Genomic DNA, 106,610 nt, shown 5'->3' on the forward strand with positions numbered 1-106,610 from the left:
AGTGAATGGAAAGCGAGGCAGGAACATCATCCTTATTATCAATGTTTATTGCAGTTCTAGGGGTCACCCAATGAAATAACTAGGCAGAAGGCTTAAAACAAACCAAAGGAAGTTTTTCTTCACGCAGCGCAGTCAACCTGTGGAACTCCTTGCCAGAGGATGTGGTATAGGTTAGGACCTTAACAGGGCTCAAAAAAGAGCTAGAGAGATTCACGGAGGTTAGGTCTAGCAATGGCTATGAGCCAGTGTGGGAGTAGGTCACAATACCTTGGCCAGAGTCTGAACTGTACGCAGTACGTTCTGCGTCAGAAGCGAGTCCCTTAAGCAAGCTGAGCAAGTAACCACATTGCCATTAAGCAAAAAAGAGCACTACTTGCAATAGGTTAAAAGCACGATACCATTTAAGGGTACTTCCTCTTTTTCCCTGTAAATTTCCACTGTGCCCTTGTCAAAAGGTATAAATATATCAGACTGTTGAATGTAAAGGGTTGAATCCCTGCCGTCTGCGACAACCCTCCCACCCTGAGCTGGGTTATGAAAGTGGTTTTGTCTGACTTGAACCCTAAAGCTAGCGTGTGTTTATTCCACGACACCAGAATGGGTAGGAATAGTGTCCCTAGTCTCTGTTTGTCTGGAGATAGGTGACAGGAGAGGGATCACGAGAGGGTGTCCCTGCTATATTGCCCCAGGATACACACTAAAGTCTTTGACGCCTGTAGGATCTGATGCAGTATAAGGCTTCCTATTCCCCGCACTTAAGTGGTGCAACCCCCCTTCCCCCCCCAAAACAACCCAGAACAATTTGCACAAATGGAAGTTGACCACGGGAAAAACATTTCCCTCTTGATGTTATTTTGCTGTATGTCCAAGTTTTTTCCGAACGTATCTTGGGCTTATCGCGAAGACGGCCTGTAGCATCAAACTCCGGTCCATCCTCAGCGGGACCAGCACCCCCCATTTCAAGCCTTCAAACAATCCCCCAGCCTCTCCAAGCTCATCATGAGAACTGAGCTCCTTACAGACCAGAATGCAGCAACTCAAAGCAGCTGCAGACCCTGCCAGAGCAACACAGGCAAAACCTGCAGGCATCTTTCTCCTGCTACCATGATCAACCCCCCACACACACACCTTTCAGCTTCCTGCACGTGCATCTCGTGACAAGTGGTATGTCTCATCCAAGGCACCACATACCCCAGGAACAGTGGCGTGGGTGATACCAGACAATCACTGCATTCCTCGGCACTGAGCCGATCGCCCACACACAAAAATTAGCAAGTGCTCACCTACTATTTACACTAAACAATCTGTTGCACCTTGTGTGGAGTGGAGAGGGCGAATAAAGAAAAGTTATTTATTATTTCCCATAATAGAAGAACTAGAGGACAACACGTGAAGTTAATGGGTAGCAGGTTTTAAAATAATAAAAGAAAGTTCTTCTTCACACAGCGTGTAGTCAATCTGTGGAACTCCTTGCCAGAGGAGGCTGTGAAGGCTAGGACTATAACAGGGTATGTCTACACTACCCCGCTAGTTCGAACTAGCGGGGTAATGTAGGCATACCGCACTTGCAAATGAAGCCCGGGATTTGAATTTCCCGGGCTTCATTTGCATAAGCGGGGAGCCACCATTTTTAAAACCCCGCTGGTTCGAACCCCGTGCAGCGCGGCTACACAGGGCTCGAACTAGGTAGTTCGGACTAGGTTCCTATTCCGAACTACCGGTACACCTCGGGACAAAAGTTTTGCTGGTGTGAACAGCCCATTGTCGACAGGCGCACGGACACCGCTCATTGGGGGGCCGGAGTATTTCGTCGGCAAAAGAGCCGACAAACAGCGGCGACGCTGCCCAGCCTGCGTCGAGCAGACAGCGCCCCAGTCGAGAGCCAGCTCTTTCCTGTCATCTCCGGGGGCCTCCTTGTTTTTGGGGCAAGCCTGAAAAACCTGCCTGCCGCCCTCTCTTTGTTGCGGTCATTTTCTGAGAGAGCTCACAGACTGGGGTTGCCAGGTGTCCGGTTTTGAACCGGACAGTCTGGTCAATGAGGATTCTGTCCTGGAAACAAATTGAGAAAATACTGGACATATAAAACGTCTGGTATTTTCTAATTAGGTTACGTTTTATTGTTATCATGAGTATCAGGACGTAGTTGCGAACTCCCTGGCTGGTAGATACGCTCACACAGTGATTCTGAGAGGAGGGGCTGGCGCCGGGGCGGGAGGGAATCCCCCGGGGCCAGACTAGCTCATGCTTCGCCGGGACCGTGCGCGGGATGGGTAGCGCCCCAGGAGCTGTGTGTGCCCAGTGTCAGTCCCACTGCCCGCCGGCCAATTCTCTCCCCTCGTTTCCTTCCCCCAGTCAGCTCTGCTCCCCCTGACCCCCCCGGCCAGCCCTACTTCCCGCCAGTCGCCCCCCCACCCCCGATCTCCCCCGGCCAGCCCCGCTCCCCCCGACCCCCCCGGCCAGCCCTGCTTCCTGCCAGTCGCCCCCCGATCTCCCCCAGCCAGCCCCGCTCCCCCAACCCCCCCGGCCAGCCCTGCTTCCCGCCAGTCACCCCCCCAATCTCCCCTGGCCAGCCCCGCTCCCCCCGACCCCCCCCGGCCAGCCCTGCTTCCTGCCAGTCGCCCCCCTGATCTCCCCCAGCCAGCCTAGCTCCCCCCAATCCCTCCGGCCAGCCCCACTCCCCCCGACTCCCCCGGCCAGCCCTGCTTCCTGCCAGTCGCCCCCCCGATCTCCCCCAGCCAGCCCCACTCCCCTCGACCCCCTGGCCAGCCCTGCTTCCTGCCAGTCACCCCCCCGATCTCCCCCGGCCAAACCCGCTCCCTCCCACCCCCCCCCCCCCGGCCAGCCCTGCTTCCCGCCAGTCGCCACCCTGATCTCCCCCGGCCAGCCCCACTCCCCCCAACCCATCCGGCCAGCCCTGCTGCTCCTGCCCCCCGCACCCCAGGCAACCCTGCTTCCCATTGGCCAGTTCTCTCATCCTCCTCCTCCTGATCTCCCCTGGTCAGCTCTGCCCCCCCCTTTGCTGCCCCTGGCCCCCGGCCAGCCCTGCTTCCCATCAGCCGGTTCTCCCCTCCTCCCATCCCAGCCAGCCCCACTCCCCTCCCGGCTAGTGTCCCCCCCACATCTGAGATCAAGTGTGTCCGATATTTTTTTTGAAGCCATCTGGTAACCCTATCTCAGACATCGCTTCGGTTTCAAACCCAGGTGAGGCCACGGAACGGTGCCCATAACACGGCACTGCCAGTAGGTGGCACTATGGACACGGTTCTGTGGTTTGCTCCTTGGCACAGCGAACCCAGAAATTCCTCAACAGACTCTCTTTCCTATTTGATCTCCTGGGGACAGCTAAGGAAGTTGCCCTGGAAAGAAGAGACAAGCCCACTTTGACTGAGGTGATGCACCGTCTGCTTCCAGGGTGGCCATTGCTCAGAACCGAGAAGCCACGTGGCCCTTACAGGACACTGCCGTTATCCATGGAAGATGATGGTTCACAATAGGCGCTACCAGCAATAAGTCTTAGAAGCTTACAGAGGTGAACAGGATGAAGTTTAATAAGGACAAATAAAGGGCTCCACTGAGGAAGGAACAATCCATATCATGCATACAGAATGGGAAGTGACTGTCTAGGAAGGGGTCCTGCAGAAAGAGATCTAGGGGTCTCATAGACTCATAGACTCATAGACTTTAAGGTCAGAAGGGACCATTATGATCATCTAGTCTGACCCCCTGCACGGTGCAGGCCACAGAATCTCGCCCACCCCTCCTAGAATAATCCCCTCACCTATATCTCAGATATTGAAGCCTTCAAATACTTTGAAGGCCCCAACATGCAGAGAGTCCTTCAGCTGTGATCTGTGCCCAATGCTACAGAGGAAGGCGAAAAACCTCCAGGGTCTCTGCCAATCTACCCTGGAGGAAAATTCCTTCCTGACCCCAAATATGGCGATCAGCTAGACCCTGAGCATGTGGGCAAGACTCACCAGCCAGACACCCAGAAAGTTCCCTATAGCAACTCCTATCATCCCTCCATTGACCTATTTCCAACTGATAATGAATGGTCAATTAGTTACCATGATCATGTTATTTCATCCAACCATCCCCTTATCATAGAATCATAGAACTGGAAGAGACCTCAGAAGGTCGTCAAGTCCAGCCCCCCGCTCTAGGCAGGACCAATCCCATCTAAATCAACCCGGCCAGGGCTTTGTCAAGCCGAGACTTAAACACCTCTAGGGATGCAGACTCCACTACTTCCCTAGGTAACCCATTCCAATGCTTCACTACCCTCCTAGTGAAATAGTTTTTCCTAATATCCAATCTGGACCTCTCCCACCACAACTTGAGACCATTGCTCCTTGTTCTGCCATCTGTCACTACTGAGAACAGCCTCTCTCCATCCTCTTTGGAACCTCCCTTCAGGAAGTCAGAGTGGACCACAAACTAAATACGAGTCAATAGCGTGATGCTATTGCAAAAAAAGCAAACATGATTCTAGGATGCATTAACAGGAGTGTTCTGAGCAAGACATTAGGGCTGCAGGTAGACTGGCATGATTTTCTGCAAATGCTTTTAACAGAAAAGTTTTTCCATTAAAAGCATTTGCGGGAAAGAGCGTCTAGATTGGCACGGGTGCTTTTGAGCAAAAGCACGTTTTGCGGAAAAGCATCCATGCCAATCTAGACGCGGTTTTGCTCAAGAAAGCCCCGATTGCCATTTTCGCCATCAGGGCTTTTTTGCGCAAAACAGTTTTTAGCTGTCTACACTGACCCTCTTGCGCAAAAGCATTTGCGCAAGAGGGCTTATCCCTGAGCGGGAGCATCATAGTATTTGCACAAGAACCACTGACAATCTTACACGAGATCGTCAGTGTTCTTGCGCAAATTCCAGCGGCCAGTGTAGACAGCTGGCAAGTTTTTCCGCAAAAGCAACTGCTTTTGCGGAAAAACTTGCCAGTCTAGACACAGCCTAGAAGTTATTCTTCTGTTCTGCTCTGTGCTGATTAGGCCTCGTTGGATTACTCTGTCCAGTTCTGGACACCACATTTCAGGAAAGATGTGGAGAACTTGGCGAAGGTCCAGAGAAGAGCAATAGAAATGATTAAAGATTGAGAGAACATGACCTATAAGGGAAGACTGAAAGAATTAGAAGAAAGTCGGCAAACTGCCAAAATCTGACCAGACAAAGCTCTCGGGGTTTCTGCCTAGGGCAAATGGTATTCGTACAAAATTACAGTGGAGGGATGACGAGGGGGGAAAGGACATCAGAGACTGGGACCAGTCACATATTTATCCCCCCTGCATTGAACACAAGTGGTTAGGCCAGGAGTGGGCAATAATTTTTGCGAGGGGGGGGGGGGGACTTCACGAATTTTGGCAGTGGTTACAAGCCTCCCCCTGAAGGGGCGGAGTCTTGGGTGGAAGGGGCGGGCCTTTGGGCTGTTCCCTCTAGGCGTGGCTGGCCCCCAGAGGGGGGAGGAGACTTTGCACCTTCTCCCTGCCCCAGCCAATCAGAGCCTAGGGTGGGGGAGCACGCAAATCTCTTGCCCCCTCCCCGGCTCCATCCTGCTAGGGGTGTGTGGTGCCTAGAAAGAGCTGCCAGCTGTTTGGAACAGCTGGCGGTTCCCTCTGGGTGCCATGTGTCCCTGGTGGGGGGAGGAGACTTTGCAGGTGTTTGTGCTCTGAATTCCAAGAAATAAAGTTACATTTTTAGTTAAAATGGGGCATTTCCTGGCTGAGAAAACACCTGATCTAGGACTTCGCCCCCTTTACTTATTAATTGCTAAGAAATGTTCTCCTCCCTGTTGATCATGGCTACTTTGCGACTCTGCAATGCAATTATCTCCTTTGGGCTGTGAGAAACCAGGGACCTTTTGCCCTAATGCTTCCTTGTGTTTTCCTTTCCTGCTTCAGGTGATGCGTGATCCTCATCGCCCAAAAATGTTCCCGAGATGGTGAGAATGTAGGTGAAGAATCCAGTTCCCTTTCCTGCTCTCCGTCTGCAAGGTGGATGAATCCAGCTCCATGGCGGAGACCCAGGGGATGTCTGACTCCGCTGACCGGAGCTGTGGTGAGCTGAGAAAAGAGACTTTGACACCTGCTCAGGGAATGGACCCCGCCCTGCAAAATTCGACAATGCTGCTTTTCCCAAAGCATCTCAGATCCCTTAGCAGCCAGCTTCTCTGTGGGCCGGGGGCAACGCTCCAGTTCTCAGCTAATTTAGGGCAAGGCAAAGAGCCACGATATCTGTGGATCCAGTGCAAAGAGCCAGGGCAAAAATGGCAAGCAAAAAAAAAAAAAGGGGGGGGTCTGGCCTTTTAAGAAAATGTGTTTAGAGGCTTTTGGGCCACATCTGGCTCCCGCCAGCTGACACCATTTTTATACGCCATCTTTAATGGCTGCACCGGATGGCTCCCCTGCCTTGGTGAGCACAGGGAGCCGGGAAGAGAGAGCCATTTTCGAGGGCACAGGGGGGGCTTTGAGAGCCGCACCCTGAGGGAAGGAGGGAAGAGCCACATGAGGCTTGCCAGCTGGGGGTTGGCCACAGCTGATTTAGGGCATTGCCTCCTTTCTTCTGGGGGCTGAGGACCAGAGCTCAGCCTCTCATTGCAGCCTCTTTTAGGTTTGCCAGGTGTCCGGGATTCAACAGGACAGTCCGGTTTTGGGGCCCTCTGTCCTGTAAAAAAATTCAGAAAATACCAGACATGTGCAATGTCCAGCATTTCCTGGTTTTCTAGCTGGGCACCTGACGGAAGCCTGGTGGGGGCGGGGGAGTGGCTGGGAGGGGGCGCGATCGGCGCCGGGAGCCTCTGGTTGCGTCTGACGTAGGAGTGACGCCTTGGGGAGGAGGAGAAGCCCCGTCCCTGCTCCTGAGCGCTGGGCAAGTGTGTTGTGGAGCCGTAGCCGGACTCACTCGCGCTTCGCCGAGACCGTGCGCGGGACGGGCAGCGCCCTGGGATCTGCACGTGCCTGAGTCAGTCCTGCCCCCTCAGGCCGATTCTCCCCCCCCACCCCTGCTCCCCCTCCGGCCAGCCCCGCTCCCCCTGACCCCCTCCCGACCAGCCCTGCTTCCTGCCGGCCGGTTCTCCTCCTCCCGATCTCCCCTGTCCAGCCCTGCTCCCCCTGACCCCCTCAATCTTCCCCAGCCAACCAAGCTGCCTCTGAACCCTCTCCCCCCTCCGACCAGCCCTGATTCCTGCCGGCTGGTTCTCCTCCTCCCGATCTCCCCTGTCCAGCCCTGCTCCTCCTGACCCCCCCGATCTTCCCCAGCCAACCAAGCTGCCTCTGAACCCTCTCCCCCCTCCGACCAGCCCTGCTTCCTGCTTCCTGCTGGCCGCCCCTCCCCCCGATCTCCCCTGGCCAGCCCCACTGCCCCCGATCCCCCTCCCCTGCCAGCCCTGCTTCCTGTCCCCCCCCCCTCCCTCCTGGCCAGCCCCAGAAAATGTCAGGAAAATGTCTCTTGATTCCAATGCAAAATCTGGTGCACGTGCTTTCAAAACCTCCCTGATCTGTCGAAAATTTGTCCATCCACTTGGAACTGATGTCTCACAGGCCACCTGCGCTCAGCAGGGCTTCAGAGCTGGGGGCGGGATGATGTTAATTAAGAGGCAGGACTGGTTCTGCTGCCGTCTTTCCAAACGTCCTCCTTGGAAGTTGAGCCAAGTTCATTCCCTCGGCGTGCCTCCCACTGCCCATGTGTATCTCACTAGCAAAGCTCAGCTCTGAAGGGCTGGACGGCGGTATGTGATCCTCTGATGCAAGCGGCTTTAGGGAATGAAGTAGTGTGACGGACCGGGCCATGTCTGGGTACAGCTGAGGGCGTCCGCTCAGGGCGAACTGCTCGAATCCGGGGCTACTTACAGCCCCCGACTGGTGACCTCTCCAAACAGGCCACAAACCAGTCCCACAGAGCGCTTCAGCTGCCTGCCTGAAGCCTCATGAGCAAAACCCCTCCGACACCCCAGCAATATCCGTGCCCCAGATGGCCCCGGGCCTCATACACAGGTGGGGGGTCCTAGCACCCAATCCCACCTACCCCGAACAAGTTCTGTCCGGTTCCAAGAAACCAGCCACAGATCCCTGGTCAATTTACCCTCTGGACCTTACCCACAAATCACGCTGGGCCAATCCTTTAGAATCTATATCTAAAGGTTTATTATTACAGGAAAGAAAAGCATGAGAGTAAGGTTGTTAAAGAGTAGTACGTTACATGCACCGAATCTCCCAGTCCTCGATGCAGGCTCTAGCAGAGGTGTTACAGCTGCTGGTTTAAAAGTTCTTATTGCACATCCTACGATCAGGATGGGTTCACAGGTCTTCCGGGCTCTTCAATCCCTGCAGTGCTGCCTCTGGGATGAAGTGCTGAGCTGAGAACCAAATGGCATCGACCACATGGCCTCTTTATACCCCCTTCCTGGCCTCTTCTGGTCTCAGCCGGTCACCTGGTCCTCAGCCTCTCTCTGCTGGCAGCTCTTGGGTCTCCGCCCTCCTGCTTTAGGTGTGTCTTTGGGCCATCAAGGGCCATTGTTCCACAGGGATTCACTACTCAGCCTGTCCATAGCCATGCTTAACCACATTCAGAGAAATATTCAGCTTCCACACAGATTACAGATTCCTACCTGCACACACAGACATTATACACTCACATAAATAGCGTACATAAGATTAACAAACAATAATCTCCCATTCAATACCCCACATGGCTCCCCCCACACCAATTTCTGGGGCCAACACCCCCACCTAGGGGTGCAGCAGCGATCTGGCTGCTTCCCTCCAATTCAGCAACGTGACAAGTAGTTACAAGGTTTCCCGACCTATGGGTTGCGACCCAAATATGGGTCACCATTACATTTCAAAAGGGCTGCCAAGTGTCTCCCCAGGTGGCTCTGCCCCTCTCCCCTCCCCCCCCATTTTTGAATTGCTTTGGGTCACCAAGTCTTCCTGAATTGTCCAAATGGGTCCTCATCCGGAAAAGCTTGGGAACCGCTGAGTTATTAGGAGTAAGAAGAAGTGCCTCTTCTTAAAGGGAAGGCAGCCAGATGTTGCACGTGCTTTTCGGTTGCCCTGTGTTTTTGGGGGCCATGGAATTTGCCATTGAATCCGCTCCCAGTCATAGACACTGGAGCGCAGGGATAGAGTCCAGAGTGACCGAGACAAATTGGAGGGTTGGGCCAAAAGAAATCTGATGAGGTTCAACAAGGACAAGGGCAGAGTCCTGCACTTGGGACAGAGGAATCCCAGGCATTGGTACAGGCTGGGGACTGACTGGCTAAGCAGCAGTTTGGCAGAAAAGGACCTGGGGGTTACAGTGGATGAGAAGCTGGATACGAGTCAACAGGGCGCCCTTGTAGCCAAGAAGGCGAATGGCGTATTAGGTGCATGAAGAGGAGCAATTCGGGCAGATCTAGAGAAGTGATTATTCCACTTTATTCTGCACTGGTGAGGCCACGTCTGGAGTATTGCGTCCAGTTCTGGGCCCCCCACGGCAGGAAGGATGTGGATACATTGGAGAGGGTCCAGTGGAGGGCAACAAAAATTATTCAGGGGTTGGAGACCTACGAGGAGAGGCTGAGGGATTTGGGCTTGTTTAGTCTGCAGAAGAGAAGAGCGAGGGGGGATTTGAGAGCAGCCTTCAGCTACCTGAAGGGGGGTTCCAAAGAGAGGCTGGTGACAGGTGGCAGAACAAGGAGCAATGGTCTCAAGTTGCAGTGGGGAAGATCTAGGCTGGAGACGAGAAAGAACTATTTCACTAGGAGGGTGGTGAAGCGCTGGGATGGATTCCCTAGGGAGGGGGTGGAATCTCCATCCCTTGAGGTGTTTAAGTCCCGGCTTGACAGAGCCCTGGCTGGGATGATGGAGTTGGGGTTGGTCCTGCTTCGGGCAGGGGGCTGGACTCGATGACTCCCGAGGTCTCTTCCCGCCCTAGGACTCTAGGATCCTACGACAGACTCATGCTCCTCACCATAGTCTTTCATTAAAAAGGTGCAATTTTCGAACGCGCCCAGATGTGGTGCCTTGGGCTCTTGAGTGAGTGTGGCCCATCGGAGATGGAGGTGGTTCTCCTAACCCACGTCCCTGCTTTTTGATGCGCCTTGTGCTGCCGCACATCCAGGCCCTATTATCTGAGCTCTCCCTGCGCTGCCGATAACCTGGGGAACCTGAGCGGCATATGACTCATTGCATGACCTTCCTGAGCCTGCAGGCAGCCTGCAACAGTCAGAGGCACCAGCTGCCCCACTCCTCGCTGGTGGGGGTGAACCCTGCGGCTTCATGAGGCCAGTTTCAAAGGGAACATTGTTAACTGCTTCATTGCTGGGCCTTTTACAAGCAACAGCCAAGGGATGTGCTGATCCCCCCAGTCCCTCCCCTTGGCCCAGGTCTCTTCTGGAGCCAAAAATCCTCGTTCCATTAATGCAGCCGCCAAACCCTGCCTCTTCCCCTCATCCCTGCAGCATCTACAATGGCTGTGCTGTGTATAGCCAGTGACAGAGTGCGAGGCCCAGGGCCGAGAGATAGCCCTGGGCCCGGCCAAGTAAACTCAAAGAGGGGGACTTCAGTTGCACAAACCGTTTTGGTATCAGATTCAGGAGAAGACAAACATGCCCCAGGCTGCAGAAACTTCCCAGCGACCACCCCCGGGTGGAGAGAAACAAGAGACCTTTGCCACAGAATTGCCGTACGGTATATGGGCCCTTGTTATTAGGGTACAACTTCTAGGCATGCAAATACCTAAAAGGGTGTTACAAGGAGGAGGGAGAAAAAATGTTTTCCTGGCCTCTGAGGACAGGACAAGAAGCAATGGGCTTAAACTGCAGCAAGAGAGGTTTAGGTTGGACATTGGGAAAAACTTCCTACCTGTCAGGGTGGTGAAACACTGGAATAAATTGCCTGGGGGGTTGTGGAGTCTCCATCACCTGTCAGGGATGATCTAGACGGTGCTTGGTCCTGCCGTGAGGGCAGAGGACTGGACTGAATGCCCTTTCGAGGTCCCTTCCAGTTCTAATATTCAATGATTCTAAGGGCCAAAGGCACCATGGTACTAGTTTAGCACAGACAGTGCAGACAGGCCTGGCCTGCAGAGATTACAGTCCATGGCGGGCCTGGGCAAAATATGGCCTACGGGCTGGATTCAACCCACCAAGCCACCCAGATCCAGCCCACAGAGGCAGCAGGGAGCCCCAGGCAGACTCCCCTGCTTGCCCCATAACCCCGCACACCGGGCAGAACCGCGGCTGCCAGGTCCCATATCGTTTTCAAAACTGGACGGGAGGGGGAAATGCTTCAGGAGCTGCCCCCACCCCTAGCACAATCCCATTGGCTCGTTTCTGGCTAGAAACGGGCCAATGGGAGCTGCCTGTTTGAATAACAGGCAGCCATGAAGAACCATGCCCCCTCTCCTCAGCTCAGTTATTCACACAAGCACATGGCTGGGCAGGCAGGCAGCCTGGGAAACGTTTTAAGCACTTCAAGCAGGCAGGCTGGTTTGGCTGCTGGCTGGAAAGTCTCCTGGGCAGAGTCTGCCTCTGACACCACAGCCCCCTTTTCCCCAACCCTCTGCCCTCCCTAGTCAACACACCCAAACCCTCTGCCCCCTTTTGCACCCACACCATACCCCTCCCAGATCTGGCACCCCAATCTCTCTGCCAGTAAATTTTTTAGACAGCTGGCCAGCAGCCCAGCTCAGTCCTGGCTCAGGCTGGGTCTGGGACGTTCCCCTCCTGCAGCTCTGCGTTTAGGAGCCAGGCCTCTCAGCTCAGTTCCAGCTCGCGCTGGGTCTGGAAGCTCAGCACCCCCCCAGACAGGGGCTGCTGCCACCTTGCGCTGCTGCTTCTGTATCAGAGGCAGCAGCGGAGTGACAGGCTGCTGGTCTGCATGGGGAGCTGGATCCCTCGCGGACCAGCTCCCCCCTGGTACCCCGCGCTACTGTCTCTGATACAGAGGCAGCGACACAGAGTGGCGGGGGCTCCTCGGGAGCGGGGCTGGATAGCACTGGCTGCCAGCCCCGCCCCCAGGGACTATAGAATAGTCGAGTAACCGAACAGAATTCAAGAGGTTAATCGACTATTCAATTCACCGATATTTAACATCCCCACTCCCAAGGCCTTTAGGGAGCTGTTCCTGAGACTGAATCTAAATCGGCCCTGCTCCAGTTTGGACTCACTGCCTCAGGTCCTGCCCTCGGTGGCGAGAGAACAATTTTCCTCCCTCTTTTTATGGCAGCCTTTCCGGTATCTGAGGACTCCTCTTCCAGTGGTGCCCAGACTTGGAGGGCTCTTCCCCCTCCTTACCCCATCGGTGCCTCTGCTCTCCTCCTCCCCCCACCCAAGAGCAGGGAGCAGGGCACAGCTGGGGGTGGATGCGGATAGGGATGAGGGTGCCGAGGCTGGGGTGGCAGGGATGGGGGTAGGGCTGGGAGTGAGGCTGAGGACAGAGCCATGGCCAGGGGTCAGAGCCAATGGGGGGGGGGGGGGGGTAGGAGCGGAGTCACAGCCAGGCCAGGATAGGGGCTGACAGCTGGATCCCGGGCCAGGTACGGCTCCACTCCCAGTCCCGCCATTGCCGCAGAGGAGCAGAGCGGCAGCCGGGCCCCCGGCTGGGAGCCAGGTCTATGCTGGGGCAGAGCTCAGGGCTGGGAGGGGCTGGGTGGCTCTCCGTTCCCCGGGGGGGCTGGCCCAGACTCATCATGCCCCCCTGAAGGTTCCACCCTGCCCCCTAATGGGATGCACCCCAGGCTTTGGGGACCTCTCCTCTATCATGTCCCCCCTTACTCGCCTCTCTTCCTAAAGAAATGCACCCGGTTCCTTCAGCCGTGGCTCATCGGGCGGTTTTCCTCCCCTCTGATCATCCTTGTCTCTCCCTCTAGACCTTTTCCAGATTCACTGCACCCTTCCTGTCCCCTGGTGACTACAATTTTACACCGGAGTCAGGGCCGGTTGAGGCCTGAGCAGTAACTTACCCAAGGGTTCGGCCAGTCCTCCTTTTTTTTCCCCAGTAATCATAGTGACGAGGGTTATTTTAGCATCCCTGTGAGAGAGGGCCCTGTTGGGACAACTAACTCTGTCAATTGTCTCGTTCCGGCCTCCACACCGGACGCCTGGAGATAAGTCAGCATGACACAGCTCATGCCTCTTGCTGCTTAATTATTGCCTCTGTGTACAGTGTCCCGAGCAGCACCTGTTGAGAAAGCCATGCGTTCCAGGCCTGAGTCACGCTCTTTAAGAAATGAGCGATGTTTGCAAGCTGAGGAAGCGTCTGACCAGAGAGTTACAACACGGTAATACGACATGGAATTTCTGGTGAGCACTGATTGTTCTCCAGGGACAATCAACCAAAATCATGTGACATCTGCGACACAATAGGCCTGAAACAGACCGGACGGCAGGCAGCAAGTGAGACAACGATTTGTGAAAGGCGACAGACTAAAGGAACCGTTTTGAGCTGCACGTTCTGGGGTGCCCCGTCTCACCCGCAGAAACACAAGTGCTGCAGACAAATGCATAACAGGAGCCTATGGCTGGAAGTGGAAGCTAGATAATTTAGACTAGAAATAAGGTGAATGCTTTTAACAGGGAAGGGAATTAGCCACTGGAACAATTTACCCAGGGCTGGCAGGCAGGCAGGCGGGGGGGGGGGGGGGGATTTCTGGCACTGGCCATGTTTAAATCAAGTATGGCTGTGTTTTGGAAAGATAAATTCTAGTCAAAGCAGAAATTAATTCGGGGCGTCCCAGATATTCCCAGTGACTCCGTCTGACCTCTGGACTCTCCTGGCAATGGAAGTAAAACTCTGGAAACATAATGGCCCAGTGCTCAAGGCAACGATCTGGAAATGACTTTGTTTTTCCTGTAAGCCTAAATTGTGATTGGCCCCAGAAAGGCATGTGACCATGTCCCCTGGTGCTGGAATCCATCCGGAAGTGGTATTTTTATTGTGGGGATGGGAAGATAAAACAAAGGATTCCCACCCTGGAGAAATTCTAATTAAGGGATGGGTGTCACCTTCCGCTGGCCTTTGAAACTGCCTTCCCATTGGAAGATGATACAGAAGTGGCTATTAGAGCTAGTCCACAGATCAATCAACTCTGGTTTGTGAAGAAATGCATCTGAGAAAGACGAGGGTGAGAATTATGATCTGTAACGATCTCTCTTACAGTACATCTACCCTACCGACTTATTTTGAAATAAGCTATTCTAGAAGAAATACTCCCAAAAAAGCTTATTTTGAAATAGTGCGTCTACATTACAGGGAAGCCTCAAAATTAGCCCAAGGCAGGCTTCCCTAATGTGGACGTGCTACCTTGATTTAGAGCCCCAGGAAGCACTGGGGAGTAATTACTGTGAATGACCCTGGGGAGGAGCTATTTCAAATTAGCAGCAGTGGAGCATCCATACTACTGGTACTCTGAAATAGCTATTTTGGAATAGGCGTTATTCCTCCTGGAATGAGGTTTGCAGAAGTCGGAATAAGCCGTCCGGTATTGCGAATTTATTTCAAAATAACGGAATTGCTGTGTAGACGCTCGCACTATTTCAGAATCACGGCCGTTATTCCAAACTCACACTGCTGTGTAGACGCACCCTTGGGCTGTGTCTAGTCTGGCCAGTTTTTCCGGAAAATCAGCCGCTTTTCCGGAAAAACTTGCCAGCTGTCTACATTGGCCGCTTGAATTTCTGCAAAAGCACTGACTTCCTACTGTTAGCAATCAGTGGTTTTTGCGGAAATACTATGCTGCTCCCATCTGGGCAAAAATCCCTTTTGCGCAAAACTTTTGCGCAAAAGGACCAGTGTAGACAGCTCAGATTTGTTTTCCGCAAAAAAGCCCTGATCACGAAAATGGCAATTGGGGCTTTTTTGCGGAAAAGTGCATCTAGATTGGCCACGGACGCTTTTCCGCAAAAAGTACTTTTGCAGAAAAGCGTCCGTGCCAATCTAGACGCGCTTTTCCAAAAATGCTTTTAACGGAAAACTTTTCCGTTAAAAGCATTTCCGGAAAATCATGCCAGTCTAGACGTAGCCTTATTGTGTTAGGCTTAGCTGGTGGGTTTTGTTTACTTTGGCTTAGGACCTTACTTTGATCTGTCTGTCTTCACTTGCAACCGCTTCAATGCTACTTTTTATACTTCATAAAAGCACTGCTGGTATTATTAAACCCAGTGTAAAGGGTTGTTCCCTGGGGACCCCCAGTTGTGTGCCTCTCTCACTAATAAAGGGAGCGAATTTAAGAGCTTTCTCTGTGTAAATCATTTTAGACAGAGTAAGACGGATTGATCTGGGAATTTGGTCCGCACTGAGACTGTGTATCTGGGCGCTAACAAGACCCCAGAGCTGTGCTGGTTGGGTGTCTGTCTTGCTCTGATGGGGGGTGGTTACCTCAACTCTGTGCCGTGGTTGTGGGGGAGACCATACCTCTGGTCCAGAAGGACAGGGTAGTGAGATGCCCTAGAGGGCAGGTAGGAAGGCTCAGTGGTGTGACCGGGTGATGGAACCCATGTGATCCAACCTACAAAATAACAAAAAGGGCAGAGAAGATACATTTGGGGCTCCCTTTTATCCAAGTGGAAGGAGACAGTCGCTGGCAATGAATAGGGACGCCGTTCCGTGGCTCGCATCCGGCTAGAGGATCATGTTGGCTCCTGCTGGAATCTATGAACCCGTGAAACCTGCCACGAGGTATTTCCTGTTCCGTGGCATGTGTGAATCCTCCAGGGAACTCCCTGCCACGGGCGCCTCCTGCAGCCACGAGCTTAGCAAGAGCTGACCGGGATTAGAGTTACATGACTAATGACAGCGCTGTGCACAGCAGCATGACACCATTACAAGGCGTCGTGCTTGTCAGAGCCCCGGCCGGGTTGACTGAGTCGGGATTGGTCCTGCCTGGAGCAGGGGCTGGACTCGATGACCTTCCGAGGTCTTTTCCAGCTCTGTGGCTCTATGGCTCTATGCTGCGGGGCAGAAACAAGCCACTCGCTGCTAGGAGTCACATAGGCGCCTGCCCTACTGTGAGGTGAGGCCACTAGATGCCCATCCACGTGTGTATTGCACCTTGCACTGACGTGAGTCGGCAGGGCCGTCCCGAAGAGCTCCAGCGATGCGGCGGGACGGCCGTGAGGGACAGAGGCGAGCAACGCGGGCGCAGAAGGGGCTCGAGGGCCTGGTGGACGGGGTGGGATTCAGAGAGCGACGTGGCGCGGGGAAGAGCTTGTCAGACGGGACCAGTGAGTTTCCATTTTGGGACGCTTCCCAGGGGGCCTGGAGCAGTGCTCCCCCTAAGGTGCGCGCACCACGAATTTGAGGCCGTGCCCATCTCCTCAGCAGAGCCGCACAATGGCCGCCCTGCCCCAGGAGCAGCACGGCGGCCATCACGCGGCCCTGGCCCGTGCTTCAGCCTTTCCCCAGGGCTGCGGACTCTGGTGACGCCGGCTGGGGGCCAGAGCCGGGGCCACGTGGTGGGGGGCTGGGTTTGCTCTAGCAGTCAGGGACAGGGGGAGGGGGGTGCGGTAGAGTCTCTTGGGGAGACGTGGCCTCATGGTTGGTGCACAAGACACAACTCACTCCGCTCACGGGGGAAAAATCTCAGCGGGAACCCTGGCCTTGCCTTTCAGACAAGGGGGACGCCTGCCCGCTGTGAAGTCACGCCCCATCGCGGTGCCTCCCCCAGGAGCCGGGAGGAAAGCACAGGAAAGCAGTGGGAAGGAAAGATGGCGGCTGAGTTCACAGGGGCATCCTTAGCCGGCGTCAATTAGCGTAGCTCTGACTTCAGCGGAGTAGGCCAGTGGACGCCGGCGAAGGAGATGTCCCCAGGGCTGTAGGGAAGGGTTGGCTAAACACCCCACGTCACCTCCCTTCTGCCAATAAAAATGACTAAGACCCTAGGGGAGGGGGGAGAGCAAAGCATGAGCCCACCCCAGCCCCACCTCCTTGGGGGCAGGAGGAAAGCTTAAGCCTGAGCCCTCAGGGAAGGGGGGCTGTAATTGGCTCTCCATCGCCCAAGGCGGAGGGGGCTCGGCCTTCTGAAAGTCTCACGCCAGCCTTGGCGAGTCCATGGAAACGGGGCCCCCATGCACGTCGGGCCCTGCTCCACGGTCCGAGAGCCGCTGGGCGGCAGGAGGCCCCATAGCTCAGCCTTCCACGACGGGGGGGGAGACAAGTCTAGACCAGGTGAGCATCCATCCGCCCCTGAGATTCCCTACGTGGGGGTGCTCCTGCGGAAGGCCCCGCTCTGTTCTCAGAGGCCTTCCTCCCCTGCAGTCCAACCCCAGCAGGAGGAAAGCCAGCGAGACACGGAAATTCCCCATGGAAGCCAGCATAGGTCACCTAGACTCCAAGCAGGAAAACTCCCACATGTGCACATGACACACCCCGGCCTGATGTGTTATCTGCCCGATGAGCCACCCCAAACCTGTAAAACTGCTGCCTGTGGTAGGTATATAACCTGACTGTGCAGCTGCTGGGCATCCTCTGCGGGCGGAGAGGCGGCACGGAAGATGAAGGCTTTTCTCGTCGCCCTGCTGGCTGCCACCCTGTGCGTGGAGCGAGGTGAGACACCAGCGATTCCCCGCGGTTAGACAGCGGGGACACGAAGGCCGGGAAGTCCCTGGGGAATGGCAGATGCCAGGGAGTTATTGCAGCCATCGTGGTACCGATGCCGTGCGGCCGTGGTAAATTTCTGCCAGAGCTGGAGTACAGGAACGGTCAACAAAACGGATTAGGAGTAGAGAGCAGCGTCCATATGAGGAGAGATTAACGACCGGGACATTTCTGCTTGGAAAAGAGGACTGCGAGGGGATAGAAATATAGAGAGAAGTCTATAAAATCATGGTGGCTGTGGAGAACATAAATATAGAAGGGTTCTGTACTCCTCTTCACACAGAACCAGGGTCACCAAATGAAATGAATGGGCAGCAGGTTTAAAACAAACAAAAGGAAGTATTTCCTCTCACAACGCACAGTCAGCCTGTGGAACTCCTTGCCACAGGATGTTGTGAAGGCCAAGATTATAACGGATTAAAAGAATCATGAGATACATTCATGGACGACAGGTCCGTCAGTAGCTATTAGCATAGGCCGTGGTGACCATGCGCCAGGAGGAGGTTAGCCATTGGCCCCGCCTTCTTTGCCCAAGGCCCCGCCCCTTTCACACAGGCGGTGCAGCTGGGCCGTGGGCAGGCAGTGCCGTCCAGCAGTGAGAGAACAGGCAGCACTGTGGCCCCGTGCTTGCTTACCCCCGTCTTTGGGCCACAAGGGACCAGAAGGCCAGAGGGGCTGGGGCCATGTCTGGCTGTTTGGTGAGACAGCAAGGGCGATTAGCCACCTGGGCAGGGATGGTGTCCTTCGCCTGTTTGCCAGAAGCTGGGCATGGGGCACAGGGAAGGGTTCACTTGATTCCCTGTTTGGTTCACTTCCTGTGGGGCACCCGGCAGTGGCCACTGGGGGCAGACAGGACCCTGGGCTAGCTGGACCTTTGGCCTGACCCAGTCTGGCCGTTCTTCTGGTACCGTGACCAGACATGGGAAGGAGCTAAGCCTGGCGAGTCTGGTGGCTTGCAACACCACTCGGACCGATGGCTAAGGGGAATCATAGAATACTAGGACTGGAAGGGACCTCGAGAGGTCATCGAGTCCAGTCCCCTGCCCTCACGGCAGCTGATCAGATGTTTGTTGGCTCAGCGCGATAGTCTGGATGCTCCCCTGCCGACATCAAAGGTATTTGTCAACCACCCAGGTATGCCTCATCCCAGGAGGCTGATCAGCTGTTTGTCGGCTCAGCGCGGCAGCCATGTAAATTTAAATGAAGCGGCGATTATTTAAATCGCCGCTTCATTTTACTATGTCTGGTACTCATTTTACTCTGTCGCCAGAGGCATGTAGTCTAGACGTACCCTTAGTTTCAAACCTGCCGGCAATTACCTAGCTGACTGTAAATTCTTATCATCTGCGACAAGGGAGTCCCAGGCTGTGAGAAACCTTTCCCCTCGGTCGGAGACATACTTGAGGGAACAATCCCACCCATGATAGCACTGTCCTGTCCAAGGACAGCACAGGAGCTCCAGCAGTACTACCCTCTCCAAGGAGAGCACAGGCGTCCAGCAACACTACCCTCTCCAAGGATAGCACAGGCGTCCAGCAACACTACTCTCTCCAAGGATAGCACAGGCGTCCAGCAACACTACCCTCTCCAAGGATAGCACAGGCGTCCAGCAACACTACCCTCTCCAAAGATAGCACAGGCGTCCAGCAACACTACCCTCTCCAAAGATAGCACAGGCGTCCAGCAACACTACCCTCTCCAAGGATAGCACAGGCGTCCAGCAACACTACCCTCTCCAAGGATAGCACAGGCGTCCAGCAACACTACCCTCTCCAAGGAGAGCACAGGCATCCAGCAACACTACCCTCTCCAAGGATAGCACAGGCGTCCAGCAACACTACCCTCTCCAAGGATAGCACAGGCGTCCAGCAACACTACCCTCTCCAAGGAGAGCACAGGCGTCCAGCAACACTACCCTCTCCAAGGATAGCACAGGCGTCCAGCAACACTACCCTCTCCAAGGAGAGCACAGGCGTCCAGCAACACTACCCTCTCCAAGGAGAGCACAGGCGTCCAGCAACACTACCCTCTCCAAGGAGAGCACAGGCGTCCAGCAACACTACCCTCTCCAAGGAGAGCACAGGCGTCCAGCAACACTACCCTCTCCAAGGATAGTGCGGGAGTCCACACAAACTGTCAGCTTGACTCACACTCCTGATGTGCCGGGGGAAACCGCCCTTGCTTTCAGCAGCTGTTCAGTGACACTGACAACACCGGTGCGGCTGCCGTCCCCCTCCGGACTTCACTCACTCAAAACCATGCGCTTGGACTCGCTTGGTTCGAGGACCCCCAGGTCACCAGGGCCTGGGAGAGGAGGAGATGGAGGGAGTGTAACAGTGAGATAAGAGAAAACTGCCCTCTCCCTGTGCTTTCAGCGTATTTACTTTGGGCAACCGACTGCACTTTGCATGCGGCCGCGTTCCCCCTGCCTCGTGCACCATCTGTGCATTCTTGCTTTTTCTCTGTGGTTTGTGTGTGTGTGGGGAGGGGGAGTGTTCACAAGAGAATAGCAGAGACAGCAGCATAACAGGAAATGGTGCCTGACAACAACCCACAGCTTTGCATAGTGGTTGGAGCCCGACTAGGTTTTCAGCACATTCAAGTCGATGGCGTCCCTTTAACGAGGCCACCAAAGAGCTCACATGTACCGTCCGAGGTACAGTAGGTTGGGAGACACCTTGCGGGGCTCACGCGCTTGTTGCTACCTGCCGGCTCTGAGGTAACCTGTCGAACTGAGTCGCGCTCTCGGCCTTTGCCAGACGCCAGCTCGATATGTACCCTAGAGATTGGTGCATCTCCCTGCGGGTCCCTTTGCCCAAAGACTCCCGCTGTGCGGTAAGAGCCAGGGCCACCAAGTTTGGCAGGAGGCCTCCTTGGCTCCTAACTGAACGCAAGGGCAGGGTTGGGCTGTGCCGGGAAAACCGGACGTTCTGGGAAAGGGACCGTTTTCCGTCGCAGCGGCCACTGGGGTCAGTGTGCACACTTTGAAGTAGGAATAAGAGATCCTCCGGAAAAGGGCTTTTTTCCAGAGGATCGGGGCCAGTGTAGACGCTCTTTTCCGGCTTTTCTAAAAGCCGGAGAAAAGCGGCGGACATTTTTATTTAAATGCCGCGGGGGATATTTAAATCCCCCGCGGATTTCCCTATTACGACCTGTGAAATTAGCATGCCCCTTTCGGAAAAGGGGCCAGTGTAGACGTAGCCACCATGTGTGTGTGTGGGGGGGGTGGCTCTGTGGGGCTTGGGAAGAAGGGGTGGGGCACCCCTCAGCCCTCTGCCGCCCGGAGAGTGGTGCCCCTCCCCCATCCCTCAGAGCTGCGTGGAGCGTACGGCGTGCCCCACCACCGGCACGGGGAGCCCCAGTCCCCTTTGAATCGCCAGGCTCTGGGGTACCTGCGCCCCTTTTGCTCCCCCCCATCAGCAGGCCTGGGCCTGCAGCTTTTCCTCCAAAGTGCCATCGCTTCCCTCAGACGGCGCAGGATGGAGCTGTGAAGGCTGCTGGCTCTGCGCTTGCCCCTGCCGCGCCCGGAAAGGCGTTCGCCCGCACTCTCCGGGTTGAGGGGTGGGGGAGGGGGTAATGGGGCCCCTCTCTCCTTGCTATCTCTGCTACGACCGGCCTCCGGGGCGTCTCTCTGAAAGGCCCTGGACGGTCCCGCCCACCCCCGACAAGCACCCTAAACATGAAGGCCTCACTATGCAGCAGCTGGGCTGGCCACTATCCATGGGAGCTCCAGGTCAATGAGGGCAAGTGAATCAATATTCCCCTGCCATGCGCCACTTTTAGCTCTCTGGCTCCCCTAACATGCCCCCCTCTCTTGGCAAGACACCTGGGTCTCTCTCCCTCCTGACTGGTGTTGTTCCAGGCTGCCAGGTTCCCTGCCTACACTGTGACCTCCCCAGAGGGGCAGACTCCCCAAACAGGCCAGCTGATGCCAGTTCCAACCCTGGGGAAACTGGGGGTGGCTGAGCCCAGGATGGGTGGCTTGCACTGGGACTGCCTCACGGCCTGGCTCCAGCTCAGGCACATGGCCCCAGAGGCTAGAAATAGCATCATCGGAGGTCAGCGGACGATACCACAGGGCCTCTCTAAGCAAGCACACCTATGCTCCTCTATTAGGGTTACTCTTGAAAGGCGGGAGATAATTCTATTAGTGCGCTGCTTGCACGGGGGCAGAATCGGCAGTGCTATGGGCAAAGTGGGGGACCGGCAGCCTGCCAGTGGGCCCGATACTGCCCACCCCGATCTAGATGCCTCCAGTTTCCATGAGCCAGGGTGTGACTTCCAACAGATTTGGCAATTTCCCGCAGTTTCGTGGACAAACCTTACTGAATTAAGTTTAAGTATTTTCGGAGTTCATTGTCTTAAAAATGCTGGAGCAATAGCTTGTTACTTGTGCTCCACAGACCTGTGGGGGTCTGGGCAAGGACGGGGAACCTTTTTTGAGTGGGGTCCACTGACCCACAGAGTGCAGGAGTGGGCTGGGAGTCTGGGCAGGAATGGGGGACAAGAGCAGCTTCCTCCCCCACCTGTGGGTTGGATCCAGACCTGGCTTTCCCGATTCTGGCCCCTGAAGCTCGGGGTCCCTCCCGCCCCACAGCAGGGAACCAGCACTGGTGTTCGAACCCCACGAGGGGACTGCAGGGGGCGGGCTGCAGGGCTGGAGCACAACACCTGCTCCTTGATGCAGGGGGAGCTCTGAGCTTCGGCGGCCGGATCCAGGCAAACCAGGAGCCGCATCCGGCCCCCCCCCGGGCCTTACGTTCCCCACCTCTTTAAGGGGTCTCTGAAAGGTAGAACAGCGGTTTTCCACTGGTGGTGCACAGATCCCTGGGGGTGGGGGGTCCACAGACCGGGTCTCTGATTCCCAAAGTGGCCTGCACCTTCCTTAAAAATGGGTTTGGGAGTCTGCTGGTGAAACAAAGGTTGAAAACCACCGAGCCAGATAATCCGAGCACGACGCATCCGCTTCTACCGAATTCTCAACCGGGGGGTGTGTTTTCCTGTTGCAGGCCACTCGCTGCTGTGCTACGCATGCCACAATGAGTCATCCAACCAGGAATGTATGAAGATAGCGATGTGTGCAAAAGAAGACAAATATTGTGTGACCATCCGGGATATGGTGGGAGCTGGTAAGTTTTGGGATCGGCCAGTGGCGGTGTCTAAGGACCGCAGCCAGCGATTGGGGCTTTCTTATGCCGGTTGCTGTATAGACAAGCCATGAAAGGTCTGATCCAAAGATCTCCTGGTCTAGATTAAACAGGCAGGTGAGACAGACGGGGGGGGGGGAGGAGCAAAGTAACTGGAAAGGACGGAGTTTTCAGAAGCTATGAAGTGACTTAGGAGCTCACGTCTTGCTGACTTTCTCGGTGAGTGGATTAGCCCCTCCACGGAGATCTCCGCTCATCACCTGTCTAGCTTCAGACCTACCAGACCAGCTCCTGAGCAGGAGTGACCTGGCCTGCCTCTAGGGAAGTCAAGGGAGCGCTGCAGATTTATACCAGCCGCGGCTCTGACCCACCCCAGTAAAGGTGTTTCCAAGCTTCTAGTCAACAGGGGTCCAAGTGACATGGGCATCGATGCATGTCGCATGACGCGCAGCGGTGCCGGATCTCCCTCCCCCGGGCCACGCCCCCAAGCCTCGTTACTCCTCCCTCTGGGATTTTCAGCTTAGAAAAGAGGAGACTGAGCGGGGGATAGGATAGAGGTCTATAAAATCATGGCTGGTGTGGAAAAAGTGAATAAGGAAAAGTTCTGTACTTGTTCCCAGAACATAAGCACTAGGGGCCACCAAATGAAATGAATAGGTAGCAGGTTTAAAAAAAAAAAGGAAGTTTTCCTTCACACAGCGCACAGTCTACCTGTGGAACTCCTTGCCAGAGGATGTTGTGAAGACCAGGACTTTAATAGGGTTCACTTGATGATCCCCTGTTCTGTTCACTCCCTCTGGGGCACCTGGCATTGGCCACTGTCGGCAGACAGAATCCTGGGCTGGAGGGACCTTTGGTCTGACCCAGTTGGCTGTTTTTATATCCTTATGTTCATTTCCTGGCCTATGAAGACTGGTCATTAGTGGTAAAGAAATTCAGCTCTGCCGGTCACTATGGCTCCGCCACTGAGACACTGTTATCTCCTTGAGACTCAACATCGTCAGGACGCACGGGAACTTTTAAACACCGATTCCACCCTTGGTTTTCTTTTGCAGGCAAAGGTCAAAACCCTGAGGTCCGCATCTCCAAGATGTGCTCTCCAGAGTGTCCCCAAGGGGGCCTGGAGGAAGGCAAAACGACCACGAAAGTGTTCTGCTGCGATAAACCGTTGTGCAACGTGAATGGAGCCAGCAGCACGAAGACCAGCTACTCAATGATTTCCCTGGGGATCCTGGCTAACTTCATCTACCTCTTCCGATCGGGACTGTGAGGGGTCAGGAAAAGAGGACTTGATGTCCTGGAAAACCTGCACAGGCCCTAAGGAGACACCCATCTCTACTCCGTACAAAACTTTCCTTCACACCCCCTAAGTGTCCCTTCACACCCCCTTAGCAAATAGCACCTAGCTCGCTTTCCCCCCATGGGTCTGGTCTCTGTCACTGGGTCCAGAGACGCAGCTCCCGAGCCCGTGTTTCTTATCCGTGGTTTTGAAGACCTGGACATATCAACTAAACAGAGCTGGGCTCCCTATGGGCCCTCCCTCCAGCTGATGTACAGGATACTAATCTAGATCCTGATCTGGGAAAGCCCCTAAAGCATGTGCTTACATTTTAAAGCACATGCCTCGGTGCTTTCCTGAATTGGGGCCTATGTTATAATTATATAACACACAGCGTGTAGTCAACCTGTGGAACTCCTTGCCAGAGGAGGCTGTGAAGGCTAAGACTATAACAGAGTTTAAAGAGAAGGTAGATCATTTCATGGAGGTTAGGTCCATAAAAGGCTATTAGCCAGGGGATAAAATGGTGTCCTTGGCCTCTGTTTGTCAGAGGCTGGAGAGGGATGGCAGGAGACAAATCACTTGATCATTGTCTTCCGTCCACCCTCTCTGGTGCACCTGGTGCTGGCCACTGTCAGCGGACAGGCTACTGGGCTAGATGGACCTTTGGTCTGACCCAGTACGGCCATTCTCATGTTCTTATCTACTTATTTGCTCTGGCCAAGTTGTTCTCAGCTTTGCTGGTGCCATGGACCAGTATCGAAAAGGAAAATAAATTGATGGGCTACTAACCATTTGCTGACACAGCTTAGACCATCCCTGACATGTGCTTGTCGATCGTATTCTTGAAACCCTCCAGCAAGGGGAGGGGTCCCTGAGGAACCTGCCCCAGTGCTTACTAATCCAGATCGTTAGAATTCTCACTCTGTCCACACCTCCTCATGGTTCCATGAACAATTCCATCCGGCCTGGTCCTGGGGACATGCTTGGATTTGACTATGAACACACAGAACATTGTTGCACCCAGGGTGTGTGTGGGGCCCAAATGTTGCACACGGGTTGGCCAAGGGAGGTGTCTATGGAAAGCCGACGCTTTGCTGATTCTGTTTGTGCCGTACCTATGCCTGTGTGAAGTTTGTAGGTAAAGTTCAGAGTATTGGCGCTGTGCTGATATTTCAAGTATTTGCTTCTGGGAGATGCCAGCAGGCGTTGCCCACCTATGGTGAGGGGTGGCTGCTGAGTGAATGGCAGCGCGCCTCTGCCAATGCAGAACCTTACCAGTGCACATCCGAGGAGTTCTGCTGCAACCCTGCAGTCGAACAGGCATCTCATGGCTGTTTGCACATGGACCGGTGACGTGCTCATGGGACAAACTCCAGTTTGGGAGTGACCTTCACAAGGGGATTCCCTCCCCATGGGCGAGTTTATAACAAGGGCCCCACAGGCTCCTCCGTTTGTCTTCACCCAGCGCATCACCTCAGAAGCAGCGTTGCTACGAATCGGGCCCGGAAGGACTGATGACCCCACAGAGGACGAACTCCAGAGACTTTTAAGCTCGCAGTTGGTTCCATCTGTGCTAAGGACCTGTCCTGGGAATGTTGCGATTGGTGTACCTCATGTGATTTCTTTGACAATCCTACTCTCAGCCTTTTCTTTCTTTGAATAAACCTTTAGATTGTAGAGTCTAAAGGATTGGTCCAGAGGGCTCTTTCGGGTAAGAGCTGAGGTATAAATTGACCTGGAAATGCGACTGGTCCTTTGGGCCTGGGAGAACCTGTTGGGACTTGGGGAGATTGGGTTTTACAGCCTCTCACTCGTCCAAGGTGCGGGTCTGGTGGCGGCACAGGAAAAGCTGGAGTGTCGGAGGGAATTGCTTGGGTCATTTCTGGTTAGCCAAAGTAGTGTTCTTGGTGACTGGTTTGGTGCCTACTATAGTAGTCCTGTCTCTCAGCAATTCACCCTGCTTTGACCTTCTCCGCTCTGCCCCCCCAAACCTGAATTATCACAGGCCTCATGAGGGGTTTCGATTTTCAAATGCTGCTTCACGTGATTGCTTTGGTGCAAGAGTAACGGGCAGGATACACGCGACCATCTCTTGCAGGACCGATGCAGAGCAACGGACCACACGTGGCTCCTCCATTCGGGTCGGCTGGGTATGCCTCACCCCAAAGTATCAGAGGCAGCAGCACAGGGTACCAGGTGGGAGCTTGTCCACAAGGGGAACCAGTTTAAAAACCAGCTCCCGGTGCAGACCAGCTGCCTGCTGCCCGCGCTGCTGCCTCTGATACAGAGGCAGCAGCATGGACGGCAGCAGCTCCTATCCACAGGGGATCCGAGCTCCCCATGAACAGAGGCTGCTGTGGAGGGGTGAGGGAAGGGGAAGGAGGCAGCTGCCACAAAACAGCCTCCGTGCACGGTGAGCTCAGACCCCCGTGGACAGGGGCTGCTGACGGCGACCAGCCTCTGTACACCCCCTCCAAGCTGCTGCCTCTATATAGAGGCAGCAAGTGGAGTAGGGGGGGAGGATGCATATAGTCAACAAGATTAACAGAGAAACCCAGGCTCATCGGCTCCTCGTATACTCGACTACACGGTGACATCCCTAGGAGGGACAAGTGGCAGCGGAGAAGCAGCCAGCAGGGCCAGAGTGACAGACGGCAGCAGGGGCCAACGAGGGCAATAAATGGCAGCAACCGTGGGTCAGGTGCAGAGGCAGTAGGGGAGTGTTGCTCAATGCTTCCCTGCCCCCCCAGTTCTGGGGGAAAAGGGGGAACCACACACAGAGGCCCCTCTGAGCTCTGACTCTTTGCTAACCAAGGACAGACACTGGGAGCAGGGTAAAATGGAGGGAGAGGGGAGCGTTGTGCCTCCGGGGTGCTGACCCACGGGATTTTCCTACTGCAAAGTGGGAAACTGAGGCACAGGGCATTGCCCTGGGTACTGCTGGCTTATGACTGCATACAACAGTGGTCCCCAAACTTTTGGGGCTGCCGGGCGCCCGAGGGTGGGGCCGCTCACACGCCAGGCACCCGGGGGTGGGGCCACACATGCGCCCGGGGGCAGGGCTGCGCACGTGCCTGGGGGCGGGGCCACCCATACGCTGCATGCCTGGAGCTGGCGCCACAACGGTGCTGCACGCCCAGGGATGGGGCTGTCCATACGCCACGTGCCTGGGGGTGGCGCTGGCCCCGATCACTTGGTGGCCACACAGAAATGGCCCGGCGGGCACCATGACTCCCATGGGCACCACGTTAAGGACCACTGGCATACAGCTTTGAATGTGGCAGGGGGCTGGACTCGATGACCTCTCGAGGTCCCTTCCAGTCCTCGTATCTATGATTCGATGACTGTGGTGCTTTGCCACACGGATGCTTTTCCTAGCTCTGCGGACAGTTCTCTTTCCTTACACACGCAGCTCTTGTGTGCGGGGAAGTATTGCTTCTCAGAGGTGCCCGGGGGGCGTGTGGCTTTCCTGGGTGGGGGCGAGAGCCGGCTCTGGGATGTAGTGTTATGAGTCACTCCTAAATATTGAACCCGGCCCGGTTGCTTCCTTCACCTGGCCCAGGGTCGCATACGCTGCAGTCCACAGGGACCCACCTGTCACTCTGGTGTCTCAGGGTCAAAGCCCAAGGTGCCGCCGCCCCCAAATTACCCTGAGGCGGACCACAGAAGCCAGAGGCTCACCAACAGCCCCCAGCCGTGCTGTTTTGCCTGTGGTGTTTGGGGTTTCCTAGGAAGTGGCTGACCCCACGTCGTGTGCCGTCATTCCGGGGTCCACACACGCTTGGAAGGACGTGCCCAAAATAGCAGCCTCCTCCAGAGCAGCCTGCTTATTCCTCCCCGGCCTTTAGCGTGAGAGAACAACTACATCTCTCTCCATTCCCTTCCTTCCAGCTCCTCCCTGTCCCCAGTCAGTCCCTGCCCCACACTCTCTTGCCCCCTCTACACCCAGTATCCCCTTCTCCCTGAGTGTTCCCTCCTTTTCCCAGCAGCCTCTTCCCCTTCCATCGTATCAGCCTCTAGCCAACTGCCCGTTCTTCACACCCCTATCTACCTCTCCCTGCATGCTGCAGTCCCCTGCCCGCTCCGAGTTCCTAGCCGTGGCGTCCATCTTCCATGAGGGCAGCCTGGCTTTATCGACATTGGCCGGGCTCGACAAGCTATAGAATCTACTCGTGGCGAGTCGATTTCAGCCGCGTGCCCCGTTCACCGGCGGGGCGCACACACTCAGTGTGGGTCTTGCGCAGTACGGGGCTGGCGAGTGGTTTTCGCCGCCGTTTGTCACGCCCTGGACATTGGAAACCAGGGGCGATGGCGGCCATCTTCACTAGGTGCCGCCGCATTGACACTTGAAGAGGCTGCAGTGAAATCAAACCCCTGTTGAGGATGGTCTAGCCGGGGCTTGGTCCTGCCGTGAGGGCAGAGGCAAAAATCCATGGGAAAGATGCAGCAGACCAAGAAACGCTTCAAAACCAGATGTTGCGGGAGCTGGCAGTTCTGGGTAGCCCTGAATCAGGACGTGCCTTTGTGAAGCCCGCCCCTGCGCCGAGGGCTCCCCACGCCTGCAACCGCTGCTGGTAACATCCATAGAATCCTAGCACACTAGAACATTCTCATACTGGCTCTTTGTTGACCACATAGTTTGGCTCTTGGGTGTGAAAAGGTGGCCGACCCCTGATCTAGAGAGTGAAAAGAAATTCGATCATAGAGCCCAGTCTAGCAGACAAAGGAACAAGATCCAAGGCCTGGACAAATTCAGACCCACAATACGGCCCACATTTGTAGCCAGTTGTTTCTATCACTCAAACCCTTGAAATCACGACTGGATTCTTTGTCTAGATCTGCTTTATTTCAAATAGGAAGGAATTCAAGGCAGTGCAATGGCCGGTGTGAGGCAGGAGGTCAGACCGGATGCTCGTGGTGTTTTTTTTCCTGGTCTTACTCTGTGAATATGGGGCAGAAGGGCCATGTGGCGTGTGAAAGCACAATGGACTTGTGTTGGCAGTGCTAGTCTCTGGCCAGGCCTGCCAATGGGCGGGAAGAGTCAGCGGCAATTCAGCAGTGGCAGTAGCCGGACCCTTGGGTCCTTTAAATCTCCGCTGGAGCAGCACACATCAAGCTCCAGGTGGCTCTGAGGGCTGCCTGAAAGGGGGGGTCGGTGTGGTACACTCCGGGCCTCTCCCCTGCTGGGAGCACGAGGCCGGTCCCCTCACCTTGTCACCAGTCAGGGTTTTCGGGATTGTCCCGGTTCGTTGCTGACAGGTCCTCTACTCCGTCGGCGATGATATACTTTCGGCTGCGTGCGTGCATGTGCTCCCTTTATCTATAATGTAGAAATATAATATAACATCTAGGCTACGTCTAGACTGGCATGATTTTCTGGAAATGTTTTTAACGGAAAAGTTTTCCATTAAAAGCATTTTCGGAAAAGAGCGTCTAGATTGGCAGAACGCTTTTCCGCAAAAGCACTTTTTGCGGAAAAGCGTCCATGACCAATCTAAACACGGTTTTGCGCAAAAAAGCCCCGATTGGCATTTTCGCGATCGGCACTTTTTTGCGCAAAACAAATCTCAGCTGTCTACACTGGCCCTTTTGCGCAAAAGGGACTTTTGCCCGAACGGGAGCAGCATAGTATTTCCGTAAAAAGCACTGATTTCTTACAGTAGGAAGTCAGTGCTTTTGCAGAAATTCAAGTGGCCAGTGTAGACAGCTGGCAAGTTTTTCCGGAAAAGCGGCTGGTTTTCCGGAAAAACTGGCCAGTCTAGACACAGCCATGGAGATATACCATCTCATAGAACTGGAAGGGACCTTGAGAGGTCATCGAGTCCCGTCCTCTGCCCTCACAGCGGGACCAAGTACCACCCCATATCTAAAGCGTTAGACCCCGTGCACTTGGGTCAACGCAGTGGATCTCTGAGAGTCCCCGGAGTCAGGCAAAGACGAAACCAATCGAGCAGGTTTATTGCCAAATGCGCTGCAGTAACAGTTGTTGGCAGAAAGTCTCAACGCCGAGCCACTGTGAATTCTGCAAGTGTTGACAACGTACCAACACATCACAGGCCTATTGCCAAACGACAGATATTAACAGTGGTCAGCCAATGGTAAGGCACTGTGTGGTCTGTACGTCTCCACAATGACACCTGCTGTGCCCTTTTATAGACATGTACAAACAACTTACATCACTTCTTTACGTATCAGGGTGCCACCCTCTGTTGCCTAGTTACCACCCCTCACATTACAGAAGGAGGACTCACTATCCTTCATGATGTCAACGTCAACCTGGTCCTGAACCTAGGTCGGTATGTACATTAGTTTTTGGGGAGTCTTTTGTACCAAGACATGTGTTATTAGGATGTTCCGCTACTCCCCTGAGGGTCACAATCTGCACCCGGTGCCGCCCTATGTCCTTCCACGCTTGACCTAACTTACACAATCACACAGGTATCAATAGGGCCGCTTTCTTGGCTCCTGTGTTACTGAACCAAAGTCTTGCTCACTAGATTCCAGGTCTGTTGTTGTTTCCATGTTACAGGCCTTTATTCAGGCCTGCTGACTCCATGTTACTGACCCTCAACTTACTACACCCAGGGGCCTGAAAAGTTTGCCAGTCTCACCACCCCACCCCCACGCTCAGCAAGGCTGGCTCGAGGTATTCTGGCACCCCGGGCACGGGCGCATGGCACCGCCCCGGCGCATGGCGCATGTGCGGGCCCGCCCGTAGGGAGCAGGCCCAACCCCCTAGGGTGCACAGACCCACCCCCGGGGCGCACGGTGCATGCGCGGCCTGGCTACGGCCTCTGGCGCGCAGCCCGGAGCCCGTCCCTAGGGTGCACGGCGCAAGCACAGCCCAGTCTGGCGTGGCCGTAGCTGCCGGTGCACACGCCGGGCTGTGTAGAGCCCCACGGCCGTGGGGGAAAGGGTGTTGCTGGCCAGAGCGGCGGGGATGCGGGCGGGCCAGTGCCGTGGGAGCCGGGCGTGCGGCGCCTGATGGCAGCTGTAAGGGATCAGGTGCTGTCCATCAGTTGGCACCCTGGGCAGCTGCCCGGCTTGTCCATGCCTCCGTCCGGCTCTGTCCCCGGTCTCTGGCACATCCCTGAGTTCTGCACAGAAACCGGAGGCCTCACATGGTTAGGGACAAAGTCCTTGCATATTCTGCTCTCTTTCCCTTCATGACACAGAGCAGCATCAGGAAGGGGACCTTGCCTTCTTTGTAGCCCTTCCCCATTTATTCCTGCACCTGGGCTCAGTCACTTGGGCTGTGTCTACACTGGGCCACTTATTCCGGAAAATCAGCCACTTTTCTGGAATAAGCTGCGAGCTGTCTACACTGGCCCTTGAATTTCCAGAAAAGCAATGATGCTCTGCTGTATAAAATCAGCCGCTATTCCGGAAAAACTATTCTGCTCCCGCTCGGGCATAAGTCCTTATTCCGGAACACTGTTCCAGAAAAGGGCCAGTGTAGACAGCCCAGTAGTCTTTTCCGGAAAAAAGCCCCGATTGCGAAAATGACGATCGGGGCTCTTTTCCGGAAAAGCGCGTCTACATTGGCCACAGACGCTTTTCCGGAAAAAGGGCTTTTCCGGAAAAGCAGCCTGCTAATGTAGACGCTCCTTTTCCGGAAAAACTGAAAACGGAATAGTATTCCGTTTTAAGCATTTCCGGAAATTCATGCCAGTGTAGACACAGCCTTAGGGTATGTCTACTTGACGTGGCTCCGTTGACGGAGCCATGAAGATTTGTTTATTGGGCAAAGGGAAATGAAGCGGTGATTTAAATAATCGCCGCTTCATTTAAATTTAAATGGCTGCCACGCTGAGCCGACAAAGAGCTGATCAGCTGTTTGTCGGCTCAGCGCGCTAGTCTGGACGCTCCCCCTGTCGACATCAAGGCCCTTTGTCGACCGCCCCGGTAAACCTCATCCCACGAGGAATAACAGGGTGGTCGACAAAGGGCTTTGATGTCGACCGTGGAGCATCCAGACTAGCGCGCTGAGCCGACAAACAGCTGATCAGCTGTTTGTCGGCTCAGCGCGGCAGCCATGTAAATTTAAATGAAGCCGTGATTATTTAAATCGCCGCTTCATTTCCCGTTGCCTACAACCCTCATCTACATGGCTCACGCCCTGCTGAAAGAGAGAGACAGCCAATGCAGAGATCGCTGTTCTGAAAAGTCACGCCCTGGCTTTTTTCCATGAAGCTTTGCCACTGCAACAAAACCCAGCCACAGAGAGAAAAAAGGTCAAAGATGGAGGAAGTGAAAGCTGTATTTTTAAAACACTCCACAGCGGAGGGAAAGGTTGGGGGGAACCAGATGTGGTAGCAGCTGTGGCTTGTTGTCAGCATCGCAGGCTGCTGGCCGGCGCTGTGCAAATGCTCAGAGAAGTTTCTGTATTATTTATTGGCAATTGTGCCCACAAAATGGGGGGCATTTTCAAACCATTCAAGGACGGCTGGTGTCCAGGCAAAAGAGTGCTTAAAGAACTTCAGAGCAACCCTACGGGGTCATGCCAAGGTGCATCTAGGGTGTGGTTTTATGAGCGTGGCTGGAGCTAGATGCTTCAGAGGGAATGAACGGAACGGGGTAGTCACTGAGTGATTCAACCTCTATCATCCAGGCCCAGCTTCTGGCATTCAGAGGTTTAGGGACACGCGGAGTGTAGGGTTGCATCTCTGACCATCTTGGTCCATACCCATCGGTGGATCTCTTCTGCATGAACCTATCTGGTTCTTTTTTGAATCCAGCTAAATGTTGGGCCTCCACGACATCCACTGGCAAGGAGTTCCACAGGTTGACTGTGTGTTGCGTGAAGGAGGACAAACAGACAGATTGAAATTGGGGACAGAGAACAATAAGAGGCAATTTATCTACCAGCCAGTTGGCTTCCCAGTAGGCAACATGGCTGAGGCATATCTCTGAAGGGGTAGGGGCCTCACAGAAGAACTAAAGGAGGGTGTACCCCTCACAGGGGCTATGCCAGCATTTCCAAAGTGTGGTTTGCGGCCCAGTACCGGTCCTTAGAAAAAAAATACTGATCCTTAGAAAAATTATTGAGCACGATCCTATTAATTTGCGTGATGGGGTAGCAGCACCCCACACTGCCAAGCACGGCAGCGCAGCCCTCTTGGGAGAGAGCCCGCCACTGCAGCGTCTCTGCCGGGCATGCTCCTGGGTGGCGGGGTTAGATCCGGTGGGCGCTAAGACCCAGAGAGATACAGAACTCCCGGCACCTGACGCAGCTGGGGGAGCTGGCGCTGGCCAATAAAGCAGCCAGGACTGGAGCCAGAAGGGGGACAGAACAACCCGCCGGACAGGTAGGGCCAGTGACACAATGTAGTTTCATAGTCATCATTTGCTTAATGAATATGCAAATATGCAAATGAATGGTATGGGTCCTCCAAAAGCTTGTGAATGGGTTTACTGGTCCCCAGTATCAAAAAGATTGGGAACCCCTGGGCGATGCGATTGAGTGTGTGAATGGCTGAGGATGTAGGTGGAGGATGGAGAGGGGACAACAGGAAGCCAGCGAGGGAGGGGCACTGCTGTACAGATCATTGACTCGCCAGCAGATGGTGAGATTATCAGGGTGAACACGGGAAGTCCCTGGCATAGTTATGTGCATTTTAACGGGGGTGGACACGAGCGAATATAGCAAATGGGACGCTTCCTCTTTAAAAGCACGGCAGGTGCACAGCGCATGAGGCAGTGCAGGGGCGAGGCTGTGTAGGTACTGGGTGCGGCTGGTGCCGCCGAAGGAGGCTGGTGCATGACTAGCCATGAAGGGAGCCCCCTATCTGCACAAAACCCTTAACCACAGGTGTGAATTCTCAGAGTAACCCCCATAGCTGAGCCCTGCGACACAAGAGCATGTTCTCCGATGCTCAGTTTTCCTTCTAGCTCTCATGCAGCTGGAGGGGGCTCCGACCTACTCCCTAGGCCCCTGCGGGTTCATGTGTGCGACCTCCCCTTCTATTCGGGTGGCTCTGGGGGGAGTTAGCTCCCATTTGCTCAGTGGAAACCCTTTAAGGTGTAAGCCGGGGCTGAATTACTGCATGCTATCAGCCAGCTAAAAGGAGAGAGCTGCCCTGCGGGTCGGAGGAGGGGCGGGGGTCACTACAAGGCTACGTCTACACTGGTGCGTTCTCACATAAAAACTCTTTTGCGGAAGAGTTCTGCAAAAACTCTTCCAGAAGAGAGCGTCTACACTGGCATGTGCTTTTGCACAAGAGCATCCATGCCAGTGGAGATGCTCTCTTGCACAAGAAAGCTCTGATGGCCATTTTAACCATAGGGCTCTCTTGTGCAAGAAATTCATGTTGCCTGTCTACACTGGCCACTTCTGGAAGAGCTCTTGTGCAAGAGGGCTTCTTCCTGAGCGGGAGCGTCAGAGTTCTTGTGCAAGAAGCCCGGATTTTATACATTAGAACGTCAGTGTACTTGCGCAAGAATACGTGGCCAGTGTAGACAGGCAGCAAGTTTTTGCACAAGAGCGGCCGCTTTTGCACAAGATCACGCCAGTGTAGACACAGCCGAAGAGTTTTTGCACAAGAACTCTTCCGCAAAAGAGTTCTTGCGCAAGAAGCTGCCATGATAGACGTAGCCTAAGAGCTGAAATCACTGGTTTGGCCGGGAGCCAGACCCATTGCAGCCAGTGGAGCAGCTGGCAGAAACAACCGGCAGGTGGCCAGTAGGAGCGGTGGCAGGCGGCCGGTGGAGCGGCTGGCGCGAGCGACCGGCGGGCGGCTGGTAGGAGCGGCTGGCGGGAATGACCAGAGGGCGGCTGGGAGGAGCAGTACAAATGTGGCATAGGTTCAAGGAGTAGAGTCATCAGGATGATGTGTCAGGGTCTGCTCTGACTGGACAGAGCTGTAAGTGGGGTGTTTGACGTGGGGTACGGAGAAGGTTTGGGTAAGTGAACAGAACCCTTACTTCGTTGGACTGGTGAGCCTGAGAGGCAAAAGACACTACTTGATCCTTTTGAGCTGGGACAGATACTCATGGGGGAGAGGGCTACAAACTCTGTTTGTGGTATTTTCCCAAAATCATGCCATGTGACTTCTCTCTCTCTTTCATTAAAAGTTTCTTTTCGACACTCAGACTCTGTGCTTGCAAGGGGGGAAGCATGGCCTCTCAGAGGCGCCCAAGGGTGTGTGAATTTCCCAGGCTACTGGGTGGGGGCTCAAGCCGGTTCTGTGTGAGATGGACCCCTAGGTATTGAACCCGACCCTGGGTGCTGCCGGCGGAAGGGTTACAAAGAGATGAATTCCCTAAATGCTCTTCTTGCAAAAGCCACCCTCAGTCTCTGCACATATATCTCTGAAACTACAAAGGAAACTGATTTTAGTGGAAACTTAAGACCAGGTTTTTATGCCGCCTGCATGGGCAGGAGGAAAAAGTCGGTAACCTCAAGGCCTGCAGCTGTTTCTAAACTCTATTGCAAGAGGAACATTGATGGAGGCAGCTGAAAGTTTCCTCTGACCCTGGTGAAACTTGGCTTTGGCCCAGCATGTGGTCTCTTGCCTACGCTTGGGGCTGCCGGAGTGCAGCGACAAGGTGTGATGGCGCGTCGGGTTTTTCCCATCTCCTGCACCCCCGTAATGGCACAAACAGACTGCACCAGCCAGTAGAATAGAGGGAGTTTATTGCTTCTCCAGGATACAGCACAGCACAGATGTCATCTGGTTACAGAAACTGGGGCTAGGAGGCCTCAGTGCCCCCCCTTGAGATGGTGGGTGGCTGGGCCCTACAATCCCAGCCCCCTCCCAGCTCCTTCTCCCTTGCTTCCCAGACCGAAACTAAAGACCGTCCCTTCCAGCCCTGCCCCCCAGCCAGGGGCGGCATTCCACCTCCCTTTGTTCCTCTCCCTGGGGGGTAACTGGTAGAACAGGTTACCTTCCTGTCCCATCGGCTACTCGGCTGGGCCGTGGTACAGGCAGCAGCCAGTGGGGGTCACCCACAGCCCAAGCCCAGCAACCAGCAAGGTACCCCCCACTACGTCACACAAGGCAAGAGAAAAACATCCAGCAAAGAATCAGGAAAACTTGCATCATCATAATTATCACGAATAAAAAATCACCTAGGGTCTGTGTGTCCAGGGCCGCATTATGACTTTCATGGGCCCTGGGCACTTTTGACTTCGTGGGCCCCTCCCACCATAATAATATCAATATTAACAATTATTTTTCATATAACTTTAAATACTTCAACATTTTTTTTTTTTCTGTTTTAGGCAAAATTTAATAGATTTTCGTGGGCCCTAAAAGTTTCGTTTTTTTCTGATGTGAGAAAAAAATTAAAACATTTTCTTTGACCCTAAAAGTTCCTTTTTTTCTTCTGATTTTAAAAGAAATTAAAACATTTTCGTGGGCCCCGAAAAGTATCGTGGGCCCTAGGCACTGTGCCTAATGGATAAGTCGGCCCTGTGGGTGTCCTTTCATCTTTTACCTCCACGTGTGAACTTTTCCCATCCATGTGTGGAATAATTTGTATGTGCACTGAGCCATGAGTGAATGTGCACCACTGTAGGAACCAAAAATCTTGCAGTGGGTGCGCTCGGCTTGTCTGCGGGGCAGCACTGAGATCTCTGCTGCATGGCGGCACAAGGGTTCAGCTTACAGGGAACTGGCTGTCACGGCAGCGTGGGGCCCCCCTACCCATCATACTGCCCGGGTGTGGATACAGGCTCCTGTTTGCTGGTGCCTTCAGAACGCGCTGTGCGACTACCTCTGTAGGGCAGCGCGAGAGACCAAATGAAACCAGCTCCGGCAAGGCTGGTGGATGGAGTTGTGTCGTTTCTCCGGCCACGCCGTATCCGGCACTTCCTCCGCTCTCCCTGCTTAGAGGATTTTGTACTTATTCATACCCAGGCCCACCAATGAAGGGAGGGGGAAGGGGCAAAGGGAGCAGCTGCCCTGGGGCCCGAGAATTCAAAGGGTACCGGGTCTCATGGGTACTGCTACTGGAGCAGCCAAAGATGTCCGGTGTGGATCTGAGGAATGGTGGGGGAGGGGCTGATTGCTCCAGTGCCGCCCCCTCTGCCCGAGGCCCCGCCCCTTCTGAGAGCATGGAGCTGTCCCCGCACTTTGTCCAGGGGGCCGTGGAGGCTGTCGGCTCCCCTGCTGATACCTGCAGACCTAGCACGGGAAGTAGAGGTGTTCTGCACCTGGCTTCTCTGCCCCCAGGGGTCGCCTCCCCCCCCAACCCACAGGCCCTGCATCCCAGCCCTTCTGGGGTCCCACCATCCACCGTCCCTGGAGGTTCTGGAGCCTACTGACCTGTAGGCTCCGCTACTGCTCCGGGTCCCACAGCTTGTCTGGGACCCCGCAGCTGCCTCCAGCCATGGCTAAGGTTACCGGCTATCCCAGAGCGGACGGATCAGATGCCATTTGCAGCAATGGCATGTGGTCCAAGAGTGTCAGCTACTCCAGGTGTGACCTCCACCCTGGGGCAGTGAGTGGCACGAACTGGTTTGGGGAAGGGGGATCCCAGCTTGGCGCTCTGCCCTAAAAATAGCCCCAGTGCCAATGCCTGCACGGATACCTCCTCCCCTCAGGGCTGTCCCTGTCCCAATTCGCTTTGCGGGTGGTTTTCACACCAGTTTTCACAGCTCCTGCCAATTTCTTCAGGGTCCAGTTCACAGCCTCGGACTAAGGACATCACAAAGCAGCAATACAAGGGGTTTGGCTTTGTCTCCCAGACAGAGTCCTAGCTTAGCAGCTTTCCTCCAGCAATAGGTAAAGCAGCTAGACTGGGCTAAGCTGGACACATCATGGCGTGAAAGCAGAGCATCTTTGAAACACTAAAGCCTAACATACTATTCATTCAATCCTGTTATTTCCTCCTCGCACAAATCCCAGCGGCATGTCGGGCTCAAATACTGTTCCTGATCAGCTGGTGCCCCCTGGCCTTCTGTTTAACACAGTTAGTCTTTAAAGTGCTACATAATCCTGTTTTTTGAAAGTCTGGAGATACTCCAGCAGAATCTTTTGAAGCTCGCTGCTTACTGATTACGTCTGTTTGTTCCAAAGTGCAAGCGCGGCTAACTCACACGGGCCTTAGAACCGCACTGGGGAGACGCTTATTCGTATGGTACAAACACAGCATGCCACACTGAATTAATCTGATGCGCACAAACCGAAAACCTTCCCGTGAAATTGCCTGTTGGGAAGATCGCTAGGGTTGTTTTCAAGCTGAATGACGATACGACACGATCCGTCCAAAGCTAGGGCACCAGAACACCCAAAGGGCGTCAATTACCCCTTGCTCCCATCCTTTTTACCAAAACAACAACATTGGTATTTGGGTGGATCTTCCTATTGTGACGTTGTTAGCAAGGAATTGCTGTATTTTCAGTGCCTCTGTGTGAATTCCACCAGGGTTTGGCTGAACCGAGAGAAGGCACACACCAGACTGAGGACACTGGAGAACGCTCAACTTGTAATGACGGTTTTTTACGTACTTTCTGTGTGGGTTGATGGCTACGGAGGAAAAAGAATAATTCCAAACACAGCATTGTAGGGAGAGGGAAAACTCTGGTAAGGTCTAAACCTGAAAGAAGCTCAGGCTACATCTACACTGGGAAGAGTTGGCAACAAAAGTGCTGTCGATGTGCAAAAGTCAGCAACAGTGAAAACTGGTCCAATCGGTTTTTCTGCCTCCCTCTGTCGACATTTCATGGCCACATTGCTAGCACCCTGTTGACAGATGAAGCAAAGCAGGATGGGTAAGCACCCCATAGGGCAGTGCTGTGGGAAGACAGAGCTGATCCCTGATTGCTTGGGATTCCTTCCTACCTCCGGGAATACTCCGTGCTGAGGAATGTCAAAGCAGCACAGCCGTCCCTCCAGCCCTCCCCCTGCAGCAGCAGAACAGAAGAATTCCAGTGATTTGTTTTTGGTTTGTCCCCCAAATGGAGCAGCTCACTCAGCTGTCAGTCATGTCCCAGAGCTTTAATAGGGAAGAGGTGCATGCCTGCAGGGCAGCAGAGATCACAAAACACTGAGACGAGCCCTCACAGCTGGCATGGTATGATCCTGGTGGAAGCCAGTTCTCTTGACAAAATAAACAACAGACTCTTTGTTGACAATAAAGGGAGGGGAAAAGACAAAAGTCTCTTGCAGGGGTAGAAGTTTTTTGTTGCCAAAACTGGATGTCCCCCCCTCCCCTCCGACAAAAGTTGCATGGTAGTGCGTACGCTCTCACTGTTTTGTCACCAGAAGCCAGTTTTAAGCGACAAAACGTGCCAGTGTAGAGAAGGCCAAGGCCTTCGTTAGAATGAAATGTGCAGGGAGAGACAGCGCCAAACCAACAAATGCAGCGGTCCCCTGTGGATGAAGAAGAATCCTGCCAATGCAGGGTGGGGTGAGCCCACCTGGAATTCGGCACTGAATTCTAGGCAGCAGAAGAAGGGAAGGAATTAAAGGCAGAATAATGCCAGCGGTTAGAGGGGCAGAGGGATTGATTTATGAGGTCTGTCCTAACCTCCATGCACCTTGGAGAAGCTCTGTGGAGAGTAAGATCCCAGGGAGTGGCCTATAAAAGGGCCCATTCCCTCTTTCAGAGCAAGGTGTTGCAACAGCGAGCGCAGCAGGACCAACCTGCCACAACTGCACATGCTTCTGTTCAGGGGAGAGGGCTTGGCTGTGTCAGGGAGATCACAGTGGTCTGACCGTGGGGCAGGCCTGGGCAGAGGGAAAAGAATAAACAGAGAAGGGACAAAGCTGGGCTGATGGCTTGGTGCATCTTCCATCCCACGGAAAGATGGAAACTTTACAAAGGTACCTTTAAAAGCGACGAGGAGTCCTGTGGCACCTTATAGACTAACTGAAGTGTAGGAGCATAAGCTTTCATGGGCAAAGACCCACTTCGTCAGATGCATGTAGTGGAAATTACATCTGACGAAGTGGGTCTTTGCCCACGAAAGCTTATGCTCCTACACTTCAGTTAGTCTATAAGGTGCCACAGGACTCCTCGTCGCTTTTGCAGATTCAGACTAACACAGCTACCCCTCTGATAAAGGTACCTTTGTTACCTATCAGCAAGGGCAACTACGAAAACAGAAATTAAAAATTGACCCTTTATATCAGGGGTTCCTGTTTCAGAGAATGCAGGCCCCTTTTCCTGCATCTATCATCGGCTGGAGGAACCCCTCAGTGTTATGCTGCCTTTTCCATTATATGACTGAAGAGTTCTCATGTCACTCGCTGGTAACGGTTTTGCCTCAGGGCAGGACAGTGTACGTATAAGGCTGGTAGCTGCCCCAGTATCTACCAAAGCCTGCTGCCTAAAAATACCGAACTTCCCCTCATAAATCACGTTAACCGTTGGTCTGCCCCAGTGATCTTGCGAAATTGTGGTGACAACTCTTGGGGCTAGGAAGCTTGGCTCCTTCACAACTGATTATCAGCTGAATTGTCCTGCTCAGTCTGACGTGCTACTTCCTTATAAACAGCCACCTGCCCTGCTGTTTCCTAACTGGCGAGGCATTTAAAGACCTCACTAATATGAAGTGGTCTGTTCTTGACACAACTCAGATGAGCTGACCATGTTGTGCGCATGTCCGATGATCGATTGCCCAAGAAGATGCTCTATGGCCAATTACAACACGGCAAGCGATCTCTTGGAGGTCAAAAGAAGAGATTCAAAGACACCCTTAAGGCCTCCCTTAAGAACTGTAACATAGATCCTGGAAACTGGGAGAGTATTGCTGATGATCGTTCCGCCTGGCACAGACGAATACATGATGGAATAAATTGCCAAGGGAGGTGGTGGAATCTCCCTCTCTGGAGATATTTAAGAACAGGTTAGATAGACATCTGTCAGGGATGGTGTAGACGGAGCTTGATCCTGCCTTGAGGGCGGGGGGCTGGACTCGATGACCTCTCGAGGTCCCTTCCAGTCCTATTATTCTATGATTCTATGATTCTATGGTTCAATAGCCTATGAACAAAAGAGACTGCGTTATGCTGCAGAGAAACATCTTCTTCACAAGTCCAGGGCTGGTATCTTCTCTTCCTCCGGTCGGCAGCTTGAGCTTCCATGTCCCCACTGTAACTGTCAATTTCGGGCTCGGATTGGACTAATCAGCCATCTCCGAACCCACTCCCAACTAAACTGATGACACCGGGTGGTCCTCATCGACCTCGATGGACGAACAGCAGCATGAAGTGGTCTAATTTGTTCCCATGGCTCATATTTTGTTAGCCTTTTGGTTCACATTTTCCTTAAGATTTTCATCTCATTGGAGCTCCCAGTGAAAAGGAAGTTATTCTGATTATAGCCAAATGGTACCTTGTCATTTACCTCTTGGACTGAGTAGTATTGTCTGGAGCGGAAATCTTTTCCCTTGTAACCATGCCCGGATATGCTGATTGCTGCAGATCAAAAATATCTCAGGCCCTTTCCTCTAACACCTCCAAAGGAGTATTATGACTGTCCACTGAACCTATGCTTAACTTAATCCCCGGGGACAAACTCTGAACACACAGGTCCCTTAATCCGGGGGTATCCTATTGAATCACACCATCCCTCACTGTCCCCAACCCAGCCAGCCAGAACAGCATTTTCTTCCTTAAAAAGTAAGTTTCAGGGCGCTCGGTACTTTTTTGCTTTTTGGAGTACATCCTGCCGGTAATATTTTCATGTGGGAAATACAACTTAAAAATGCATTCATACAGATCAAATTGGCTGGATAAGAAATCTGTGATTATCTGGTATGGCAACATACTAAAATGCTCAGTAGACATACATTCTCTTAGTATTGTAACCACATCCTCTTTACTGAGGATAGGTGTGGCACTTAACTTGGCTAACCTGTTCAGTACGGTCAGGGCTGGACTAAGAGGTGGACAAGATGGGCAGATGCCTGGGGCGCCAACCGATGGGGGGTGCCTGATTGCAGCCGTAAGGGGCACACGGCACCCCTTATAGCTGCTATCAGGCGCCATGCGCCCAGCTCCCGCAGCATCGGCCCCCTCCATCCCCGCGGCACCGGCCAGCAGCACCCGTCTCCCCATGGCCACCGGCCCCTGCATGGCCAGGCGCGGCGGCCAGGCCAGGCTGGGCAGCGCATGCGCCCTGCATCCTGGGGCCAGGCCCCGGGCTGCACGCCAGAGGCCGTGGCTGGGCAGCACATGCGCCGTGCGCCCCAGGGGCAGGCCCGTGCTCCCTACGGGGGCAGGCCCACACATACACTGTGCACCTGGGGGCGGTGCTGCGCGCCCAGGCCTGAGGCACCAAAATGACCCGGGCAGGCCCTGGGTACGGTTGCCCTTGTGCATGGGCCCATCTGCTTACCAATTGCCCAAGTGTGTTCAGGGGACAAGGCCTGACTCTCCTGCTTTACCACTGGCGGGTGGCCATTTCCGTAAGAAGTAATGGCGGTCGTGCCCCCAGCAAAGAAAAGCCACTAGGGCGTGAGAAAAGCTGGGGATTGAAAACCCGGCAAATAGGCTCCCAATAATGATAATTCCTGAAGAATTCTTCTCCTTCAACTTCCGGAAGGGGGGTTCCAAAGAGGCTGGAGAGAGGCTGTTCTCAGTGGGGACACAACGAGGAGCAACGGTCTCAAGTGGCAGTGGGGGAGGTCTAGATTGGATATTAGGAAAAACGATTTCCCTAGGAGGGTGGGGAAGCAGTGGAATGGGTTCCCTAGGGAGGTGCTGGAATCTCCATCCTAAATCCCGGCTTGACACAGCCCTGGCTGGGATGATGGAGTTGGGGTTGGTCCTGCTTTGGGCAGGGGGCTGGACTTGATGACTCCTGAGGTCTCTTCCTGCCTAGGGTTCTATGATGGTATGTTCATGTTTTCATTTGTAAGTAATAAGCGGCAATGGGGAAAAGCCGAGGGTGTTTTAGAGAAAAAACCCAAATCAGATCAGATCAGACAGTGAGCCGTACAATAGCTTCTCCCTGTAACAACCGGCTCCGATTGTCCTCCTTCTTTGTGTTGTTTGTGAAAACCACGTGCTGTGGTTGATATTAAAATTAGGTTGTCCAAGCCGTCAAAGCTGAGACAATGCCTTCCTTCATGCCCCCACCTTATCCGCCGGGTTTCTGACGTGGCTGTGGCCTCTAGGCATGAACAGAAACAATAAAGAATCTTAACGATGAAGAGAGCTGCATTGGCACAGCGTGGATCAGAGACCACAAAGTCACATGCCGGTAGCAGGGCAGCTGTGAGCCGAGAGAGCTCGGAAAGGCGTCTCCACGGCGGCCATGATTGGGGTTTAGTGATGAAGTCTCTGGTGGAGGAAAGTCGAATGGGTACCGATGTGCTTTGCTGGGGCAGGGTCAGAGCGCTCTGCCCCTTGGCAGGATGGAGCCTGGGCTGAAGTTAAGGAAGGGAAGACAGAGAATAGCGGATTCCCTGAGCGCCCAGTCTAGTAGTTAATAGAGCAGCTGCCATAGAGCTTCTTGTCTGAACCGTGCCGTTCCCCACCTCCCCCTTCTCAGTACAGAGAGTGCTTTGCATTGCTGTACCTCTGTGTTGCCTGGTTTGCAGATATTGGCCTCTCTCTCCACACCCTGAAGGGCGTCTGACAACCATGACTCTGCACTAAGTAAATTATTTAACCTCTTAGCACATTGCTTCCCATTGCAATCTCCAGCCTCCATCTGGAGAGTGACATAAACAAATTGGAGGGGTTGGGCTAAAAGAAATTTGATGAGGTTCAACAAGGACAAGTGCAGAAGAATCCCAAAGACTGCTACAGGCTGGGGACCGACTGCCTAAGTAGCAGCTTGGCAGAAGAGGACCTGGGGGTTACAGTGGATGAGAAGCTGGAGATGAGTCAACAGGGCGCCCTTGTAGCCAAGAAGGCTAATGGCATATTAGGTGCATTAGGAGGAGAATTACCAGCAGATCTACAGAAGTGATTATTATCCTTTATTCAGCTCCAGTGAGGCCACATCTGGAGAATTGTGTCCAGTTCTGGGCCCCCCAGTATAGAAAGGATGTGGACGCATTGGAGAGCGTCCAGCGGAGGACAACCAAAATGATTAGGGGGCTGGAGCACATGACCTACGAGGAGAGGCTGAGGGATTTCGGCTTATTTAGTCTGCAGAAGAGAAGAGGAAGGGGGGATTTGATACCAGCCTTCAACTACCTGAAGGAGGGTTCCAAAGAGGATGGAGGGAGGCTGGTGACAGATGACAGAATCAGGAGAAATGGTCTCAATTTACAGCGGGGGAAGCCTATTTTGGATATTAGGAACAACAATTTCCCTAGGAGGGTGGGGAAGCGCTGGGATGGTTTTCCTAAGGAGGGAGTGGAATCTCCATCCCTAGAGGTGTTTAAGTCCTGGCTTGACTAAGCGCTGGCTGGGATGATGGAGTTGGGGTTGGTCCTGCTTTGGGAAGGGGGTTGGACTCGATGACTCCTGAGGTCTCTTCCAGCCCTCGGATTCTGTAATTCTATGATCTGCTTCTACACTAAAACTCCAGTACAAACTTATTAGAAACTTACCACAAAGTCACCCTAAAACTGTTTCTTTCCTGGCCAGGCCTTCCAAAACCAGGGCAGTCTCCTTTTTCCTGGGGTCTCTGATTCACTCCCTTGGGTTTGACAATGTAGCCAGCCAAAAGACAAAAGAGTCTGACTTTCCTATTTTTTGTAAAGATTCCCTTTTTGCACGGGAAGTCACCAGGCCAGTGGGGGTGGACATGTGACTTCCCCAGACCAACCACTGCTAAGACTTAAAAGACAAAAGAGATGGTTTAACAGTTGGTCATCAGGACACTGAGGGTAACACCGGTGCTGGCTTTCATTCGCACATTTAAAAGCCAGAAAGCACTCCACACTCCATGCTTCTAATTTCATACACACCAAAATAAGATGACCAGATCCAGCGGGTTATGACATGAAGGCTGATAGGTTACATGAAGCAATTTGTCCCAAGCAATTTTGAGTGATGTATATTTGTGTCCATAGGACCATTTCATAAAGCAAGGAGGTGGGGGGGGGGGGCATGTCCGTCTCACTGCCGACCTGTTTGGAGGGAAAAGGAGAGAGGACGGGTGTGAGCTTGTGTCCAAGGGAGAGGAGAAGGCAGGAATGTTCCCCCGGCATGCACAGGAAACCTTTGCTGGACTGTCCATCGGGGATGGGGATGCTACTGCAGAGTGGAGGGCAAATAATTGACTGACAAGAGGGTTGTGAGCACCTTCCCTGTTACAGCTTCTAAGGCCTTTTGCACTCCCTGTTGTCTGCATCTGTGCCAGGGTAGAATGGGGGCTGATACCATTTCATCCAATTGGATGAAAAATGCACTGTCTGAAGGCAAAGGTTTAACCACACCTGAAAACGGCTTAGTCCACCTGAAAGCAATGGTGGATGGGACTAGGGTTGCCAGCTGCCTGGCTGTCATGTGGTTTGGTTTTTAGATCCAAGGGAAACAGAACACTCCAGAGAGACCTAACCATTTTCCTATTTATTGGAAGCTTTAAACAGTTCACATCGTTATTTAAGTTTTACAAGTCTTACAAACAATTACTACACAAATTAAAATATGTTAGGTTTAAAATCTAAAGCAATGAATACAATGCAAAGCAATGCAAAAGCAGGTAACAGAAGATTATTATAATACAATAATTAGGCCGAGTGCACTTACACTTCACCCTCACTCACCAACCCAGGGCTCCTGCATTTGGGGTCAAGGAGCGATTTCCCACCCAGCTCCCGACCAGCCACATCCCATCCTTCCGGCAGCAGGAGAAAGGAAACCCCAGGGATCCGGATCGGGAGAGCGCGATGGAAAAACAGGCAGAACGTGCCCAGACCTACCAATTGTTGCCCCCATATATGTGGTCACACAGTAGTTTGCCTCACTTGGACACATGACTGGTCTCAGACAGCCCCAGTTGGAGGCGGAAACCTCACAGCTGAAGTAGAACAGCGAGTGAGCTGCAAAAGGAAAACACACCCGTTAGACTGAGGCTAGCAGGAGCAGTTTATCTGTGACTGGTCTACAGCCCCCGTGCCTGTGGCTGGCTGCTAATGAGCATCGCTGCGGACCCTCCCCATGTGTTCTCAGCCGCTGTTTCAGGCCAAACTCACTGACGCCAGAAAGATTTTTTCCTGCTCACCGCTTGAGCAAGGACTGCAGCCAAAAGACCGTGGTGGGGAGGGAGGATTTTTCAGTTGCGTGCCCAGCTGCTATTTATGCTTCTGCCAAGCTCACCCTCTGCAATACCAACCTGGACAGACTCTCTCAGCGTGTGCCTTTTCTAACCCCTAACCCTACACACAGGATCACAGGGTTCTAAGGAAAAGCCAGCAGCGACTGCCCAACCAGCCGGATTTCCTTCTCTGACAGGGGTCTTAGCCAGGAGAGAGGGGGAAACGGTAGACAGGGAGCATTTTGATTTTGACACAGCCCTACGTGATTAAGGGTACGATTCTGTCAGGGAGGTTACAGATTCTGGGACCTCTGAGACGTCTTCTGGGGCAGGAACGGAGGAGCCGTCAGTTTAAGGGCTGCCAGACCAGTGGCCGGACACAGAACAGCTGCTAGCGACGAGCCCTGGGACCCCGGAGCAGCAGCTGGGCTGGGTTAGCCCCACTGGGCTAGAGCGACTACAAGCTCCAGCAGCGCTCTATTTTTCTTCCTCCTTCTCCCCCAGGGGATTTTTAATACCAGTCAGAGACAAGTCACAAGACTCTGAATTTTGGTTTATTTCCTGCAACCTGTCTCTGACTTTTACTAAAAATACCCGTCAGAATCTTAATCTTATGATTTTCTAGGAGAAATGACAATAAGGTGGGGGCACAAGTGTCAAACTGGGAGGGCGAATCTTGTCTCACAGAGGTCAGTATGGGCTCCGGTACTAGGAATGTCAAAGTGCAGTCGACTACACGATTAGCCAATAAGCCTGAGCTTATCGGTTCATCTTGTTGGCTACACGCATTCCCCCCCCCCTTGCTGCCTCTGTATCAGAGGCAACACGGAGACGACAGGGAGTGGGAGTCAGTGCCCGTGAGGGGCTGACTTTATGCAGGTTTCCCACAAGCATGTAAAACAGAGAAGGAAATTGTCCTGTTGGCCTTGGCACCACTGAGATTACGGCTGGAGTACTGTGTCCAATTCTGGGCACCAAAACCTGTGGGCAAACTGAAGAGCAACAACAAAGATCAGAAGTTTCGAAAACCAGAAACTGTGAGAAAGCGTTAACAAAACTGGCCACGGTTAGGCCTGAGACAGGCAGACTGAAGCGAGTGTGGCAGCAGTCTTGAAACATGTCAACCTCCGCCATCGCCATGACGGGGATCCATGGTGGAACGAGGTGTACTGGTAGTTCGGAATAGGAAGCCTAGTCCGAAGTACCTAGTTCGAGCCCCGTGTAGCCACGCGGCACGGGGTTCGAACCAGCGGGGTTTTAAAAATGGCGGCTCCCCGCTTATGCAAATGAAGCCCGGGAAATTCAAATCCCAGGCTTCATTTGCAAGTGCGGTATATCTACATTACCCTCCTAGTTCGAACTAGGAGGGTAGTGTAGATATACCCTAATTACTTAACATTTTAACATCCCTAGAACTAACCCACCTTGCTGAAGGAGTTAAACTCATCTTTGAAGAATTTCACTAAAGGAGAAAGGCATTTGAAGGGTTTGTCCTCACAGATATCAGCCCAGGCCTCTGGTTTGAACGATGCATGGGAGGAAGTGTCAACATTCAGTTTTGCCAGCAAAATATCCAAGAACCAGAGATTTCAAAGTTACTCAGCACTTGCTCCCTGACATTTTGGAATGGTGGCACCAGCCATCCCAGGTGTCTCATGAACCGACCTGGGATGAACTGCAGGAGTGGGAATTGGGGGGCAGGCGGAGGGGAACACAGGCAGCTGGCAGGAGTCCCAGGCAGCAGGCCAGGTGGGAGTCAGACCAGCGTGTTGGCCATGTGGGGATCACCAGGCAGCACTTGGGGAATCAGTGAGCGTGGGACTCCGGGGGACGGAGCAGCCCGTCGGGTAGGGAGTCAGGAGCCAGAGCGCCAGCTGTCCGGGGGACAGGTGAGGTGCTGGCAGCTCCGGCAGATGGCTGCCCAGAGAGCTAGGGAGCCCAGCTCCCACACGTCCCTCCAAATGGGCTGCGGAGGAGGCCCGGCAGTGAGCTGGCAGGAAGTCTCAGATATTTAGGCCAAGTTGCCATGGTCCTGCAAGACATTTGATATTGTCCAACCACAGCCAGGGTGAGCCCCTCTCCCCCTGATTTTAACCCATTTTCTTTCCACACTGCTGCATACTTCTCTTGGCTTCCTCCAGCCTGGTTCACAATCCCCAAGGCTGTGTCTACATTGGCATGATTTTGCGCAAAAGCAGCTGCTTTTTTGCAAAAACATGCTGCCTGTCTACACTGGCGGGGAGTTCTTGCACAAGAACACTGAGGTTCTAATATGTGAAATCAGGGCTTCTTGCGCAAGAACTATGATGCTCCCGCTCAGGAATAAGCCCTCTTGCACAGCTGTTCTTGCACAAGAGGCCAGTGTAGACAGGCAACATGAATTTCTTGCGCAAGAAAGCCTGATGGCTAAAATGGCCATCGGAGCTTTCTTGCGCAAGAGAGCCTCTACACTGACACGGATGCTTTTGCGCAAAGGCACATGCCAGTGTAGAGGCTCTCTTGCGCAAATACTTTAACGCAAAAACTCTTGCGTTAAAAGTATTTGCGCAAAATCTTGCCAATGTAGACGTAGCCCCAGAGTATGAGGTTTCCACACTCTTCTCACCATTTGTTACTATTCGGTTCTGTTTCTTACCAGGGGGGCTAGAATTAGCGTCTGTATTTCTGTTGCTAAGACTCGGGCATTAAAATTGATTCTTACGACCTTTGTGCCATTTCGTTTGCAATCCAAGCACTCAAAAGTTAAGTGGGATCAACCTCTTAAGCCAGCGGACTACAACTCCCATCAGTCCTTTCCCCATGGCACTTCCCTTTCTCCAGGCCAGGTAGGAGGAAAGACCTCAAGCAGGAAATGATGGGTTACTTTTGGGAGGAAGCAACTGCATGGCCAGGATGGCCAGCAAGGTACCTCAAGAAGAGAGGACAGTTGCATTTAGGGCATAGGGGGCCCAGGGCAGGAGGATGGGGGCAGTTCAAGAGTCAGGGCTAGGGGTGAAGGGGCCCAGGCCTGGGGGGTGAAGGATTGAGTGGGAGGGGCAAAGGGGCATTTTCGGAGGGGAGACCTGCAACCACACCTAATGAGTTGCTGCTGTTCTTCCTCTGATTCTCAGGGAGCGAAGGGAAAGTTCACAGGTTGCTGCATCCTCCTCTGGCCTCCCCTCAGCAGCCAGGAGCCAGGGGCATGGTTCTGGGAGAGCGGGCAGCAGCCCTGGGTACCGGGATGTGGCTTCCTTGTCTTCCTGTTCCCGTGAGGACAAGTGAGCGAGGGGAAAGTACTGAGATTCCATGAATTACTCCTCAGCCCCCTCCCTTCACCAGCCAGGAGTGAGAGGCATGCACAGAATCCAAGTACCCCCCCCCCCCCATCATCAGGGGCATGGGAAGAAAAGCAAGCCGGTTCCCGGTGTGTTCGCTGGCTCCGTGGGTGCTGCCTGGTGATTCCCCACATGGCCAACCTGCTGCTCTTCCTGGCGCCCACCTGGCCTGCTGCTGGGGACTCCTGCCAGCTGCCCGTGTTCCCCTCCGCCTGCCCCCAATTCCCACGCCTTGGTGTGTGGTCCATGGGCAGCTGGAGGCGCCCAGCAGCCTGCCAGGCCAGGAGGGAGATCGTGGCACTGGGTGCTGGGGGAGCAGGGGCGAGCCAGGGGTTCTGGGGGGGGGCACATTTCGATTCCCCCCCCCCCCGACTCTACCAGACTTTTCTGCCCCCTGTGAGTTTGTAACTTCGCACCCGCACTGAGGGCAGCGCCCAGGGGCCCGGGGCCCAGGCGGGAGGGGCTCTGCCCTGGCCAGGCCCGGGGGCAGAGACAGGGAGCGGGGTCCCCACGCCCCGGCTGCGGCTGGAACCCGGGTGGCCAGGGCGCAGCATCCCCGGATTAGCCACGAGAGCCGGGACCGCTCTGCGCCGCCGCGTGTGCAGCCCGCCCGGCCCCCCCCGCAGCGGGGAAACGAAACCGAAGCCCATTGAACGACCCCCCCGCGGGGCAGCGATTCCTGCGTCGGAGCCGCCCCCCCCCCCCGCTCCGCCCCTCGCTTCAAAAGCTCCCCCCGGGGCAAGCGCCAGACACACCCCGCCCTGCAGCTGCGGCTCCAGTCCCCGAGCGCGCAGCCTGCCCGGACCCGGCGGAGATGAAGGCTTTTCTGCTCGCCCTGCTGGCGGCGGCGCTGTGCGCGGAGCCAGGTGAGAGGCGGCGGGGGGTGGGGGGGTTGCAGCCCCATTGCAATGCTGTTGCCCCGCTTTGCAGCCCCCCCGCCCCCCGTGGCCGGTGCATGGGCTGGGGGTGAGGGGGATACAAACAGCGCGGGCCCCGCAAGGGATCCCCCTGGGGATGGTGCGTGCACGCGGGAGCCGAGCTCGCTGGCTCGGGACTCGGGCTCCGCAGCGACTGGGGGGCGCAGCCCCAGAGCCCTCGCTGGCCACGTGCTCTGTGCGGGGCCCCGCGGTGGGTCCGGGGCGCCCGGCGTGGGGCTGCGCGCCGCGGGAACGCTTCCAAGCGCTGCTACGGCCGGAGCTGGCCCGCGGGCCGCATGCGGCCCGGCCCCAGGCCAAGCGAGAGCTGGGAACCTAGAGGGGGTGGGGGGTGAGCGACTCCTTGCGCGCTCCCCCGCCCTCAGGTCCTGATTGCCCGGGGGCGGGGGAGGATGCGCACGAGGTCTCCTCCCGCGCCAGGGGCGTCGCGGGAACCACCAGCTGGTCCAAGGCTAAGTGCCGCGCGCTCCTGGCAGGGCAGGCGGGGGCGAGAGGCCAGAGGCTTCGCACTCGCGCCTGCCCTTAGAGGGCCCCGCCCCCTTCTGCCCCAGGCCCCGCCCCTTCGGGGGGTGGCCCGCGACCACTGCCAATATTCCTGAAGTGGCCCCTCTCTGCAAAACTTATGGCCGAGCCCTGGGTTAAGGGGTGACCAGTCCCCTCGGTGGGTGCTGCTTACAGGTTTGAGGGTGGCTCTAACCCAGCCACTTAACGTTGAACCGGATTTGACATCCTATGGAGCTGCCCCCCCAGATGCGCCGTGTCCCCCGCCCTAGCATCATGCACAGCCTGGTTTCAATCGGGGAAGCACAGCCGGCCTGTTCTTTTCCAAGCCCCAGTCTGTATGTGATCAAACTCCGCCCGGAGCCTGAGAGAAACCTACTGCCCCTTGCACCTGGACAGCAGACCCCCTTCGCCCGGCAGATGTGGTTGCTGCAGGTGGCCTTGTCCCAGAGCAACCGGGATATTCCTTTGGCCGTGCAAGGAGCCTTTCCCCAGGAACTCCCTTGCTTCAGCTGACACTGCCTTTAAACATAACCTGGTGTTGAAGGGCCAAGTACCAGGCTCTTGAAGGAGCGCAGTGATGTGGAGGAAACTGACAGTGCTGGCGTGGGCGGTAACGGCTTGACCTGCTGCTCAGTGTTGGCAACTGAAGTCTTTCCACTGCCTGCATTGGTTTGTAAGGCCTTATCTGAGCGCTGCTCTTTGCAAGGTCAGATTCCACAAGTCTTATCTAAGGCATTTCCTGAGGAGGGGGTGGGATCTCAGGAGTTCTTAGTAGCTGTGCCCCAAAAAGCGTTTTTCCCTCGCGAATTGTTCCTGTGATTGGCATCGATTGTTGTTCCCCTTTGCACTGCGTAGGTTCTTTGCTCTGTAGTTCCGCTGAATCCTTCTTATGCCAACAGCCTCCTGAAATCATTCCTCCCTCTCCGTCATGTTCTCTATTTTTAGACAGTTTTCATGAGCTCTTCTTGTTTTTAGTGTCATGTCCTAATGCCGGCATTTGATGTGGCACCAGGTGACATTTTGATGAAAAAACTTGCATGATATAAAATAGGGATGTGAAACCTTTTTTGGGTCAGAAAAATCAGTCAGGCCGAGCCACACACAAGTGAACAGCCAAACCCTGCTCCCCCCTCCCTTCCCAAAAAACACCAGCCCCTCACTGACGTGGTCCTGATGAGGAGAAAGACCCTTCCCACTTTCCCCTGGCACACCAGAGCCTGGGACGGGGGCCCAGCCTAGTAGATTTTGTGTGCTTCAGCCCTGTGGAAGGACGGCAGGTTGGCTGAAGCACCAGTGAGGGCTCCTCAGTGTTGGGGGAGGAGCCGTGGGCCTCGGGGGCCAGATCCAGGGAAGCCGGGGGCTGCATCCGGCCCCCAGGCCTGAGGTTCCCCATCCCTGATCTAAACTGAGCACGGCACGTGTGGACTGAGGCGGTGCCTACGCTAGAGAGCTTGCAGCACTGCTGTGCCCAGGCAGCCGCACCACTGTAAGGTCTCGTGATAACTGCTGCATGCCAACGGGAGAGAGCTGTCCTGTCGATGGAATTAAGGCCCCCGCCAACGAGCCAGGGTAGGCTGTGTTTGGGTCACGGGGAGAGACAGCCCTGTTTGCACCAGCACTTAAGGCAGCAGGGTGATGGACTTCGTTCATGGGAGTTCTTTCACACCATTGTGCAGCGTGCATTTTGCTGGCATGACTGGTAGTGTAGGCCTGGCTTAGAAGCCGGCTGATTGCTAGGGGTCACAGTGTAATTGTAAATGGGGCGTCTTCAATGGATCGGGGTGTCTCAAGAGGGGATCAGTTTGCAGCCCTAGGCTATTTAACATTCTTATCTGAGACCTGGAAGAAAACCACATGGCTGATACAAAAGCTGTGGGATGGGTAATCAGGGCCATCCCTAGCAAAGCTGATGCCTTAGGCAGCCCCGCATCTGCACCCCTCCTGGCCCTTCTGTGGGGAACGGGCTGTGGGGGTAGAAGCTGTGGGGTGCAGGAGCTCTGTCTACAGGGCAGGGAGGCAGCCTCAGGGGAGCAGGCGCGAGATGTAGAGGGTGGTGAGCAGCCTGGGCGTGTGGACAGAAGGACTCAGGAGGAGCAGTGGGTGCCACGTCTCTCTGGCCCACAGCATGGTTGCCCATTGCTTCTCCTGAGTCCTCCGGTCCACAGGCTCACATCCCTCGCTGCTGCCTGAGCCAGTGAGTAGGCAGGAGCTGGCACTGAGCACATGTTTGGGGCTGGCCACTGGAGCCAATATGCAGCTGCATAGTTTGCATATAAGTAGGGATTAGGGAGGTGAATGGTTAACTGATAAGCATCACCTTTAGTGGGTGCTTACGGGTTATAGTTAACGGGCGCCGGCAGGGGGCATTCCAGCCCCGCCAGAGCAGCCCCTGCTCCATTTCATCAGTTAACTGGTTAAACACAATGTTTAACCGGTTAACTGATTACCTGGGATTTTATATCCCTAAGGAGGGCTGCCCCTGGTGGTAATTAATGAAGAGCACAGGTCACTAGTACAGAGCAATCGGTGTCACTTGGTACGCTGGGCAGAAGCAAACAATATGTATTGTAATCCTAGAGACTAATAACGTTGGGCATATTTGGGGGTGGGGGGGCAGCTATCCTGGGAATTGTTTTGCATCACATGGAAAGGGAGGAGGGAGAGGTAGGAAGGATGTGATACAGTCACCACTGGGAGCAGTGAGGCTGCAAGGGAGAGCTGTCCTGTAACATGCCCGGTGTGGGCACCTGCACCACCACTGGAGTGGCCAGCAGGGCTGTGGCTCAGCCACCTTGCCTCCCTGCCTCAAACCCCTCCCCCCCACCTCCCCACTGTGCCCTCCCCCACCCGGGAGCACCCAGCCCTAACCGCTCCCATAGGACCTACCAGCAGCTACCGCCATCTGCATCAGTGGGTTGCCTATTCTAGGCCAGCCTGCGCGGCACCCCCACTTTTTCTCTCCCACAACTGGGCCAGTGGGGCACAGGCCTGGGGAAGGCCTGTGTGGCCCCAATCCCTGGGTTGGCTCCCTGACCCCAGGCTAGCCCCCCTTCCAAACCCCAAATCCCAGCTTCTCTCCATCCCTGGGCCAGGCCTTCCTCCAAGCACTGGGAGGGGTCCCATCCGTGACCATGGGCCAGCCTGGGCATGCCAGCTGGAGGCCTGAGTGGTCCCTGCTTTCCCCCAGGACCAGACTCGGGCAACACCGGGTAAGTCTGCTAGTGAGTGTATAACAGGAATTTTGAGTAAGAGCAGAGAGGTTATTTTTCCTGGGGATTTGGCACTGGTGTACTCACTGCTGTAATCCTGTGTCCAACTGTGGTACCCACAATTCAAGAAGCATGTTGGTCAATTGGAGAGGGCTCAGAGAAGAGCCACAAGCATGATGACGAAAGGGCTAGAAAACCTGCCTGACAGTAGTACACTCAAGGACCCAATCTAGTTCGCAAAACAAAGAGAGGGTTGAGAACAAATATTTAACAATGGGCTCTTCAGTCCAGCAGAGAAAGTGACAACACGATCCAATAGCCGGCAGCTGAAGCTGGACAAATTCAGACTGGCAATAACATGGACATGTTTAACAGGGAGAGTAATGAACCCCTAAAACAATTTAAGGATGTTAGGAGGCGGGTAGTTGACTAATGGTGTAGTCGATACAATTTGTACCGACTACACAATTAGTCGATGAGGGGTGGTGCTCGGTACTGGCTTGTGCCAGCCCAGGAGCTATCCCCGCTGCGGCGCTGCAGCTCACATTTGGTGGGAGCCGGGTGCACCGACACTCAAGCTCCTACTGCATTTAAACTGCAGAGCCATAACGGACTCTTAAATGTAGTAAGATCCAGCTGGGCTGATGCCGGAGCAGCCTCTGCCCGTGGCCAGCCCAGGCCGTTGCGGACAGGGGTTGCGTTGCTGCAACAGCCCCTGTCCATGGACGGGGGGCCCAGCTCACCATTGGGATTCCCCATAGACAGGCTGCTGCTGGAGTCTTCCGCCTGCCTTCCCCCCCGGCGCTGCTGACTCCGCTAGAGGCAGTAGCAGGGTCGCAGGGGGAGGGGGGAGAAGAAGAAACATCGCAGAGACAGTGCTGGGGGGAAATGAGCTTTTAAGCCAGCTCCCTTCAGCACCAGCTCCTATTTCCTCCCCTCCTTGCTGCCTCTGATGCAGAGGCGTGGGGTGGGGAGCGAGTAATGAAGTACCCGGCTCCACTACTCACTTACATCCCTGGAACAATTTACTCAGGATCTCGGGGGAGTTTTCATCACCTGCAATTTTTAAATAAAAATTGGAATTTTTTCTAAAACCTCAGAGTTGTAAATTGCCCCAGCTACATGAGTATTTGGCATTATGGAAAACATTCATTTTCCTCTCCCCTTTAGCTGTGTTTGCCAGCTTTGATCTGGCAGATGCATAGATATTCTTGGCTCACGTGTCCTCAGAATTGTTTACATGTGATCGTAAAATGTATCTTAGTGAAAGGAAGGGTGGTCCAGTTGGTTTGGCACTGGGGTAGGACTTGGGAGACCTAGGTTTAAATTCCTGTTCTGCTACAAACTTCCTGCATGTCTTTGGGAGAGTTACTTAACCGCATTGGGTGTCTGTTTCCCTCTATGTAAAATCAGGGGTGTTGTGGGGATAAATACTCAGCTGGTTCTGAGGTGCTCAGATGCTATGGTCGTGGGATGCTATATAAGAACATGAGCTAGATTAAGGGTGACGAGTCCATAGGAATGATCTGGGCTAAATTTATGGCACAGGTGGTTAAAAATGCGAACTGAGTTAAGATCATCTGTCTGAGAGTCCGGGGAGGGGGGAGGAGGAGGAGGAGGCAAGCAAGGTGGAATTTCTGTGATGTCATTTGCACTGAGTCAGAATTGAACCTTCGGATTCATTCACTGATTCACGGGCTCTGCAGAGCATCTTGGCATCCGAGGCTGTGTCAGAGGGAAGCTTGAGTCGTCCCCTGTGGCTCTGCAGTTCTGCCAGAAAGCTGCCGTTTGAACTGCTCTGCAGACTTGTTCCTTCAGCATCTGGCACTGACATTTTGACCGTATGCTACCATGTTTGGAACTATATAGTCTTGTTATGAAGTGACGGGGGTGGAGCTGTTGGAAAGACTGGTCTTGGCTTGTTCTAGCTGCGTTCCTCTCCAGAACTCCCACTCTTGGGCTACGTCTACATTGTCATCCCTTTCCGGAAAAGGGATGCTAATGTGACGAGTCAGAATTGCAAATCCGCGGGGGATTTAAATATCCCCCGCGGCATTTGCATTTACATGGCTGCCGCTTTTTTCCGGCTTGAGGATAATCTGGAGAAAAGCGCCAGTCTAGATGCGATTCTCCGGAAAATAAGCCCTTTTCCGAAGGATTTCTTATTCCTACTTTCAAGTGCGTGCTCAGTAATAGTAGTTGGAGTGCAGCTGGGTCAATAAGCCCACACAATGTCTGTATTAAAAAAAGTACATGACCGATCCATCAAGAAACATCCACACCTGCGTTCAGCCGCTGACCACAGCCCGTTTTGCCTGCACGCATGTTGCTGAGGAGTATTTCAAAATCTTGCTCTTTTCATCAGAGACACAAGAAATAGATGTGTGCTTCATGGAGGGTGCTGCAGCCATTGTGCCCGTGGAGGGCAGGCTAGGTCAAGGTGACTCTGGGGAGAGAGCCCCATGTTTACCATGACCTATATGCCATGTGGCCTCTAGTCTAATCATGCCCCAGCTTTCCTGGAACATGGGGCATTACTAGGTGTGTTAGCCAAAGCTGAGATCAGAGTGTCCTGCCGACAGTATGGCCGTTCTTATACTGCCAATCGGAATTGTTTGTTTCCTATCAACATGTTGTGCTGGTGAGAGGCCGAGGTTCAAACTCTGAAGGTGACCAGTGAAGGTGGTTACATAAAGGGGGTGAAATCAAGCCCTGAGGAAGAATTTAATGCTTCAAATTTTGTTCTTCCTTAATCCATGCCTTCCTTCCTTGTCACCCTCATGCGTCGATTTCTGCCCAGTTTGCACAGTAAGCTCTGTAGGAAATGCACCTTGCTTCTGATGGCTTTCTTTGATAGGATAATGAGCCTTGTAGATAAGGGAGAAATGGTGGATGTGGTATATACCTAGACTTTAGTAAGGCATTTGATACGGTCTCGCACGATATTCTTATCAATAAACTAGGCAAATACAACTTAGATGGGGCTACTATAAGTTGGGTGAACTGGCTGGATAACCTTTCTCAGAAAGTAGTTATTAATGGTTCACAATCCTGCTGGAAAGGTATAACAAGTGAGGTTCCGCAGGGGTCTGTTTTGGGACAGGTTCTGTTCAATATCTTCATCAACAATTTAAATATCGGCATAGGGAGTACGCTTATTAAGTTTGCAGATGATACCAAGCTGGGAGGGGTTGCAACTGCTTTGAAGAACAGGGTCATAATTCAAAATGATCTGGACAAATTGGAGAAATGGTCCGAGGTAAACAGGATGAAGTTTAATAAGGACAAATGCAAAGTGCTCCACTTAGGAAGGAACAATCAGTTTCACACATACAGAATGGGAAGCGACTGTCTAGGAAGGAGTACGGCAGAAAGGGATCTAACGGTTGTAGTGGACCACAAGCTAAATATGAGTCAGCAGTGTGATGCTGTTGCAAAAAAAGCAAATATGATTCTGGGATGCATTAACAGGTGTGTTGTGAGCAAGACAGTAGAAGTCATTCTTCCACTCTAGTCTGCGCTGGTTAGGCCTCAGTTGGGGTATTGTGTCCAGTTCTGGGCACCACATTTCAACAGTTCTGGGCACCACATTTGAAGAAGGATGTGGAGAAATTGGAGAAGGTCCAGAGAAGAGCAACAAGAATGATTAAAGTTCTAGAGAACATAACCTATGAAGGAAGACTGAAAAAATTAGGCTTGTTTAGTTTGGAAAGGAGAAGACTGAGAGGGGACATGATAGTGGTTTTAGATATCTAAAAGAGTATCACAAGAAGGAGGTAGAAAAATTGTTTTTCCTGGCCTTTGAAGCAGCAAGGGAGGTTTAGGTTGGACATTAGGAAAAACTTGCTAACAGTCAGGGTGGTTAAAGACTGGAATAAATTGCCTGGGGAAGTTGTGGAATCTCCATCTCTGGATATATTTAAGAGTAGGTTAGATAAATGTCTATCAGAGATGGTCTAGACAGTACTGGGTCCTGCCATGAGGGCAGGGGACTAGATTTGATGACCTCTCGAGGTCCCTTCCAGTCCTAGTATTCTATGATTCTCTCTTTCTTCAGCCTGTTTCTAGCACTATAATAATTAAGTTTGTTTAGCAAGTCAGAATGAATTCTCTAGTCATCCATGTGATGCCCATCTATAAATAACACATCATGCCATTAACACCTCATGTGTTAGCGCCAGTGTGAGCTCACATCTCCATTATCTCCCACCATCTGCTGGCATCTGCCTCTTTGCAAATGAGCCGTTAAATAATATTGGGTCAGCTCTAGCCGGTTTTCTCCATGCACAATAGCCCAGGTGTGCAGTGGATTTTTGTACCTTCCTATGAAGCAATGATCACTACCAGGGCTAGGATGCTGAATGACTTCAGTGTCTGATCTGGGATAGTACATCATCTGCATGTGGCTATGACTGCATCATACAGACATGGACCATTATAGTGTCCTAAGCCCCCAACGGTAGGCCTGTAGCATTCGAACAAAAGGAGAACATGCTGAGCTGTAAGTAAGAGGTTGTTGAAATTGCTTGGGCCAACCATAGAGGGAGACTTGCTCCCTCTCTTAGCCGGTGTCCTAGAATCATGGAAAAATCCGGTTGAATGAGATCTCAAGTGGTCATTAAGTCCAGCTCCCTGTGCCGAGGCAGGAAGAAGTAAACCGAGATCATCCTTCACAGCTGTTTGTCCAACCTGTTCTTCAAAACCTCCAGTGACGGGGATTCCACAGTCTTCTTGGGAAGCCTGACCCAACCTTTACCGACTCTGGTTGTTAGAAAGCCTTTCCTAACCTCTAATTTAAATCCCCCTTGTTGCAGAGTAAGACTGTTATTTCCTGTGGATGTGGAGAACCATGGATCCCCGTCATGGCGATGGCGGAGGTTGACATGTTTCAAGACTGCTGCCACACTCGCTTCAGTCTGCCTGTCTCAGGCCTAACTGTGGCCAGTTTTGTTAACGCTTTCTTACAGTTTCTGGTTTTCGAAACTTCTGATCTTTGTTGTTGCTCTTCAGTTTGCCCACAGGTTTTGGTGCCCAGAATTGGACACAGTACTCCAGCCGTAATCTCAGTGGTGCCAAGGCCAACAGGACAATTTCCTTCTCTGTTTTACATGCTTGTGGGAAACCTGCATAAAGTCAGCCCCTCACGGGCACTGACTCCCAATCCCTGTCGTCTCCTTGTTGCCTCTGATACAGAGGCAGCAAGAGTGGGGGGGAATGCGTGTAGCCAACAAGATGAACCGATAAGCTCAGGCTTATTGGCTAATCGTGTAGTCGACTGCACTTTGACATTCCTAGTACCGGAGCCCATACTGACCTCTGTGAGACAAGATTCGCCCTCCCAGTTTGACAGTTGTGCCCCCACCTTATTGTCATTTCTCCTAGAAAATCATAAGATTAAGATTCTGACGGGTATTTTTAGTAAAAGTCAGAGACAGGTTGCAGGAAATAAACCAAAATTCAGAGTCTTGTGACTTGTCCCTGACTGATATTAAAAATCCCCTGGGGGAGAAGGAGGAAGAAAAATAGAGCGCTGCTGGAGCTTGTAGTCGCTCTAGCCCAGTGGGGCTAACCCTACCCCAGCTGCTGCTCCGGGGTCCCAGGGCTCGTCGCTAGCAGCTGTTCTGTGTCTGGCCACTGGTCCGGCAGCCCTTAAACTGACGGCTCCTCCGTTCCTGCCCCAGAAGACGTCTCAGAGGTCCCAGAATCTGTAACCTCCCTGACAGAATCGTACCCTTAATCACGTAGGGCCGTGTCAAAATCAAAATGCTCCCTGTCTACCGCTTTCCCCCTTCCCTAGGCTAGGACCCCTGTCAGAGAAGGAAATCCGGCTGGTTGGGCAGTCGCTGCTGGCTTTTCCTTAGAACCCTGTGATCCTGTGTGTAGGGTTAGGGGTTAGAAAAGGCGCAGGCTGAGAGAGTCTGTCCAGGTTGGTATTGCAGAGGGTGAACTTGGCAGAAGCATAAATAGCAGCTGGGCACGCAACTGAAAAATCCTTCCTCCCCACCATGGTCTTTTGGCTGCAGTCCTTGCTCAGTGGGTGCACAGGAAAAAATCTCTTTCTGGTGTCAGTGAGTTTGACCTGAAACAGCGGCTGAGAACACATGGGGAGGGTCCGCAGCGATGCTCATTAGCAGCCAGCCGCAGGCCTGAGGGCTGTAGACTAGCCACAGATAGACTGAGGCTAGCAGGAGCAGTTTAATGGGTGTGTTTTCCTTTTGCAGCTCACGCGCTGTTCTGCTTCAGCTGTGAGGATTCCGCCTCCAACTGGGGCTGTCTGAGCCCAGTCGCGTGTCCAAGTGAGGCAAACTACTGTGTGACCACATATATGGGGGCAACAATTGGTAGGTCTGGGCACGTTCTGCCTGTTTTTCCATCGCGCTCTCCCGATCCGGATCCCTGGGGTTTCCTTTCTCTGCTGCCGGAAGGATGGGATGTGGCTGGTCGGGAGCTGGGTGGGGAGTCGCTCCTTGACCCCAAATGCAGGAGCCCTGGGTTGGTGAGTGAGGGTTGTAGGTGAGGGAGCGACTGAGGGGCAACATCAGGTTTCCTGGGAGAGCGGGGCTCTGTATCTCCCTGTCCTGCTTCGGGCCCTCTTACGGCATTGGTGGAAGCTCTGATTGAGGCTCCCCACCGGCTCCCTCCGCGTTTGCTGCCTCTGTGTCAGGCTTATCGGTTAATCGTATTAACGACTATGTGCAAACAGCCCTATTCCTGCAGGGCTGTTGCCTGGAGGCTGCCTAGATAAGCGCCTCCCAGCCAGAGCCTGCCTCAGGCATCTCACTTCCTCTACCCTCCCCAGCTACCTGCCCCAAGTCACCACCCAAACCCTCTGTACCCCCTCTGTCCACCTCCTCCAGGTCACAACTCCCTCTCAGACCCTGCACTCCCTCCTGCACCCCTCGCCCAGGCCAGAATCCTCTCCTGCACCCATATCCATCCCAGGCCCTGCACCCCAGTCCCCTCCCACAAGCTTCCTTCTGCATCCCGCCTCCCTCCCAGAACCTGCCCCCCCTCCACAGAAGTGCAGCCCTTGACCACTTCCCAAAGTGATCTAAGTGCTCTAAGTGGCTGCCAGCCTGGAGCGGCGCGAGGGAGCCTTTGGAAAGGGCCGTGTGGATCCTCTGCTGCTGCACTCTGGGGAAATGGAGCCCACGCCCAGGAATATGGGAAGACGGCTCCTTCCCTCCGGTGTGTGGGGGGGCAAAGAGGGCTGCCTGTGTCCCGACTGCGAGGGAAAGGAGGTGACTCAATTATGCCCCGGTGCCTCTGACTCCACTCAGCTGCCACGTCAATGTCTTTGGCCGCCTCTGCGCTCTGAGTGGGCTGCAAGTAGCCCCTTCGTGGGGAGGTGCATGGCTCCCTTGGTGAAAGTAGTGCCGGCTGCGCAGGGATATCACCCCAGCGATGGGACCAGTTGGGCCACAGGCCGTTGCAGGTGCCCTGTGTAACTACATCACGAGCCTCCTTTTGCGCTTCCCCAGGTGATGTTTGAAGCGCCAGACCCCTCCCGGGCTGGTGTCAGGTTCCACTAGTGGCGTGTGCAGGAATTCACACGCTCCAGTCCCACTGCCCGGCTGGCTGTGCGTGCACAAAAGGAGGCCGGGTTAAAGCTGTTTTGGGGTAGAGCCCTTTGAGCAGTGCCATGCTGGGAGTGACCTCCAACTCCCGTCTGCTGCTCCATGAGCTGGGCGGTGACCTAGCTACCACCAGCTCCAAAGCTCTGAGGCTCAGTGGCAGGAGACAGGACTCAGTCCCGGCTGTGCTGGCGAGCAACCCCACTGCCCTCACTACCCGTCCAAAGCCCCGTCCCAACTGGGGATGTGACCGTTTAACCGATTAACGGAAGGGGGTGCCTGCCGCGGGCAGGGGACTACTCCACTCCTGCGAGGGGCCCACCATGGACAGGAAGCCTTCCAGCCAGGATACTGGAGCAACCAGGGGGGAAGGATGCTCCAACCAAGCTAGAGTAGCCCCGCCCTCCCGCCTACCTCCCCCCTTTAATTGGTTAACTAATATATGTAAGCGGCTAATCAATTCAACAGAATTTTACAGCCCTAGTCCCAGCATGCATTGGGCCCAGCCGGACAATCGGGGATGGATTCTCAGGGTTCGTTGGCTCTTCCCAAGGAGGGGATGCTCCCAGGTGGTTCCTTGCCATGTCTGTCACCGCTAGGAAGAGACTAGTGCTGTTTCCGTGGGATAGAGCAAGAATGACTCCTGGTGGCTGGGCCTTTGCTGGCAGAGAGAAGGCTGGGACGTGGCCTCTTCGTCTCATGCTTGTTTAATGCTGCGCTCAGGAGCCCCTGCCCGCACCCTGGGGACTATTTTAACTATGAGTGTCTTTCTGCTGTTTTGGTGCAGGTGGACAATCGGGTCAGAGCATCTCCAAAGGGTGCGCTCCCGTTTGCCCCAGCGCTGGGATAAACCTCGGGGTACTGGCTGCTTCGATTTCCTGCTGCAGTTCTTTCTTGTGCAACATCAGTGGGGCCAGCAGCGTGAAAGTCAGCTACACGGTGCTGGCCACAGCCCTCTTGGCCCTCTTCGTCTCTCTCCGGGCCGGACTGTGATGGGACCAGGAAAAATTAATTTGATGCCCTGAAGAACTTTCTCCAGCGAGACACCAAACCCCCCTCTGTGCAGAGCTGTCCTGGGGTTACCGATGGTGCCACTTCTTGCAAACTCTGTCTCAGTTATGATTAGACAAGACCTCCCCTGCTGCTGCCGGGGTGCCTCTCGGCAAATCTGTATTGTTTTCTCCCGTGTGTTGGGTGCGGGAGGCGCAGCTGAAGAGCACTGCCCCCCTCGGGACGTGCCTTCTTGTACCCTCGGCCTGTCAGGAAAGGGGGGATAATGTTGCCTGGGTTTCTGCTTTTATACCCCTAGTCCCAGTTGATGAGGTTGAGTTTTTAAAAAAAAAAAAAAAAAAAGGATCCAAGCTCACCGGGAAATGTTTCTCCCAAACCACCCCCAAAGCAGAACATTTCAACTCACCTTTCTTACTCCCGCAGAGACATTGCCTATACACGTCCTGCTCGGGATCAGCACCAGACTGACTGCTGGGAAGCCAAAATATATTCCCACTCTCCCAGCTAGAGTTTGGTTTGTTTACACTGTTTCCCTTCTCCTGCGCCTTGGCTGACTTTTCTGATGTACAGTGACTGCAGTGCACGCCCTGTGGTGATTGAGCATCACACTGAATAAACACATTCCTGTTCTTGCTTGGGCCTTGATGTCGTGTGTCTGCTTGCTGCAAAAACCGGGTAGGGAGGGTGGTGTTAGTGAAAAGGTCGACGCCAGGGTAGAGCACAGCGGCTCCTTGGGATAGCTGCTATGTGGGTCTCCTCTCCCGTGTTACACTTCATCCTAACACCTTTACCTCCCATGCTTGCCTCCTTCTGTTCCCTCCGATGGGCCCTGGTCAACAAACACTTGTGTTTCTTATTTGCCTGCTCTTCCTAGTTGAGGCATCTGTAACTTTTCTCCCAGGACCATGTGCTGCCTTGGATTGTTTTGCTGCATAAAAGTCCTTTTGCATTCAGTCTGTAGGATGGTGGCTGGGCAGGATGAAGCAGGAGTCTAGTTTGCCATAGATGCGTCACAGGGCGATTGCTGACAGGAGGGAATTTTGAGAGGGTGTCTTCCTGGTGAAAAGGGGGCAATTTACAGCACCTTGGCTGTCTGGAGTGTGTGGGGGTTCTGGACTTGTGTTTGTCTGTCTGTTTGGAGTTTTGAGTGCTGAGCTGTTTGTTTTGAAAGGCCATGTGCTCAGGCTGGCAGTTTGAAGCTGTGTGTTAACGAATGAATTAGGATTTGAAATCTAAAACTCTCTGCTCATTGGTGGAGCTGTAGCCAGAGGGAGGAGCTATCAGGAAGGCCAGAGCTTTAGAAACCCTGTGAAGAGGCAACCAGAGAGCTTGTGAACAGGAGGGAGTTTTGAGGGGGAAATTTAGAGGGGGCGCTAGTTACTTCTGACCTTCTTTAAATGGAAAACTTTTATAATCTGTATCCCAAACATTTAAATAAAACCCCTGTCTATAATCAGATTTATTCATAGGAGAAAATGCAGACAGAAGCCCAGCAGCAGAGTGGGGGCTATCCTGTTTATTGCGTCGAGTGTCACATGTATGATTATCTGCCCTGTGGGCGGGTGGCATATGTGTGTACCCGGTGCAAGGAGCTCCAGACCCTCAGAGACAGAGTTCGGGCTTTGGAGGCCAAGGTGGCTGAACTGGAGAAGCTAAGGGAGGCAGAGAGGTATGTTGATGAGGCTTTCCGGGACACTAGTACCATCCCACCTCCAGTCTGCTAGCCCCAGTGCCGTTAAGGAGGATGAAAGGCTCAGTGGAAGAGAGCAATCAATGGGAGCAGAGGGAAACCATCCCATAGTTGGGACCCTCCTTCCAAAGGATGTTATGTCTCCTCTCACACTGAGGATGCCTCTCTGGGAGAGGGAACGACAGTTGTTAGGAAGAGGCAGGCGTTAGTAGTGGGTGATTCGATCGTTAGAAACATAGATAGTTGGGTTTGTGATGACTGGGAGAACCATATGGTGACTTGTCTGCCTGGGGCGAAGGTTGCAGATCTCTCAAGGCATCTAGATAAGACTTATGTGTAGCGCTGGGGAGGAGCCAGTGGTCATGGTACATGTAGGTACCAATGACGTAGGGAAGGGTAGGAGAGATGTCCTAGAGGCCAAATTTAGGCTGCTAGGAAGGAGACTGAAATCCAGGACCTCTATGGTGGTATTCTCAGAAATGCTCCCTGTTCCACGCGCAAAGCCAGGTAGGCAGGCAGAACTTCAGAATCTCAATGCATGGATGAGATGATGGTGTAGGGAGGATGGGTTTAGATTTATTAGGAACTGAAGACCATTTTGGAAGAGGGGGAGCCTGTACAGGAAGGATGGGCTCCACCTAAACCAAGGTGGATCCAGACTGCTGGCACTAAATAATCACATATACAAGAATCTAATACATGAGGGTAGGGCAGACAAATAAACAATGGCAATTTTTTTAAAGTGCTTCTACACAAATGCTAGCAGTCTAAATAATAAGATGGGTAAACTAGAGTACCTCGTATTAAAGAAGGAGATTGACATAATAGATATCACAGAAACCTGGTGGAATGAGGACAATCAGTGGGATACAATCAGACCGGGTTATAAAATATATCGGAAGGACAGAATAGGTCATGTGGGTGGTGGAGTAGCACTGTATGTGAAAGACAATGTAGAATCAAATGAAGTAAAAATCTTAAATGAATCAACATGTTCCATAGAATCACTATGGATAGAAATTCCAAATAAAAAAATAGCAGTAGGGATATATTATTGACCACCTGACCAGGACAGTGATAGTAACGTTGAAATGCTATCAAAATAAAAAACTAAATAATAATGGGGGATTTCAGGACGAGATGCAGAGATAAAATTTCTCGATGCCTTAAATGACAGCTGGTACAGGAACCCACAAGAGGAGAGGCAATTCTTGATTTAGTCTTGAGTGGAGTGCAGGATCTGGTCCTGGAGGTAACTATTACAGGACCGCTTGGGAATAGTGACCATAATATAATAACATTTAACATTCCTATGGTGGGAAGAACACCTCAGCAGTCCAACACTGCTTTTAATTTCAAAAAGGAGAATTATGCAAAAATGAGGAGGTTAGTTAAACAGAAATTAGAAGATACAGTGACTAGAGTAAAATCCCTACAAGCTGCATGGAAACTTTTTAAAGACACCATAATAGAGGCCCAACTTAAATGTATACCCAAAATTAAAAAACATAGTAAGAGACCTAAAAAAGAGCCACCGTGGCTTAACCATGTAAACGAAGCAGTGAGAGATAAAAAGGCATCTTTTAAAAAGTGGAAGTCCAGCCATAGTGAGGTAAATGCAAAGGAATATAAACACTGCCAAATTAAGTGTAAAAATGTAATAAGAAAAGCCAAAAAAAGATTGAGGAACAGCTAGCCAAAACCTCAAATTAATAGCAAAATAAAAAACAGGACTATGTAGCACTTTAAAGACTAACAAGATGGTTTAATAGGTGATGAGCTTTCGTGGGCCAGACCCACTTCCTCAGATCAAATAGTGGAAGAAAATTGTCACAACCCTATATACCAAAGGATACAATTAAAAAAATGAACACATGAAAAGGACAAATCAAATTTTAGAACAGAAGGAGGATGGGGGGGGGGGAGGTAAATGTCTGTGAGCTAATGATATTAGAGGTGATAATTGGGGTATTATCCCAATTAAATGGTAAATTTTCAGAATGGAGAGGTGTAACTAGTGGTATTCCCCAAGGTTCAGTCCTAGGACCAATCCTATTCAACTTACTCATAAACAATCTAGAGAAAGGGGTGAGCAGTGAGGTGGCAAAGTTTGCGGATGATACTAAACTGTTCAAAATAGTCAAGACCAAAGCAGACTATGAAGAACTTCAAAAAGATCTCACCAAACTGAGTGATTGGGCAACAAAATGGCAAATGAAATTTAATGTGGATAAGTGTAAAGTAATGCACATCGGGAAAAAAATAACCCCAACTATCCATACAATAGGATGGGGGCTAATTTAGCTACAACTAATCAGGAAAGAGATCTTGGAATTATTGTGTATAGTTCTCTGAAAACGTCCACGCAGTGTTCAGAGGCAGTCAAAAAAGCAAATAGGATGCTAGGAATTATTAAAAAAGGGATAGAAAATAAGACAAAGAATATCTTACTGCCCCTAAATAAAACTATAGTACACCCATATCTTGAATACTGCGAACAGATGTGGTCTCACCTCAAAAAAGATATTTTGGCATTCGAAAAGGTTCAGAAAAGAGCAACTAAAATGGTTTGGAACGGGTCCCATATGAGGAAAGGCTAAAGAGACCGGGACTTTTCAGTTTAGAAAAGAGGAGACTGAGGGGGGATATGATAGAGGTCTATAAAATCACTAGCTGGACTTACCCGGTGTTGCTCAGAAAACCGGAGGAACAAAATTTAGAAAAGGAGGGGACCCTGAGCCAGGGGACCCCCAGAGTCACAGACCCTGGGGGCTGATGACTCCTGGCCCACACCTGACCCTCTGAGAACAGCAAGAGCCTCCTCCCTCCCCAGGACTGAGCAGCCAGCCCCCAGGAGAACAGTACACAGTCATGCGGCCACTAGCAAGGGGACTTCTCTTTGCAAGGTTGGCTCAGGCATCCACGTGCCCTGCCTTGGCAAGGAAAAGCTCAGCGCTCACATCTCACCCCGACGGCTGGAACCAGACCCAGAGGAGCCCCACTCGCAGGACGAACAGCAGCCGGCTGGCTTCATAGCAGTGTAACGCATCGCGGGGTTAACCAGCCCCGCCACCCTGCGCTCAGCAGGCACACGGATTCCTTCTGCTCCGATAAGCCCAGCGAGAGGAGCAGGTCGGGCCGGCTTTGGTTTTGGTTTCCGGTGGGGGGAGGGTGGCAGGTGGGGAGAGACCCCAGGTGGAAGGGAGGTTCCATGCAGGAGGGGCACCCCTGCTCGTGCCTGGGGCCGCAGGTGCCGCGGGGGGCAGGGCGGTGGCCGAGCCGTTGTGCGCAAGGGGGTGGGGGCACTGCGTGCTGGTGGGGAAGAAGGGGGCAGAAAGAGGGTCGGTTATGTAACCTCAGGGGGGCAGGGGGTGAGTCCCAGGAGGCTACACGCAGGGGGGCAGGGCGGGACCCCAATTGGGTCCAAAAGTACCTTAAAACCTTCTCCTGGATGAAAGGTCACCCCATGCGCTGTCTGTGGGGCACAGGGTGGCAGTTAGGGAGGTGGGCGGAGTGGGGCACTGTCTGTGGGGCGCAGGGAGGCAGTTGGGAGGTGGCGGGAGAGGAGTGGGGAGGGCTGTCTGTGTGGGGCACAGGGTGGCAGTTAGGGAGGTGGCAGAGAAGGGGGGTGGCAGCACGTGAGCCGACCCTGCTCCCCCTTCCTCCTCTCTCTCCCCCTCCCTTGCATCTGGCCCAGCGCTGGTTTTAACCATCAGTGCCCTTTTCCACGCCAGCATCCCTGTCGGTGCCCCTGCTCTCCCTGGGTCCACCTGCCCTCCGGTTTGCACACCGGCTGAGGCGCGCCTGCGCTGTGAGGGAGATCCTCCGCGCGTCGCCTCTGCGCAAGCACAACAAGCCCAGAACAGCAGCGGCCACGTGGAGGGGAACCCATTGTTTCAAACAAGGCCCTCAGCCCAGATTACCAGTCCATGCCCAATTTTGCTTAATCATAGCAGGAAGCCATTACCTGTCCTTCAGATGGAATGTTCACAGGAAAGTCTATTACGTTTTGATGGGCTTCTCTCATGGTCCATGGTGAGATAAGTGTCCTTTTGATGTCCTCAATTTAAATAGCTCCTCCAAGATGTGCTGGCTAACTACCTTGAGGTCCAGGGGGTAGCCGAGTTAATCTGTACAGAAAAACAACAACAAATGGTCTAGTAGCACTTAACATGTTTTGTTAGTCTATAAAGTGCTACCAGACTACTTGTTGTTTTTTACCTTGAGGTCATTACTCCAGGAGAAAACATTTGAAATACAGGGACAGAGCCAAAACTCATAACATCAAACACAAAAATGACACATTCACACAGACAGCATAAGCATATTCAGCAAATGATAACCTTTCCATAGATATCTTACATGCTACATTTTGTACAAGATGTGTGGCAAATATGTAACAGGAGAGGGCAATAATTTTTGATGGTAGGGCCACGCCAAGATTTTGGAACGTGGTTGTGGGCCGCACTCTTCCATGATATTAATGGAGATGTGGGGTCTGGGATGGAGGATGGGTGCAGAAGGGAGCTTGGCGTAAGAGACTGGGGTGCAGGAGGGAGACTGGAGTCTGGGAGGGAGTTGGGATGAAGCAGGCGGTTGTGACCTAGGGCAGGAGACTGAAGTGCAGGGGTTTTGGATGTGACCTTGGGTAGGAGAGGATTGTGATCTGGGACATGAGATTGGGGTGCCAGATCTAGAAGGGAGTGTGGATACAAGAGGGGGACAGAATCATAGAATCAGAGAGATGGAAGAGACCTCAGGAGGTCATCAAGTCCAGCCCCCGGCCCAAGGCAGGAACAATCTCAACTAAATCAACCCAGCCAGGGCTTTGTCAAGCAGAGACTTAAAAACCTCTAGAGATGGAGATTCCGTCCTTTCCCTAGGTAACCCATCCCAGTGCTTCACCACCCTTCTAGCAAAATAATTTTTCCTAATATCCAACCTAGACCTCTCCCACTGTAACTTGAGACCATTGCTCCTTGTTCTGCCATCCATCACTACTTGGCTTGTTTCCCTTAACCAGAAGAAGGGGAGATATGATTGCTCTCTTTAAATATATTAGAGGGATAAATGCCAGGGAGGGAGAGGAATTATTTAAGCTCAATACCAATGTGGACACAAGAACAAATGGATATAAGCTGGCTAGTAGGAAGTTTAGACTTGAGATTAGACGAAGGTTTCTAACCATCAGAGGAGTGAAGTTCTGGAACAGCCTTCCAAGGGAAGTAGTGGTGACAAAAGACCTATCTGGCTTCAAGATAAAGCTAGATGGGTTTATGAAGGGGCTAGTTTGATGAGGTAACATGATTTTGGCAATTAATTGACCTTTCACTATCAGTAGCAAATAAGTCAATGGTGGGAAGATAGGAGTTGCTATAGAGAACTTTTTTCTGGGTGTCTGGTTGGTGAGTCTTGTCCACATGCTCGGGGTTTAGCTGATCGCCAGATTTGAGGTCAGGAAGGAATTTTCCTCCAGGGTAGATTGGCAGAGGCCCTGGAGGTTTTTCGCCTTCCTCTGTAGCATGGGGCACGGGTCACCTCTCAATGTCACCTCTTTGCTTCCTCCCTTCTGCCCATCCAGTGGGCGGAGCTGGGATGGGAAGAGGCACAAGTTGGATGGAGCTTGGAGGGCAAGGAGGCGAGCCGGAGCTGGGTGGAGTGGAGGCAGGACCATGGCTAGAATGCCAGGATGCCCTTTCAGGGGTGGTGCATTTCAACGTGGCAGGCTGGATGGTTGGGGAGACTTGGCCTGTTATATCAGCCATCCATGTGCACAGTTCCAGAGTCCTTTGGAGTTCTGACAAAATCCCGTGATTCCTGCCTAGTCAAAGCAACATAAAACCTCCTTGTGCTTTCCGTCTTTTTTGCACATTTGCAGGGGACATGGCCTAAGCAGGTGGGTGCCAACTACGCAAAAGCACACACCATGCTTTTGCATCTTCCTTGGGAGCAGTGGGCTAAGGTGGTATCGAGGGGCTGGAGGGATGAAGTGTCAATTGCTTGTCGTGCGTCCCCAGCTGATCGCCTACGGCACATGCTTGTGAGTCAGCAGGCCCAGTCGCTATTTCCAAGCGGGTCACAGCTTCGCTGTTTAATCCTGAATCAATCACAGCCTTCCTGGAGCTTCAAAAGGGGAGGGGTGAGTGCCTGCAGGGCAGCAGAGCTCACAAAACACTGAGACGAGCCCTTAGAGCTGGCATGGTGGGATCCTGACGGAAGCCAGTTCTCTTGACAAAACGAACAACAGATTCCACCCTGGCTCTTTGTTGACAATAAAGGGAGGGGAAAAGACAAGAGTCTCTTGCACATGTGGAAGTTTTTTGTTGCCAAAACTGGATGTCCCCACTCTCCTGACAAAAAGTTGCACGGTAGTGGGTACGCTCTCACTGTTTTGTCACCAGAAGCCAGTTTTAAGTGACAAAACGTGCCAGTGTAGAGAAGGCCAAGGCCTTCGTTAGAATGAAATGTGCAGGGAGAGACAGCGCCAAACCAACAAATGCAGCGGTCCCCTGCAGATGAAGAAGAATCATGTCGATGCAGGGTGGGGTGAGCCCACCTGGAATTCGGCACTGAATTCTAGGCAGCAGAAGAAGGGAAGGAATTAAAGGCAGAGCAACACCAGCCGTTGGGGGGGCAGAGGGATTGATTTATGAGGTTCCCTCCCTGACCAAAACAATCCACACACTATTCAAGAGAAGTGTTACTGTCCTAGGAGGTCCAGCCTTAGAGGCCAAAAAACTTTTCCAGGCATCATTCCTAGAGGGTTGCTTATCCGTCAACCCTCCAAAAATCCAAAGGTTAGTTCGTAGACACCCCAACCCTGCTCTACTGATAGGGGGAGAAACGTGAGCTCCTCGGCCTGCTGCTGCAGAACCTACTTCACCCCTTCTACCAGCCATAGCCGTGACGGTTTTGAGTCCGGTATGGGAATGGCATGCTACACCTTTCTTGGACCAATATTTTGTAAGTGGTGAAGGTGGGGATACACCATCTGCTATCTAAGTTCCCGCCTGTGGAATCAGGGCGTCCCTTGATAACAAAGCCACAGAGGCTCCTAGGATTTTTAGTAAACCTGACCCTGCCCTACAGATTGGGGAGAAACGTGAGATCCTCAGCCTGCAGCTGTAGAACCTACTTCACCCCCTTTCTCGGTCACAGCTCAGCCATGATGATTTTGGGTACAGTATGGAACCCAAAAAGGAGCAGTAGACCAAGGGAAGCAGCCCACCCGGAGTAGTTGGACTTATTCCCTAACACTGCAAATTGAACAAAATCTCAGGATGCTTACTGGACCTAATCAGGGCAATTACTCCTGAAAAGGTCCGTCCGCAGTCGCTAAAATTGTTACCTAGGGGCAAGGGCAACTAAGAAAATAGAAATTCAAAAGTGACCCCTTATATCCTGTTTCAGAGGATGCAGGTCCCTTTTCCCGCATCTATCATCGGCTGGAGGAACCCCTCAGTGCGCCCTCCCAGTGTGATGTATAAATCAAGGACACGCTAAAATAAGGTAACAAATGCACTGGGGAATTAAATAACACTAACTGGGAAAATGGGGGGGTGGTTGTATAAGAACTAAAACAATAACACAAGTGATAGGAAGCACCCTTAGTCGACTGGAACTAACGAACCGAATGTGGCAATGTAGGGATTTCATCAGGGAGGCATGAAGCCTGGGCCCCAATGTTCCTGTGGGTCAGGAGGAAAAGAAAAGAAGACAGGAGAGAGCCCCGAGAAAGCAAACCCCTGTTCTATTCAGAGGTGCCGGTGGTATCAGGCTGGATAGTCGGTGCTGCTGAGGCCTGGGACCTACAACCCTCGAGCTAATTGCTAACAGGGAGACGCTCCAGGGAGGGCCCTGTGGAGAACTGCTGTCACGGTGGTGGAACTCTGATCAATTAGTGGGGGGAGGGATAGCTCAGTGGTTTGAGCATTGGCCTGCTAAACCCAGAGTTGTGAGTTCAATCTTTGTAGAGGCCATTTGGGGCAAAAATTTGTCAGGGATAGTACTTGGTCCTACTGTGAAGGCAGGGGACTGGACTCAATGACCTTTCAAGGTCCCTTCCAGTTCTAGGAGATAGGCAATCTCCAATTATTGATAGGGACTCTTCCCCCTTCCTCATCACAGCTATGGAGGTCTGATGCAGAGATGGAAGACACTCCCCCTCAGCAGCTGCTCAGGGCCTCACAATGCTTCTGTGGCACACCACCCTGAGGGGATGGCAGGTTCTGAAAACCAGTTCTGGCTGGCAAGAGCAGCACAGTCCCCAGCTGCTGAAAGGCACTCTGATCAAAATGGAGTCCTTGGGTCAAAAGTTCAATGCCTCCATTTTGAATGGTTTTAAGTGAATTGTTTTAGTCCCAACACCTCATTAAAGAAAACAACGCAATTTGGGAAAAGCCAGGATGGTATTGCTCCCTGCATGCCTTAAAAAACAAACAAACAAAACAAAAAAACCAAAAATACCACTAGGGCATAAGAAAAGCTGGGGATTGAAAACCCGGCAAATAGGCTCCCAATAATTATAATTCCTGAAGAATTCTTCTTCTTCAACTTCCTGAAGGGGGGTTCCAAAGAGGATAGAGAGAGGCTGATCTCAGTGATGGCACATGGCAGAACAAGGAGCAATGGGCTCAAGTTACAGTCTAGATTGGATATTAGGAAAAACTATTCCCCACGAGGGTGGGGAAGCAGTGGAATGGGTTCCCTAGGGAGGTGCTGGAATCTCCATCCTAAATTCCGGCTTGACACAGCCCTGGCTGGGATGATGGAGTTGGGGTTGGTCCTGCTTTGGGCAGGGGGCTGGACTTGATGACTCCTGAGGTCTCTTCCTGCCTAGGGTTCTATGATGGTATGTTCATGTTTTCATTTTTAAGTAATAAGCGGCAATGGGGAAAAGCCGAGGGTGTTTTAGAGAAAAAACCCAAATCAGATCAGATCAGACGGTGAGCCGTAAAATAGCTTTTCTCTGTAACAACAGGCTCTGATTGGCCTTCTTCTTTGTGTTGTTTGTGAAAACCACATGCTGTGGTTGATCTTAAAATTAGGTTGTCCAAGCCGTCAAAGCTGAGACAATGCCTTCCTTCATGCCCCCACCTTATCTGCTGGGTTTCCGATGTGGCTGTGGCCTCTACGCACGAACAGAAACAATAAAGAATCTTAACGATGAAGAGAGCTGCATTGGCACAGCGTGGATCAGAGACCACAAAGTCACATGCTGGTAGCAGCAGCTGTGAGCCGAGAGAGCTCGGAAAGGCGTCTCCACGGCGGCCATGATTCGGATTTAGCAATGAAGTCTCTGGTGGAGGAAAGTCGAATGGGTACCGATGTGCTTTGCTGGGGCAGGGTCAGAGCGCTCTGCCCCTTGGCAGGATGGAGCCTGGGCTGAAGTTAAGGAAGGGAAGACAGAGAATAGCGGATTCCCTGAGCGCACAGTCTAGTAGTTAATAGAGCAGCTGCCATAGAGCTTCTTGTCTGAACCGTGCCCTTCCTCACCTTCCCCTTCTCAGTACCAAGTATTGTTACAGGCTGGGGACCCACAGGCTAAGCAGCAGTTCAGCAGAAAAGGATCTGGGGATTACAGTGGATGAGAAGCTGGATAAGAGTCAAAAGGGCGCCTTTGTAGCCAAGAAGGCTAATGGCATATTAGGGTGCACTAGGAGGAGCATTGCCAGCAGATCTAGAGAACTTATTATTGCCCTTTTTTCGGTATTGATGAGGCAACATCTGGAGTATTGAATCCAGTTCCTGACCCCCCCTACAGAAAGGGGCATTGCAGAAGGTCCAGCTGAGGGCAACTAAAATGATTAAGGGGCTGGAGCACATGACCTATGAGGAGAGGCTGAGGGATTTGGGTTTGTTTAGTCTGCAGAAGAGAAGAGTGAGGGGGGATTTGACAGCAGCCTTCAACCTCCTGGAGAGGGATTCCAAAGAGGATAGAGAGAGGATGGTGACAGAACAAGGAGCAAGGGTCTCGAATTGTAGTGGGGGAGGCCTAGGTTGGATATTAGGAAAAATATTTCCCTAGGAAGGGGGTGAAGCACTGGGATGGGTTCCCTAGGGAGGGGGTGGAATCTCCATCCCTAGATGTTTTTAAGTCCCAGCTTGACAAAGCCCTGGCTGGGATGATTGAGTTGGGGTTGGACCTGCTTTCGGCAGGGGGCTGAACTTGATGACTCCTGAGGTCTCTTCCAGTCCTAGGATTCTATGATCTCCTTCTCCTATGTCTCTATTCTCTTCCCGCAGCCCACGCCAGCTGATAAAGGGGCAGGTATGTGGGCAGCAGGCATACTGCCCCCATGACATTTCTTTGCTCCCCCCCAGTAGAAATAAATGTGTTAGTCTGAGTTAAAGATGTAAAATCCCGTTTAATTAGTTAACGGGTTAAATGTTAAATATAACTGATTAACCGATTAAATGGGGGTGGACTGGAATAGTGGACATGTGACTTCCCCAGACCAACCACTGCTAAGACGTAAAAGACAAAAGAGATTGTTTAACAGTTGGTCATCAGGACACTGAGGGTCACAACCATTCTGGCTTTCATTCGCACATTTAAAAGCCATAAAGCACTCCATACTCCACACGTCTAATTTCACACACAAGAGTGATACACACACCAAAATAAGATGACCAGATCCAGCGGGTTATGACATGAAGGCTGATAGGTTACATGAAGCAATTTGTCCCAAGCACTTTTGAGTTATGTACAGGGGCAGCCCTAGACTAGCTGCCAGCAACTGGCGCCCTAGTAAACCATGCAATCGACGCCCCCCCACAAACCCCTCAACAATATTGCACCACCATTTGGCGCCCCATTTAACTTGGCACTCTAGGCAACCGCCTAGTACACCTATATGGACGGGCCGCCCCTGATTATGTATATTTGGGTTCATAGGACCATTTCATAAAGCATGGAGGTGGAGGGGGGAGTGGTGATACAATTTCATCCAATCAGATGAAAAATGCACTGTGTGAAGGCAAAGGTTTAATCAGACCGGAAAACGGCTTAGTCCACCTGAATGCAAATGGCGGATTGGACTAGGATTGCCAGCTGCCTAGTTTTTAACTTAAGAATCTGTTTTTTGGCTTCTGTGTCTGGGTGCCATTTAAAGTTGCCAGATGCCTGGTTTTCAACCACAAAACCTGATCAAAAAGGCAACTAGACAGCCTGCAATGGCATCCAAACAGAGGTGCAAGTAAGCAAAAAGTTCTTACCAGTATGGGAGGGGAAGGGCACACCAGCTAAGGGGGGGGCCTACCTAACCACCCCTAATGATCACCCAGGTGACTCTGCTCAGCCCCCAGACCAGCACCCCCACATTCTTAAAATCATAGAGTTGGGTTAGAAGCAACCTCAGGAGTCATCCAGTCCAGTGTTTCTCCACCAGTGATATGAGTGTTGTACTTAAAAGAAGTACTCGGGCTCTTTTTCAGAGGGATAAGGCAACATGCCACATTTATTGATCACACATAGAATAATCAATACTTATCATATGCATATGACACATCACACTCATGCACTCTCTCACACGCACAAGCACACTCCATCTTGTTGTTACCAAAAGTTGCTCCCCCTAACTACACTGGCCAGGTGAGTTAGATGGGGGAGGGGGTGGAGCTGGGCTTCTGCGGATCCGGATCGATACTCCCATGTTGACAAGATGAAAACCTGGGGTCCCTCTGCAAGATGCCTCCTATTTATCCCTCTCATGCAGCCAATTAGTCATCACCTGGCCTTTCCTAATGCTGCTTCAAAGAGAGTTCCTCCAAGGGCAGGCACTTGCTGCTTAACTCCCAAGGCATCTGTCTGTCCAGTCTTCTTAATGAGCTCACTTTGCAGGTATTGTCTTGGATCTGGCTCCCAGACCCTCTCCGCCCTTGCAACTGCTGCTGGAGGTGCTCCCCTTTCATTCTCCATTCACACCTCATTCATTTCAACAGGGCAATCAAGGAAAAGGGAGAGCTCAAAAGACATTTTTTTCTTACAAGATCTATTTATCTTAATACAAAGTTATAGGAAAAATGTTACAGAGATTCTATAAGAACACTTAACAAAGATATATCTAAAAGGCCAAGATCTTAATACAAAATATAATATTACAGGGATTTCTCCACATGAGTACTCAAGAGAAGGTGGGGATGAGGGTGGGAGGAGTCAATACAGCTGAAATGTGGAGAAAACTGAATTTTTGTTTTAAGTTTTACAGTTCTTTATTATTTTTGTACTTTTTACACCCAAAAATTTAATTGCCTGCCTGGCTATGATAAAACAAATGTGCTGCAACGGTAGAAAAAAATGTTGTGTGTCTAAAAACTGTAGGTACCGGGGGTACTTATAATTTTTTTTAAAGGGGCACTTTATAAAAAAAAGGTTGAGAAACACTGATCTAGTCTAATCCCCTGTTCCAAGCAGCACCAACCCCAACTCAACCATCCCAGCCAGGGCTTTGTCAAGCCGGGACTTCAAAGATGGAGATTCCACCCCCTCCCTAGGGAACCCATCCCAGTGCTTCCCCACCCTCCTAGGGAAAAAGTTTGTCCTAATATCCAACCTAGACCTCCCCCACTGTAACTTGAGACCATTTTTCCTCCTTCTGTCATCTGTCACCAGCCTCTCTCCATCCTCTTTGGAACCCCTCTTCAGGTAGGTGAAAGCTGTTGTCAAATCCCCCCTTGCTCTTCTCTTCTGTAGACTAAATAAACCCAAATCTCTCAGCCTCTCCTCATAAGTCATGTGTTCCAGCCCCCTCATAATCTGCTGCTTAGCTAGTCAGCCTCCAGTCTGTAGCAGTGCATGCAATTCTCCTGTCTCTGTAGGATGCTGCAGGACTCTACACTTGTCCTTGTTGAACCCCATCAGATTTCTTTTGGCCCAATCCTCTAATTTGTCCAGGTCGGTGTGGACCCGATTCCTGCCCTCCAGCAGAGCAACTTCTGCCCCCAGTTTAGTGTCATCTGTGAACTTGCTGAGGGTGCAACCCATCCTCTCGTGCAGATCATTAAAGAAGATGTTGAATGAAACCAGCCCCAGGGCCAACCCCTGGTAACCAGGCTGCAAGGCCCTGTCCTCTGCCCCATTTTTCTTCCCCTCTCTACCAGGCTCTGCCCCTGCCCTATTTGTTCTCTTGAGGCCCTGCCCAATTTTCCCAAGTCCCACCCCTGATCCAACACTTCCCCCAAACCCGCTCCCCATTGCTCACCTCCCTTCCTTCCTTCTTGCTCACTGAACATTTTTGTGGGTCTTGCCTGCAAGTAAGTGGACATCTTTGGGGTGAAGGGAGGGAATAGTTCTGGTTATTACCAGTTAGAAAGGTGGCAACTGACAACCCTTAACTGGACTGCAGCAAGTAACAGAGAAGTTACATGTAACTTTTGCTCCTTCCATAACCATCAGCATCCAGGCACCCCCAGGTACAAATGGGGGTCAGGGAGGGAAAGAGAGGAGCCATCTGCACCCTGAAGGATTATGCAATTGAATCCACGGGTTGTATGAAATATTATGTTTAAAAATATGTCATGTAAGATCTCTGATAAAAGTCTGTAAAGGTCTGAAGCCCCTGGTCATTCGGAGATAAATTCATACTCACTGTCTGTACATGTACGTGCTGGGGTTTGTAAAACTGCGTTCATCATTTGTGTGGGGAGCCGGTATGCATTGGTAGCTGGCTTTTAAGCCAGCCCCTGCTTTTTATCAGTTCCCACGGAGCCACCTGCCTCCAAACTCCCAGGCTGCTGCCTCTGATTCAGAGGCAGCAGCCAGGGCAGCAGGTGGGAGCTGCCTGCCCCCACATGTAACCTCTGAAATTTTCAGTGAGTACACAATTACTTACTGAAATGCATTTTAACATCCCTAGAACTAACCCACCTTGCTGAAGGAGTTAAACTCATCTTTGAAGACCTTTACTAAAGGAGAAAGGCATTTGAAGGGTTTGTCCTCACAGATTTCAGCCCAGGCCTCTGGTTTGAACGATGCATGGGAGGAAGTGTCAACATTCAGTTTTGCCAACAAAATATCCAAGAACGAGAGATTTCAAAGTTACTCAGCACTTACCCCCTGACATTTTGGAATGGTGGCACCAGCCATCCCAGGTGTCTCATGAACCAACCTGGGGGTGAACTGCAAAGGAGTTCCTCTCAGAGGGTATGTCTACACTACCACCCTAGTTCGAACTAGGGTGGTAATGTAGGCAACCGGAGTTGCAAATGAAGCTCGGGATTTGAATTTTCTGGGCTTCATTTGCATAAAGCCGGGCGCCGCCATTTTTAAATGTCCGCTAGTGTCTTCCCCTGCCGATCAGGGAGGAAGGGGAAAGTGCTCAGCTTGTGCCACCTCCGCCTTCTCGCTCCTGGCAAAGGTGCCATTTTGGGGGGAGGGGAGGAGTAGGGGAAGGAGGTGGCAGCCAGGCACACAGGGACCCGGCTTGTTTTTCTTCCCATGCCCCTGATGATAAGGGAACGGAGAGGGAGGGGAAGTACTTGGGCCGGAGGGGGGAGGGGTGCACGCCCCTCACTCCTGGCTGGTGAAGGAAGGGGTAGAGAAGTAATTCATGGAATCTGAGTATTTTCCCCTCACTCACTTGTTGTCATGGCAACAGGAAGACAAGGAATCCACATCCCGGTACCCAGGGCTGCTGCCCGCTCTCCCAGAACGATGCCCCTGGCTCCTGAGGGGAGGCCAGAGGAGGATGCAGCAACCTGTGAACTTTCCCTTCGCTCCCTGAGAATCAGAGGAAGAAGAGCAGCAGTGACTCAGTAGGTGTGGTTGCAGCTCCCCCCTCCCAAAATGCCACCCTTGCCCCCCCCCTCACCCTCCAATCCTGGGCCCCTCCCCCCCCAGCCCTGACTCCTGAACTGCCCCCATCCTCCTGCCCTAGGCCCCCTAGGCGCTAAATGCAACCGCCCTCTCTTCTTGAGGCACCTTGCTGGCCATGCAGTTGCTGCCTCCCAAAAGCGTCCCCATTATTTTGTGCTTGGTGTCTTTCCTCCTACCTGGCCTGGAGCTGGCGCTCTGGCTCCTGACTCCCTACCCGACGGGCTGCTCCGTCCCCCGGAGCCCCACGCTCGCTGACTCCCTGGGTGCTGCCTGGTGATCCCCACATGGCCAACACGCTGGTCTGACTCCCACCTGGCCTGCTGCTGGGGACTCCTGCCAGCTGCCTGTGTTCCCCCCTGCCTGCCCCCCAGTTCCCACTGCTGCCTGCCCCACGCCTTGGTGTGTGGTCCATGGGCAGCTGGAGGCGCCCAGCAGCCTGCCAGGCCAGGAGGGAGATCGTGGCACTGGGTGCTGGGGGGTCAAGGGCGAGCCAGGGGTTCTGGGGGGGGGCACATTTCGATTCCCCCCCCCCGACTCTACCAGACTTTTCTGCCCCCTGTGAGTTTGTAACTTCGCACCCGCACTGAGGGCAGCGCCCAGGGGCCTGGCCAGGCCCGGGGGCAGAGGCAGGGAGCGGGGTCCCCACGCCCCGGCTGCGGCTGGAACCCGGGTGGCCAGGGCGCAGCATCCCCGGATTAGCCGCGAGAGCCGGGACCGCTCTGCGCCGCCGCGTGTGCAGCCCGCCCGGCCCCCGCGCCTCCTCTCCTGCAGCGGGGAAACGAAACCGAAGCCCATTGAACGACCCCCCCGCGGGGCAGCGATTCCTGCGTCGGAGCCGCCCCCCCCCCTGCTCCGCCCCTCGCTTCAAAAGCTCCCCCCGGAGCAAGCGCCGGCCACACCCCGCCCTGCAGCTGCGGCTCAGTCCCCGAGCGCGCAGCCTGCCCGGACCCGGCGGAGATGAAGGCTTTTCTGCTCGCCCTGCTGGCGGCGGCGCTGTGCGCGGAGCCAGGTGAGGGGGGGGGGGTGGCAGCCCCATTGCAATGCTGCTGCCCCGCTTTGCAGCTCCCCCGCCCCCCGTGGCCGGTGCATGGGCTGAGGGGGATACGCAGAGCGCGGGCCCCACAAGGGATCCCCCTGGGGATGGCGCGTGCACGCGGGGCCCCGCGGCGGGACCGTTTCCAAGCGCGAGCTGGGCAGGGGGGAGGGGCGCGAGAAGCCGTTGCAAACGGCTGGCGGTTGCCTCGAGGCGCCGCGCGCCCCTGGCGGCAGGGGGCAGGGGGGGGGGGGGTGGGGGGTTGAACGACTCCGCGCGCGCGCTCCTCAGTCCTTAGGCCCGGATTGCCCTGGGGGCGGGGGGCAGCGCGCGAGGTCTCCTCCCCCTCCCCCCGTGGCCGCGCGGGAACCGCCAACCGTTCCAAACGGCGAAGTGCCGCGCGCCCCTGGTAGGGGCGGGGCGAGAGGCCAGAGACTCCCCCTCCCCCCCTGCTTTGCCCCTAGAGCGAGCAGCCCCCCCTTCTGCTCGAGGCCCCGCCCCTTAGGGGGCAGTGGCGACCTCTGCCAAAATTGGGGCAGTGGCCCCTCTGCAAACAGTGGTGCCCACCCCTGGGTTAATGGGCATGCATCACTTCCCTGGGGGATGCTTACCTGTTTGGGGGGGGCTGGAGCAGCCTGCTTGGGGGGGGGCTACTCCAGACCCATAGCGGGTGGGGTCCAGTGCACTTGGGTCAGGGGGCTCCAGCCTGGCTGTGGCAGGGAGGGGAGCTGTAAACCGGCCGGTTAACGCATTACACAAGATTTGGCATCGCTATGGCGCTGCCCCCCCAGATGCGCCGTGTCCCCCGCCCTAGCATCATGCACAGCCTGGTTTCAGTCGGGGAAGCACAGCCGGCCTGTTCTTTTCCAAGCCCCAGTCTGTATGTGATCAAACTCCGCCCGGAGCCTGATGGAAACCTACTGTCCCTTGCACCTGGACAGCAGACCCCCTTCGCCCGGCAGATGTGGTTGCTGCAGGTGGCCTTGTCCCAGAGCAACCGGGATATTCCTTTGGCCGTGCAAGGAGCCTTTCCCCAGGAACTCCCTTGCTTCAGCTGATGCTAACTTGCAGACATACCGTGGTGCTGAAGTGCCAAGTACCAGGCTCTTGAAGGAGCCCAGTGATGTGGAGGAAACTGACAGTGCTGGCGTGGGCAGTAACGGCTTGACCTGCTGCCCAGAAGTCTTTCCACTGCCTGCATTGGTTTGTAAGGCCTTATCTGAGCGCTGCTCTTTGCAAGGTCAGATTCCACAAGTCTTATCTAAGGCATTTCCTGAGGATTGGGTGGGATCTCAGGAGTTCTTAGTAGCTGTGCCCCAAAAAGCGTTTTTCCCTTGCGAATTCTTCCTGTGATTGGCATCGATTGTTGTTCCCCTTTGCACTGCTTAGGTTCTTTGCTCTGTAGTTCCGCTGAATCCTTCTTATGCCAACAGCCTCCTGAAATCATTCCTCCCTCTCCGTCATGTTCTCTATTTTTAGACAGTTTTCATGAGCTCTTCTTGTTTTTAGTGTCATGTCCTAATGCCGGCATTTGATGTGGCACCGGGTGACATTTTGATGAAAAAACTTGCATGATATAAAATAGGGATGTGAAACCTTTTTTGGGTCTGAAAAATCAGTCAGGCCGAGCCACACACAAGTGAACAGCCAAACCCTGCTCCCCCCTCCCTTCCCAAAAAACACCAGCCCCTCACTGACGCGGTCCTGATGAGGAGAAAGACCCTTCCCACTTTCCCCTGGCACACCAGAGCCTGGGACGGGGGCCCAGCCTAGTAGATTTTGTGTGCTTCAGCCCTGTGGAAAGATGGAAGGTTGGCTGAAGCACCAGTGAGGGCTCCTCAGTGTTGGGGGAGGAGCCGTGGGCCTCGGGGGCCAGATCCAAGGAAGCTGTGGGCCCCATCTGGCCCCCAGGCCTGAGGTTCCCCATCCCTGATCTAAACTGAGCATGGCACGTGTGGACTGAGGCGGTGCCTACGCTAGAGAGCTTGCAGCACTGCTGTGCCCAGGCAGCCGCACCACTGTAAGGTCTCCTGTGATAACTGCTGCATGCCAACGGGAGAGACCTGTCCTGTCGATGGAATTAAGTCCCCCGCCAACGAGCCAGGGTAGGCTGTGTTTGGGTCACGGGGAGAGACAGCCCTGTTTGCACCAGCACTTAAGGCAGCAGGGTGATGGACTTCGTTCATGGGAGTTCTTTCACACCATTGTGCAGCGTGCATTTTGCTGGCATGACTGGTAGTGTAGGCCTGGCTTAGAAGCCGGCTGATTGCTAGGGGTCACAGTGTAATTGTAAATGGGGCGTCTTCAATGGGTCGGGGTGTCTCAAGAGGGGATCAGTTTGCAGCCCTAGGCTATTTAACATTGTTATCTGAGACCTGGAAGAAAACCACATGGCTGATACAAAAGCTGTGGGATGGGTAATCAGGGCCATCCCTAGCAAAGCTGATGCCTTAGGCAGCCCCGCATCTGCACCCCTCCTGGCCCTTCTGTGGGGAACGGGCTGTGGGGATAGAAGCTGTGGGGTGCGGGGGTAGAAACTGTGGGGTGCGGGAGCAGTCTGCAGGGCAGAGAGGCTCCCTTGCAGCCTCGGTAGCAGGCACGAGATGTAGAGGGTGGTGAGCAGCCTGGGCGTGTGGACAGAAGGACTCAGGAGGAGCAGTGGGTGCCACGTCTCTCTCGCCCACAGCATGGTTGCCCATTGCTTCTCCTGAGTCCTCCGGTCCACAGGCTCACATCCCTCGCTGCTGCCTGAGCAGTGGGTGGTCAGGAGCTGGCACTGAGCACATGTTTGGGGGGCTGGCCACTGGAGGGATATGCAGCTGTATAGTTTTCATATAAGTAGGGATTAGGTAGGTGAATGGTTAACTTGTTAGCGGGTAAACATCACCCTTACTAGGTTGTGCTTACCTGTTATGGTTAACAGGCATGGTCAGCGGGCATTCCAGCCTGGCCAGAGCAGTCTCTGCTTCATTTCATCGGTTAACTAGTTAAACACGATGTTTAACCAGTTAACTGATTACCTGGGATTTTATATGCCTAAGGCTACGTCTAAACTAGGAGCCTCTTCTGCAAGAGGAAATGCAAATGAAGCACTCATTTGCATATGTCACACTCTCATTTCCATTTCCTCTTCCTTTCCCTTTTGCGCAAGAGCCGTTCTTTCTTATTTTCCTCTCCCTCCACACACACTTTTTCTCCCCCACAGTTGAGCCCATGGGGCCCCAATCCCTGGGCTGGTCCTCTGACCCCAGGACAGCCCCCCTCTCAACCTCAGATCCCAGCTCCTCCCCATCTCTGGTCCAGGCCCTCCTTCAAGCACTGGGCTAGGCCCAGCCCGTGACCTTGGGCCAGCCTGGGCATGCCAGCTGGAGGCCTGAGTGGTCCCTGCTTTCCCCCAGGACCGGACTTGGACAATACCAGGTAAGTCTGCTAGGGTATGTCTACACTACCCCGCTAGTTCGAACTAGCGGGGTAATGTAGGCATACCGCACTTGCAAATGAAGCCCGGGATTTGAATTTCCCGGGCTTCATTTGCATAAGCCGGGCGCCGCCATTTTTAAATCCCGGCTACACGCGGCACGAACTAGGTAGTTTGGACTAGGCTTCCAAGTTCGAACTACCGTTACTCCTAGAGCAGCCTCTGCCCGTGGCCAGCCCAGGCCGTTGCGGACAGGGGTTGCTTTGCCGCAGCAGCCCCTGTCCACAGAAGGGGGGCCCAGTTCACCACTGGGATTCCCCATAGACTGGCTGCTGCTGGAGTCTTCCGCCTGCCTTCCCCCCTCTCCCCTGGTGCTGCTGACTCTGATAGAGGCAGTAGTGGGGGTGGGGGGTGCAGAAGAAGGCAGCACAGAAGAGCCAGTGCTGGGGGGAAATGGGCTTTTAAGCCTTCTCCCCCCTGCACCAGCTCCTATTTCCTCACCTCCTTGCTGCCTCTGATGCAGAGGCGTGGGGTGGGGAGCGAGTAATCAAGTACCCGGCTCCACTACTCACTTACATCCCTAGAACAATTTACTCAGGATCTCGGGGGAGTTTTCATCACCTGTAACTTTTAAATTAAAAATTGGAATTTTTTGTAAAAGCTCTGCTGTAGGAATTGTTTTGACCTGTGTTAAATAGGTGGTCAGGCTAGATGTTTACACTAACCTTCAAAAGCGGCAAGGAGTCCTGTGGCACCTTAAAGACTAACCGAAGTGTTGGAGCATAAGCTTTCGTGGGCAAAGACCCACTTCGTCAGATGCATGTAGTGGAAATTTCCAGAGGCAGGTCACGAAGTGGGTCTTTGCCCACGAAAGCTTATGCTCCAACACTTTGGTTAGTCTATAAGGTGCCACAGGACTCCTTGCCTCTTTTGCAGATTCAGACTAACACGGCTACTCCTCTGATACTTTACACCAATCTTATGAATCTAGTTCAGACATTTAATTGTACGTATTAGAGGAGGAGGAAGAAGCCACAGTTATGATTCAGAGCCCATTTTGCCAGCTTACAAACATATTAAAAAGCAGTTCCTGTCCTGAAGATTTTACAGTCCACATTAAGACACAGTATAATAAGTGGGTTGAATGCATAATTGGATGGGGCTGGGATAGGGTTGCTGTGGGAGGAACACAGATTAGCCACATAGCAATTGGATAGTTTCGGGTCCAAGGATACTTGAAAAATGCACATACACATATATATATATATATATAAAATGTAAAAAATATTCAGATCAGTAATTGCTGTGGGCAGAAATAGAACAGTGTTGTAAATTGCCCCGGCTACATGAGTATTTGGCATCATGGAAAAAAATCATTTTCCTCTCCCCTTTAGCTGTGTTTGTCAGTTTTGATCTGTCAGATGTATAGACACTTTTGGCTCATGCATCCTCAGAATTGTTTACATGTGTTCGTAAAATGTTTTTTAGTGAAAGGAAGGGTGATCCGGTTGGTCTAGCACTGGGGTAGGACTTGGGACTCCTAGGTTTAAATTCCTGTTCTGTTACAAACTTCCTGCATGTCTTTGGGAGAGTTAGTTAACCTCAGTGGGTCTCTGTTTCCCTCTATGTAAAATCAGGGGTGTTGTGAGGATAAATACTCAAATGGTTCTGAGGTGCTCAGATGCTATGGCTGTGGGGGGCAATCTAAGAACATGAGCTAGATTAAGGGTGATGAGTCCGTAGGAATGATCTGGCACTGACATTTTGACTTGATGCTACCGTGTTTGGAACTATATAGTCTTGTTATGAAGTGATGGGCGTGGAGCTGTTGGGAAGACTGGTCTCGGCTTGTTCTAGCTGCGTTCCTCTCCAGAACGCCCACTCTTATAGTTCAGTTAGTCTGTCTTACTAAAAGCATCTCTTGTTTTTCTGCTTTGACCCTGCCCTGCTAGGGGCCCTAGGCATGACCCAGGGCTTCAATACACTAGGAGCTGTATAAACACAGCACAAATATCTTAACACTCTGCGTGCTCAGTAATAGTAGTTGGAGTGCAGCTGGGCCAATAAGCCCACACAATGTCTGTATTAAAAAAAAAGATCCATCAAGAAACATTCACTCCTGCGTTCAACTGCTGATCAGAGCCCTGTTCTGCCTGTACGCATGTTGCTGAGGAGTATTTCAAAATCTTGCTCTTCTTTTCATCAGCTAGACAAGAAGCAGAATAGTAGGTGTGGGCTTCATGGAGGGTGCTGGAGCTGTTGTGCCAGTGGAGAGCAGGCTAGGTCAAGGTGACTTAGGGGGAGAGAGCCCCATGTTTACCATGACCTATATGCCATGTGGCCTCTTGTCTAATCATGCCCCAGCTCTTGCTGGAACGTGGGACATTAGTACATGTGTTAGCCAAAGCTGAGATCAGAGGGTGTCCTGCCGACAGTATGGCCGTTCTTATGTTCTTATGCTGCCAATTGGAATTGTTCGTTTCATATCAACATGTTGTGCTGCTGAGATGCCGAGGTTCAAACTCTGAAGGTGACCAGTGAAGGTGGTTACATAAAGATGGTGAAATCAAGCCCTGAGGAAGAATTTAATGCTTCAAATTTTGTTCTTCCTTAATCCATGCCTTCCTTCCTTGTCACCCTCATGCATTGCTTCCTGCCCAGTTTGCACTATAAGCTCTGTAGGAAATGCACCTTGTCTCTCTATTTATTCAGCCTGCTTCTAGCAGTGTAATAATAAGAATACCGTATATACTCGAGTATAAGCTGAGTTTTTCAGCACAGTTTTTGTGCTGAAAAATGCCCCCTCGGCTTATACTCGAGTCAGCATCTCGAGAACTGAGGCGGGCAAAGCCGCAGAGGCGCGGGACCCCCCCCCCCCCCCCCCCCCCCCCCCCGCGGCTGCGGCTTCAGTCCGGGAGCCTGTGGTCTGCTGGGGACGGTCCCCAGCAGACCACAGGCTCCCAGATTGAAGCGGCAGCAGCGGAGGTTCCCCGCGCCTCTGAGGCTTTGCTCTGGCTGCTGCCGCTGGGGACGGTAGAAGTAACCAGATTAAAAAAGCAAAGCCTCAGAGGCGCGGGGAAGCGCCGCTGCTGCCGCTTCAATCTGGGTGCCTGTGGTCTGCTGGGGACCGTCCCCAGCAGACCACAGGCTCCCAGATTGAAGCGGCAGCAGCGGAGGTTCCCCGCGCCACTGAGGCTTTGCTCTGGCAAAGCCTCAGAAGCGCGGGAACCCGCCCGGTGCCCCTGGTCTGCTGGAGACGGTCTCCAGCAGACCAGGGGCACCGGAGCAGCTTTCGCCCCGACTCATTTCCTACCCTAGGCTGCCTTATTTCCTACCCTAGGCTTATACTCGGGTCAATACTTTTCCCCAGTTTTTTGGGGTAAAATTAGGTGCCTCGGCTTATAGTCGGGTCGACTTATACTCGAGTATATACGGTAATTAAGTTTGTTTGGCAAGTCAGACTGAATTTTCTAGTCTTCCATGTGATGCCTATCATATATATAGTAGCCCATTGTCTGTGCGTCTGTAACGCTGACGTACATGGCCACGCACCCTTGCCGTGTACATGTGCGTCCCGCCCCCCCCTTCCTCCTCCCGCTGTGGCGCTCAGCTGAGTGCTGCGCCCCTCAGCCGGGCCTCCATGGGAGCCAGCAGCACAAGGGGCTGTTTGGGCTCCCCCGGGGTGGGAGGGAAAAGGAGGGTGGTGACGTACACGGCTCCGCCCCCTGGCCGTGTATGTCACTGCTCCGCTCCCCTCCCTCGCGGCTGCTCGGCTGAGCAGGCAGCACTCAGCCAAGTGCCATGGCGAAGGGGGAGGGAGGCGGGGAGAGACGGAGGGGAGAGGCAGGAGGAGGAGGTTAAGAGAAAAGGAGAGTGAGAGGCAGGAGGGGGAGAAGAGAAAGAGATGGAGAGAGAGGCAGGAGGCGGAGGAGAGCTGGGGGCGGGGGGGAGGCAGTAGGAAGAGAGAGACGGAGCGAGAGAGCTCAGGAGAGAAGACCTGAAAATCCCATCTTATGATGGGCTAATTGGCTAGTCTATAAATAATACACCATGCCATTCACGCCTCATGTTTTAGCGCCAGTGTGAGCTCACATTTCCATTACCTCTCACCATCTATTGGCACCTGCCTCTTTGCAAATTAGCCTTTATATAATATTGGGCTGGCTCTAGCCGGTTTTCCCCATGTGCAATAGCTCCGGTGTGCGGTGGATTTTTATGCTTTCCTATGAACCAACGATCACTACCAAGAGTGGGATGCTGAGCGTCTGATCTGGGATGACACATCTTCTTCATGTGGCTGTGACTGCATCATACAGACATGGGCCTCAGAAGGCATTGACCCTAGTGTCTTAGGCACCCAAGGAGAACACTTTGAGCAGTAAGAGGTTGTTGAAATTGCTTGCACCAACAACAGAGGGAGACTTACTCCCTCTCTTAGCCAGTGTCCTAGAATCATAGAAAAATCAGGTTGAATGCGATCTCAAGCTGTCATTAAGTCTAGCTCCCTTGTGCCGAGGCAGGAGGAAGTAAACCGAGATCATCCTTCACAGCCGTTTGTCCAACCTGTTCTTCAAAACCTCCAGTGACGGGGATTCCACAGTCTTCTTGGGAAGCTGACCCAACCTTTACCGACCCTGGTCGTTAGAAAGCCTTTCCTAACCTCTAACTGAAATCCCCCTTATTGCAGAGTAAGACTGTTATTTCCTGTGGATGTGGAGAACAATGGATCCCCGTCATGGCGATGGCAGAGGTTGACATGTTTCAGGACTACGGCCATGCTTGCTTCAGTCTTCCTGTCTCAGGCCTAACCGGGGCCAGTTTTGTTAACGCTTTCTCTCAGTTTCTGGGGGAGTAAGAAAAGTGTGTTGAAATGTTCTGCTTTGGGGGAGGTTTGGGATAAACATTTCCCAGTGAGCTCTGCCACATGTATGCCGAGCCAGCGCTGCAACCCCCCTGGAAGACAGCTGCGACCCCCGTGGGGGGGACACAACCCACGGGTTGTGCACTGCTGCTCCAGGTTAGGAATCCTGTCAGAGAAAAAATCCGGCTGGTTGGGCAGTCCCCGCTGGCTTTTCCTTAGACCTGTGATCCTGTGTGTAGAGTTAAGGCTTAGAAAAGGTGCAGGCTGAGAGAGTCTGTCCAGGTTGGTATTGCAGAGGGTGAGCTCGGCAGAAGCATAAATAGCAGCTGGGCACACAACCGAAAAATCCACTCCCTCGGTCATTTGGCTGCAGTCCTTGCTCATTTGTTGGACAGAAAAAATCTCTTTCTGGCGTCAGTGAGTTTGACCTGAAACAGCGGCTGAGAACACATAGGGAGGGTCCGCATCGATGCACATTAGCAGCCAGCCACAGCCCCGGGGGCTGTAGACCAGCCACAGATAAACTGCTCCTGCTAGCCTCAGTCTAACGGGTGTGTTTTCCTTTTGCAGCTCACTCCCTGTTCTGCTTCAGCTGTGATGATTCCGCCTCCAACTGGGGCTGTCTGAGACCAGTCATGTGTCCAAGTGAGGCAAACTACTGTGTGACCACATATGTGGGGGCAGGAATTGGTAGGTCTGGGCACGTTCTGCCTATTTTTCCATCGCGCTCTCCCAATCCGGATCCCTGGGGTTTCCTTTCTCTGCTGCCGGAAGGATGGGATGTGGCTGGTCGGGAGCTGGGTGGGAAATCGCTCCGTGACACCAAATGCAGGAGCCCTGGGTTGGTGAGTGAGGGTTGCAGGTGAGGGAGCGACTGAGGGGCAACATCAGGTTTCCTGGATGCCACTGGGAGAGTGGGGCTCTGTATCTCCCTGTCCTGCTTCGGGCCCTCTTACGGCATTGGTGGAAGCTCTGAATGAGGCTCCCCACCGGCTCCCTCCCCGCTTGCTGCCTCTGTGTCAGGCTTATCGGTTAGTCATGTAAACGACTACGTGCTAACAGCCCTATTCCTGCAGGGCTGTTGCCTGGAGGCTGCCTAGATAAGTGCCTCCCAGCCAGAGCCTGCCTCAGGCGTCTCACTTCCTCTACCCTCCCCAGCTACCTGCCCCAAGTCACCACCCAAACCCTCTGTACCCCCTCTGTCCACCTCCTCCAGGTCACAACTCCCTCTCAGACCCTGCACTCCTTCCTGCACAAAGTGATCTAAGTGCTCTAAATGGCTGCCAGCCTGGAGCGGCGCGAGGGAGCCTTTGGAAAGGGCCGTGTGGATCCTCTGCTGTTGCACTCTGGGGAAATGGAGGCCACGCCTGGGAATCTGGGAAGACGGCTTCTTCCCTCCAGTGTGTGTGGGGGAAAAGAGGGCTGCCTGTGCCCCGACTGCGGGGGAAAGGAGGTCTCTCAGCCATGCCCCCAGCGCCCATAACTGCACTCAGCTGCCACGTCAATGTCTTTGCCAGCCTGTGTGCTCTGAGTGGGCTGGAAGTAGCCCCTTCATGGGGATGTGCATGGCTCCCTTGGTGAAAATAGTGCTGGCAAATGTAATGCTGGCGAAAGTAGTGCCGGCTGCGCAGGGATATCTTCTCAATGATGGGACCAGTTGGGCCGCAGGCCCTTGCAGGTGCCCTGTGTAACTACATCACGAGCCTCCTTTTGCGCTTCCCCAGGTGATGTTTGAAGCTCCAGACCCTTCCTGGGCTGGGGTCAAGTTCCACTAGTGGCGTGTGCAGGAATTCACACTCTCCAGTCCCACTGCCCGGCTTGTTGTGCGCACAAAAGAGGCCGGGTTAAAGCGTTTTTGGGGCAGAGCCCTTTGAGCAGTGCCATGCTGGGAGTGACTTTGAGCTCCCATCTGGTGCTCCATGAGCTGGGCGGTGACCTAGCTACCACCAGCTCCAAAGCTCTGAGGCTCAGTGGCAGGAGACAGGACTCAGTCCCGGCTGTGCTGGCGGGCAACCCCACTGCCCTCACTACCCGTCCAAAGCCCCGTCCCAGCTGGGCATGTGACTGTTTAACCAGTTAACGAATGGGGGTGCCTGCCGCGGGCAGCTGCTACACTCCTGCGAGGGGCCCACCATGGACAAGAACCATTTCAGCCAGGATGCTGGAGCAGACCCTGCCTGCCGCCATGGGGGAGGGATGCTCCAAACAAGCTTGAGTAGCCCTTTGATTGGTTAACCAATAAGTTTAAGCGGCTAACGGGACTTACAGGCCTAGTCCCAGCATAAATTGGGCCCAGCCGGACAATCGGGGATGGATTCTCAGGGTTCGTTGGCTCTTCCCAAGGAGGGGATGCTCCCAGGTGGTTCCTTGCCATGTCTGTCACCGCTAGGAAGAGACTGGTGCTGTTTCCGTGGGATAGAGCAAGAATGACTCCTGCTGGCTGGGCCTTCGCTGGCACAGAGAAGGCTGGGACGTGGCCTCCTCATCTCGCTACTTCGGTAGTTACCTCCTTTGTCTCGCTCAGGAGCCCCTGCCCGCACCCTGGGGACCATTTTAACGATGAGTGTCTTTCTGCTCTTTTGGTGCAGGTGGATACTCCAGACAGAGCATCTCCAAAGGATGCGCTCCCGTTTGCCCCAGCGCTGGGATAAACCTCGGGGTACTGGCTGCTTCGATTTCCTGCTGCAGTTCTTTCTTGTGCAACATCAGTGGGGCCAGCAGCGTGAAAGTCAGCTACATGGTGCTGGCCACAGCCCTCTTGGCCCTCTTCGTCTCTCTCCGGGCCGGACTGTGATGGGACCAGGAAAAATTAATTTGATGCCCTGAAGAACTTTCTCCAGTGAGACACCAAACCCCCCTCTGTGCAGAGCTGTTCTGGGGTTACCGATGGTGCCACTTCTTGCAAACTCTGTCTCAGTTATAATTAGACAAGACCTCCCCTGCTGCTGCTGGGGTGCCTCTCTGTGGCTCTCGGAAGATCTGTACTGTTTCCTCCCATGTGTTTGGGTGTGGGAGGGCCAATCGAACAGCACTGCCCCCTTCTGGATGTGCCTGTTTGCACTCTTGGCCGGTCCGAAAAGGGGGGATAATGTTGCCTGGGTTTCTGGTTTTATATCCCGAGTTCCAATTGATCGGTTTGATTTAAAAAAAAAAAAAAAAAAAAAAAAGTCAGAGCTCACCAGAAAATGTTTATCCTAAACCACCCCCAAAGCAGAACATTTCAATACACTTTTTTTACTCCCGCAGAGACATTGCCTATATACGTCCTGCTCGGGATCAGCACCAGACTGAGTGCTGGGAAGCCAAAATATATTCCCACTCTCCCAGCTAGAGTTTGGTTTGTTTACACTGTTTCCCTTCTCCTGCGCCTTGGTTGACTTTTCTGATGTACAGTGACTGCAGTGCACACCCTGTGGTGATTGAGCATCACACTGAATAAACACATTCCTGTTCTTGCTTGGGCCTTGATGTCGTGTGTCTGCTTGCTGCAAAAACCGGGTAGGGAGGGTGGTGTTAGTGAAAAGGTCGACGCCAGGGCAGAGCACAGCTGCTCCTTGGGACTGCTGCTGTGTGGGTCTCCTCCTCTCTCATCCCAACACCTTTACCTCCCACTCCTGCCCCCCTTTTCTCCCCTCCAATGGGCCCTGGTCAACAAACACTTGTGTTTCTTATTCACCTGTTTTTCCTAGCTGAGGCAGCTGTAACTTCTCCCGGGACCATGTGCTGCCTTGGATTGTTTCACTCCATAAAAGCTCTTTTGCATTCAGTCGGTAGGAGGGAGGCTGGGAAGGATAAAGCAGGATTCTAGTCTGCCATAGACGGACGTTTGCTGCAGGCCCCTGTGAAGCGATATGAGTGTCTCTCTGATTCCTTCCTTCCGGCATCAGTGAGTGGCGAATGAAAACCCGGCCGCTTTATCAGAAAACAGCCATATTGAGCAAGCCCCTTTAATCTTTTGTTGGGGACCTGACTGGAATGACAGCGCCTCCATGCTGGCTGGTGTGGTGTTGGAGGCTCTCTCTCCTCATGTCCAAACAGCCAGTTAAATGGCAAAGAGCACCCCCTAGTGGTATGTGTCTTTTGTTAAACAGGAGCCTACACAGAACATGATCAAAAGTGCCCCGCCCCCCCGAGATCCCAGGCAGCTACTAGGTCGTCTTAGTCCATGTCCGTCGCCCAAGTCCCATGTCTGCCTCAGGGCTCGGTGGGCACCCCTCTGCCATGGGGTTGTCTCTTGCCCTCACCGGATTAATGGCCTCTGGAGTCAGGCGTTTGGGGGGTTCCATTCACTGTGACTCTTCTCTAGGGAAAGCAGGTGATCTGTGCGAGGCCTGGGACAGGACTACAAAGCTGTAGCCATAATTTTAACCCTTGAGTTACTGAGATGCACTTTCAACCTGAACTCCAGCTTAATGAAGGGTATGTCTACACTACCACCCTAGTTTGAACTAGGGTGGTTAATGTAGTCATACGAACTTGCAAATGAAGCCTGGGATTTGAATTTCCTGGGCTTCATTTGCATGTTGCCGGGTGCCACCATTTTTAAATGTCCGCTGTTTGGACTCCGTGCCCGCGGCTATACGTGGCACGAACTAGGTAGTTCGGAATAGGCTTCCTATTCCGAACTACCTGTACTCCTCGTGGAACGTGTAGCTGCGGGCACGGAGTCCGAACTAGCGGACATTTTAAAATGGCGGCGCCCGGCAACATGCAAATGAAGCCCAGGAAATTCAAATCCCAGGCTTCATTTGCAAGTTCGTATGACTACATTAACCACCCTAGTTCGAACTAGGGTGGTAGTGTAGACATACCCGAAGAGAGTTGCTTGTGAACTCTAACTCCGTCCTGCCTGTCCTGGCTGCTCAAAAACAATGGTAGGATGAAGAGGGTCTTCCAAAGTGGAGGCTTATATGAGAGGACTAAGGATGATATTGTGGTTACACCACTGATCATAGAATCATAGAATAATAGGATTGGAAGGGACCTCGAGAGGTCATCGAGTCCAGCCCCCGCCCTCAAGGCAGGACCAAGCTCCATCTACACCATCCCTGACAGATGTCTATCTAACCTGTTCTTAAATATCTCCAGAGAGGGAGATTCCACCACCTCCCTTGGCAATTTATTCCAATATTTGACCACCCTGACAGTTAGGAATTTTTTCCTAATGTCCAATCTAAACCTCCCCTGCTGCACTTTAAGCCCATTACTCCTTGTCCTGTCCTCAGAAACCAAGAGAAACAAATTTTCTCCTTCCTCCTTGTGACACCCTTTTAGATATTTGAAAACCGCTATCATGTCCCCCCTTAATCTTCTTTTTTCCAAACTAAACAAGCCCAGTTCATGAAGCCTGGCTTCATAAGTCATGTTCTCTAGATCTTTAATCATTCTTGTCGCTCTTCTCTGTACCCTTTCCAATTTCTCCACATCTTTCTTGAAATGTGGCGCCCAGAACTGGACACAGTACTCCAGCTGAGGCCTAACTAGTGCAGAGTAGAGCGGCAGAATGACTTCAAGAGTTTTGCTTACAACACACCTGTTGATACAACCTAGAATCATATTTGCTTTTTTTGCAACGGCATCACACTGTTGACTCATATTCAACTTGTGGTCCACTATGACCCCTAGATACCTTTCTGCCATGCTCCTTCCTAGACAGTCGCTTCCCATCTTGTATGTATGGAACTGATTGTTCCTTCCTAAGTGGAGCACTTTGCATTTCTCTTTATTAAACCTCATCCTGTTTACCTCTGACCATTTCTCTAACTTGCTAAGGTCATTTTGAATTATGTCCCTATCCTCCAAAGAAGTTGCAACCCCACCCAGTTTGGTATCATCTGCAAACTTAATAAGCATACTCTCTATCCCAATATCTACATCATTGATGAATATATTGAACAGTACGGGTCCCAAAACAGACCCTTGAGGAACTCCACTTGTTATCCCTTTCCAGCAGGATTTAGAACCGTTAACAACAACTCTCTGACTACGGTTATCCAGCCAATTATGCACCCACCTTATCGTGGCCCTATCTAAGTTATATTTGCCTAGTTTATCCATAAGAATATCATGCAAGACCGTATCAAATGCCTTACTAAAGTCTAGGTATATGACATCCACCGCTTTTCCCTTATCCACAAGGCTCGTTATCTTATCAAAGAAAGCTATCAGATTAGTTTGGCATGACTTGTTCTTCACAAACCCATGCTGGCTATTCCCTATCACTTTATTACCTGCCAAGTGTTTGCATATGATTTCCTTAATTACCTGCTCCATTATCTTCCTTGGGACAGACGTTAAACTGACCGGTCTATAGTTTCCTGGGTCCCTGACTCTGCCTCAGACTCCCTGTGTGACCGTGGGCAAGGCATTTAATTGCCCCGTGCCTCGGTTTCCCCCTACAGCACATGATATACTTGGTTGAGCTGTACATTGTCCCAGGTAAAAACTTGACTAAGTCTGTACAATTGTTTAGGAAAGTCAGTGATCGCTGGAGACCGACTGGTGCAAATGGGACCATTTTGAGTTATATGTTGGGGGTGGAGTCTAACATGAGAGAAGTGGGGTGGGTGGACTGGAAAGTGAACATCATCTTTGAGGCGTCTCGTGAGGACCCACTAAGATACCATCGGATTTTGGTCATCCGGATCCTGTATGGCCTGTCGGTCTGATTGTGTCAGAGAGCCATTCCCATCCCCATCCCCATCTATCTCATTTATGCGTAACACCACGGACGTGAGCCTCATGTTCCTGCCTCTACTTTCCCCCACCAGGATTATTTTCCTTATCCTCCTCTCTCCTGTATTTTCTCCCATGCTTTTTGCCTGCTGGCCAAATCTACCCCACCTTTTGCAATTGTGCTGCAAGGCTGTGCCCTAAATCAAGGCGGGCTGAAAAAAATGCAAACCTTGTCTAGCGAAAATCAGACTCTATCAACAACTGTAGCTGCAGAACAGGTCAGCCACTCGTCACTCCTTTCCCCAAGAAGAACTGCTCCAACTTTTAAGGACAGCCAAACAGAGTCCTCTCTACCCTGGTCTAAACTAGGGTGTTATTTTGAAATAAATTCCCCCCTTATTTCAAAATAAGTGGCACGCCCACAAGCCCAAGCCTGTCATTTCAAAATAACAAGTGTGGTTGTTTCAAAATCTGCACTCCTGCTTTCCTCGGGGAATAAGCTTATTTCAAAATAGTTATTTTGGGAATTACGATTTCAAATTTAGTTATTTGGACATTTACGGCTGACGGAAAATTATAATCCAAGGGTTCGGATGGGGGCCCAAAACCCCTACCAAATCAATTCCGGACACCCTTCTTAAGCAACCAGCTTTATTCAGGAACGCATTCCAGGGCAAAAATCTCCAGGATACTCAGGAAAAGTTTCTGTCACTTCCCGAACAAAAGGCAAGGTCTTTTGTACTACTTTACATGGTAATTACCCTTTTTCCACTGACCACTTACAGCTGCATGCATACACAGGTCATGCCCCTTTGCACAAAATTCTGCAATCATTATCTGTCCCCTCACTGTCCCTTTGCAGGCCTTACAACAGGTTGAAACCAGTTTCACCTATCCTCTTCTTTTGTATACCTGTTTTCAAGCACGTACCTCTTTACAAAGATCAGACTTAACATCCAGGTCACGCAGAGGTCATACTGACAACAAATTAAGTTTATCCTTCACAGCGTTGAACAAACCGGGAAATACGTGTTTATTGTTCAGTGACTAGTCGACGACATTAGTTATGTCAGTTGGATAGTGCTAATAGCGCAAGTCCGAGAAATATGTAACAGTAGCGCCACGAGAAGGCTTTGATCAGCCATCAACATTGTGTCAAATCTTGTCAGACTCCCTAGCAGCAAGCAAAGGAAGTCACGGCCAATGTCAAGGAACTCTGGCAAGCTAATGGCAGCAAGTAGACGTCCCAAACAAATATCTTGTGTCCAATCCCACCACTGAGCAGAAAGGCTTCCATCTTCCCCGGAGACTGTGGTGTGTTCTAAACCGGCTAAGGGCAGGGCAGGTGTGGTTATCTACTGCATAGGTGGAATTTATTGCCATCTCCACTTTATGATTGCTGCAGTCCACAAACGATGCATCACATTGTTACAGAATGCCCAACACAAAAATTCACTGGCTCATTGGAGAATATTTATTATTGGTAGTCTGTCATGTCTGATGATGACGTCTTGAGCTTGCACAGGCTCATCGGTTGTGGACTCTCATGTTGCTGAGGAGTCCAAGCCTTGAACGGCATGGGCGTTCACAGTAGGGGCAAAGGAATTGTCCTGGCTCTATCAGTGTGGCTGCTACTGTTGTTTTTCTCCTCTCACAAGCATCAATCAGGCGTATACATCACTGCTCTTCAAAGTTGTCATATGCATGTCGTACGAGAGCATGCCAGCCTGTTTGGTCTTCTGCATGCTGCTCTATCTGCTTTGGCTTTAATCCAGTATGAGCAGGGATCGATAATCTATTGTATCTATTCGCCGGTGGTGTGTAGATTTCAGCCCGGTGCCCCGTTTACAGATGGCGCGCATGCGCAGTGTAGGGCTGGTGAGTGGCTTTTGCCACAGTTCATCAAGCCCTGAGCATGAGCAATGTTGGCCTTTACACAGTCTTTATACCTCTTGCGAGGCCTACCTTGATTCCTTTTGCTCTGGGAGAGTTCACCATAGAGGAGTTGCTTAGGAATTCTTCACTCCTCCATTCGAATGACGTGCCCTGTCCAACAAGCTTCAATGCTTGTGGTTCCTGCTCTGCCAAGGACTTCCAAGTTTGTGACTGTCCTGCCATTGAATGTGCAGTAATGACCTCAGGCTGTGTGTGTGGAAGCGCTCCAGTACAAGATCCAGGCTTCACATCCATACAGGAGGCTGGTCAAGACTACGGCCTTGTACATTTTCAGTTTAGTGGACTGTCGAATATTGTGCTGATTCAACACTTGTGCTCTCAGACGTCCTAATGCCTGATTGGCTTTGCAGATCCTGGCATTGATTTCTTTGTCAAGGGTTCCATCATTGGCTATCACACTACCGAGGTTCTTAAGCTCTTCCACTGTTTTTAACTCTGTTCCTTCAATAGAGATTGAAGGGGGCAGAGCAGCAGATCCTGGAGCAGGCTGAAACAGTACCTCGGTCTTTCCTAGGCTGATGGTCAAACCAAAGAAGTGAGTGGCTTTGGCAAACTTGTTGATGATAAGCTGGAGATCAGATTCCTCATGTGCCATAAGTGCACAACTGTCAGCAAAAAGAAAAAAAAGAATATCCACAATCTAACTAGCGACACTGTTCACTGGCTGGCGAGCTTGGACGTCCAACTTTGAGGAAGAAATATAGTGTTGAACATGACATTTGAAAGAAGAAGATTTTGAAATAATTCCCTAGTGTGTCAAAGACTCCATATAGCTAATGGAAATGAGGGATATTGGTTGTGTCCGATATAGCCACCCTAAATGTGCACACCCCACAAGACTGGCTTTAAAACCATGAAATAATGTAAAAATAATAGATTGGGGTGTTTTTTATTTGTCTTCCACTTTTGGAGCCTTTAGAGTGCACTGAGGTCACATTTGGAAGTTTTCACCACAGCTGCAAGAGCCAGAAACTGTCTAAGAACGAAGGCTGAAGTAATTGCATCTCCATGGGACACCAGGAGCTGGGGCTTTAGGGAAAACGATAATTATCACGAGACATGAGAGTGGGCAATGCTGAGTGTCACAGAGTCCAGAAAAGGACAGTCTGACCCCATGTATTATGCCAGAGAACTTCCTTGAAAAATTAAATAGAGAATAAGACAGAGAATATCGTATTTCCTCTACATATAAACCATGGCACTCCCACATCTTGAATTCTGCATACGGATGTGGTCGCCTCATCTCAAAAAATATATATTGTTGGCATTGGAAAAGGTTCAGAAAAGGGCAACAAAAATGATTAGGGGTTTGGAACGGGTCCCACATGAACAGAGATTAAAAAAACTTGGATTTTCAGCTTAGAAAAGAGGAGACTAAGGAGAGATATCATAGAGGTCTATAAAATCATGACAGGTATGGAGAAAGTGAACAAGGAAGTTATTTACTTGTTCCCATAACGTAAGAACTAGGGTCCACCAAATGAAGTTAATATGTCCCAGGTTTAAAACTAACAAAAGGAAGTTTTCTTTCATACAGCGCACAGTCAACCTGTGGAACTCCTTGTCACAGGATATAAGTAGGGATGTGAATGACTAGTTGACTAGTCGACTATCCAATAAGCCAGGGCTACTCAACTTTGGAAGCCCCGGGGACCACAATGATACTCACGGCACATGCTGAGGGCCACAACTTAAGTGTGGGTGCATACACATGCAAATATATGCAAATAGCTTCTTTCACATTGACAAGCATGATTACGAAGATTAAGACAAGACTACACAACCCACAGGCCCCGTTTGAGTCAGTTCTGCTGATATTAATAAAATGCAATATTTACCCGATTTCCAGCCATATGACAGTACTTTTAATGAGCAATGACAGTCCAAGAATGTAACGACTAAAACACATATCAACAGAAGAGCATTCTATTGACTACTTTTTTTGTTTTGGCTTCACAATTTTAACAAATCAAACAAACTGCCAGTACAGCACTGGTGTAGCAGTACGATCAAGGTGAAGGTTGTGTCTGCAAACGTCACCAGCTGTTTCACATCAGGCTTGTGTTCCATTGTAGCAGCACGGAGACAGTCGGACAGATGTCTGCCAGTAAGAGAGGTGCGCAGTTTTGACTTGATGATTCCCATGAAGGAGAATGAACTTTCACAGACACCTGTAGACTCAAAGCGTGTTAGCACTTTTTTGGGCACATTTCAGTAATGCAGGGTACATGTCTTCCGGTACATTGGTCATCCAAAATGTTTCAGTATCCTCTTCCTTTTGCCTAGCTTTTAGAATACTATTATTTTGCAGCTCTGTCATCTCTTCTTCAAATGTGGCCCTCTCCATACCAAATCTCACTGGCGAGGGTGAGACTGCCTTCACCTCAACTGAAAATGAATTTTCAGTAATTGAAGAACTGTCTTTAGGGATTTGATGTCTAGAAAATGAGAAGAAAGTTTGGTTTTTAGCTCTGAGATGTACTCTGTAAAATAACAGGCAAAAAGATGCATGTTCACTCAGCTGTGTCACTTGTGAGTTGAGGGTGGGGAAAGTGAGTTAAGTCTTTATCACAAAACTGATCTGAAGAAAGGGCCAGTTTTGTTTAAATGCAGAAACGTCATGCATCAGAGAAGGCAGGTTCTTTTCTTTGCCTTGAAGTTGAAGATTGAGTGCATTTAAGTGGCATGTGAAATCAGTGAGAAAAGCCATGTTTAAAAATCCTTTACCTCCAAAAACAATCGTGAACAGGCAGTCGATCCATTAACCGATCTAACACTTTGGCTCGACTCAGCCACCTAACGTCTGCAAGCGTTGCCAAGTCACCATGCTGTGTTCCGTACTCCTCAACTACAGCTCGAAATTTTCTTTGTTTCAAGGTATTCGCAGCCATGAAGTTGACGATTTTTGTGACACTATCCATTGTGCTCTTGAGAAATCCTCTCTTCGGTTTGCTGCATAACAGTTCTTGGTGCAGAATGCAATCGTAGGAAAAGAAATCTGGAAACTGTGGGGTTTTCTTCAGCAAAGAAATTAGCCCCTTCTCTTTTCCAACTATGGAGGGAGCGCCATCAATTGTTACTGAAGTAAGCTTCTTGAAATCAATGCGTTTTTCTGGTCTTTCAAAAAATGCCATCAGTGCAGAATTAAAGGTCCTCTCCCCTAATTTGTCAAAGGTAGCAGAGTAACCATTTCTTCAACGTTCTTTTTTACATTGAAAAAACGCACCCGGATTATGAGCTGAGATATGTCTGAACGATCAGAAGATTCATCCATTGCCGGACTGAAATACTCAGTGCTTTCAATGTCCTTTAGCAATTTAGAAAACTGATCGCTTTAAATGCTTTCAGTTCATCTTACTACAGTTGAATCAGACACTTGCAGATTTGATATTTGTTTAACTATATCCTCCTTATTTGTAAATTCTGCAAAAAGTGATTTGCTGCAGTCCAAGAAGCACTGCTTCATCAACTTACCTTCAGTAAAAAAGGTCTTTTTGATTTTGCTACGTGCCGGGCCATTTTGAAGGAGGCTTCTGTAATCGCATCCCTGTCTCTAACTTGCAAATGGAACATATCTTGTTGAGTACGGAAACCTTCCCGTAAGGAACGTATCTTAGTTTTTCTTAAATTGCTGTCAGGTGGATACAAGTCGTTGAACTCAGGGTGGCAAGATTCATGGTGCCTGGCCCAGGTTGCAAGCAGTGTTTCAAAAAGGCATTGCCATGTGGAGCCTGTTGTCAGCAGGAGTCTCCAGCTGGCTCCAGGCTGCATGCAACATTTCAAAGCAGAAGCGTTGTGTGGAGCCTGGGGTCAGCAGGGGACTCCCCCGCTGATCCTAGGCTCCATGCGGTGCAACCTCTGCTTGAGTCCCTCGCTGGCCCCATGCTCCCCACTTTTGCCTTTGAAGTGTAGCAGCAGCCCTGGTTGCTACATTTCAAAGGCGGAAGCGCCCTTATCGACGAATCAAATAGTTGATGCAAATTACATCGACTATTCGATTAGTCAAATAATCAAAATTATATCTCAAGTTGTCAGACCAGGACTTTAACAGGATCCAGAAAAGAACGAGATAAATTCATGGAGGTTAGATCCATCACAGGATGGGTAGGTGTCCCTCACCTAGAAGCTGGGACACCTACTCATAGAAGTTGATACGAGTCAACAGGGCGCCCTTGTAGCCAAGAAGGCTAATGGCATCTTAGGGTACATTAGTAGAAGCATTTCCTGCAGATCTATAGAAGTGATTATTCCCCTTTATTCTGCACTGGGGAGGACATATCTAGAGTGTTGCATCCAGTTCTGGAGCCCCCAGTACAGAAAGGATGTTGATGAATTGGAGAGATTCCAGTGGAGGGCAAAAGAAATGATGAGGGAACTGGAGCACATGACTTATGAGGAGAGACTGAGGAATTTGGGTTTATTTAGTCTGCAGCTCTGTCATCTCTTCTTCAAATGTGGCAGCCCTGAAAATTCTGGAAAAAAAATTGATTCAGGACCATCAAACATTTTATTTGGATTTACTTAATTCCTTCTATTTATACCAGATTAAAGATTTCGCCAGGCCAGGGAGGGCACTGTGGGGTCTGGGCATGAGGTGGTGGGAGTAGAGGTCCTGTTAGGAGTGCACCGGGACAACCCCGATAACCCTGACCAGATGACACTGGCAGCTACGACAAGTCATAGCAGGAAGCCAATTACCTGTCCTTCAGATGGAATGGGCACAGGAAAGTCTATTCCGTTTTGACGGGCATCTCTCATGGTCTATGGTGAGTTAAGTGTCCTTTTGATGGGCCACTCAATTTAAATAGCCCCTGCAAGATGTGTTGGCTAACTACCTTGAGATCAAAAGCTTCGGAGGAGTTGCCGAGTTAGTCTGTAAATCTAAAAAACAACAAATGGTCTGGGAGCACTTTATAGACCAGTGGTCCCCAACACGGTGCTCGGGGCTGGGCTGGCCCTGGGCACGTAGCGCATGCATGGTGCCGGAGCCGGCCCCGGGTGCATGGCGCATGGTGAGCGCCGCCCGTGCTCTGGGCGCGCGGCGCTTGGAGGGGGCGCTGGCCCTGGGTGCGCGGCACTTGGGGGGGAGCTCCAGCGCCGGGCACGTGGCACTTGGGGGGGGCGCCGGCTCCGGGCACGTGGCACTTGGGGGGGGCGCCAGCTCCGGGCGCGTGGCCCTTGCAGGGGGCCCCGCCCTCGGGCACACAGCTATGGGTGGGCCCTGCCCCCGGGCACGCAAGTGTCCCCGCCCTCTGGCACCCAGCGGGCGAACGGCCACGCCCCCTGGCGCCCAGAAACCTCCAATGGTTGGGGACCACTGTTATAGACTAACAAAGCATGTAGGCTGTGTCTACATTGGCAAGATTTTGGGCAAAAGCAGGCGCTTTTGCGCAAAAACTTGCTGCCTGTCTACACTGGCGGGGAGTTCTTGCGCAAAAACACTGACGTTCTAATGTATGAAATCAGGGCTTCTTGCGCAAGAACTATGATGCTCCCGCTCAGGAATAAGCCCTCTTGCACAACTGTTCTTGCGCAAGAGGCCAGTGTAGACAGGCAATATGAAGTTCTTGCGCAAGAGAGCGTCTACACTGACACGGATGCTTTTGCGCAAAAGCACATCTCTTGTGCAAAAGCACATGCCAGTGTGGATGCTCTCTTGTGCACATGCTTTAACGCAAAAACTCTTGCGTTAAAAGTATTGGCGCAAAATCATGCCAGTGTAGATGTAGCCGTAGATGGGATCATGAGCTTTCGTGGGCACAGCCCACTTCTTCAGATGACCAGCTCTGTCCTAGGAGCAAACATTTGAAATACAGGGACAGAGCCAACACTCACAATGTCAAACAAAAATGACACATGCACACAGATAGCATAATCATATTCAGCAAATCATAACCTTTCCATAGATATCTTACGAAGAGCTAGATAAATAGTTTGGGTGAAGGAGGTGTTTGTGACCTAGGGCAGGGGACTGGAGTGCAGGGGTCTGGGACGTGACCTAGGGTAAGAGGGGATTGTGATCTGGGGCAGGAGATTGGGGGGCCAGATCTGGGAGGGGGTGTGGGTGCAAGAGGGGGACAGGGAGTTTGAGTGTGTTGAAAGGGGAGAGCAGAGGGTTGGGGCAGGAAAGGGCTGGGGTGCCAGAAGCCCAGGAGAGGGGGTGTGCTTCTTAGCTGCCTGTTATTCTAACAAGCAGCTTCCATTGGCTGCTTTCTGCCAGAAACCAGCCAATGGAAATGTGCTGGGGGTGGGGCATCCCCTAAAACTTCCCCCCTCCCCTGCAGTTTCAAAACAGAAATGGGCCCTGCAGCCGCTTTTCTGCACTGTGCACGGGGCTGCAGGGCAAGCAGGGGGTCTGCCTTGGGTTCCCCGCTGCCTCCGCAGGCCGGATCTGGTGGCTTGGCGGGCCGGATCCAGTCCGTGGGCTGTAGTTTGCCCAGGCCTGAGCTACATGGTCATGTTTTAATCAGATAACATCACATTCTTTTCTAGTCTCTCACTGCTATTCACTGATCTTTAAAAGGCTATTAAATGGGGCATTGGACAACCTCCTGCAAGAAACAGAAATACCTTGACACCTTTCCAACTCTTGTGCATTTCTACCTCCCAGAAACCACAGCAGTTTCTGTAAGGGATTCTGTTCTTTTAAGTGTTTAGATGAAATGTCTCAGAGGGGGAAATGCATGTCCAAAGAGGTCACTGTGAGGTAACAGATTGTTCCTGGTTTCAAACAAGTTTTATTGTTAATTAGATTGGGGTGAGTAATTTATGAAAAGAACATTTCCTTGAAGAATTGGGCCTCTTTCCCTGTTCCTGAATAGTGCATGGAAAGGAAATAGATAGATACACAGAGGAGTCAAACTGAATTTCTTCCTTCTGTACTTCACCATCAATAAGAAAAACTTTGTCTAAAATTAGGTCTTTTATGGGATGTATGTGTTACCTTGGCAGCATGCTGGCCCTTGAGCAGAGGAGTGAATTCCAATCGCCGATTTCTGCAAAAAAACTCTGGATCCTTAACTCGATCACAAGGAAGTTCAGCGTGACAATCTGGTATTCAGAATTCAAGCAGGTGTGGTGTCATTCGCTGTCTTTTGATTGGATGGGCATAACTCCTAGAATCAGGGCTCTAATGTGGAAAGTCAGGCTTGACGCAGCTTAACTTCAGTACCCAAAAAGAAAATGCAGCAAATGGCTAAGTAATCAGTCTGCCAACATCTGGAAGATAATAAGGAGATAGGTCACAGCCAGCATGAATTTGTAAAGAGCAAATTGTGTCAAACCAACTGGATAGCTTTCTTTGAGAGGATAACAAGTCTTGTGGATGGGGGGGAGAGGTAGATGTGCTATAACTTGACTTTAGTAAGGCTTCTGATACTGCCTTGCATGACCGTCTCCTAAACAAACTAGAGAAATACAACTAGATGGAACTACTACAAGAGTGGTGCAAAACTGTGGAAAACCATTTCCAGGGAGTAGTTATCAGTGGTTCGCCGTCACACTGGAAGGGCATATCAAGTGGGGTTCTGCATGGATACGTTCTGGTCTGGTTCTGTTTGATATCTTCAGTATGGTTTAGAGAATGGCACAGAGAATACACTTGCAAAGTTTGCGGACGATGCCAAGCTGGGAGGGGTTGCAAGTGCTTTGGAGGAAAGGGTCAAAGTTCAAAATGATCTGGACAAACTGGAGAAATGGTCTGAGGTAAATAGGATGACATTTAATAAGGACAAATGCAAAGTGCTCTATTGAGGAAGAAACCATCAGTTGCACATATAGGCTACGTCTACACTGGCCCCTTTTCCGAAAGGGGCATGCTAACTTTACAGGTCGTAATAGGGAAATCCGCGGGGGATTTAAATATCCCCCGCGGCATTTAAATAAAAATGTCCGCCGCTTTTTTCCGGCTTTTAGAAAAGCCAGAAAAGAGCGTCTACACTGGCCCCGATCCTACGGAAAAAAGCCCTTTTCCGGAGGATCTCTTATTCCTACTTTGAAGTAGGGGGCCAGTGTAGACGCTCTTTTCCGGCTTTTCTAAAAGCCGGAAAAAAGCGGCGGACATTTTTATTTAAATGCCGCGGGGGATATTTAAATCCCCCGCGGATTTCCCTATTACGACCTGTAAAATTAGCATGCCCCTTTCGGAAAAGGAGCCAGTGTAGACGTAGCCATACAGAATGGGGAGCGACTGTCTAGGAAGGAGCACTACAGAAGGGATCTATGGGTCAGAGTGGACCACAAGCTAAATATGAGTCAACAGTGGGACACTGTTGCAAAAAACAGAAAACATGATTCTGAGAGGCATTCACGGGAGTGTGGTGAGCAAGACACGAGAAGTCATTCTTCCACTCTACTCTGTGCTGTTTAGGCCTCAGTTGTAGTGTTGGTCCAGGAGCTCAGACCCTACCCAGACAGAGGCTGCTGCCACCCCATGCTGCTGCCTCTGTATCAGAGGCAGCAGCACAGGGCAGCAGTCAGCTGGTCTATGAAGGGAGTTGGTTTTTAAACTGGTTCCTCTCGTGGACCAGCTCCCACCTGGCACCCCACCTTGCTGCCTCTGATACAGAGGCAGCAGTGCGGGGTGTCAGGGAGCTCCTCAAGAGTGGGGCTGGAGCACACTGGCTGCTGGCCCCACCCCTGGGGACTATCGAATAGTCGAGTTACCGATAAGAATTCATAAGGTTACTCAACTATTCAGTAACCGATATTTAACATCCCTAATCCAGGATGACAGCATTTGATAAGGAAGAGTTCGCAGAAGCTGGGTAGGGAGGGAAGGGAGGTTTGCATTGGGTGGGGTGTTCCTGGACTGAGCCATAGCCAAGAGGAGTTTACAGATCAATATGCTAAATCGCAGCGGTTTCGGGCAGTGTGCTGCATTTGTCACCGGCACACCTTTTGGATGTGGTGCACTGGGCCTATTTAGAGGCACCAAGCCCTGGTCTACACTAGGGAGTATTTTGAAATAAGAAGTCCTGCTTTCGTCGAGCAGTAAGACTAATTCCGAAATAGCTATTTCAAAACAGCAGCAGCGTGGACGCGCTGGTGCTGCTATTTCAAAATAACTTCTCCCCGGAGTCGTTTGATGTAATTACCCCCCAGGGCTTCTGTTACCCGCACAAATTTCTCTATCCCTTCCACACTATAGGGACACACACCTTTACCCAGTTCCTAGGGCTCAAAGTGCAACCCCATTAATTTACACACCCACCCTTACCCAATTCCTAGGGTTCAGGGCATAACTTCCTGCAGTTTGTGCAGAATCTTTAACCACTGACAGAGCCTCACATAGTAATATCCTGATCCTCTATTTAATGACAATTCCCAGACAAGCAGAATATACATGCTAAGCACACAGGGTCATGCTCACCGATCCAGGTGCAGGCAGACTTCCCCTGTTGGCCAAGCAATATCAGTCTCTCTGGTTTTAGGCTGTGTCGAAAGGTGAGTCCTTCTTTTCCACGTCTTGGTGTTCCTGGTCTTCTTGGTGTTCCTGG

General features: G+C 52.3%; 3 protein-coding genes and 1 long non-coding RNA gene across 4 annotated transcripts; 3 read left to right on the plus strand and 1 right to left on the minus strand.

The window, feature by feature from the left end:
• The first annotated feature begins 17,404 nt into the window (after positions 1-17,404).
• LOC112546259 (lymphocyte antigen 6E-like) lies at positions 17,405-25,704 on the plus strand. Its single transcript, XM_025186063.3, has 3 exons — positions 17,405-17,528; positions 22,589-22,708; positions 23,782-25,704. The coding sequence occupies exons 1-3, from the start codon at positions 17,477-17,479 to the stop codon at positions 23,994-23,996; spliced, it is 387 nt and encodes a 128-aa protein (XP_025041848.2). The 5' UTR covers positions 17,405-17,476; the 3' UTR covers positions 23,997-25,704.
• A 19,374-nt stretch (positions 25,705-45,078) lies between these two features.
• Positions 45,079-79,845, minus strand: LOC112546258 (uncharacterized). Its single transcript, XR_012901172.2, has 4 exons — positions 79,347-79,845; positions 78,935-79,074; positions 68,323-68,485; positions 45,079-45,903 (listed from the first exon to the last, which is right to left on the minus strand). It is a non-coding gene; the product is annotated as an uncharacterized LOC112546258 (long non-coding RNA).
• Positions 50,138-63,304, plus strand: LOC149525224 (lymphocyte antigen 6E-like). The gene is made up of 3 exons (XM_075920008.2): positions 50,138-50,298; positions 60,302-60,421; positions 62,442-63,304. The coding sequence occupies exons 1-3, from the start codon at positions 50,247-50,249 to the stop codon at positions 62,645-62,647; spliced, it is 378 nt and encodes a 125-aa protein (XP_075776123.1). The 5' UTR covers positions 50,138-50,246; the 3' UTR covers positions 62,648-63,304.
• Positions 79,846-80,021: 176 nt separating the features above from the next.
• LOC112546257 (lymphocyte antigen 6E-like) lies at positions 80,022-91,944 on the plus strand. Its single transcript, XM_075920009.2, has 3 exons — positions 80,022-80,179; positions 89,053-89,172; positions 91,071-91,944. The coding sequence occupies exons 1-3, from the start codon at positions 80,128-80,130 to the stop codon at positions 91,274-91,276; spliced, it is 378 nt and encodes a 125-aa protein (XP_075776124.2). The 5' UTR covers positions 80,022-80,127; the 3' UTR covers positions 91,277-91,944.
• The last annotated feature ends 14,666 nt before the right edge of the window (positions 91,945-106,610 follow it).

The sequence above is a fragment of the Pelodiscus sinensis genome, chromosome 2, assembly GCF_052426305.1.
Source record: "Pelodiscus sinensis isolate ZL-2025 chromosome 2, ASM5242630v1, whole genome shotgun sequence".
NCBI classification, from domain to species: domain Eukaryota; kingdom Metazoa; phylum Chordata; order Testudines; family Trionychidae; genus Pelodiscus; species Pelodiscus sinensis.

Coding starts and splice junctions, on each gene's coding strand:
- LOC112546257 (XM_075920009.2), top strand. CDS start 80,128: ATGAAGGCTTTTCTGCTCGCCCTGCTGGCGGCGGCGCTGTGCGCGGAG. Junction 80,180..89,052: donor GGCGCTGTGCGCGGAGCCAG/GTGAGGGGGGGG, acceptor TTCCTTTTGCAG/CTCACTCCCTGTTCTGCTTC. Junction 89,173..91,070: donor ATATGTGGGGGCAGGAATTG/GTAGGTCTGGGC, acceptor CTTTTGGTGCAG/GTGGATACTCCAGACAGAGC.
- LOC149525224 (XM_075920008.2), top strand. CDS start 50,247: ATGAAGGCTTTTCTGCTCGCCCTGCTGGCGGCGGCGCTGTGCGCGGAG. Junction 50,299..60,301: donor GGCGCTGTGCGCGGAGCCAG/GTGAGAGGCGGC, acceptor TTCCTTTTGCAG/CTCACGCGCTGTTCTGCTTC. Junction 60,422..62,441: donor ATATATGGGGGCAACAATTG/GTAGGTCTGGGC, acceptor GTTTTGGTGCAG/GTGGACAATCGGGTCAGAGC.
- LOC112546259 (XM_025186063.3), top strand. CDS start 17,477: ATGAAGGCTTTTCTCGTCGCCCTGCTGGCTGCCACCCTGTGCGTGGAG. Junction 17,529..22,588: donor CACCCTGTGCGTGGAGCGAG/GTGAGACACCAG, acceptor TTCCTGTTGCAG/GCCACTCGCTGCTGTGCTAC. Junction 22,709..23,781: donor CCGGGATATGGTGGGAGCTG/GTAAGTTTTGGG, acceptor TTTCTTTTGCAG/GCAAAGGTCAAAACCCTGAG.